We start from the raw sequence: 141,248 nt of genomic DNA on the forward strand, positions 1-141,248 counted from the left end.
TTATTTGTTTCTTTATGTATCCTGTGCTCTCTGATTCTCACTTATTTCTTATTTCATTATCTTTCCTGTTCTTTTTCTTTTTTGTGGCTACACTTGTGGCTGCATCTTTTCTTTTATTGGTTTGCTTTGCCTTGGACTTTCCCCTAAATCCTTGTTTTCTTTTCAGCCAGACCTGGATAAACACACTGAAGCATCATTTTTGTCTCCTTCCATTTCCACTTCCCTTCCTCTTCTACTTCCATATCTTTTTCCCTTTATTATAATTTTCTCCTTAGCATTTTTTGATGTTTTTCTTTCCCATGAATTTTCCTCTCCTTCTTTTGATATTTTATACTTCACCTCAGGGGAGGTTCAACAAAGATTTGGACATTTTTTCCTTAATAGTGCAAAACTGGATAGGAAACCACCTTCAAAATGTGTGGGACAAACTCTGTCCTAACTGTCCTGTGGCATGAGGATGTCTGGGAGCAAATAAATTCCTGTTTAGCAAATTTCACTTCTCCTAAAAATTCAGGCTCCATCCTTCCAGCTGGAAACTGGATCATAGAATGGGTTATTACAAGCTGTTAAAATGTGAGATCGAGGAGGGGGAATAGGCTGAAGTTATTCCATGGATTGTTCTGTTCTTTGTGGGAGGCTGTTAAAATAAAGCAACAGTATAAAAGATGAATTATATACAATTTAATGTAAAGCTGTTGGAAGCCATTAGGATATTTCTTCCTTGATTGTCTAACATTTGTGTACTTTTTTACAAAGTTTTACATTTTTTGGTTCTTTCCGAACATTATGAAAATTGTACTGAGAGGAGTAAATTCATCTGCATAAAATTGACTGCAAAGAGCAATTAGTCCTTCATTAATATGCAAATTTGGTCCAGTGCAGATTCATCTATATATGAGGCTTAAATATGCAAGTCAGTCTTGCTGTGCAAGAAGCCCAGATGCTTTTATTTACTTTGAAATTGAGGGATTTGGTTAATGATGTTGTTGACAGGAAAACTTGAATAAATTTGATGATCACCATCTTTCATATTAGACGAGGCCCATGGAAAAAAATTACCAAGTAAAATACCAATTTTATTTGGTAATTTCCTATTACCAATCTTGTAATAAAATGTAAGATAGAAAGTAATAGAGTTAGATTTCCTAATGTAGTTATCCTGAGACTTAAACTGCTCCCCAAAGATGGAGCCATTTTTCTTAAACTTTGTTTTTCCAGAGGGTAAAGACATCTCCATAAGCTGTATGAATAACACACTGCCTGGAGATTTAATATTGGAAGCTTGGTTCTGTGACTTGGTGCAGTTGGTGAGAGGATGTGAGCCTGGGAATGAAGGAGCAGGAGCTTTGGAAATGGTTCTTTGTCATCTTCCATGATTTATTTGTAGGATCTTCTCAAGAATTAGTGTTGAGGCCTTTGCCCTGAACCTGTGGAACACCCTGGAATCTGTCTGAACTCACAGCCAATTCTATTTGGATCACCCAAGCTCCTTAATAAACAGTTTCTTTAATATCTTTAAATCTCTACAGCCCTTGGTAATGATACTTTCTTCCTGCTGGCACCATAGGCTGGCTCAGAGAAGCAGGGTTTTCCTCCCCAGTAAATCCAAGCTGTGGTGTGTCTCACCTCTCTCCTCTTTGGCACAGCCAGGGTTCATTGCCCTGGATTTGTCCAGCATCCATCACTCAGCCAGGAATGGGAGCAGCTCCTTTGCACTGTTCAGTCTTGATTCACCTGCAAGATCCCACAGGTTTCTCCTCCTCATGTTTCTTCCTTTTTTCTTTCTCTGCAGTTCCCTCAGCCCTAAATTTAGCTTTGGCTTAAGCAAAACTGGTCTTTGACTTCAATCATGCCCATTTTTTCCTGGTCTTCTGTCTTGCCTGAGTGAGGCATTGGCACTTCCAAAAGAGCAGAGAAATGTGGTTTAAATGGACTGAGCTGTGGGGTGATTTATAAAGCTCTGGTTGTAACTACCTGAGGACAAGTTAATAGATGAGACCATTTGATTCCTCTGACTTCCTGGCACAGCTGGTTGGGATATAAATCCTCACAACAGTTGGTTCCCAAATCCTTCATGTGCTGCACCAGGCAAAAAGTTTCTATAACCATGTTCATTTCCCAAAATTGTTCATGCGGTCTTGCAGGTGAATGCAAGAGCAGGAAAATGAAGATGGAATTGAGAGTCTGGGGGGAACAGAGGTGAGGTCTGACAGCCTTGTAAAGGCTCTGGTTATCCTGCAGGGGAATCTGTGGTTTTTACCATCAGAATGAGGCACTGACAGTGTCAGAAGGGAGTTTATTTGCAGTACTGAATAGTTTAGGAGGTGATAAATTGATTAAAAGGTGAAACCTTAAAAACCACACCATCTGCTGAGACTTAAATAGCCTTTACCTGTGAGAACACAGAACTGTTGGGCAGTTTCTGGTATTTTTCAGCACCATCCACAGCAATATTGGCTTTCTAATCTTGCTCCCAAAAGAGGAAAATATTAATTTTGAAGTGTATAAACAACAGGCATCTCAGCACAACCTGAGGTTGTCTCCTATCAACTATGTAATCTTTATATTCTAGATTAATAAACACTTCAGCCTTGGAGTTTATTAGTCCAAAATATATTTATTACCTCATAAATTCAAACCCCCTCCAGTTACCATCTAATTAAACTGCAGCGCTGTGCATGCTATCTTTGGGGATGTATTAATAATGGAATTATCTTGTGAAACAGTAATTACATACTTTGTGCATTCTTTGCCACACTCTTTCTTCAGTGTCTGTGTGATGAGTGGGGCACACAGTGCTCCATTGTTTGGAGCTCCTCCAAAGTCTCTGTGTATCCAAAGATAAGCAGATTTTTTTTTTCCCTCTTAGTAGAAGAGGGAGAAAAGTTTGTGCATTTTTTGTACTCAGGAAAGAGCAATAGCACCAGCCTAGGAACAGTTATGAAACATGATTGTGCAAGTGATTTTAGCTCTTGCTTTCTCCTCACTCTTTGAGGAGATTACTCTCAGGAGTAAAACCTCCTTGCAGGATTTGTTTTGTTTTTACTGCAGCTGCCAAAAGGTGAAGACAACCACTTTATCTGCAGGAGAATATTCATTTATGGCACTTCACTGGTGATACAGGTTTGAAATGGGAAAATGGGCTTAAAGCCTTCTTCAGGAGAGATTTACTCTCAGCTTTCTCCAGTGGTAAGTGTACTTGCTGTATTCTGATTTATAAATGTATTATTGACTCTGTGCTTTTGCTTTATAAGGTTGTCCCCCACCTTCTGCTCTGGATAATTTGTATTGACAAGAATTCTTGTGCTCATTTTTCCTCCCTTACTGCAGAATTGAGTGTCTGAATCCTGCCTGATGTTCCCTCCCTGCACGGAGAGAGGCACGGGAGGCAACACCTTTTGCACATAACTTCCCTGCAGTTTTGAAGTGCCTTATCTCTTGTTCAAGTACATCTGTTGAGCAACAGTGGGAGTGTGTGATTCCTGTTGACACAGGCTCTGCTCTACCTGACAGGAGGGGGGTTGATTCTCCCCTGTGCTCCCTCGTGGCTTTAGGATCCATGTGCTGTGTTCTCCTGCCTTTCGTTTGTTCCCTGCAGTTGCTGTGCAGGGTCTGCAGGAGAGCAAGGGCACTTCCCACCAATTTCCTCCCTGAATCTTTCAGATCTTCCCAGCACAAGTTTTGCCTTCTCCCTGGTTTTCTGCTCCACAGGTCCTGATGTCTGATGCCAAATACAAAACTGAGTAGTGGTCCCTCACTTCACACAAAGGGGTTTGATTGAACTTCCAGCTGCAGCTCCATCTCCACTCCTGTCTTGTGAATGCAACTTCGTGTTTTACCTGCATTTTACACTCATTCAGGGGCCAAGTTTTCAAGCCTTCCAGACTTTGACTTGTTTGATTTCACTGCAGAATCCTGCAAGGATTCTGCCAACAGCCAGGCCAATGTGTCTGAAAACAGATGGCATTTCCAGTACCTAAAGCCTGGTCAGGTGTAAGTATCTCAGTAGTAAGAGTGACTCAAACTTGTAGCTTTGATTTTCAATAAGACACTATTTGCTTTATCCAATAATTTTCATCTGCCAGCACTCAGTTATTTAAATCAGACTGTTTTCATGGATGAATGTTATTCTTTGGGAATAAAGAATGCCTGACAAGCTTCTGTAGTTCAGTGAATAGATTTTTGTAAACCACATAATGAAATGTAATTATTGTATGATATATGTTTTACAGAATCTCAAATGCCTTTATCAGCCCAGTGTCTTGGAATTCACCTTCTGAGACTGAACATCTTGTGCTTGGTGTCTTCATAAAAATGGGGTCTGATCCCACTGTATTACCACAGTGCAGAATGGAACAGTTTCCATTGTAATGAAGAGCAAACATCTGCAAAGAATAATTATATTTATGCCATATTGCTCAAACACACATTATTATTATTACAGCTCAGGATTAATTACTGGTTTGTCAAAACCTGCTGATCTCAAAACTTTTGGTTGTCTTATATTTCCTGTGGCTGTTGATGAAAAGATGCTCTGTGTGTCCCCAGAATGGTCCCAGGTTATGTCTTGCCTGTTCTGTCACTCTGGGTTTTTGTGCCTGGTGTCTGATTTGGAAACTTTCAAACCAGACACCTTTCTGCTGTGTTTTTCCTGATGTGAATAAATTCACTGCAGAGCAAGAGATGTTTGTTGCCAAGCAATTACTTCAGATGAAACATACAGAAGGGTAATATTTTAGTCTGATTTTTTTTTTTTTTTTTTTTTTTTTTTTTTTTTTTTTTTTTTTTTTTTTTTTTTGCTACAGGCATGAATCTGAAGATGAATTCTGGGAATTTAAGGAAGGAAAAAGACAGGGCTTTTATTTCTTAAATTTTTTCCTTGTCTTCTGTATTTGCAGTGATTGCTTTGAGTCTGTAAGGTCATCATGGTTGAAGGCATGAAGATGAGGACATCAAAGCCTTTGCCCACTTATGACAATTACTCTGGAGACAAACACAGCTCAGAAGACAAATGTTATGAGCTACCTGTAAGTTCTGGTTCACAAAACAGATGAGAATCCAGAGATACTCCTGAACTTGGAAATGAAATTTATTCTCAAGGTAATGGTTGAGCTCATTATCTGCTGCTCTTTCTAAATGTGAAGTAAGGAGAGCAATGCCCATATATTCTGTCTATAACAGCTGACATGTTTTTTGCATTCCTGTGTTTGCCTAAGAAGTCATGGATAATCAATTTGATGTGCAAAATAAACTGCATGGATGAATTCTGATACATATCACTTGCCATGGCTGTGCTGTTAGGAGAGGCAAAAACTTCCAGGAAGGAAACAGCAAGGAAAAATCTGCCTGATAATTTTCTCATCAGTTTTTCTCCAAGGACATATCTGTAGGTGGATTCTATAGACAGTGTTTGGGTATTTTTCCCCCCTTGAGTGGCTGGTTCTGTGTGTGTCAGTTATTTTCTCCTGCTGTATTAGAAATCAAAGCTAAATATCACTTCAGGATAAATATATCTATATTTATATCTCTATATCTACCTCCTATAATGCTAACTAGGAAGGATAAATATATCTATATTTATATCTCTACATCTACCTCCTATAATGCTAACTAGGAAAAACTAACCTGAAACATTTCATTTTCAGCCTTTCTTATTATTTAAATATATATTCTAAATTATTTTTAAAATTCCCCACATGCATTACAAATAACTTCCCATCTGATTGGGAAGCAGAATAGGCAGGAACCAGCAGCAGACAGATGTGATTATAAAAGATGTTCTGTTTGTTATAATGAGACTTATGGTCTTAATAAACTCTTAGAATGTTTTTAACACAACCAAATTAAGTAAGTTTAAAATCTGATTTTCTAAATCTAACCCTATCAGATCACTTTTTGCCTTATTTTTGAGGATACTCCACCTCGAATTTTTCTTAGATTTAGAGAATTTCTCACAAAATAAAGTTCCAGCAGAGAAAAAAGGGAAATTTGTACAGATAAAAAGCATGAATGACAATCCTGATCAAGTGGAAAAAATCAATCTGTGAGCTCAGACATAGTTCCACATCAATCTCCTCCTTTCTTGGAAATTCAGATTTCCCCTAGAATATCCAGCAGCGTTACGTAGCCTGTCAGAATTTCCTCATAATATTTCATGTCCTTGTGCTGGGAAGAAACAGCTGGATATTTTGTGTCATGATGTGACCAATCCACCTCTGTTGTTGTCATTTTAATTGCTGGGGCTGTATTTTTAGGTCCTCCACAGAAGGTCTTTGTAGTGACAAGCAAACGGTTCACGCTTCATAAGCAAACATAAAGAATGCTGCTGCTAATTGGAGAGGGAGTAATGCAGTTATGATTCCATCAACATTTAAGTTACATTGGGAAAGGACACGTTTTTTTCTTGTGCCTGTGTTGCCACAGAAAATTTTACTCCAAGTGGATTTGGTGGGGAAGGTTTTGGAACAGAACAGATTAATCCTGGAATGACAGGGATGGGGGAGATGGGAGTTAAATTGTTCTAAGCTATATCTACAGAAGAAAATCAGCATTTTATTGCTCTTGCTTTGAAATTGTAGTTATTAATTGCTGGCTTGTGAAATAGATTGTCTGTGAAAATGGAAAGAATGGACAGCCTCAAAAAACTCCCTTTCCTCTGCCCTGAAGAACTGCAGCCACAGTGTTTCATGTGGAGGAGGACTCCTCAAAAATCACCAGTTCCCCAAAGAAAGGAGGTTCTTATTCAGTAATTCAGGTATTTTGGGTGTTTTCCCCTTTATATTCTGCCTGTTGTACCTATAGACTTCCCAATTTCTGAAAGCTTGCTGGACCTTGTGCTAAACCTTGGCTTTTTTCCTGAATTACACTTCCATGGAATACTTGGCCATGGATTTACAGTTTCACACTTATGTGCCCAAAGTTCTTTCCCCTTCATGCTGATTTAATTCTTTTTCTACTCCCATCTCTCTTCTCAGGTGAAGCCTCATCTTGAGCAGCCTTGGGAGGGCCAAAGGTGCTCCCTTTTCCAGTTCCCTGCCTGGGTTTTAGCAGATACCATTTTTTAGCATCTCAACAAGGAAATCACAGCAATTTCCATGGGAAGAATCCCAGAGATGACAGGGCTTCCCCCCAAAACACTGCCTGTGTAATTGCTGAAGACATTCCAAGCCCCTCTAACGAAGTGCTGTCTGCCAGTCATTCTGTTCTCCTTGCAGGACCATCTGTTGCACTTCAAATATGTAAAGGTCTCTATCATTTATTGCTCCAAACAAATCCAGGTCTTTGTCTGATGTGCTGGAGCTCCTGAATGGATTCTCAAGGTGGTTTCAGTCACAAAGGGCAGGGTGTTCCCTTTGGTTGTCCTCCTTCAGCTCAAATTTCAGAGCACAAAAATACTGATTAAACCAATATTTGGATATTTTCAATTACTTTAGAAATGAATTACAAACAATAACAACTAAAAATATCTGAAATACTTTTTTATTCAGCCAGGAGGACATTGGAAGGTTTTTGCCTCTGGTGAACAAATCTTTCCATGGTAGTGGTGTCCAGATTTGATATATGCTGAGATTGGAATGAAATTTACCTTATTTTAACTAAGTTAATTAGCTTATTTGTATCTGAAAATAGTGATTCAAAGGAATGGTAAAAAACAGAGTCAGCAGCTTAAAATGCTCAAGCCTTCCTTAGCACATGTCCTTTACAAGGATGTAATACTTGGTTGTACAGTCATTATTTATAGGTTCATTAGGATCCTTTCCATGAGTAAAATGAGCAAGATCAGGTATTAAAAGATGCTGGTTTTTGTTTTTCCTGCTGCAGATTTTAAAGAGGCTCTACAATCAGGTTGGAGAAGGTGAGCATTGTATTTTCACAGCAGAAAAGTTCTGTTCAGAGATTTCCAGCCAGAGAAATCCATAACAATTTCTGTCTGATTAGGGAGTGGTCCTGTCTTTATCCCTTTCTCTTCTTTCCCTTCTCCTTCCTGCACAGCAGCTAATGTTCTGGTCAGAAGTAATAATATGTTAGATCTTGAATGTCAGTAGCCCCAGAGATTCTGACAAGACTATTCATGTGCATTCATATGTCTTAACCAAAGCTGACACTAAAGAGAGCAAGAATTCTCATATTCCTCTTTTTATTGCTGTGCATTAAACTCAAATCTTCTCTTGGAGGCCTATGCTAGAAATGACAAATCCACCATTAGAAAGAGGCATTTTAGCAAGGTCTAAACAAAGCAGCTGGACATCAATCTGGCACAGGGCAGAGGCTCCTGGGAGAGCTCAGAGTGCAGAGCTGAGCTCTGATTTGCACCTTCCAAATGCTGGGAGATAAATACTAATGGGAAATCACCATTCCTCCTAATCCTTCTAAATTTCAATTAAGAACTGATTTTAATTTTTTTTTTTTTTTTAAACTATAGGACATGTCCTTATAGGGATATTTGGATTCTGGTAACTTGAGGTTGTTTTCTGAGAAACACACACTGAGTGAATATTCTGCTCTACCTTTTACTCTGGACATATTTTACACTCACTTGTAGCACGGTGCACTGCACATGTTTGGGTAATTTTGCAGGGATCTGATGAAGTTGTTAAAGCCAGGTAGGCAATTTTGCCAGCAGTGATATTTTTAATCTGCTTTTTTAAAATGGTTTGGTAGTAGTGACTAAGGCAGACTAGGTGGCTCTGGGCAGCTCGCCATTTGTAGGTAGTTTAATTTGTTAAAAATTATCTTTCTTCCCACCCAAATCCCCTTGAAACCATTTGGAGAAGAGAACTGTTGAAGAGTTGCCAGTAATAAGTCCTGCTGAGACCTCTGTATCCTCCTGACAGAAATGTTGGTGCCAACTGGAGACTGACTGGCACGAGTTTGAACTCTACACTACTTGATATATTTGCTTCACATGCACCAATTACAATAATTACCACCTCTACAGCTGAAGTTTAAGCACTCACTCTGCACTCCATACCTCAGGTTGTTGGCAGTATGTTCAATCCTATAATCTCAATTTTCTTGGAATAATTAAGTAGAAAAGAAATGCTTCAAAAAAATGAGGAGTCTGAATGGAAATCAGAGGCTGAATAATAGAGTTGTTTGTCATGTTGCTATTGTTAAGCTGCATTTATTTCTATTTCATCTTTATTTCTAAAAGGCAGCATCTTCTTTTGCCTGCAGAGATTCACCAGGAGATGCTGTAATCCATTGACTTTTACATTCAGCAGTGGAGAATCTCTTGATGTGAAGGACAAAGCAACATGAACTCCTGCTTTGTTTAGATGTTTTAAAAATATAAATATTCCTTTCAAAATAAATGCTTTGACTAGAAGAGGAAATCACCCAGCCCTTACTCCTTTTGGCTGGAAGTTTCCATGTGAAATTGTAGGGATTTAATACCTGACAATTTAAATCCTGGCAATTCCACTGGTTTAAATCTGATGCAATGGGGACCATCTCTCCCCACCCCTGGTGTCTTTCCAAGAGACTGGTTAATTTTTAAATTGGATCAGCAACATTTTAAAAAAATTGGTGAAGTTTCTATTACACAAAGATAAGCCTTAGACTGAGCACAAACTGACTTGCCTGTAGCTTTCCTAATATGATTGCACTGTGCAGAGTAGATACTAAAATTTATATTAGAATTTCTTTATGCAGGTTCCCTCTAGGGAGAGGAAGAGGGAAGGAAAAAGCTTCATGTGACAGATGCTAATTATGCAGCTTAATGCACTTCTGGAAGTTGCAGAGATGAGAACTCTATAAGAACCTATCTACAAAACAAAGCACATTTTCAACAGCATTTTTTCCTCAATGCTTTTTTAATCTGCCTCCTCTCTGTTTTATTTCCCAAAGAGTACAAAGGGCAGCAGTGTCTCAGGTGCAGAATTCACCAGCCATGGATGGGATTGCTCTCCATTGTGTCTTGCTGCTCTGTACATGGAATTGGGAAAGCTGCAAGGTTCTGAGCCAGGAGGAACTGGAGTTCAAAATTCCCCAATTGAAGTGTTAGCTTTCTTCCCTCTTTGGTGGATATTTTATCAGCTCCTTGTCCTGGGTTTAGGTTTACTGGATGCTTTGCACTTGTGCTGGGGTCCTACAGAAGGATTTGCTGTGATGGATGTGTCAGGACTGATGAACTGGATCCCAAAATGCTTTGTGTAGAGAAGTGGGCTGAGGTCCTCAAAGCTGGAGGTGCAGCCACACCAACCCCAGTGTTAGACACTAATCCTCTCTTCCAGACACTGAGCTGTGCTCTTTGAGGGAAAAGAAATGGGAAAATTATCCTGAAATCAGTCCAGTCTTGCAAGAGCCATTGTCCTGGGCATCCAAATCTACCAAATCCCTTTTACCAAGGGATTCTCTTCCCTCTTAGTGACAAACCCAAACCAGCTTTCATGTGCTTAATGCCGAATCCTGCTTTCCCCGATGTCTTTCACATTTCTCCGAGGGGAGGAGTGACTCGAGAGCCTCTCCCCAGGGCCATCGGGGTGCCCAGGGACTCCCGAGGGGCCGGGGCTGGCCCTGGGCACCCAGGAATGCTCCTGGCAGCCCTGGGCTGCAGCCAGCCCGGGGAAAACCATCTGTTCCCCTTGGAAAGGGGTTTGCTTCCCCCGGAGCCCTCCCCCCGCATCCCGGCTCCGGCCCCAGCTGCCGTGCTGCCATGAGCACTGAGGGAATGAATCTCCTGCGTTTAAAAATACTCCGCTTCTATTTAGATGAAAAGAAGAATCTTGCTTGCCTACACTGGCATACAAAAATAGGCTCAGTGTGAGTAAATCTTCAAAGTTTCTCTTGGTGAATATATCTAGCCTCACTTCTTTTTTTTAACTTATCATATAAGTTTATTTATAGAGTGTCCTTCTTTCCTCCTACTCTATCAAGACATTTGCAGAAGGTTGTCGCTCGTCTTGTTCAGGAGTCCTGAAATAATTTGCAGGGCCTTTGAAACATCATCGTGTTGCATAGTTGTGATCAACGTGCTGCTGTTGCGTGAACATATCATATTTTAATGTGAATGTCAGGTTAGCTGAGACATTCAGGGCTTTCTTTTACTTTAGGTGCTTTACACTGGTTTGTGTTTTCACTCGAACGCTGCAGTAAAAATTCTGCATATAGTAATTTAAAATTTTCTGTTTTACATGCAAGGCATTGCCTAGAAAATGAATGTGTAATATGAGAGGATTAGTAAGATGCATACACTTTCCAAACATCTCTTAAAAATAGCTTTCACTGTCACTGTAGCATCTTAATTCTGAATAATCTCACAGTCCTTCTGCAAATCTGTGCATGTAGTAACAGAGAAGCCACCTACTTCATCCTCTTGAACTGCACAATATGGATCCGGGCATGGATGGAAAAAAATGGGTTTGGAGTTGGGCTCTGCTTTGGCAGAGAGGCTGTCTGTGGGACTAGTGAGAGCATTAATGCTTGCATTAAATATTAAAGTCAGCTTTCACAATTCTTGCCTATCTTTTCAAAAAGGCTCCGAGATCCTCACTCTGGAATTTGCTCTGTGCAGATCTCGGGAATGCTCTGCCAAGGGGTGGAAGCTGTGGCAGGGGAGCCAAGGCGAGTGTTCCTGAGCTGGGGCACACTCTGTGCCCGGACTTTGGCCCGGGCTGACCAGAGGTGCCCCGGGCTGGGCACAGAATCCCAGGATTTCCACAGGGATCGCTGAGTCCAGCCCTTATGGCTCACACCGGGATCAGCCCTGGAATGGATGGGAGCCCCAGCAGGGATTAGGGAGGGGTGTAAATATCGAAATGGGGTTGCCAAAAGACGCGCCAGGCTCTGCTGCGTGCTGCCGGGACATGGCACAGTGGGCAGGAACCAGGGAGCTCCACCTGAACATGGGGAAGAACTTATCCAAGGGGCACTTTACCCAGAGATGTTGCGGAGCCTCTCTCGTGGCAATATCCCAGACATGATCCTGTGCTCCTGGTTGTCCCACCGCGCTCCTTCCACCCCGAGCCATCCCCACCATCCCGGGGGCCGCGGGCCCAGCGGGAGCGGGACTCGAACCCGCGGCCCCGCCGCCGCGCCGCCTCCAGGCCCAGCCGCTAGATGGCGCCGGCCCAACGAGCAAGGCGGGGGCTCCGCAGCGCCCCGGACGCCCCTGGCGGCCGCGCGCCGCCGCCGCACCCGCCTTCCCCCAGCGGCGCCGGCGGCCATGGCGGTGCGCGCCCACGTGACGGCGCGGCGGCCAATGGGAGCGCGGCAGGGGGGCCCCGACCGCCGTCCCTGTGGCCGCCATTAAAGAAAAAGGGTCTCGGAATTACCCGGGAGCCGGATCCGCTCCCGCTCCGGCCATGGGGGACCCGCGCTGAGGCTCCCGCCGCCACAGGATGCCGCGGCCGGGCAGCCGCCGACAGAGGCACCGCTGAGGGGAGGCGACGCGCCGGCGGGGGCTTCGCGGCACCGACTCCGCCAGCGGCAGCAGCGGCGGCGGCCGCCGCGTCCCTGTGTGTCGGCGGCGCCGGGAATTGCGGGGCTCCGACCCCTTCGGGCTGAGCAGAGCCCGGGGCTCGGCCGCCGCCTCCCCGCCCTGCCCAGGAGCCTCGGGGAGGGGGCCCTCCGCCCACCGCCCCCGCGGGGACCCGCACCTGAGGAGAGCGAGCGGTCTCGGGGCTCCCCCGCCCCCCCGGCACAGACCGCTCCGGCTGAAGACGATCGTTTTTTATATTCCCCCCCCTCGCGCTTTTTTTTTTTTTTTTTCTTCCCCTGTTTTGTTGTTTGTTTGGTTTTTTTTTTTCTTTTTTTTTTTTCTTTCTTTTTTTTTTTCCCCTTTATTTTTAAAGGACCGGCCTCGCAGCTGAGCTGGTCCCTCCCCGCCTCGCCGCCCCCCGGGCTCTGGCGGGGGTCGTGTCCCCCTGCCCGCCGTGAGGGCTCCGCTTCCCCCGAAGAGACTTTGCGGGGTCCCCCGGCCCCCGAGGACAGCTGGGGAGGACCAGGCTCCCCGAAGACACTCTGCGATTTACCGCGTCCTCCTCCTCCCCCGAAAAGGCTGGGGATCGGCCTCCCGGAGACTCCTCCATCCTTCCCCGAAGAGACTTCGAGGGTCACCCGCAATTTCCTCCTTCCACCCTTCTCCCCCTCCCTCCTTTCCCCACGGAAGGAATTTTTACCCAGCGGAGGATATTTTGGTTTCGCCCTCGCTGCGAAGAGTATTTCGTTTTGGGGAGGGGGGGTTTCCACACGGGAATTTAATCCCCCGCTGGGCTGCTAAGGAGACTTTTGCGGCCTTTCTCTCTCAAGGAATACCTTCCCCCCTCCCCTGCCCCCGCAGATGTTTTTTTGGGGTACACCCCAGGAAATTTTTCTTGCTCTGCCTTTACGAATTCTTCAGACTGGCCTTGCTTCTGGCCCCTGAAGTTTGTTTTTATGATTTTAAATTTTAATTTATTTGGAATATTTTTGGAGCAGGGGAGAAGAATCTGACCCCCCCACACCCTGTTGCCCTCGGACTCCGAAGAGACGAGCCTGGATTTTTCTCTCTCCCACGGCCAATCCTTCCCAGTCATTCCACAATTTGCCCCTTTCTCATCTGATGACTAAAGGAACAGGAGGAAGAGGAGGGGGGGTTCTGGATTAATTGCCCCCGCTGGATTATTTATTTTTTCCTGCTTCTCTTGCTTGGCATCTGAGAAGAGAGGAAGGAGGGATGTCAACTGATTTTTACCCCTAGCCCCCTGGATTAATTACCCCATTTTTATTCTCTTGTTGGATCAATTACCCCTTCACCTTACCTCCTCTCCCTCCCCTCCTTATGCGAACGAGAAGACAAGAGGAACAGGGAGGATTTTGATCTTAATCTCCCGTCGTTGGATTACTTACCACCTCCCTCTTTCTGTTCTCCCCTTCCACGGCGGCTTTACACCCCCGATTGAGCTCCAGAAGACGAGAAAACGTTCTGAGTTCCTCTTTAATTTTTTTATTTTATATTTTTTAAAATATATTCCCCCCCCCCTCTCTCTCCCACACCTCTCTGTCTCTCCTCGCGGGTTATTCCCCCTGCCACTATTTCGCGTGCGTGTGTCTGTAAATCCCTTATTTAATTGTATTATTATTTGTGCGTGTGCAGAGCCCCCCTCCCCCTTTCCCTCTCGCTGTCTGTCTCTCCCTCTCTCCCTCTCTCTCTCTCTCTCTCTCTGTCTGTCTCTTTCTTTCTTGTCGGAGGCTGTGGGATAATGGCGTGTGGGTTGTGGCTGTGAGGATGAGTTCCTGCTTCGTGCCGAACGGGGCCAGCCTGGAGGATTGCCATTCCAACCTCTTCTGCCTGGTGAGTGTCGGCCCCCGGCTCGCAGCCGCCCGGGGCCACCGAGGGAAGGGCTGGGAGCTCCGGGGGAGGGGGAAGGGGCAGTGGAAGCAAAGCAGCCATTTTTAGCGGAGCTTCTGCTGGATGAGCCCTCGGAGTAGGCCCTGCCTGGAGCAGCCAACTCTCCCATGCCCCTCTGGTTCCCCTCCATCGCTGTCTGTCTCGCCTCGCCCCTCCCTCCGCTTTCTTCCTGGATAGCAGCCTCCCTGGAACTCGCCTTTTCCTCCCCTTTCCGTGCCTTCCAACTTTTCCTCCTTTCTCCCCTGCCCCTGCCCCTGAGCCTGGTGTTTCTCGGAGCTGCTGCTGCTGCTCCCGGCCCCACATCTCGGGGAACTTTCTTTTCCCTCCTCACTCGTGGCATCCCAGGCGAATCCTCCCCTTCTTCCTCGCTTTTACACGGATCCCTTTCCCTGCTTGTTTTTATTCTGGTGATGCCCTGCCTGTCTTGTGTTTTGATGTGCACCATTTTGTAGTCTTTTTTTTAAAACCCAAATATCAAATGGTTCATGTTGTTGAATTTTGGTAGCTCCAAGAGTAAATTCGATATAACTGGACTGTGATGCAATTTTTTGGTGTCTGTGCTGAGCTGTTTCATCAGCTTTTAATGCAAATGAGCTAATCTTAGCTGTCTGCCTGATATTTATGATCCTAGAGATTGTTACAACAATCCTGTGCCAATCTGTGGCACTCATATTTTTGGATGGAGGGGAATCCGGGCGGCCTGACTGTGTCTGCAGCCTGCATCAGGCCTGCAGCTCCAGATTAATAGTACAATTTTAAATCTGAAAGTCTTTCTGAAGTAGCAACTGTTGCAGACAACCTTTCATCTAAATTGCTCTCCTGCTGAAGGTAGGGAGGCTGCCATGTTAGGTTTAAATGTTGCAGTAATCTTTTGTGTGTTGTCATATTGGGAAGACAAAAAATAGTAACTTCTTAGCAAATGCCAGCCTGCCTGGCTCTGCCTTCCCAAAGAGAACCCGGGGCAATGCCTCCCCTACCTGCCTTAAGGTGCCTGTGCTGGAGTGAAAAAACTGAGTGCTAAAACTTGGTGTTGTGGTGGAGATAATCCAGGAATTGTGTGCTTCCTGTTACACACGGTAGTAGCTCTTTCCCTGTGTAAAGCCAAATTAATTTTTGCCTAGGAAGGGGTTTAGTGGATCATTATCAGCGTGGTTGCAGGTCTAACATATAATTGAATGATAAAACGAGGATTTAAATCATTGAAATGTGGTGTGAGGAATGAAAAGTATGATAGCTCTTGGTAAAATCAGTGAAGACGAGAGATTTCCTGGGGGAGAGACAGAATTTTTTTGCCATGGAGAAACTTGTGAAATTTTCCCAAGTGGTAGATGGCTGGAAGAACGTGTGATTTACTGTATCACCTATTTCCATGGAGTAATCTTGGATGGAAAAGGCAGTGTATGCATAAGTAAGCAAAAAGAAAGATGTTCTTTGCTAAGGCAAGTGTTTAGGAGATTGGACTGTGTCAGTCTGTGAATAATAACATTACTCACTCGTCTTTCACTCTTTTACTTTAAATCAAACCCGCTTTTTCTCTGTGTACCCTTAAAGCTGCAGTGAAAACAAACAGCTCTTGCTTTCCTGCAGTTATTAAACTGGGAACACCCAGGGATCCTAAAGCACACACAGAACCAACCAACCAACACAGTTCCACGAAATCCCGGGGGATCCCTTTCTCGGATCCCTTTCTCGCACCCCTCTCCCCGCGTGCGGATGCGCTCGCTGCGGATGTGCCCGCACGCTGACAGCCCTTTTCTCCCTGCAGGCTGATCTGACTGGCATTAAATGGAAGCGTTACGTGTGGCAGGGCCCAACGTCTGCCCCCATCCTGTTCCCGGTGACGGAGGAGGATCCCATCCTGAGCAGCTTCAGCCGCTGCCTCAAGGCCGACGTGCTCAGCGTCTGGCGCCGCGACCAGCGGCCCGGCCGCCGGGAGCTCTGGATATTCTGGTGGGGGGATGACCCCAACTTTGCTGACCTGATCCATCATGATCTCTCAGGTAGGAGCTTGCTGGCACCTTCCTCTGGTCACTGGAAGGATCTGTGGGTTCTCTGGTCACTGGAAGGATCTGTACATTCTTAGCTCGCTGCCACTCAGGGCTCGTTTCCGACACCTGCACCAGGTGGAGTGTTATCTCCAGACAAGATGAATTTGTTGGTGTAACCCTCACCAAATTACTGCAACCATCTGTTCTCCCCCTTGGACTGCTGGGTTTTTCAGAAACAAGGGATTTTTGGATTTTTGGTCCCCACTTGTTCCCTTGAAAGAAACAAAACACAAACCTATGAGTTTTGGCAGCTTCTTCATGAGAAAGCTGTGCTGAAAGCTGTGCCTGTGATTCACAAGTGATGTCTTAAACATGTTTTGATAAGATCCCTTTTGTTTGGGCAATTAGAATTTTCAAATTCAAATAGTAAAGCTCATTTTATTATGTAATAAGAAGTGTAGAGGTCTGGGCAGCTCTTGAGCTTTTTGGAGTTGTTTTGGTTGGAATTCACACCATCAGTGAGAAGCCCTCAGAAGGAGGCACCAGGAGCTAACCAGCTGTTTCCATGCAAAATCTGTAAACCTTTTAGTTTTTATGATTCCTCTCCCCCACTTTTCCTGGTGCCCTGAACCTGCTTTCAAACCCAGCCTTTTGAAAGACTGACAATATTTGTATTTCTCAATAATGTTGTACTTCAAATTTGGCACCTTCCTTTGGAACTGTTTGCTTGTTGAGCTCAATTCCCCACGTAGATGGTTCCAGCTGCTTATCAGCAAGGTGACGAAGTTAGATATTTAAATTGGGTGAGTCTAAAGGTGAGACTCAACTAATTCGAGGGAAAAAAAAAACCCCAACAAACACATCACTCTAATTTCCTTTCAAATAATGTACAGCATTCAGATTACTGAAGTGTAAAATGAGCCCAAGGTTTGGTGACCTGGTAACCAGAAATTGTTAATGCTGCCTCTGTGTGTGTGTGTGTGTGGATAAGCTGGAGAACAAACAGGAGTTTAAAGTGCCACTGAGGAAGTTGACTTGAAACAATTTAATAATGTGTGGAATTTTCATACAAAAATACTGTGATCTGAAAAACAATTGACGCACTGAAATGATGTTTATTTCTTTGAATAGTTGACTTCAAAGATTGGGCTGTTGCTCCTATTCCTGTCTGTCCTGGAACTACAAACTTTGCATTTTAAATGGCACTTACACTGGAGTTTGCTTGATATTTTAGTGCATTGGAGGCTTCCTTATTATGACCTATAAATAACCTCAGTTGTGACCTGCAGGGAACATCCTTTGTGTGCCTGAGCTGTAACTTGGACCCAGTGCTGGGTGGTTTTGGCCTGGGCCTGCCCTGAGCCAAGACCAGCACTTGTGTGGAAGGACCTGTGTGAATTTTGTGTGCTGTGGGATTAAATTGACACAAACAAATTTAGAGTGGGAAATCCAGTGAAATTTAAGCCATTTGGAAAGTGCAATTTTGTGCTGCCTAACCACTAAAATTATTTGTTTGAGCAACTTTCTTTGCCACTTCTTGAATCTGTCTGCTGGTGATTTATCACAGAGGGACATTTGGCAACAGCAGTGGTTTGTAGCTGCAGTTCCAGCTCAGCCCCTTGTTTGTGCTTGTCCAGAATTCCCCTTTTGCACAGGTAGATAAGCAGGTATCATCCCAGGGAATTACCAACTCTTAACCTCTCTTAGGGTATAAGGCAGAGATAGTGCAGGATTAGAGTCTCCCAGCCATGTCTTTGGGTATTTTCTTGGTTCAGGTCACCTGTGGGTGCCTGTGCTTCCCCAGAGCTGTTCCACACGTGTTGTGTGCAATGCTGCTGCTCCTCAGGCTCTCACCTGCAGCTGTGTCTGACACTGCAGAGGTTTTGTCCTCCTGGAATGAAAAAGAGAATTTGTGTGTGAGGCTCTGGTGCCAGGAGCTGGGATAGATCCTCCTGTGCATCACAGCTGAGGGGTGCCCACAGCTGCACTTTTTCTCTTTGCTGTTACACAAAATCTTCACGTGGATCTCATAGAAGAGAGAATTATGGCTGAACCCAAACAATGTTATCTGACCTTTGTCGTAGCCTAATGGATTTTTTCATCGGTGGACAATTTCTCCTGGTAATTCACACTGCCTTGTTCTCCCAATGACTGCTTGTTACATTTTCAATGGGAATGATAAATGACTTCTTAGCACAGGCTTGTTACCTGCAAAATTGATTGGAAATTGTTTGCTGCTGGAGGCTGAGGTGCTGCCTCATTTGGAAGTTTGCTGCTGGATGGGTGAAGGATTGTCCTGCAGGATGGGGACAGGGAGGAATGTGGGAGCAGTTTGTCCCTCAGTGTCTTTGGACAGATTTCTCCTGGAGAAGTGGCCCTTGAGAGACCCCTGGTTAGAAATCTGCCAGAGCCACATTAATAACTCTGATTCTGCTGCCTTTGCTCTGAAACTCTGCCTGCTCAGGACAGGTTGGTATTTTGACAGTTTCTGAATTTTTGGTGATGTGCAGTTTCAGTGAACAATGGGTGTTCAGTGACTGGAACACATCTTGGTTATCAGCCCTGGGGGATTTGAAATATGTCAGCTTCCCTTTTGTCCCCTTCCCAAGATGCCTTCAGCAGGGGATGCAGGGTTGGGAATGTACATCTTTGCATATCAGATTGAAGAAATAAATGCTATCTCTGTGTTCAGCTGCACATTCTGCAAGTTCACTCTGTGCCCTGGAGTCACGTTTGAATCCTGCTCGTGGCTGTGTCAGGGTTCTCACTGCAAGCCTTGGATAAGTGTCTTGTTGATGGTCAGGGATTGTTGTTGCCTCGGGGCATGTCAAAAGGAGACTTGTTCAGAGATGCTGATTGATCAGGAATATTGACTTCACTCAATCATTTATTTTTTTCCCTTCCCTAGGAACCTACTTACTGTACATACAGCCAAAAACCAGAGCTCTGTTTCTATCCCAACGTAGCTAGAGGCAGACAGAAGTTAGTGAAATGTTATTTTAGCCTCTAACAACCTCAAAGGTTATGTTTTTGTTCTGACAGTGAGGCTTGATTATAGTAATTCTTGCAACTCAAACCCTAAAGTAGGACATCTCTTCCAATTTCAGCAGGCAATGGTCTCTCACAGCTCTGATCAGCAGTTATTTTATTAGAAAGGTTCTCTCTTATTTTCATGTGGCTACTTCTGCTCTTGGATTATTTTCTTTTAAATTGGCAGTAGATGATTTTAAACCTGAGAACAGTGGGGTATGAATTATGTACAAGACATAGTCCCAAGGAAATGGTTACAATTTGATTAATGCTGGGATAGGGGAATGCTGCTATATGGCTTTGACCTTCAAATTGCATCTCTTAAATGGTGAGCTGCAAGATGTATCTTTTTCATTCTGGTGTCTATTAAATTTGGCTAATTTACTTTAAAAATTAAAGACTTGTCTGTCATATATCAAGATAATCAGTTTTTGTTTGCTGAACAATCTTGCTCATGCTTCTGTGAGGGGGAAATGTATAAAAATAATGGTGGCTGGAGGAGAGCTGGGGAGAATCCTGGTGTTTGTCTGGTGAAAACAGTCATGGCAGCACAGTCTGATATGTGCTGTGTGGTTTTCAGTGCATGTGCATTCTAGATCAAATCCCTGTCCCCAAAAATGCAGTGAGGTTGTGCTGATGTCAGCACTGAGTGTCTCACTGCTCCAGGACAATGGAAAGCAGAGGATGAGCCAGTTCCCATTCCAAGGGGCTGCAAACCCTGCCAGCTGCAAGGAGTTGGCAAAGGCAGCTTGGAAAAGAGTTCAGCCAGTGATGCCTTTTTAAAATAACAATTGCTCCCTAAGATCATTTAACTCCTACAAAAAATACCAACAAAAACCCAACAAAAAGGGGAAAGGATGCTTTTACACCACTGTGCACCTGGTGTGAGCAGGGTGAGCTGCAGCCCCGAGGCTGGGCAGGGTCTGTGTGTTCTGAGGCAGACAGCAGAGGCTTTCCAAGTGTTCCTGCTGCATTGATGCTTCAGCATTTCCTCAGTCCTCCATGTTAGAGATGTAGCCACTTAAGCAAAAGTGCTGATAAGCATTATGCAAAAATTACTGAGGCAGTTTTATCAAACTTCTGTGTCTGGCTGTGAGCTCAAAGGTGACAAAGATTTAACTTTCCCTCCCCATCTTTCCCTGACCACCATGCACGTGAAACATCAGTGGAGTCAGGTGAAAATGCTTTGTCACAGGCAGGGAATGAGGGTTTGGCACGGGCTCGTGTTGGTTGTGTGTACAATGGCACGTGCAAAACCACCTGGCTACAGCAGAACACTGAAATATTTCACTTACTGAACACTTACAGAACACTGAAATATTTCACTGCCACATCTACCTGAGTGTGGAATTACCCAGTGTGGTGGAGGGTATGGGATCCTTTAGCTGGGAAGTTTTTCAGTTTTTCTTGTGGCTTGTAGCCAAATTTACACCTTCAAATGGAGAGGGAGAGCAGTTACCTTGTTATCCTTACAAACTGCCATGGCTACACTCTTACAGAGAGGTTCTGCTTTGAATTGTCAGGATTTAGGGAAGATTCTGCTGGGTAGAGAGCATAAAACCCCTGTGTGTGACACTGGAAAAGGCCAAGCAGCACAAAAAGCAACCTGGAGTGGAGCTGAGTGTTCTCACTGTGGCATTTTGGACAGTTTGGGTGCCCAGAGTCTGGGATTCAGATCCTGTTCAGTGAGTGTAGATAACAGACACCACTCTAAGAGCAGCAAACTTCAGCTGTCTTACTCAGATTCTTACACTGGTATTTTAAAATTGTATTGCTTTCCTTTTTTTTCTTTGCTTCTCATTTGTTTCAGGCCCTCAAAACAGAATTTCAGTAGCTTTGCTGGGTAATTCTTGCTTTGAGCAGTTTAAAGTATTTTAATTCAAAAATCTGGGGGTTTAAATGGAAAACTTCTACTCCAAGTGTTTGTCATATCATTACAATATTGTGCACATGACTCTGTTTATTTACTTCCCTTGGAATCTGGGGTTTATATAGGAAGTTTAATTGTATAAATCAGGTGTCAGTGTTTTTATAACTGGCACAGTCATATAAAGGAGCCTGTGAGGTGAGAAATGCTTCCAAAAGAAAAGTCTCACTCCTGATATGAAAGAATGGATTTTTCCCCTGTGTAATTGAAATAACTGGGGGGAACTGTACTCCAAAGTGGAGGCTTTGTTTCTTTGCACAGTTTATTTTAGAATTCATTGAGCATTAGGGAGATATTGTTAATGGTGTGATAAACACTCAGCCTGTGGAAGAACTGGTGTTTACTGGTGTGCTGTGTGCTAAAGGAAGGAGGGAAATTCATGTTTTAGGTCTTGACAAAAATATCATTTTCAAGGCTGTATATTTATCTGTGCAATATAGATTTATCTCCATATATGTATTACTTCTTAGAAATCCTTGATTAGTAAATTTTACTAAATATCTATGAAAAACAATATGCTTTAAAAACCTGACATAAATTATATTTTAATATTTAAAGATACTCCTTATTCAGAATTCACTAAATTTACAGGAGTTTTGTATTTGGAGGGTGCTCCAAATTTTTTCTTTACTCTTTACACCACACAAACAGAATGGCACAATCAGTAAAATGAACTTTGCTGGTTCAGGTGAGCTGTGGGAAGAATGGAAAGGAGAACATAAAACTTCTGAAGGCCTCCAATAAAATTGGTAACATTGAGAAGGTGCTGACTGATAAAGTTTGTTTATGTGTAGTATGCAAATTGCTTTTTCCTGGCCATTGTTTCCATGAATTCCTCATTCCCTGATCATTTTTAGCTTCATTTGAGGAAAACTCTGTCTAATATGTGATATAAAGAGAGAGGGAGCAGTGGGATATGAGCATAAATTGTTTAATGGATTGACATAAAAATAAGTGTGCTGGGGAAGAGCTGAGTGCTGTGGACAGCTGAGAGAACTCATCAGAAATGAAGCACTTGTAACCTTCAGCTTGCCAGAGCTCTTCTGTGGATAACACTTGTCCAAAGTGAAATTGTGGCTTAGCACCTTTGGAAAAATGAGTCAGCAACTTCTTTTGGTTTGTTAGCATTATCAGATGGAACATTTGGATTTGTTGTTTAAGAAAAACGAGAGGACCAAAGTGCCTCTTCCTCTCCCCCTCCTGTAATGAATGGTTTGCTGTGCACAATTTCTATTAGGTGGGAGGGGTTTTCTCATGTCGAGAAACAACAATTTGAATTAAGAAGAAAAATAGTTGGCAGATGTGAGCAGATGTCATGTTTGCTTCTCTCCACCACTAAAACAGGGGGAGGGGAAGGACTAAATAGACTTCAGAAAGTCAGAGAACACTTACTGCTGGCTTTTTTGCATGAATTTGAATAATGTTCTGAAGTGAGGGTTTCTTGAGCTGACAGCTTCTTCTACCTTCCCTTTCTGTGGCAAGGTGAGCCTCACTCAGAGCAGTGGTCTGGTGAGCAAAAATTGGAGTTTTAATTGTGATTTCCATCTCAAACCTTGCACTTTCTCCACATAACACACTCAGCTGAGAGCTCTCTGGTTCTGCAATAACCTGAGGGAGGAGAGCATTCAAGAATTACATCCTGGGGCAAGTCCTTGCTTGGAAACTTGATCATAGCTTGGTGGTCCTGAATGGAGCTTCATCCATCCTGAATGGAGCACCTGGCTGCAGAGAATGGAAACATCTCCTTTGTGTGAGCACCAGAACACAAGATTTGTGTTATTTCAGTATCCCTACAATCATCCATGGCATTGCCACACCAGGCAGCACTGGCAGAACCACAGGACACAGCCTCAGGCTGCACCAAGGGAAATTTAGGCTGGATATTGGGAAGAAGTTTCTTACAGAGAGGGTGATAAATTCTGGAATGGCTGCCTGAGCAGATGGTGGAGTCCCCATCCCTGGGTGGGTTTAAAACAAGCCTGGGTTTGGCTCTCAGTGAAGTGCTGGGTTGGACTCAATGATCTTAAAGGTCTCTTCCAACCCAGAGATTTCCCGAATCCTATGAAATCTGTAATATGCCAAAACAAAATTAGGCATAAAACCTGGAATTAGCTCCTTCCATTCAGTCTTCTGGAAGCTCCTGGATGTGTACAAACCAAGAGTGTAACCTTTGAGATGGTGAGGAGTTTATTGTGCAGCTAAAGTCCACGGTGAGCCTGCCCAGGAGTTAATGTTTGCTCTGCTGAGCTGAGCTGGGCCAGGGCAGTGCTGGGCACCCCAGGGCTGGGGAGCACCCCCCGAGCTTGGCACGGCCACCTCACACCCTTTGACTTTGGACTTTTGTTGCTTTTTGTTACCAGAGCCGTGTGTGATGTTGCTGCAGTGAGTTACTGTGTTATCTTGTAGCTTTACAGTTTTTAAAAAACAACTTTTTGCTCCACTCCAGCGCTGGAGTAGGGTGGCGGGGTGGAAAACTTTGTGGTGAGGTCTCTGCTTTGGGAAATGCTGCTCCTTGTTTTGCCTTGTCTTTCCCAGAAAATTATTTCGTGGAGTGATTCATCTGTAATGATGCACACCTCCTCTTTTGTAAATGATGGGGCAGGTTTGTTTACTCTTATTCTGTCCCTCAGAGTTCCTGGGAGTGACTTTCTTTTACTCACAATACTGGCCTTGTGTGGAAATGAACTTTTCCCTGTGTGGAATATACCAAAATACAAACATGCTCACCATGTTTTGGTTCCAGTAGTATTGAAATTCCCTTCTCTGGCATCTCTGTCATAAATATTGTTTATTGTAATGATCTGTAAGGTTTTCCCTAGCTAAAACTCTGAGGTGTGTGGCTTTCTAGACGCTCTCTAATTTAAGGATATCAAGACTTTAGTTAATAATATTGCAACCTTTTAAGCTTGTAAGTGGCTTCCAGAGAAAGGTGAAGGGGTTTATTTCCAAGGGGGATTTAAATGCAAGGATTTGCCTGTGTTGTGAGGTTTTCTGACCATGGAGCAAAGCAGGGGAAGCAAAATTGTGTGTGAGGGAGAGGGGGGCAGGCACAGAGCTGCTCAGAGCTGGCTCCAGCCCCTGGGGATGTGCAGGGACAGGGCTGGGACAGAGGAGAACCTGTTCCCACCTGGGCTCTGTGGGAGCTTGGAGCAACGACCTCCACAGGTCCCCCCTGACCTGAATTGTTCCATGACTATCCAGAGACTGGAGTAAAAATGTCTCCTTATCTATGTCAGCCAAGCTTCTCCTCTCTCTGCTGCCTGGAGTACAGAGCAATGGCATCTGCAGAGTAACTCTGCTGGGTTAGTCCAAGGAGAGCAGAGCACATCCTGAGGGGTGGATGTGAACCACAAAATACCAGGAATTAGAGCCAGAAAGGCAAGATATGAGTGCCAGGGATTTAAGGGCAGTATCTCAGGGTTTATTATATTATAATATTATTATTATCCTCCTGTTAGTGTTGCTGGGGATGAATGATATCAGATATGTCCTGGGAGACAGCCAGGGACTCCCAGATGTGCCTTGTTTTACCTGGATGAGGGAATGCAGTGCCAGTGCAGCTCTTTGGAGCTGTGCTTGTGCTTTGAGGGCCTCTAGACCCTGTTCAGACACTGAGCAAGAGCCACAGTGGTGCAAGAAGTTGCAGCTCCTTGTCACAAATCTCACTTTTCTATTTGGCAAATCACCTTGGCTTGTGTGCCTGTGTTTGATTGTGGGCACAGAAGGTGTCAGTGTTTGACTGCAGAATCCCATTGGCAGGAGCTGGGCATGGTCTTGCTGATTTTTCTCTCTGTACATCAGAAAGCAGGGCCAGGCTGCTTAAACATCTTCATTTTTAATGTTGAATTAAAAAGAAAAATGGCAGTTTTGAGTCTTGTGAGGAGAATTAGGTTGCTCTGACCAAAATTCTGAATCTGAGCATTTTTCATTGTCATTGAGGGTCAGTTGATTGCTGACTTTTATTCCTGGCTTTCTTCAGTCAATGCCACTCAAAGACACCAGGGTATATTAAGTCTGGTTTTGATAAACTTATTTTTAAGCCTAATTGTCACCAATCCTGCAGGATGAGAACCCAGACTCCCCAAAACACCTCACAGACAGATCCCACAGCGCTCCTGCAGCCTGCAATACACAACACGCTGCTGCCACTTGTTTCCTTTGTGTACAAACAACTGTTGAATCTTCTCTCCCTGTGGGGGATGAGATGTTTTTCCAGCTGATCACTTTTAGCAGCTCCATCCCAAAGCGAGCAGAGTTATCTGAGCACCACAGGCTGGCTTTGGTCGTGCCGCGAATATCTCTGAAAGCCTCGTGGGATAGAAGAGGCTGTTGTGACGTGTGTGCCGTGACAGGATGGGATAAAAGGTGATTTCTGTTTCCCCTGTGCCTTGCAGAGGAGGAGGATGGGGTGTGGGAGAACGGGCTGTCCTACGAGTGCCGCACGCTGCTCTTCAAGGCCGTGCACAACCTGCTGGAGCGCTGCCTCATGAACCGGAACTTCGTGCGCATCGGCCGCTGGTTCGTCAAGCCCTACGAGAAGGATGAGAAACCCATCAACAAGAGGTAGGAGCCTTCACTGTGCTCTCTTGGACAAGCTGGAGGGTTTGTTCTTTGTGCTAGAAGAAAGGTTTGATGAAGAGGCTCCTGTGGGTGATTTATTCTGGAGCCCGGGTCTCTGCTCTTTCTTATTTTGCGGCTTTTTTGGAGTTCTTCAGAAGTTTCTTAAGATGAAAGGAAGTAATGCTAAACATGGTAAATAATCTCCTCTGTGCTGTACCCATGACTTCAGAATCCCTTCTGGTACCCATGTCCAAACCATGGACAATGGGTGTTGGGAAAGAAGGTAGAGTCTCTCAGAGAGGAAGGAAAAGATACCTGAATGAAGGTAGGAAGAAAAATATACCTGAATGAAGGTATCTTACCTTTAAGGACCTGCATGAAGGTACCTTTTTTAAGGTCCTGAATGAAGGTATCTCATCTTTAAGGTCCTGAATGAAGGTATCTCATCTTTAAGGTCCTGAATGAAGGTGTCTCATATTTTTTAAGGTCCTGAATGAAGGTATCTCATATTTTTTAAGGTCCTGAATGAAGGTATCTCATATTTTTTAAGGTCCTGAATGAAGGTGTCTCATCTTTAAGGTCCTGAATGAAGGTGTCTTGTATTTTTTAAGGTCCTGAATGAAGGTATCTCATCTTTTTCAAGGTCCTGAAGGAAGGTATCTCATCTTTTTCAAGGTCCTGAAGGAAGGTATCTCATCTTTAAGGACCTGAATGAAGGTATCTTACCTTTAAGGTCCTGAATGAAGATACCTTGTCTTTAAGGTCCTAAATGAAGGTACCTTTTTTTAAGGTCCTGAATGAAGGACCTTATGAAGGTGCACCTGCCCTGGCCCTGCAGGTGACAGGAGCTGGTTGTGCTTGCTGACACCAAAGACTCATCATGGAGAGCTCCCAGCTGAGCTTTGGCTAAATGGCATCCCATGGGAGATGCTGAGAGTTTGGAATGTCAGCTCCTGGTCAGAACAAGGATGGTTCTGCTGTCTGGGAATGCTGCTGGTGAAAGGATCCATGTGGCCTCCATGCTGGGGGGGAGGAGAGAATTTTTGATCTAAATTGGAAGGACTTCTTCTCATGGTTCTAACGTGGTTTGACACGGTCTATGTTGCCTAGCAATAAATAATGAAATGAATAAAAACTAGGTTAGCTGGAACAAGTTTAATCGCTGTTCCCAAATCAGCTTTTAAAATCCAAAGTAATTTAAAGCTTAGATGATGGGATTTTTTGTGTGGCTTTTTTTTTTTTTTTTTTTTTATGTGTGTGTATGTGTCTATGGATGTGTTAAATCTTGCATGCAGGAAATTTTGAGATCAGTGGCTTTGCTTGTTGGGTGTGGAGTTGGCCATTGTTGGCATCTTCTGCAATAAATTTAAACTTGAAAGAAATTGAGAAGCTGTTTTGGAGCAAAAGAAGCAGAAGCACATGTTTGTGTGTGTTTCTATTAGTAGTTGTGAACTGCTGCTTTTAATTTATGTATAAACTTGTCCTTTAGTTCCAGGCATTTCTTTCTCCACCCTGGTCAGGGCAAATGTTTCCTCTCTGGGGTGTCCTTGTCCATCCATTTTTTCTGCTATAAATCAAGAGGAAAGGGTTTACTTTTAACTATTTTGGCCAATATTGGGTTGGCACAGTCTGGGCTTTCCTCCTTTGAGGAACTGGTTGACCAAATTGCCATTTAAAACTAGCATTGGTTATGTCCTGGATTCTCTTGGAGTAATTCTATAAAGCTCTCTAGAGCAGCTGGAAAAGCTGATGAAAGCTTTTAAAATAAAATAGCAGTGTTTGTTTAATTTGGAGGCTCTGATTCTTTTTTGAAGAAGGTCAGAATGTCAGCGTGCTTGATGAAAATAACTGAAGGAATTGTGTGCTTACTCACACAATTTCATCATATGTAACCCAGAACTACAGGAGAAATATGTAAATAGCTTTGACAGATCTGTGTAAAATATTTTATTGTTGAGAAATGTCAGTATTTCCTACCAGATAGCTCAGTGCCATGTGATGCTCTGAGCCCTGGCTTTTCTGGAATGAAGTGGGGAATGGTGAACAGATGTGTGCTCTCGTGGCAAATTTGGCTCATCCCTCCCAGGAATGTCCAGGATTGGGATCCTCTCTGCTCTCAGCAAAGTTGGGCTCTTAGAGGGCTCAGTTCAGGCTGTGGGAGAGAACCAAACCCTGCCATGGGTGCTGTGTGCTGCCTCTGTAGCCCCAAACACTCCTGAGCAAAATGAACATTTCTGTCATGGCCAGAGTTCAGCGTGACCCTGCAGCAAACCCCACACACAAGGAGCTGCAGCCAGCCTGGAAAAAGCTCTGAGTGTTGCACCTGGGGTGCTGATACATCTCCTACCAGCCAGCTGCTCTAAAACTAACAAAAACTAAACCTTAATACAACTTCTGCATGGTTTTCATTCCTTAGGATCCATTTAATCAGCCAAACCTTTACAAAGTTTATAATTTTTTGTAGATGTGGCTGACTTAATTAAAAACCCAACTAAATCCCAAACAGCCCCTTTTGTGTTAGTGAGTATTGATGCACAGATCTGCAGAATCAGTTTTGAAGCTGAAGTTTTGTCTTTCATCCCATGTCACTCTGCTGTCTTTGGGACTGTCCTTTGCATTAAGGTTCAGAAACCTGGGAAGGAATTCCTGTGCCTGTGTGCTCTGAGGTAATTTGGTGTCCTGGGAAGGAATTCCTGTGCCTGTGTGATCTGAGGTCATTTGCTGTCCTGGGGATGTGAAGTTTGCCACCAGTGTGCTTTGGATCATCATTTCTCTCACCCTGCACTTTGAGGCTTGGCCAGCCACTCCAGAGAGTTGTTCCCTGTGTTTTACAGCTGCACATTTCAGTCAGGTTGCTTTTTCTTGCTGGAAATCTTCAGTTCCAAGGAATTTGTGTGGCAGTGCCCTTGGAGTGGAGGTGACTCCTTGCCCTGGCTGTGCCTGGGTGAGCTGCAGGACCCCCCTGTGTCCCTGCCTGTCCCTGTGGAGGATGTGCACATGGAGCTGTTCCTTTCATGTGCAGCTGATCCCATCTGGATTTTTCCCAGTCCTGTTTGCAAGCCTGTGCTTCCAGAAGGGAGATTTTCTGTGCTTGCTCTCCCAACAACAGCAGTGGTGGCACAGCCAGGAGGGAGGCTGGGATTCCTGGTAGGTGTTGGGCTGTGAGGACAGCTCCTCCAGCAGCCCTGCCTTCCTGCCTCTTGCTCTGCTGCCCTTTTCCTCCTCGTGTAAGGTTATATTAAAATAAAAATTCCGTGGCATTGTACACTTGAATTTTAAAAGGAAAGTTCTGAACGTTCATAATGGGCACTGGTGTGGTGCTGAGCAGGGAAATCAGAATGAGACAGAGTGAACACTCAGAACTGTAATATGTGACTCCTAAACAAATAAACTCATTAAAATACCTCTATTCTATGGGATCTGTTAACACTTCAGCTCTATTCTATGGGATCTGTTAACACCTCAGCTGTGGGAGCAGGAACCCCTCAGCTGTGCCCTGTGCAGTCACCAGCTGAGCTGCCCTTCCCTCCCAGCTCCAGCAGCACTGAGCAAAGGGACACTCAGGGATGGCTGGAATCTCATCTCTGAGAACAAGTTCATAACTTGGAACTGTCTTATTTGGATAGAGTTTGGTTATAGTTTAAATTTGAATTTGTGAATTTTTTAAACACCTTTTTAAATGAGGTTTTAAAGAATAGTTATGAGTATAAACTTTAGGGTTAAAGATTAATTAAACTATTTAGTAATTGAATTTTAAAAAGTTTTTTCTAGGTTAGAGATTCTTTGAATATAGTAAACATTTTTTACAGAGATTTGAAAGTGGTTTCAGATAGGATTATGAGTTTGGATATGAAAGTGTGAAGGTGGAGGAAGTGTAGTTGGATCAGACACTGATTATTTAGTATGAAACCAAAAAGAAGAGAAGTTGGTGTTAGAGTTCAGCATCACCCTGCCTGGGGAAACTCTCTGAGGGTTTCAAGTCTGCTGGTTCCACTCCTGTTTCTCGCCAGGGCAGGGCTGGAGCAGCTCCCTGAGGCAGGGGGTGTGTGCTGGGCTCTTGTTGCCCATTTTTAAGTGGGTGATTTCACTTTTCCAGATGAATAAAAAAACCACAGAGAGGATTTTGCTGAAGGTTTTTTTCTGCAACCAAACAAAAAATTAAAAAAAATCTTTGTATTTATCACAACCTGTTTTGGACACTTGGACACTACAGAAGCTCAAATGACCACACATTAAATGAAAATCTGACAAATAGGAATGTAATTCTCTTTTCTCCTGTCCAAGCAGTTGTTTTGCTGCTGCTTTCAGGGATGTGGCTGTGTTGGTTTTATTCCAAAATCCCCTCAGAAATGGGAGATGGAGACTGATCTGTCCCACCCCACTGTGCTGGTTGAATTGCCTTTGGATGAGTCTGCTCCTCTTACTCATTACTGGGGTATACCTGCAATAAATATCATTAGGAAAGCTGTCAGATTAATTACTATTTTAGATAGAAATTAAAGAAATCAAATATGACACTCCTAGTGAAGCTCCAAGTGTTCATGTGAGGGGCATCTCTTGGAGTTTTTGGTAATAATTACAACTTGCTAAACTTTAACACAATTGAAAAAGCAGTAAGCAAACAATTGAGTAATCCTGAATTGGTGGGTGGATCTGATAGACAGCTAAAAGTCTAGAATGCTAAAAGCTGCTATATTACTTGTATGGTTGCTTTTTTTTCCCCTTGTAATTGGGAAATAATGCAGCCATTGCAGTGGGTGGCAAAGCAGAACTTGTGTCTGATGAGTTCAGTAAAAATGGTGAAAAAACACCAGAGAAACACCACACACCCAAAACAAAAAATACAAAAACCACCCCACAAGCCACTTGAAAATTCATAAGTGATAAGGTTATCATAACTTGCTGCACAGGTTTCAGGGTAATTCTGTTTACCACAAGTCTGGGTTCAGATTTTACAATGCCAGGCCACCATTCTCTTTTTTTTTAACTTCCCACAGAAATAGAAAATATAATAAGTGTATAACTTCATGGGAAGTGACTGCTGAAGAACATTCCAGATGCCAGTTTGGCTTTATTTGAAACCTTTGTACATCTTGGAGTTATCTTGTTTTGAAGGTTGCTTATCAGAGTTCTGGAGAGGGATTTTCTTTTCTCTGCCTCATCTTGCCATGAGGAAGAGGAGGCACTGAGGGTGTGATTGCTGAGGTTGGTGCAGCCCTGCAGAGGAAGAGGAGGCACTGAGGGTGTGATTGCTGAGGTTGGTGCAGCCCTGCAGAGGAAGAGGAGGCACTGAGGGTGTGATTGCTGAGGTTGGTGCAGCCCTGCAGGCTGGAATTGGGATGGCCATGGCTGCAGTGTGAGTCTGGGGGGGATTTTTTAAATGTGGGCCCTGGTGTGCCATCAGAAATGTATTGGCATGAACAGCTCCTGCCTGTCTGCTCCTCACTGCCCCCAAGACAAAGGGAATGCTGCTTTTAACCCCATTTCTGCCCTCTTTGCCTCCCTTCTCCCAGCTCCCATGGTCACCTTTCCTCAGGAACAGAGAATTTTACTTCTCAATCCCCTGGGATGCTGTTGGGAATTATTATTATTAAGGATCAGAATGAGATTTCTGGGTGCTAAAGCTCAAAAATTCCTTCATACTCGAGAGAGTTAACTACCAAAACAAGGTTCACCCCCAGGTTTTTGGGTTTATTTCTGTCTATTTAGTCTGCAACCAAGTGCTAGTGTTGGAATATTTTCTATTAAGGCTGCTCGAGCCTTTGCAGTGTAAATTTCCTCCCTGTGTTAATCTTTAAATCAAACAATGTCAACATTTTTTTGCAGCAGCTCTAATGAGGCTGCTGTGGCCCGGCAGGAGAGCAGGTGATGTTTTTCCTTGTGCTGTAGACAGCTGGAATTGAGAGCTGCTGTAAGTAGGACAGTGCAGGATAAACAGCAGGAGCTGAGAGCATTGATCACATGATTGTCTCTTTGGAATATTGGGTTGCTACAGAGACTACAAGCAGACAAATTTAGCACTTTACATCACAAAGCAGTTTTCTCTTATTTAGCTTAAATTACACTGCTAGTTGGTTCATCAGGAAAAAGGAAACAAAATGAAAGTGCTCTGGGTTTTAGCTTTCAAGTATAAATCTGCTCTTTTTGTTCACTGAACAATAAAATAATACAAAAACCATCCAGACACTTCAGATTTTGTTAAATGACAATTTTATAATGCATTTCCATTTTGAACTTTGAAAAAATCTGGCTTAACAAGATGTTTGTAAATGTTTCAGGATGGGAAAGAGCAATACAGGGAAAGCTGTTCCCTGCCTTTGGAACACAGGGGTGTTTAGAGCTGTTCTCCTTCTCCCAAAGAACTTCTGCATCTTTATTCTTTATAGTAAATGTATATTTCCCTGTGAAAGCTCAAGTTCAGATAATTGAGATTTACAGCCTCAAATTAAAGGATGCTAAAATCCAAGGTGACAGCTTTATTAGTCTCATTTAATTTCTGAAATACAGGAAAGTGAGCAAACTCTTTGTAGTATTGTTTATAATTGTATCTGGAAAAAGATACCTTTGTGTGGATATATAAACTTCTTGCTGCCTCCTGAAAAAATCAGTTTGCTTCCTTTTAAAATACCATGCTGGAGTTTTAGTGTGTATAAAAATAAAATGGGTTTTATTGGGATGAAGCTAAGGCCTTAAATAATGAAGTTAATTTAAAATGTGGCAGTCTAAGGCAACTGTGGCTTATTCTGGAATACAGATTGCCTGCTGCATTTATATTTGTTTTAGTGCACATAACTCAGTTATGGAATAAATAAATATTTTTAACTCTCAGGTCTAAGTCAAATCAAAACATCCTCAGCCACAAAGAATGCTTTGGAGGGCCTTTTGACAGGAGGCATTAATGATGTGCTTTGAACTGGAAGGGTTTTTTCTACTTTGCTATTAGCTATGTTTTTGTGCTTTGTGTTATCATCAAAATCAGCTTTCTGCTGTATTTCTCTGCCTGGCCATGGGGAGTTACCCAGGGATGCTGGAAGAGCATCTCTGCTCCCTGCCTTTGTCCAGGGTGAGAGCAGCAATTCCTGCTCTGGCTCCTTCATTTCTGACAGAGCCTGCAGCTCCCTGGGAAATGGAGCTGAGCTTTTGCTGAGATTCCTGCTCTGCTTTTAGAGTTGGACTCCGTTCCTATTTGCTGATCACAGCACAAGCACACTGAGTTCCCTGCTCCTCTGCAGTCAGAACAAGACTGGGGAGTTTGGCAGTTCAGGATTGGGGATGGGGAGTGGGAATTGGGGATGCCACGTTTGGAACAGGATGGGCTTTGGGAGAGCAAAGGTGGAGAGAGCTGGAGAAGAAACTTCTCCTCAGTACCTGGGGGTTCCTGCTGCTGCTGGAAGGGTCCCAGAGAACTGCTCTGGTGTATCCCAGCCTGGGAAAAGGAAAGGAAAAGGAAAGGGAAAGGAAAAGGAAAGAGGAAAGGAAAACAAAAGGAAAGGAACAGGAAAAGCAAAGGAAAAGGGAAAGGAAAAAGGAAAGGAAAGGACTTAGGGCTGTATGGGGGATGTGTGTCACCTTAAACCTTTTTCCATATAGTTTTTCGTTTTCAAAAGAAACTATTTAATTGTAAGACTGTGTTCTCTACCCCAGGAATTTATTATAGAAGGGAACTGTCAGATTTTCAAGAGGAGCTTCTTTGATGCTTTGAATTGATTTCAGTGGCACTCAGTGTGAAGGACAGCTCTTGGGAGGGTTTCCCTGAGGTTGGGAACTCTCCATTCCTGTCAGGGATTGATCCTTGGGGAAAATGCCCCACACTGACCAAGATGTGCCAACTGCTGCAATGAATAATAATGGTAATTAATTAATGAGGGCCTTAGCTGAGCTGCTGTGTTTGTGCTGCTGGGCCAGGTGTGCTCTCCCTGATGGGCTGTCTGGGGCAGGAGGGCGTTTCCCCATTCCCTATTCCCCCATTCCCCCATGTCCCCATCCCCCCATGTCCCCATTTCCCATGTCCCCATTTCCCCATTCCCCCATGTCCCCATTCCCCCATGTCCCCATTCCCCCATGTCCCCATTCCCCCATGTCCCCATTTCCCCATTCCCCATTCCCCCATGTCCCCATTCCCCCATGTCCCCATTCCCCATTTCCCCATTCCCCATTTCCCCATTCCCCATTTCCATTTCCCCATTCCCCATTCCCCATTCCCCATTCCCCATTCCCCATTCCCCATTTCCCCATTTCCCATTTCCCATTTCCCCATTCCCCATTCCCCATTCCCCATTTCCCATTTCCCCATTCCCCATTCCCCATTCCCCATTTTCCATTCCCCATTTTCCATTCCCCATTTTTCATTTCCCATTCCCATTCCCATCCCTGCCCTGTGAGCTCTGTGCTCTCCCTCAGCACTCTGTAAATATTTTGGTTGGGTGAGCGGTGCTTTGGCAGCACAAGGTGCTCCCACTTCAACTCAGAAGTAATTCACAAAGACAAGCTAGGAAAACAGGAGATAGTAATTACATAAAACAAACATTTTCTCTTTCAGCTGAAACATTTGGATCTTTTTTTATTTACTATTAAAATGTGCTTTTAGTTGGAGCTTCCTTGTGCTGGTGCTGCCATGGGGAGCTGATCTGAGTGTGGATTAGTGGGGTCCTAATGCAGCCAATGTTTGGGAAGCACTTTGAGGATCTAAAGCTCTACAGAAAGTCCTAATGTGGAGACAAAACCGGCCCTAATTACCTTTTTATCAAGGAGATAGTTTCAGATTTGCTAATGGGAACCTCCTGTAGATGTGGATTTTAGTGTGGTTTCCCCTCCTACCCTTCAGTTATTCTTAAAAAGGTAGAAGTAGAAATTGTATTGGATTTATCCACAGCAGCTTCTGCTTTTTTCCCCCCATAAAATCATAATCCTTTGTCTCTGAAAGGAAAACATTTTTGTTTTGTGTGATTGGAGTGAAGAGGGAGCATGGGGGAATCAATGGTTTTACACAAATGTATTTTAATGGAGTGTAGATGAGGACTGAAGGTTGCTTCAAACAGCATTATTCCCAAGGAGTCTCTTTCTTACTTTATTTTTATTTGTTTTTAAAGTTGCTTTCAGGATTGGACCTCAAGCTAATTGAATTCTGGTGTGTTCAGGACAAAAATCATAAAGAATCCTTGTTCTGATGGCACTTCATATCTCTACTCAGAAATCAGCTGGGAACTGGATTATTGATACCTAAATTCTGTGATTGGGGCTTTAATGAAATTAATTAGAAATATTCATGGAGCAACTTGATGTTCAGAATAAGACAAAAAGGGTTTTTTTAGGATTTTGTTTTCAGAACTTTCTGAATAAAAGTATATTCAACAATACCTGATGGTAGAAGTACTAAAAAGAGAGGTGATCAGTGCTGACTTTAGCACCAGATTTTTTTATTTTGTATCTGACCTTAAGGATGTCACTGATTCTCTCTTAGTGCAGAATAAAATTTCAAAGTGTTGAGGTGTCGGGGTTTTTTTTTTCCATATTTCAGTGGTGAGATGCTCTGCACAAATTACCAGTGATCTTCTGAGCTACCTAAAATAGTCTGCAAATAAAAATAGGATGAACTCTCCGTTAGCAGGCAGGAAACCACCAGCCTGGTTCTGTTCCTGTGTCCTTGCCTGAATTGTAAAGATAATTTGCCTATTTACCCCCAAGTGCTACGTGGCAGACTTTTTGCTTGATTGGGATTTTTGTGAGTTATTGAGAAGATTAGAGGAGGACTTGGATAAATGGTGGAGAAAATAAATAAATAAATAAGTAAATAAATAAATATATCCACCTTTCCTCTTTCCTCCCCCCTTCCCCCCCCTTTTCCCTTTTTTCCTTTTTTTTTTCCTTTTTTTTTTCCTTTTTCCTTTTTTTTTAGTTTTCCTTTTTTTCCTTTTTTCTTTTTTTTCCTTTTATCCCTTTTCCCCTTTTCCCCCCCTTTTCCCCCCCTTTTCCCCTTTTTTCCCCTTTTTTCCCCCCTTTTCCCCCTTTTTTCCCCGTTTTTCCCCTTTTTTCCCCTTTTTTCCCCCGTTTTTTCCCCCTTTTTTCCCTTTTCTTTCCCTTTTCCCCCTTTTCCCCCTTTTCCCCCTTTTCCCCCTTTTCCCCCTTTTCCCCCTTTTCCCCCTTTTCCCCCTTATTCCCTTTTTTCCTTTTTTCCCCTTTTTTCCCCTTTTCCCCCTTTTTTCCTTTTTTCCTTTTTTTTCCCTTTTCTTCCTTTTTTTTCCTTTGTTTCCTTTTCTCCCCATTTTTTCCCCTTTCCCCCTTTTTTTAAAGTTTGGAATATTCCTCCCAAGCTGAGGTTGTGCACTGGCAGCCAGGCTCTAGAAACTTAAAGAATTGGAGGATCTTCAAATGCATTAATTGAAACAAAACAATAACAAAAAGCCTGCACGTTTGTAGAGTTTCTGAGCCCATACAATAATTTGTGTGGGGGCATCCAGTGCTGCAGAGCTCTGGTTCTTCATGTTCCTTCCTCCTTTTCTCCACTCCCTCCAAAGAGCTTCCCTGTGGTTGTGATTTTTTTTTTTTTCTGTTTTAATTAGATTTCTTTATTTGTATTTCTTGTGATTATTTCCACATGCATTGCTGTTTCTTAAGTTCTGTAACCTGAATAATTTCAGTGTGGGGAAGCAGTTTCTGAGCTGCTGGCTCACAAGAACCAAAGTGCATTTGGGTCCATGAAGTGTCAATTTTGCCTTTCAGGTTTGCTTTGTTTAAAGCCCTTCCAGGGATACTTTGTGTCCCAGGTGGGATCTGTTTCCTTATCCTGACTTTCCAGCCTCCTTTTTTTACTGTGTATTTCTCCTGTGAAACAAATTATCCTCCTGGCCACAACTCTGCTGCACCTCTGAGAGAAACCCCCCCGGTGCTGGGCATTGTTCTGCTGTTTCACACTTGTATTTATAGCCAGGATTAGTGGAAATTGGGTGAAATTTGGGTTTTCCAGGCTGAACTGTGGCAGTGGATGCTCTCTGTGCCATGGAGGCAGAGCTGGGAACAATGGCACTGCAGCACTGGGTGCTCTCTCCCTGGATTATTTGGTTGGAAACCTCTCCCCTGCTGAGTTGGGGGGAAAAGAAATCTGATTTGGGCTCTTTTTCCTTGTTTGGATTTTTGGATTTGGCTTTTGCATGGTGACCTTGAGTTTTCCTTGCTGCTCCTTAGGACTGGTTTTGCAGTGATGAATTGAAATGCTTCTGTTATCATGCTGATGCCTCCCTTTGTCTTGGTTTATCTGAATTCCATCAGATTATGCCGTGATTGTTTGCCCTTTATCTGGCTAACAATGGGCTGTTTACAAGAGGTGAAGCTTAATTGCATTTAAAGTGTATGTAGGGAATATGTGCTTTTATTTTGAAGTTTTATCTCGCTGATACCGAGCTTCTGAATGGTGTCTGTCTCAGGGAACCAAGGCACTGCCACCTCCTTCACCCTAAAACATGCAGTATGGTTGGGGAAATAAAATTCAGTTGGAAAATCAGTCTCCCACCATTTGCATAAGGATTGCAGTTTAATCAGATTTCCATACTGGAATTCAGTGGTGTGTTTTGTAGTGCATTTTTAAATGGAACCTTCCTGGCATTCCTGAGCAGTGTGGGTTAAAGCAGTTCATAATTCATCCAGATCTTGTCATTTTTGCCCCTAGAACACAATTAAACCCTGAGAACTGTTCTCCCTCAGAGCAGCTCCTCAGTGGGGTCACTGCAGCTCCTCTTTAAGGTGCTGCAATAAAAATGTGCTGTTCTGCTCCTCCTGAGCACTCTGAGGCTTCTCTCATCCTTTTTGGATGCCTTTGGTCCTCAATTTAAATCTGCTTTGTTTTTGTCACTGTTCCACCTTTCTCCTCCCTGACTGAGGATGAAAACCCATTTCCATGGAGTGAATGCACTGTGCCACTTCCAGAAACTTTTCATTCCCCTTGCTGTTCCCCATGCCATCATTTCCCTCTGGGAAGGAAACACCTTGGGGATGGCCCTGGAGATGTTCCCAGCCCCTGCAGCTGTGCAGGTTGTGGTTTTGGTGTTGTTCTGGTGCCTCTGGAGTGTTTGTGCCTTTCCAGGATTGGTTTCAGCCCAAGGAACAGGGATGTCCCGGAGCCTCCATTGCTGGGCTCTGGCTGTGGGATCAGATCTGGTTTTGGGACACAGAGGTGTTATGTTCCTTTCCAGGCTGCAGTAATTCATGGAGTGTCCTCTCCATTGGGTTTTGCAGAAATCCTCCCCAGAATCTGCTTTTTGATTGACTGAAATCAGTGTTTGCTGTGCCTTGATCCCTTTTCCCTGAGGCTGAGCAGGGTTTTGCTGCTCTCTCCTTACAAAGGAAGATTTATTTTCTCACCAGCACTTTATGAAGTTCTTCTCAGGTTCTCCTTGACCTTGGTCCTTCTCTGGCCATGATGTTTGACCTCATTTAATGTCCAAGTGAGCAGCATCTCCTGCTTTTAAACATCTGCTCTTTTCCTGCTGGAGTGCATCAGTCTGGCAGACATTGGGATAACTTGTACCACTGTAACTGAGGAGTGTTGTGCCTGTTCAGCTTCTTTAAAAGGGGGAAAGTAAAAAGTTTTCCAGGTGGGCATGAGGATGTGCCACTTGTGGCAGGGATCTGCTTGGTTTTGCCTTCCTTTCTTGCTGTCCTTTAATTAAAATTGGTGAAATATATTTCATATAAATCCTGGAGTTGATGTGGATGCAAGATGAAATATTTTCCTGGTTGTCCTTGCAGGGGTCAGCTGTAGTTTTGTGACAACAACACAGAGCAGAGCCCCAAAAATGAGAAATTCTCTGCAGAGTGATTTTGTGGAGTTGCTCACTGATAACTGCACAGCACTGGGAAACAGCATTGAAATCAGAGGTGTAGGAAGAGAAATGTTCATTGTTGGAGTTTTGTGCTGTTCAAACCTGTTGGGTTTTTATCCCCTGAAACTCAGGACCATGAGAGAAGCTGTCAGTGAAGCATCTGCTATTAAACATTGACACTTGCCTTAATGACTTTAATTAAGAATGTCTTGAGCCTCGGTTTTTTAAATTGATTGTATCTTCCCTTTTGTGTGTAGGTATGGGATGTCATTTTTAGTTACTTGATTGGCTTTAAGAACACGAATATAAGATTCAATTTAAATAACAAAACAAAACCACTTCTCAAAGCTGTTGCCATTCTTCTTGCTCTTAAAGAAGTGACTTGTTGGCTGATATTAAATTCTGCTGAGTGAAGCTGTGACAGGACAACCTAGATATGACCTCATTAAAAATAAAATATGTTCAGAAGTATTTCTAGAGATTTTAAATAAATGCATAAGGTATAAAAATATTAAATTACAGGTTTTTGTCTTGTAAAAAATTATGGTTTAAATTTCCTCAAGACAGCAAAATATAAAGTGTCAGACTGAAGAAATGGAAAACTTAGTGCCTGTTGTTTTCTAGCTGATATTTCTTTGGGTTTGTAAAGGAACATATAAATAGAAGGGTGAATGTAAAAGGGTGTTTTGATTACTGCCATTAATGAATATATTGTGAGGAAATGCCTGAAAACTGCTGAAACAGAGACCAACTTACAGAAAATGTGTACTTCAGCCTTCTTTTCTGCTGTTGCCTTTGCAGTGAGCACTTGTCCTGCTCGTTCACCTTCTTCCTGCACGGGGACAGCAACGTGTGCACGAGCGTGGAGATCAGCCAGCACCAGCCCGTGTACCTGCTCAGCGAGGAGCACCTCACCCTGGCCCAGCAGTCCAACAGCCCCTTCCAAGGTGGGGCTGCTGCCTCTGCCACCTGCACCCCTCCCTGGGCCTCCCTGGGGGCCTGGCCAGGCTGGCACTGGGGGCAGAGCTGCCCAGCTGTGCCCAGCTGTGCCCAGCTGTGCCCAGCTGTGCCCTGTGCTCACTGCCAGGTGCTGTGTCCTGGCCCTGCTGCATTTGCAGGTGGAACATTTGCATATTCATCTCTTGGTGTGTAATTGAGTCGTTTGTCCTCATCACACCCTTGCCAAGTGCTGTCATTTTGGTGACTTCAGTATTTTGTTTCAACCTTGTAACCCCCAGATACCTTCACCAACCCCCTCTGAGACATCCATTTCTGGATTTAACCTGTTCCTCAGTGGATTTAACCCATTCCCACCCTTTCCCTTGGCTCTTCCTTGCCTGTAAGTGCCTGTGGTTCCCCCAGCAGATGCAGGCTGTGCTCTGGAAGACAGAGGAGTGCTGGGGCCTGAGTCTGGTCAGTGGGGCTGTGTGATCCCTCCCTGCATGGCCTCACTCCTTCAGCACTGCTCAGTGTCCAAAATTGCTTTTTTTCCTGAATGCAACTTAACAGCAGCTGTGCTTCCCCACTATGGACAAGACTAAACATGAGGCAGAGGATTCCCTCTGCATTCCCTGTTGTTGTAACCAGAATGGAAGGATGAGGAAACACCTCAGCTGTGCCAGGATCTGGAAGTGTTTCTTTATCCCACCTGGATCTGAGACTCCTTGCAAGCCCAGATGAAAACTTGCCTGTTGCTTGTTTGAATGGATTAATCTGTAGCTGTTATTGTGGTTCCTCAGTTCTTGCAGCACCTCTGAATTTAACAATGGGAACCTATTGCCAAAAGCTTGGGTAGTAAATCATCATTAGGCTGCATTTTGACTTACCAGTGGTAAATTGCAAATTGCCAGTGGTAAATTGTTTATTTGGTGTGGCTGAAATAAGAGTGCTGCTATTGCAGAGGGGAAGAGGGAATTTGGGGTGAATGCCATCTCCAATGGGGTTTTATCTCTGTTTCAGTTATCCTGAGCCCCTTTGGCTTGAATGGCACACTCACAGGGCAGTCCTTCAAGCTTTCTGATTCATCCACAAAGAAGCTGATTGGGGAGTGGAAGCAATTCTACCCTGTCACATCCAACTTGAAGGAGGGATCTGAGGAGAAACAAGAAGAAATGGACTGGGAGGATGATTCTTTAGCTGCTGTTGAAGTCCTTGTTGGTGAGCCTGATTACCTTTAATTGCTGAAATAAACTGGCTGGATAAACCTGCAAAATTCTGAATGCAGGAGTGACCCCATGTGATTCCTTTGCAGCAGTGGTTGTTGGGTTTGGTTTTCCTGTTTGATGCTCAGCACTGTCTATGATGGGTTGCTGCTCAGAGTGGATTCTGCAGAGCCATTAGTGGGAGGTCTTGTTCTTATGTGCCCTGAGAGGGAAGATTTAAAAACAAAATAAAATAAGAGAGTAGAAAAAGCCCTGGATGATCACTGTTGACATCTGAGCTGAATCCAAAGCAGCTTGTGCTGTTTCAGAGTCCCTGCAAATTCACACAGAGCAGGTTTGCCTTTCAGGGGTGTCTTCAAAACCACAATCCTGGAGAACCTGATGTACTCAGGCCCTGCCTTTCTCTGCTGTTTTCCCAAAACCTCAGCCCCTGGATGCAGGGGATTGTTCTGCTGTGGGCTGGGGACCTTTGATTTGCCAGCAAATGCAATCCCTGCTCTGTGAGGAGCTCTTAGTGCAGTGATGGCTGGAGACCCTCGTGCTGCTGGGATCTTGGCAGTGCTACATGATCCTAAAAAGGATTTTTGCAGCTTTTATAAAACAAAATGACAGAAGCAGGTAGCAGCACGTGGATGTCCCTGCCTGTACAAAACCCTTTTTATTCATACAGAAAATCTGGGCAAATCTTCTGTATGAATAAAAAGCATGGGCAAATCTTCTTTATGAATGAAACAAATCAAGTAATGATGGAGGTGCCAACAGGTGGTTTCTGCCCAAGGAGATGCTGCAGTGGGTGGGAAAGGCCTGGCAGCCCAGGGCTTGCTCTGAAATGCTGCTTTGGTGGCTCTGGGTGTAACCAGGCGTGCGCTGCCCTCTCTTGCAGCTGGAGTGAGGATGGTGTACCCGGCGTGCTTCGTGCTGGTCCCTCAGACTGACATCCCTGCTCCCAGCTCTGGGGGGGCTCCCCACTGCTCCACTGCCTGCCTGGGGGTCCACCAAGTGCCTGCTTCCACCAGAGACCCTGCCATGTCCTCCGTCACCCTGACGCCACCCACGTCCCCAGAGGAGGTTCAGACAGGTGGGAAGGAATTGGGTTCTGCACCAGGGAATTGTTCCCATGGTTTCTTCTAACAAACTTCTAACAGAGTTTGAGGGGATTCAGGGGCTCTGTGTGCAGCTGGCTTTGGAGGGAAAATCACATTTCTGTAGTCCTAAGTTTGTTATAGTAAAAAGCTGATGGCACCAACTGTGGGCAAAATGAACTCAAACTCTGCTGTGAGCTGCTGGAACCAGAGCTGCTGTTGTACTTGGGGTTGGTACCAGTGCTTTGGGGAGGTTTTGGGGGGTTTTTGCCCCTCTGTGAGCATCCCTGTGTTCTGACACAGCTCCATAACCCCACTGTGCCCTCAGTCATCAGTGAAAGGTGCTGTTTTCTCCAGCCCAGGAAGATTGGCTGTGGTTTGGTTTCCAGTCAGGCTCTGTGCCCTCTGCCCTGGGTGTGAGCAGGGGAGCTCATTTAGGTCACAGCAGGTGACACTCACTGATAGTTTCAGGTGACATTTACATAAGTTTTATTGTGCAGAAGAGGTGTTGTTTCTTTTTTCCTTCCATGATCTTCTGTTACCCAAGCTCGACCCTGTTTTTTAATCATAATCTTGACTTTGCTCAAGTTGATTTTTATTTCAGGTCACTTTCATCAAAGATAAAGAATATCCAACCTACTTACAACATAAACATATATGGTGCTTTTAAAAATCTCCTATAATAATTTGCTACTAATTTGCTACTATTCCTAAATTTTCTGTGTGTTTCTATTTCCTAACACTGAGTGAAGAAGTCAGTTTTCTTCCTCTGGTTAATTGAACTGGAGTGATAGACACTGCATTGTCTCACTGCCTGAATCTGTTTCCTCTGGTGCTGCTTTCCAGTTGATGCTCAGTCTGCCCAGAAATGGGTGAAGTTTTCCTCAGTTTCAGATGGATTTATCTCAGACAGTACCAGCCATCACGGTGGCAAAATCCCCAGAAAACTGGCCAACCAAGTGGTGGACAGAGTCTGGCAAGAGTGCAACATGAACAGAGCACAGAACAAGTATGTATTTACCCTCTGAAGCCAAAAATGCCAATATTCTGTGTGTCCCTTGTAGCAATTAGTTCTGTTAAGGGTGCTGTGACTGCTGGTGCACTGTACTTTACTCTTCTAACAAACCATTTCTAAAGAAGTTCATTTTTCCCTAACTATTCAGGAATGATTTACTTAGTTCTCAGTTGAATATGTCAGGAAAAGGCAATTTATCCTTTCTTTGCTGAATCCCCTGTCACCAAACTGCTCTTGAGCTTTGCCAGAAGATAAGAGAAGAACATATGTTGCTCCCAAATAACTCTCCTGGTATTGAATCCTAGGAGGAAATATTCTGCTACATCAAATGGCCTGTGTGAGGAGGAGACAGCTGACAAGGTGGCATCCTGGGATTTTGTTGAAGCCACGCAGAGGACAAATTGCAATTGTTCAAGGTACAGCACTTGGCAGAGGCACAGCCCAGAGATGTTCACTGGGCTCCAGTGCTCAGGAGAGGCTCCTGATCCCTCCTGCAGGAGTAATTAAGCAGGAGCTGCTTGGAGGGAAAGCTGGAACAAAATTTGTATCTCCTCTCCTAAATGTCATTGGAGGTCTTGAAATTCTGCCCAGGGAGTCACTGCAGAGGTTGGGGGGAGCTGGGGGAGCTGCTGCCAGGGCAGGGACAGTTCCTGAGCCCTGGAGTTCCATGTGGATGGGGGCAGTCTCCACCTCATGGAATGGCAAGAAAATGCTGTTTATTTAGGATTCAGGCACCTCTTCAGAGGGCTGTGGCATTAGCCTTGAAGGAGAAATCTGTTATAGGAATAAACCCCCAGACCTGCTCTCTGGGAAGGGTGGCTGTGTGGAAAACTGCTCCTCTGGGAGAGATACCAGAGTGTGTTTTATATATTACCTGGGAAAAAAGGGATCAAAACAAAGGGCAAAATGTCAAAGATTAAAAATATATAATATATGTATCTAATACAGCCCTTTTTGAGGCTGCAATGCCATACTGTTAATACAGGTATTTAAATGAAATGGAAACATTAATTTCATTGAATTCTCAATTTCTGTACTTATGGCAGAATATTAATCTTTAGGTGACTGAAGTGTTGCAATAGGTTTAAACACTTCCTGTGATTTAAATGTTACACTGATTACCTTGCAGGGAATATTGGTATCTTAGGAAAAAATTACTGTCTGGAGGATGGAGCATTTTGAGAGAAATGCATTTTTTTAACTCCCTTATTGAAATGGTTGGTTAAAGTTCTGTGGAAATAGTTGTGTCCTGAGAAGAGCTGGGGTGTGGAGGAGGATTAAATGTTCTTTTCAAGGAGAATTTAGCTATGATAGCACTAGTTAAGAGCAAACCAGTCAATTAACTATGTGAGGTGTGTATTAGAAATATGCAATTGCCTAAAGAGAAATTGCAAAGACCTAAACCCCCTTATTATTCCACGTGTTTTGAATTCTAAGTGGAGAAAAACATGTGGATGTGTGTAAGAGTTTAAAGTAAAAATAGATTTTGATACCTCTTACCTTTTATCCCTGCCTAATCCTGTTTTTTCAATACAAGTGCTTCTTAACTTTGCTAATGGAAGAGTGGCAAAGAACTGCCAGGCACTGAGCATGTACCTGCAGTTCAATGGCTTAATCATAAACATTTCATTCTACACTTCAGCATTTCATGTGCCTCATTCTGTCAGATGATCCTGCAAGTTGGCATCTTGAACTTGCAGATGAAATGTTTGAGCTCGGGTGCATTTACACTGAACAGACCCAGCTGTATTAATGCAGTTGAGACACTGTGTTTTTCTTTTTCCCACACTTGCTAAATTTGTAAGTAAGCAGCTACAAAAGCCTTGTAATAGCTTGGAAATAGCTTTAGTAGGAGTGAGCTTGGCTTCTTGGTTCTTGGTGTTAATTTTGCAGTCCTTAACCCAGTGAGGCTTGGGCAGCTCTCTTGGCTGGTGTCAGTGTTTGGATTCCAGAAGCCATTCACTAATTCTTACGTTGTTCTACTGATTCATCAGCGCTGGCACAAGTTACAAATGATGAGGTTTGCATGTGACAATCTATTTCTGCTAAAGTAGTTATAAAATACTGTCTTAATTCTGAGCATTATTTGTGTGTTTGGCTCATAGGACACATGTAACAATATTTAAAATGGTATTGTAAAATCATACAGTGCTGCTCAAGTCACTCAAATTGTGGTCAGAAAGAAGGGCAGCTTCACTTTGGAGCAGTTTTGGTTTCAGCTGTCTCTCACAGGCTGTTTAATGGCCTAGAAGCAGGTTCTTATCTAGTGAAAAAGAACACCACAGACATATTTGAAAGATTAATGTGGAGTCTTTTCCCCTGTATTAATTCTGCAGGCACAAAAATCTCAAACCAAGAAATTCAGGTCAACAGGGGCAGGCCCCACCTGTGGGCCCCCAGCAGCCGGCGGCTCCGAAGCACAAGACAAATGAGAAGCAAGACAAAGGGGATAAGCCACAGAAACGCCCTTTGACTCCTTTTCATCATCGTGTATCTATCAGTGATGATGTTGCCATGGAGGCAGAGTCAGCGAGTCAGAGGCTGGTGATGGCTGCCCCCGACAGCCAAGTGAGGTTTGCCGCCATCCGAAGCGCCGAGGGCGCGAAGGCGGCGCCGCTGCACGGGGCCGAGCTGGGCAGCTCCCCCCAGCCGCCCCCCCTCAGCCCCCACCCCTGCGACGGCCCCGACGAGGGCGTGCCCAAAGCCCCCTCCACGCCCCAGAGCCAACATTTCTACCAGATGCCAACTCCAGAGCCCTTGGTGCCCGCGAAAGCGATGGAGGACAGGCTGGATGGGCTGGCCCAGCCCTTCCCCGCCGCCTTCCCCGAGGTGATCGAGCCCACCGTGTACGTGGGCACTGCCGTCGGCCTGGAGGAGGATGAAGCTGACACCACTTGGAAGTATTATAAAGTTCCAAAGAAAAAGGATGTGGAGTTCTTACCGCCCCAGCTTCCAAATGATAAGTTGAGAGATGATCCAGTAATACCTGCTGGACAGGAAAATGTAACATCAGTTACAGAGTAAGTGCTGCTTGATCCTGGGGTAAGAGCACGAGCTGTGAGGGAACAGGGAGGCCAAAGGCAGGAGGTTCTCAGAGGAAGGAGCAGAAGTGCTGAGGGTGTGAGCACAGCTCTGGGTACAGGAAGTTAATCCTTGTGAAATGGGAGGACAAAGCCCAGTCAGATCTGTAGCAAGACTTTCCAGCTTTTTCTCATTTTAGTTCTGATTTAGCTGACAGCAATGATATTTATTTTTATACTATAAAATTAATCTCATAGGCAGCCAAATGATGCCTATTAGAGACTTAAGTCCCTTCCTTCCCCCCTCCTCTCCCAAAAAAAAGAAATAACTTTTTCACTTCAGTATTTGTTTTCTTCATTATTTGAAGAAAATATGGATGGTCTCAGCTGCAGAGATCCTGTTAAAGTTTCTTCTCTCATTTCTGCTCCTGTCTTCACTTAGAAGAGCTAATGTTGCAAGCCCCAGCTTGTAAAACATTCTGCTCTGCTGCTAGTTTCCATTGGGATAAAGGAATTGGTCACTTTGGATACTGTTTTTAAGTCTGAATAAATTCTGGAGCTTAGGGCCACTGGAGGAAATCAAACTCTGGTGGTTTTAGTGTTAAAACTTTGAGCTCTGTTTTACTGCAGAATGAGCCAAGATGAATTTGCTTTACCAGTTAAACAAAGTCCCCAGTGAAGATCCCCAGCACCAAATCCCCAGCCCACAAGAAGAAAGGCCCAGAAGCAGAACCTTGGCCCTTGGGCCGTGTCCCTGTGCTGCTGTGTGAGCAGGGAATTGTCCCTGTCACCCCTGTGCCACAGCAACTCCCTGTGGGGACACTGCTGGAAAGGGACAGCCCTGGGGGCAGCAGGTGCTGACAGGGCTGCTCACAGCTCAGCAGGGCTGGGGGTGCAGGAGAGGGGACAAACCTGGGCTGGGGGTGCAGGACAGGGGACAAACCTGGGCTGGGGGTGCAGGAGAGGGGACAAACCTGGGCTCAGGGCTGGCACCGAGGAATTGAAAGCTGCACCCAAAGCTGCCTCTATCCTCTATCCTCTATCCAGGCACTTCTGTCCATTCTTTTTGGTCTAAATTTTCTTGTTCAGGTGAAAGGAGATTCTTACTGTGATCAATATCAAATTATGGAGAGCTTTGGGTTTAATTTTAGGAGCTGGTGCTGAATTTGGGGTGGAAGAGCAGCTGCTCACAAGACAGAAGGCTGGAGTTGGTTTCTGTCCCGTTGCTGGCAGTGGGAAGCCACTGGTGGCAGCACTGGAATGGCTGGGTGGGAAAGCTGGAGAAGGAGTAAATGTGGTGTAGCTGCTTCTCTGTGCTCACACACAGCTCTGGACATCCTTTGTGGTCACTGTTTGAGAGACTCTTTCAAGATGTGCATGTATGGTGTTTTTTAGTGCTTTTTTTCTTTGCCTTGAAATCACTTCAGCCCAGTAGATAAGGAAAGATGTTTCCTTTTGTCTCTTCAGGACATTGTCTTTCCTAGTTTGATTTGACAACTTACCAAAAACATCTTTTCCCCTGGGATATCTGGCTGTTAAATTCTCTTCCTCTCTGCTGGTCAAAAATACAGCAGAGGTGTTTCATTCCCCATTCCTAGAAAGTAATTTCCATCTCTTCTTCTGCCTTTTTATTTTCCCTTCCTGATGGCAATTTTTGCAGGATTTAGGAACTGTTTTGTTGAGCATGGAAGAGCAGCATGGATGGATTTGGCATTGTTGTTGGCTGTGAGATGATTTTTGGGACAGTTTGTTTCTAGGAAGTGTCTTTGACAAAGCCAAACTGTTTCTATAGTTGAGAGGAATGTGCAGGAGCTTCTGATCTTGTTTGAGGGAGCACCTTCCTCACCTGGTGCCTTCTGTTTGTTGGGGTGCAGAAAATGAAGCTGGTTCAGGGGCACATCTACAGCTCATAATCAGAACAGTTCTTTCCTTGCCAATGTCTTTTTTCCCTGGTGCAATGCCACATTTGTGAAACCAATACTTCAGAGAGAAAACCTGAATTTCTGTGTACTGACCAGCTCCAGTTTTGGCTCAGAATGTTAACAAAAGAAAAATGCTGATAAAGGCAAATGTGGTTAGAATTTTCTCATTAGTAAATTAGTTACTGGTGTGCTGCAAGCTTCATTTGTATTGATCTGAGGGATATAAATGGCTCCTGAGCACAGTGGCATTTGTGTGCTTTACTTGTGATTATTGCTTGGGCTTTTTTGGGGAATGCACTGAGTAATTCTTTAGCCTGGTGAGTTTCTTTTAGTGGATGTGGAGAGTTGAATCCATTTGTGCCTTATAACAAATGACAGCCATGACCTGGGATAAATTACTAATCTTTATGTGAATTGACAGTGCTTGAGGAGAGAGGGGAGGATGAATCACACAGCTGGATCTGATGTGTGGAAGGAGGTGATATTAAATGAGTAATGATTTAATCTTCATCCCCAAAAGTTTTCTGAAGCTGGCTGGGAAGGAAGGAAGTGGAAAGATGAGGTTGTTCTTGTTAAGGCTGTGTGATAGCAGAAATAATTCTGTGTAATAAATGCTAAATGAATGATTTTGTGATTTTATTTTTCTTCTGTTCAGATTAATGGTGCAATGTAGGAAACCTTTGAAGGTTTCAGATGAACTGGTGCAACAGTATCAGAGTAAAAACCAATATTTAACAGCTGTAGCAACGGAAGCTGACCAGGAACCTGAAATTGATCCTTATGCCTTTGTGGATGGAGACGTGGAATTCCTGTTTCCTGACAGTAAAAAGGACAGGCAGAACATGGAGAGGGAAGTGGGGAAGAAACACAAGGTGAGTCAAGGAGTGAGGCTTCAAATCAGTGATGAGATTAAACAAATTGCCTTAGGCATGGGATAGAATGTAAACTCTTCTTTGTGTATTTAGAAGCAAATTAAAAACCAAATTATATTCCAGCAGAAATGATCAATGAAATTAAGCAGCATGTCTCCAATGACACCTAAATTTTTTTTTTTGGCACACTGGTGGTGCCATTGCATCAGGGCTCAAGAGGAAAAAGCTGCTGGATCAGTCTGGTTCAGTGGCCTCCTGTGGAAATAGGTGCTGGCAGGTGCCTGGGGAGAGAGGGGGAACAAGGCCAGTGCTTTTTTCATGAGTGGAAAGGTCTGGGGGTAGGTGAGGTGAGCCCTGACTCGCTCCCTGGCCAGTGAATTGCAGTTTTTATTCTTTTTTGTGCTTTAGTGCAGCTATGTGAGACTTGTACTTAAAGCAAAAGGGCACCTACAGAAAAGGAGAAAATATAACTGCACTGGGGGCTTGTCTATGAAATACATTTGCTTATTGGAATTAATTATGTGTGGATGCATTCATTCAGGAACTGGTACAGTTCATGTGTAGCATCTGATAGTGAGGGTTTTTCCTTAAGGTGTTGTAGCAAGAATCCACAGCTTGCTTTGTAAATTTATCCCCAAGACAAGCCCAGGCTCTGCTCCCCTGAGCCAGCAGCAGCCCCAGCCTGCCCTGCTGAGCTCACAGGGTAATGAGAACCTGATCCTCTCCAGGGACAGAATCCTCACAGGGACATCAAATACCTCCCACCCCACTCATTAATTTAAGCAAACTTTTCTCTCTTTTTTAATAGGCTGAGGATGGGACATCCAGTGTTACAGTTCTATCCCATGAAGGAGAGGATGCAATGTCTCTGTTCAGTCCTTCTGTCAAGCAAGGTAAAAGAGGCTTTTTTCCCTCTCTGTCTTGTGTTATATTAATGATGTCTTGAATAATCAATAGATTCCAATAGGGTGCTCAGTTTTGTGGTTTATGGTTTGTATTCCCCTTCAGTCTGCTTGGAACATTTCTTTGTTGCACCTTGCAGACAAATGTTGGCTATAAAGTCTAAACTGGAAGGGCCCTCACCTCTGTAAGATGGATGAGATGAAGCCAGTCCCTCTCAACCCTGGGTTTCCTTTCCCCAGCTGTGGGCAGAGCTCTCTAGTGCAGTTTCCATGCAGAGGCAGAGGCAGAGCTGGGCTCTCCAGTGCAGTTTCCATGCAGAGGCAGAGCTGGGCTCTCCAGTGATGTTTCCATGCAGAGGCAGAGGCAGAGCTGGGCTCTCAGTGCAGGTTCCATGCAGAGGCAGAGCTGGGCTCTCCAGTGATGTTTCCATGCAGAGGCAGTGGCAGAGGCAGAGCTGGGCTCTCCAGTGATGGTTCCATGCAGAGGCAGAGCTGGGCTCTCAGTGCAGTTTCCATGCAGAGGCAGTGGCAGAGGCAGAGCTGGGCTCTCCAGTGATGGTTCCAGGCAGAGGCAGAGCTGGGCTCTCCAGTGCAGTTTCCATGCAGAGGCAGAGCTGGGCTCTCAGTGCAGGTTCCAGGCAGAGGCAGAGCTGGCTCTCCAGTGCAGTTTCCAGGCAGAGGCAGAGCTGTGCTCTCCAGTGCAGTTTCCATGCAGAGGCAGAGGCAGAGCTGGGCTCTCAGTGCAGTTTCCAGGCAGAGGCAGAGCTGTGCTCTCCAGTGCAGTTTCCATGCAGAGGCAGAGGCAGAGCTGGGCTCTCAGTGCAGTTTCCAGGCAGAGGCAGAGGCAGAGCTGTGCTCTCCAGTGCAGGTACCAGGCAGAGGCAGAGCTGGGCTCTCCAGTGATGTTTCCATGCAGAGGCAGTGGCAGAGGCAGAGCTGGGCTCTCCAGTGCAGTTTCCAGGCAGAGGCAGAGCTGTGCTCTCCAGTGCAGGTACCAGGCAGAAGCAGAGCTGTGCTTTCTCTCCCCACAGATGCCCAGCGCTTGGCTGCCCACGCGCGCACGGCCTCCACCAGCCTGTTCCACGAGACAGACCTGGTGGTGTCCTACACTGACCTGGACAATCTCTTCAATTCTGATGAAGATGAACTCACAGTAAGTGATGTGCAAAAACTCCTGGCAGGTGCCAGCTAAAAAACCAGCGAGGAACAGCTCTTGTCCTTCTGTGGTTTGGGGTTTGATTTCTTTGTGGTGTTTGTAGGAGAGGCTGCAGAACATTCACACAAACAGGAGCTGTGGCCCCTCAGTGCCAAACAGGCTGCTCTGCTCGACTCATGCAGGCAGATTTTAGATGCAAACAACCTTTTGATCTCACTTCCTTACAATGCCCACAGTGTGTGCTGCCTGAACATACCTTTAGTTTGAGTTGTACAGATTCAGCAGGTGCTAGTGTGTTCTCTTCCTGTGGTCTGGGCTCTGTTAACTGCTTCATCAAGGTAATATTGAAACCAAACAGCAACTTCTGAAAGAGAAAAGGCATTTAAACACTGGACACTCTGCCAAATAAGCTGCTTGTCTGCAGCAGCTATTATCTTGGAACAGTTTCTCTTACAGTCTGAATCCATTATCTTTCTAGTTTCTATTTCAATACTATTTGTAATCAGTTGTCTTTTCTGAACTGTGCTTTGCTCCACGTTTAATCCTAAATCCCCTTACCCAGACAAAATGCCCATCACCTTTAATGGGAGCTGGAGCTGAGGAAGGGCTGAAGGATCTTAACAGCCATCAAAGGTCATCAGTATGTAAAGGCAGTGTGTTTGCTCTTAAACATGAACACTTACCATCTTTAAACAGTTCAGATGTCTACAGATTGTAAAATATCTTTTCTTCTTTGACTTTTGACAGATATTTTCCCTGTATTTCTTGCTGCAGGATTTGTGTTTGTCTTTTCTGTTGCTGTGGTAGCACCAGTGATGTTAATATGGCTCTAGGAGTGTTGTGGTTTGTTCTGGTAAACTGTGGGCAGCCCTAATTTAGCTTCTTTTGCTGTCTGCTAACAGGATGAGGGATATTTTGTAACTGGTTTTTCCCTTCAATAACATTGTGACCTGTTGGGAGAGGTTCTCTGGGTTCCAAGAATTAAGAACAAGTGTAAGCCCAACCTTAGGCTTCTGAGCTATTTTAATTTTTCAAAGTATTATACAATGTCTCAGCTTTGTATGTGCAGGTGAGATTTCCTGTTAGCAGGAAACATGAACATGTGTTTATGTCTGAAATGCTTCTTTCTTAGCCTGGATCTAAACGAACAGTGAACGGCACTGATGACAAATCCAACTGCAAAGAGGCAAAAACAGGAAATCTAGACCCACTCTCATGCATAAGTAAGATTTATTTGTGTTTTCTTTTTGCCTAAAGAGAATGTAGCTGTAAACATTGACTCTAATATGTTGTGGCAATTTGGAAATGTACCCTTCATTTGCTTTGCAAAATTTGGAGACTTGGGAAACACTTCAGAAAGTTTTCATGCTCTAAAGTCTGCTTCTGATCTGAAATTAGGTACTGCAGATCTCCACAAAATGTATCCAACTCCCCCTTCACTGGAACAACATATTATGGGGTTTTCTCCAATGAACATGAACAATAAGGAGTATGGCAGCATGGACACTACACTTGGAGGAACAGTGCTGGAAGGGAATAGCTCTACTGTGGGGGCTCAGTTCAGAATCGAGGTGGATGAGGGTTTCTGCAGCCCCAAACCTGCTGAAATCAAGGTAGGTGGTGCTGACAGCCCTGATCAATGCTTGTGGTTATTGACCAGTTCATGACTTAAATCTGAGTAGGAATGGGGGGAGATTAAGTACAATTTGTAACTTGTCCTGTGTTATTTTGAGGGAGGTAATATTCTTTGTAGTATGTATGTTTTACCCCTTAAGAGAGAGTAAAACCTGAGTAGGCATTAGTGAGCTGCAGAAATGCCTTTCAGTCACTGCAGTTCACTGAGGTTTGTTTTGGTGTATTGTGAATATTGTGTGCACACATCTCAGCTTTCCCTTGCAGCTGTGTCAGGATTTTGGGTTAAGGAACTGCTGCTTGAACTTGCTCCTGTTTTCTGGAGAATCATTTAATTGCTGCAGTGATCTAATTTACACACTAATGCTTTCCCATGTCTGACTTGCAGGATTATTCCTATGTCTATAAACCTGAGAACTGTCAGGCTTTAGTGGGATGTTCCATGTTTGCACCACTGAAGACTCTTCCCAGCCAGTGTCTTCCTCCCATCAAGCTGCCAGAGGAATGCATTTACCGCCAGAGCTGGACTGTGGGAAAGCTGGATCTGCTTCCTCCAGGCCCTGCCATGCCTTTCATCAAAGATGGGTACGACCCTGGGGGCTCGGCTTTGTGATGTGCTCACTCTGCCACCCCTAAATATTTATTTTGTCAATCAGTAATGGGAATATTTGTGTATACTCTGTGTTTATACAACCGACAAGAGCCTTTAAAAAGTCCTTCTGGCTAAACCTACTGCAGGAGACTCTTCTCAAAAGAGCTTCTTAACTGTACATACATTTTATTTGTTGTCTCCTTTAAAGGTTTCTTGGGGAAGCTTAATGGTGCAGGTCCAGGTTTAATAAGTAATGAAGATGGTAACAATCAAGATAAATGTAAACTTGGGACTTTGTTTTTGCAGTGGTGTAGTCAGTGCTGGAAGGGCTTAGTAGGTGGTGCTGCTGTTTCTTAAATTATTTTCTTAAGTAGCAGTAAACTCAGCTGTGCTGGGAGTAGGGAAACATTTCCTGTGCTGTGTGACTGGGCCTGGTCACAGCAGAACTGCAGGGGATGTTTCTGTACCCTGCATTTGGTAGGGATGGTCTTGCTGCCAGCTCTTCTCGAGGAAAAGATTTCTTTCTTTTTCTCTTCTGCATTAGTGGCTGATAAAAAGGGATTAGGCAGCAAGGAGGTGTTATGGATTTCTTGATAAGATTATATGAATACTAAATCTTGGATCAAATACTGATGTTGCTTCTGTTACTCATTAGCAATAGGTTTCCAGGACTCATTAGCCTTACATATTTTTGGAGATACTCAGGTGCTTAGGAAAGAAAACGTTAAACCTTTCTAGGTGATACTTTCCTCATGGATTCAGCTGAATCTGCTGTCAACAGACCTGGTCTATTTTCTTAGTGTGTGTCAACACAACATGTAAATAAAACATGAATGAAAAAGGTGTCCTTTAGACTCCATACAACCACAGAATTTATAATTTATTCTGACCACACTTGTTTCCTGGGAGCTTTGTGCAGAGGAAAAGACGAAAGGAGGCAGGGAGAGATTCTTTAATGGTGCTGTCAGTGGGAGTCCCGCAAAGTCATTTAGAACAAACGCTCTTGAAGTTCCTTGGGGAATGAAAATCTTACTGCGGATTATGAAAGACTAGCTTAAAAAAAGCAAATATTAATTAGGAAGGTCCTTCTTTAGAAATCTGAGTCTTAAACTTCAAACCCAGTACGATGCTCTGTACTTAAAGCCTTTCCTTCTCTTGCGGCCGCCGCCAGCGATGGGAGCACCATGGACCAGGAGTACGGCCCTGCGTACACGCCGCAGACCCACACTCCGTTTGGGATGCCCCCCAGCAGCGCCCCTCCCAGCAATGGCGGGGCTGGGATCCTCCCCTCTCCCTCCACCCCTCGCTTCCCCACGCCCAGGACACCAAGGACTCCCCGCACGCCCCGCGGAGCCGGCGGGCCCGCGAGCGCCCAGGGCTCGGTGAAATACGAGAACTCGGATTTGTACTCACCCGCCTCCACCCCCTCCACGTGCCGGCCCCTGAACTCGGTGGAGCCCGCGACGGTGCCTTCCATCCCCGAGGCACACAGCCTGTACGTGAACCTCATCCTCTCCGAGTCCGTCATGAACCTCTTCAAGGACTGCAACTTCGACAGCTGCTGCATTTGCGTTTGCAATATGAACATCAAAGGTGCTGACGTTGGAGTTTACATTCCTGATCCAACACAAGAGGCCCAGTATCGGTGTACCTGTGGTTTCAGTGCTGTTATGAATAGAAAATTTGGCAACAGTTCTGGGCTGTTTCTTGAAGATGAGCTGGATATTCTGGGGCGAAACACGGAGTGCGGCAAAGAAGCGGAAAAACGCTTTGAGGCTCTCAGAGCTACTTCCATTGAACACGGCAGTGGGGGGCTGAAAGAGCCCGAGAAACTGCCCGATGACTTGATACTGTTGCTGCAGGATCAATGCACCAACCTGTTCTCACCCTTTGGAGCAGCAGACCAAGACTCCGTGGCCAAAGTTGGTGCTGTCAGCAATGTGGTACGTGTAGAAGAAAGGGATTGTTGCAATGACTGCTACTTAGCCTTGGAACATGGACGCCAGTTCATGGACAATATGTCAGGAGGGAAAGTTGATGAAGCACTTGTGAAAACTACTTGCTTGCACCACTGGTCAAAAAGAAATGGTAAATATTGAAACCAGTTTATTTTCTACTTGTCCACCTGTTTGGGGGTTTGTTTTTGAAGGGTCTTTTTTTGTGGTTTTCCTTTGTGGAGTTTGAATGCTGTTTTTGCCACCTGAGTGCTCGTACAGACTTCTGGTTGGATACCCAACCCTTCCATGTCCTGTGCTGATCACCAAGCAGAGGAAGGCCTTGGCTGCTCTCAGTTGTAAATTCCCCATATATATCTGAAGTGTAGCATGAGACCACTGTCAGTGTCCACAACACTTCACCAGGTTTATCCTTTAAAGAGCTTTTGGTGAGTGGCTCTCCAGAGGCTCTGGAATGATTGATGCCTGTAGGAAGGGTTTGAGTGGTGACCCTATTGTCAAGGCCACTGTGGCAGAATTAAACAACAGCTCTGATTCAGTTGCCTTTCCCCCTTCTTTAAGGAGGAGAGGGGGGCAGTAGGTTAATGGCACATGTGGCAAAAAGAAGCATTATTGTAGCCTTCACTGTGTGTTGAGTCTACCAGAAATCCTTGGATTTTTCCTTCGAGGGCCTGACTAATGATGCAGTGTCTCCTGGAATACCTTCATTGTGTGTATTTGCTTACTGTTCTCTAATAGAATTTCAAGTGGCAACTCTTAACAGGATGAAAGATAAAGTTATGAATTACAGGTAGCTGCAGTTCATAGTTGTAAGTGAAGATGAGGAGGAATCCTGGGAGAACACAGCCAGGTTCCTGTGCCTTGCTGGGGGATTAACTTGGAAAGCCCAGACTGTAAATAAATTGATGTTTTCAGGCACACAGGAAAAGACTCTGTGTACTGTGACTGATGTTTGGGATAAAAAGATGTAGAGATACTTTAAAAGAGAGGACTTGGAAATAGTAGCCATGCCAAATTTTGTGTCAGCTTTTCATTCTAAAGCCTTGTACCTGAAATGGCCCAGTGGTGGCTCTGGATGAAATGGGCTGAGTCTGCTTGAGGCTTCCCTTGACTTCTGTGAAATGAGCACTGGGTGGCAGCCTGCAAATCTGCCTTATTTGGGAGGGGCAATCCAGGAGTTCCAGGCTACTACAACATGTTTGGGGTTTTGGCTTGTTTTTGTTTGTTTTGTTTTTATTTTAGGGTGTTTTCCCTTAGCTTAACTCATAAGATGGGAGCCTTTCAATGGGAAAAACTCTAGAGAAAAAAACAAAATTAAGAAAGAAATCCATTTGTGTATTTTGTCAGGGGAAGAGGGAGAACTGTAAATCTGCTTGTGCTCCACTTTATGTATCCCAGCCTGTGGGTGCCTGCAGGTGTTTTATACAAGAGCTGTTGGCAGTGGAGGTGGTTTGTGCTGCTGGCTGTTGTTTGTGCAGCTGCCCTGACGCGTTTGTGTCCCTGCAGTGGTGGATGTGAGCATGCAGTGCTCCCAGGACATCCTGCGCATGCTGCTCTCGCTGCAGCCCGTGCTGCAGGACGCCATCCAGAAGAAGCGCACGGTGCGGTCCTGGGGCGTGCAGGGACCCCTCACCTGGCAGCAGTTCCACAAAATGGCTGGGAGAGGCTCCTACGGTAAGGGCTGCATGGAATCCTCCTTCCTTCCCTCCTTCCTTCCCTCCTTCCTTCCCTCCTTCCTTTCCTCCTTCCTTTCCTTCCTCCTTCCCTTCCTCCTTCCCTTCCTCCTTCCTTCCCTCCTTCCTTCCCTCCTTCCTTCCCTCCTTCCTTCCCTCCTTCCTTCCCTCCTTCCTTTCCTCCTTCCTTTCCTCCTTCCTTTCCTCCTTCCTTTCCTCCTTCCTTCCCTCCTTCCTTTCCTCCTTCCTTTCCTCCTTCCTTTCCTCCTTCCTTCCCTCCTTCCTTCCCTCTTCCTTCCCTCCTTCCTTTCCTCCTTCCTTTCCTCCTTCCTTTCCTCCTTCCTTTCCTCCTTCCTTTCCTCCTTCCTTTCCTCCTTCCTTCCCCTGCTCTATCCACACAAACCGCTGCTGCTCAGCCTGTTGGAATTCTGAACAGCACTTGACCTTTCTTTAAAGTAACGAGAGCTTATTAGACAGAGGAGAATTCTTTTCTTCAGAAAAGAGAAAATATTTATATTCCTTAAAACAGGCAATGAATTAAAGATGTGCATTTAAAATTTACAGCTTGGGTTGCACTGTTTGTGTACACCTGACACTTCACCCAGTGAGGGATTGACATTGCAAAGATGGGTTTGGTGTTAAAAACAGAGTAACTGCTCAGGTTTTATACTCAAAATCTTTCAATTCACCCCATTTTAATACCTCTAAACATAGGGAGTTAAAAATACTGATTTTGAAATGCTTGAGATAGTGTGCTTTATTGCTCACTGAGCACTGTCAGAACTGTGCTCAAGATCCAGGGTTATTCAGTATCTTGTCTCTTATAAATGTTTGGAGTGGCCAACATGTGATGCATTTACAGATAGAAGGTGAATTTTGTGCACTCACGATTTAATGACTTCATTAGCATATGAGATTGATTTACCACTGTGTTACGAGAGTGACCTTTCACCAGCAGATCTTTTGTAGCTATATTTAGAACATGGCAATTATACATTTACATGTTCTTAAGTTTGTTTCCTTGTCTGGCCCTTTACCCATCTGCCTAGAATATTTACATTTTTTTCCTTGTCTTTGGTCTCTGATTGCTTTGGCTCTGTGGGCAAAGGCTTCCTGGACAGGGCAGAACTGTTCCTGATTGCCTGTGTACTGATGGAAATATAAAACACTGTGGAACTTCTTCCTGAGGCCCTGAGATATTTCAAATAAAAACACATCAGTCAGCTGATGGGTTTTTTGCAGAGGGTTGGATCCTGTACTTTGGATCTGTAAAATGAGAACTATTCCATTGATAGCCAGTGCTCCTTCCTGTGAGATGCTGGGAACACCAGAGGCCGTTTTATTCATGTTTCCTTGAAGTTAATTTTAAGCTTTCTGCTTAAAAACATGCCTTGCTTTTCCAGGAACTGACGAGTCCCCAGAACCACTGCCAATCCCAACATTTTTGTTGGGATACGATTACGATTTCCTGGTGCTGTCTCCGTTTGCATTGCCCTACTGGGAGAGGCTGATGCTGGAGCCGTACGGCTCGCAGCGAGACGTGGCCTACGTCGTGGTGTGCCCAGAGAACGAGGCTCTGCTCAACGGGGCCAAAAGCTTCTTTAGGGATCTCACTGCAATATACGAGGTACAGGATTTGTGGCAGTTTGCACTGAAATGGATTTGAGAAAGGCTGTTTCTAATACGTGCTCGTAAGGACTTATCAGGCTTGTCGGGGCTGATAGCGACGCCTGCTCAGAATGCTATCTGGGAAAGCTGCTCCGAGGGATTTTAGGAATGGGCACTTGGAAGATAAGGGCTGCTCGTGCTGCTCCTTGTTCCCATGCGATAAACGCCACCCGGTGGCAAAGCTCTGCATTGCCATAGTGTTACCTCCATTTAATTAATTAATTACATGCTTGGGTTGAATGAAGATTAGAGTCGATTATTATCAACCTGGTTTTCTTGCATTTAGGAAAACGCTGACAGTAACCCATAAAATCACCATTCAACATTTGCTACTGGTGGGATTCTAGAGTTAAAATGTTACCTTGGAATATTGTAAATAAACTGGGAGTTCTCTGCCTTTCTATGATAGATAATTTTTGTGATATTTAGCAGCTTTTAAGGGTTTTTTTACCTTTGCAGTCCTGCAGGCTTGGTCAGCACAGACCTATCTGTAAGTTACTGCCTGATGGGATCATGAGGGTTGGCCCTACAGCCTCCAAGAAGCTGTCAGAGAAGTTGGTCACAGAGTGGTTCTCCCAGACAGCCAATGCCAACAACGATGCGTTCTCCAAACTCAAACTCTACGCTCAAGTGTGCAGATACGAGCTGGGTATGACCTTTTAAATGTTCCTTATTTCATACAATTGCCACTTACTCCTTTGCCATAGAGAAGAAGGAATCGTTACTGTCTTACTGATTAGGGGAGTTTTCTGGTTTTAAACTATATTTGAATATGTGCAAAAATGGCCTCTTACCATTCAGCAGTGCCTTTAGGGAATGGCAGTGGCTGCCTGATGGAGATTTCAGTTGTCTTCTTGTACTGGTGACTTGGATTCTGTAGCAGTGATTTCCAGCAATTCAACACACCTGGAAAAAAGTTATATTAAAAAGAGATTTCTTGATCTTTCTGGAAGGCTCTTATGAAAATATTAGAATTTGAAAATTTAATAGAGGTTTTTTAATTTGAGAGGTAAAATGTATGCTTAAAGTTTGCTCTATTTTGTTACAACTGTAGACTTCCATAGGTGACATAATCATCAAAACAGTTGCATTATAAAATTTATGCCTTTTTTCCCCCCTGGTTTTAGGTCCTTATCTTGCTTCTCAGCCTTTGGACAATTCTCTACTTTCCCAAACCAACCTGGTCCCTGCCTCCAGCCAGGCAGGCTCTGCTCTGCCCCCAGTGACAGCCCCTGCTGCCAATCCCAACACTCCATCATCAGCTCCCACAGCTCCCAGCAGCAGCACCATCCCAGTGACCTCCAGCAGTGCCATGTCCTCTGCAGCCACCACAGCCAACTCCACCCTGACCACCACTGCCCCCTCCTCCTCCTCTGCCAGCCTGGCCAGTGGCATTCCAACGAGCAAGCCTTCCTCATTCCCACCCTTCAGCAATATGAACAGCACCACTCCTGCCTCCCTGCCCGCCCAGGCTGCGCCGGTCCCCAACGGGCAAACTGGGGGGCAGCAGCAACAGCCAACACTGCAACCAGCAGGGATGTCTGGAGACACAGCTGCAGCACCTGCACAGCCCCATCCAGAGGTTTCTGAAAGGTAGGGAACTGCAACCACACCTTCAGCTAAAAATCAGCTCAGCTAACGTGAACTTTTACCCCTTCAATAAAACCCTGTATTTATTTTCACCAAGCTGCTTTTAAGGGAGATTGGAGAGTTCACTTGTGGTGGAGCTGAACCTTTTGGTTCCAGTTGTAGCTACAGTTCTAATTACATCTCAGTGTCTGCTCTGGTGCAAAAATAAACTTCCTTTTTTTCTTCTCTCTCTAAAGACAGGAAATTCACCAAACTACTCACTTCAATATTTTAAAGGCCTGGGGAAGGAGGGGGAGATAGATAATTGGCACCATCTTAGAGTTCTATTTTCTGTAATCAAAGTTAGAGAGTGGTGAAGACAGCTCTTACTGTAGATATTCTTGTTCCCCAGTTAAGCAATAGTTGAGCTGTTGAGCTGCTGTAATAAAGGAGGCTAAAGGAAAGAAAAGGGATTCAGAGTTACTGATAAGCTCCTATACAAAAATGACATAAAAAGACTGTTTCTTACACCACAGTTGACTCATTCAGATTAAAAATTGACAATTTGATTTAGTTTTGAAGTAAAACCTAATCTTTACAAAACTCAGCTGTTTGTAACTGGTTTCAAAATTTCATTCCCAGCACTATGGATCGTGATAAAGTCGGAGTCCCCACAGATGGAGATTCACATGCTATCACCTATCCACCTGCAATTGTAGTTTACATAATTGATCCTTTCACATATGAAAAAAAGGATGAGAACAGCAGCTCATCCAGTTTGTGGACACTTGGACTTCTGCGCTGCTTCCTGGAGATGGTTCAGGTTCTTCCTCCCCACATCAAGAACATCATTTCTGTGCAGGTGAGCCAACAGAAACAAACAGGGTATCCCTGGCTTTGGCTGGGTTTGGGGGCAGTAACACCCTCCAGGTGAAAGTTTCATTTCCTTCACAAACATTACTTACAGTTCTCCAGCTGTTAAACCATCAGGTTATAGCTTTTAGAGCAGTTTGGGTGCTGTTAACCAAAGCTGAATCCTGGTGTACATTCCAAACTCATCAGTTTTAGCTCAGAGGAAATGTAGTGAGTAATGAGTGAGGCATGGGAAAGCTGCTGCTCCTGCACTGGAATCTGCAGCCTGACCCTGCTGGGCTGCAGGCAGAGCTCCTCCAGCTGCAGGACCCGTTAACATAGGGCAGCTTTTTGGAGGAATCATTAAGATTCTCTTCTAAACAAATTATTTCTTCCTCTGAAGAAAATTCCATTGGGAATAATTTCTTGAAGTCCCACAGGGCTTTGGAAGAATTAGAAGAAATTTGACTGCAAAGTAAAATTCAAAAAGCAATGCACCAAATACTGTGTCAGAAGCCATTTAATCTGTTGATAAGACAATGATTTATTTTTTTCTCGTCTCCTGTGTTGCAGATTGTCCCATGTCAGTACCTGCTGCAGCCTGTGAAGCACGAGGACCGGCAGATTTACACTCAGCATTTGAAATCTTTGGCATTTTCAGCTTTCACTCAGTGCCGGAGACCTCTCCCAACTTCCACCAACGTGAAAACCTTAACTGGCTTTGGGCCAGGGTTAGCCATGGAAACTGCTCTGAGGAGCCCTGATGTGAGTATTGTTCATGAGATGGTGGGATTATCCAGATCAGAGGAAGGTCCCTGCTTATCAACCAGCCATCTTTTATGTTGGGAATAATTTCTTACCCAAACTTCATTCATTGTCTGCTCTGTCATCTTTCTAGAGACCTGAGTGTATTCGACTCTACACCCCTCCTTTTATACTGGCTCCAGTGAAGGACAAGCAAACAGAGCTGGGAGAAACCTTTGGAGAAGCTGGCCAGAAGTATAATGTGCTTTTTGTGGGCTACTGTTTGTCTCACGATCAGAGGTGGCTGCTTGCATCCTGTACAGACCTCTATGGAGAGCAGTTAGAAACTTGCATAATTAATATTGATGTACCAAACAGGTAAGAACCAAACTTTAATTCATTTTTAGCAAGTGTATTTTCTCTCATTCCCCTGAAGAATTACATTGGGTTTGGTACTGTAAGAATAACTGACTTTTGTAGACTTGCTGTGCTGCAAAAGTGGCTACAGCAGATGAATATATTCCCTATTATGTGCATATAATTTTGAGTTAAATTTCTAGAAGAGCACAGTTTAGTTTCGTGTGATTATTGAGTGTTACTGTGTGTGTTCCTACTTCTCCATCTCACTTACTGGCTGTTAATGTCAGTTTTAGAATGTGATTAATTTAAAAATCCCAAACCCCCTGAAGCTGCAGCTGATGGACTGCAATACCAACACTCTGGTGAATGTTCAGGTTAATACAAAAATGTTCTAAACATGGCATTAAAAACCTTGCTGCAGTTTTAACTTTGTTTTCCCTTCTTTCTTTCTTCTAGAGCTCGTAGGAAAAAGGGTTCTGCCCGCAGACTTGGTCTCCAGAAACTCTGGGAATGGTGCCTGGGACTGGTGCAGATGAGCTCTCTGCCATGGAGAGTTGTCATAGGCCGCTTGGGAAGAATAGGACATGGGGAATTAAAAGGTAACAGCAGGATTTTTTTTAGAGTCTAAAGCTTGATTTAAAGCTTTAATATTTCAGTAGTATCAAATGTGTCCATCCCTGTTTCTGGAAGAGAACCTCACAAGTGAGATTTCCTCCCGCAGACTGGAGCTGTTTGCTGAGCCGCCGGAACCTGCAGTCCCTGAGCAAGCGGCTGAAGGACATGTGCAGGATGTGTGGGATCTCTGCTGCAGACTCCCCCAGCATTCTCAGTGCTTGCTTGGTGGCCATGGAACCCCAGGGATCCTTCATTATTATGCCAGGTATTTGGGAAGCTCTCTTTTTTTAGCACAAGAACCCACAGCTCAGGCTTTGTTGAACTGAGGGAATGTTTGGTTTCTCCCGCGCAGATTCCGTGTCCACGGGCTCGGTGTTCGGGCGCAGCACCACTCTGAACATGCAAACATCCCAGCTGAACACGCCCCAGGACACGTCCTGCACCCACATCCTGGTGTTCCCCACCTCTGCCTCCGTGCAGGTGGCATCATCCACCTACACCACTGAGAACCTGGATCTGGCCTTTAACACAAACAATGGTTTGTACTTGCATTTGTTCTCACCTTCTAAAAACCCCTCATCACTGTCCCTGTCATGAGAATAAACTGTTCATTCTAAGGAACTGTAGCCATGATATTTTCTGAAAAATCCTTTCCTTAGGATTTTTCCTCCTGAGAAGCTGAGAGGCCTCAGGAACAAAATGTAAACAATGGTTATCTGCTGCTGTGGAATGCAACAGGTGCATCTGTGATTGGCCTCATGTGGTTTTTTCTAATCAATGGCCAATCACAGTCAGCTGGCTCAGACTCTGTCTGAGACACACAAGCCTTTGTTATTCATTCCCTTTTTTTCTATTCTTAGCCAGCCTTCTGATGAAATCCTTTCTTCTATTATTTTAGTATAGTTTTAATGTAATATATATCATAAAATAATAAATCAGCCTTCTGAAACATAAAGTCAGATCCTCATCTCTTCCCTCATCCTTGGACCCCTGTGAACAGTCACAAGGAACCATTTCCATTTCTGTGGAAAATCCCTTTATTTCTGAATGTATTGTCATATCCTGCACATGGTGAAATTGTAGGAATTCACTGGTCTTGTTTTTTTTTTTTTTCCAAGATGGAGCAGATGGAATGGGAATCTTTGACTTGTTAGACACTGGAGATGATCTTGATCCTGATATTATAAATATTCTTCCTGCATCTCCTGGTGGATCCCCTGTGCATTCTCCAGGGTCCCACTACCCCCATGGAGGTGATATGGGCAAGGTAACTATTGGAGTAAATACAGTTTTGTGTGTGTGTTCTGTCTGGTTTTTCTCCATCTGGTAATTTCCTTTTGTGGAATGAAAGCTTTTAGATCACCTGGATATTGGATTGTCATGTCATGCTTGGATATTTCTAAATGCTTTGTGTTTCAGAAGCTACAGAAAATTTCTATTAAATTTGTGCTCTCCTACTCTGAACCTTTGCCTGTTGTGTTGCAGGGTCAAGGCACAGATCGATTGCTTTCCACAGAATCTCACGATGAAGTAACAAATATCCTGCAGCAGCCACTGGCCCTCGGTTATTTTGTGTCAACTGCCAAAGCAGGTCCATTGCCTGACTGGTTTTGGTCAGCGTGTCCTCAAGCACAAAATCAGTGTCCCTTGTTTCTTAAGGTACTGTCCTGGCAGAGATTGGAGCAGCCTGAGGGTCTGGGGGTGAAAACTGTTCTGGTTAAACCGAAGTCAGTGCATGTCTCTGGGGATGGCTCTGCTCTTGCTTCAGGAGAGGCCAGGTGGATTCAGTTTTTGAGATCTGGCTGTTGGGAAGGTTCTGCCTTGCTCATGGTTTCTTCCTGGTAGTCTGGACTCTTTTTTTCCCCTGGCTTTATGCTCCAGGGTTTTGTAAGAACAGGTTGAGTTCCTGGACAGAGCTGGGCTGAGGCTGGGCTCCTGTGGGGGCTGGTGGTAGAGAGGGAGGTACATAAACACAGTATAGTAACTCAGTTGCCCTGGGTAAAATAAGGAATAAATGAATCTTTCTGGATTGCACAAAGCATAAAAACTGTTTTTCCATGTTGGCTTTGCACTGTATATCTGTCTGGGTGTTGTCTGAGCCCCTTATCTCCTTATGGCACAATCAAGACACACTTGGCACATTTAAGGCCGTACATTGGTATAGAGAGAAACTTTCTGTATGAACAAATCAGCATCTCTGATACTGTGCTTTGTCTCCTAATGATCCAGATAGATCTTCTGCAGCCTTGTTTGTGTCTGGATTAGCAGCTCCTCTTGGCCTAAGCTCAACTGTAGCTTTGCTATAGGATATTATTTTGAAGAGAGGATTTATTATTTACTCTAAGCAGCTCTAGATATGAAATATAAATAGACCAGGCCTATAGAAAGCAGCTGAACTTCCAAGTCTGTGTGTTATTAAACATCTTGGGCCACTTGAGTTGAGTTTTTAATAATCACTTAATGTAGAAAAGGGATTTAAAAACACCCCATATATATATTTCACTTCTAGCACTGTAGTGCTAGTAGCTTTTAGCAGAGATCTGTGTGAGAGAATAGAAATATTCTGAGAATTCCTGAACTTGTGGATGGCTTGAGGATAAAATTTGTTTTGGCTTGTGTGTCAGACAGAGAAGGTGCCTGCAAGCTACAACAACATGGGGGAAGGAAATGTGGTGTAGCTGATCAGGCAGTAACTTCTGGCTTCCTTCTTCCTTCCTCAGGCCTCTTTGCACCTCCACGTGCCTTCAGTGCAATCAGACGAGCTACTCCACAGTAAACACTCCCATCCACTTGATTCTAATCAAACTTCTGATGTGCTCAGGTATTTATCATTGATCACCTGCAGAAATATTGTGCAATTCATTTTTAATGCTGCTGCAGTGAAGCTGCATGTTTGTTTTTCCTGCTGTTTTTTATTTTTTCTTTGTGAAGCTGATATCCTTAGTGCAGATAAATTGCTGTGCTTTAAGTGATTGTCACAGAACAGTGGAATAAAAACCAAACATCTCTGAGCCTTTCTTTAAATAACCAGTCTTTGAAAATGTTTGAAAAACAACAAATTCCTCAAACTAGAGGAGAGTTTGAGTCTAGCAGACAAGACAGAAATAGTTAAGCCAGAATATTGCACAGCAATCTTGTGGAAAATCTGAAGTGCTGAAGGACAGGAGCCCAGACCCATGCAAACATGGGATGCTAATTGAGAAAACATCAGATTATTTTTCCTTTTCTGGTTTTTTTTTTTTTTTTTTTTTTTTTTTTTTTTTTTTTTTTTTTAATGTGAACCTCTTGGTATGAACTGAGAATAGACAATTACAATGACAATTTTCCACCAAAAGCAAGTTTAGCTCTGAACTGCTGTAATAATTTGGAAGACATATAATTTCTGAGTGTTGGCAAACCTATTTTATGTTTTTGATGCCAAAGAAGCTGGATTCTAGTAAATTAGGGCTGTAAAATCCTGGTGAGAAAATGTGCTGGCCTGACAGAAGGCTGTTTGTTTTTCAGGTTTGTTCTGGAACAGTACAATGCACTCTCCTGGCTAACCTGTGATCCTGCAACCCAGGACAGACGGTCATGTCTCCCAATTCATTTTGTGGTGCTGAATCAGTTGTATAACTTTATCATGAATATGCTGTGATCTTCATCTGAATTTTGCAAGACAAAAATGAGGAAAAGGGATATTTCACTGCAGGACTAAGTTATAATTCTTCTCAGTGCAAGATGTTTGTGATGGGGTATGAATCTTGTTACTTCCAGCAAATATTGTTCTGACTTGTGAGAGGGGCACCCATCTTGCTGTCCTTGAGTCACTGACTATGGGGGACGCTTCAGAATGATGATCAGAAAGTGTATTATAACGTTTTTAGTAGCAAAATTAACCATTTTCCCCAGCCACAGTATTTGTGAAGAGTAATGAGCCATAGTACCCAGTCATGGTTAATGAATTTTAAAAGCATGGAGATGAGAAGAAACACGAGGAACAATTAAGTTTCAACCTATGGCTTCAGAACATCAAGATGTTCTTGTATTGGATTATAGTACTTAGTATTCAAAAATGCCTGCATCTCTTATTTATTGTAAGTTTTTAAATGTATAAATTGTCTTATATTTCTTAACCTCTTTTATAAAAATTTTCCTAGAAGGTTTATACTGCCTTCTTGCTTTAAAGCAATTGGTCTAAAATATATGTAATCGTCTTAATTAAAAGTTGCAGTAGGTTGCTTTTAGAGTATTATTTTTTTGTAAGGGGTGGGTGGGGACAGTAAATTTGTATTGTCTTGATGTACAGTTTAATGGGGATAGAGGGGTTAATGTCCATACCATTGTGTGTGGGGGATTTACAGCTAAGCTGTAGTTGCAGAGTACATGTACAGTAATGAAGTTCACTGTGTTTATATAAATTGAAAAGGTACCGGGTCTTACAGCATTTTATATCACACCTTTCCAGAGTAACAATGGCAATATATAAGTGATATTGTAGGTGGTTTAACTTGTAGTGAGAATAACATGAATAAACTCTTCAGTTGAAGTTTGTGTTATGGTTCAGGGCTGTGGCTAGATTCTCAGATCCACTTCCAGGACACGAGTTTTAATATCACAAGAACATCTCTTGTGCATTGTTGCTCCCTGGATATTCTTGGCACTGTGCTCACTGCATTGTTCGCTTCCACTTTTGTGATAAAATGCCAATCTGAGGCAGAACACACAGAAAACTCTGACCTTTATCCAAAGTCTCCTGCCAGGCTGAGATTTAGCCCAGCTCTAGCCATTTTACAAATGCAAAAATAGTCAATCTTGACTTTAAGATTGGTGTGTGTTTAACTAAAATGTGGTGTATATAGATTCTCAGTGAATTCTGGTATTCAGATTTTATTCCACTAGTAAAAAAACAGCACGAAACCCTGAACATTTTCCTTTTCCATGTATTTTTGGCACTGTGGTGAAGGTCCCAAGTATCAGTGCATGGCCTTCCCCATATCCCATTTTCAGGCTCTGGCTGGGGCATGTGCCAAGGAGGCTTTGCCCTCCCCAAGGAAGGGACTGACAAACCACAAGGCTTTCCTAAACGTCCCCCTCTATCTACAGTCACCATTTTTTCTCAGTAGTTTCCTTCCTTTTTTCCTAGCACATGCCAAATGTCTGTGGCTGCTCTAAAATAGCCCCTACGGGTGCTGAAGAGCAGCTGCAGATGCTTTTTGTGGGTTCCTTATCTGACTGCCAGATGAAAAACTGAACTCCTGCAGCGCTCCCAGGAGCCTGTCACGATAACCCAAGTCCTGGGTCTTAATATTGTCTGTCTCGCTGGTTTAAACCTGTAAAGGAGCAACTTTTAAGATCCATTTGTGCACCTGCTGTTAACCCCTCTACAAGGAAGAATTTGCTTGCATTTACCAAACTTACTGTGCTCATGAAAATCTCGTTTTGTAAATGCAAAAGACCTGCCTGAGGTGATTTTTTTTTTTCGTATGAACAGTCTCACTGAATCGTGTACATACAATATTAGCAACTTTTTTGGTTTTGTATAAAGAAGTTGTACAATTGGTGATGAGAATTTTCAGTCATTTCTTCAGAACAACATGAGTGCAATCAGAAGTTAGCATATTTTGATAAATAGAGTAAAAAACTGGGTCTGTCCATGACTTTATCTCGGTAATGCACCGCAGATTAAATGGCACATTGTCTTACAGAAGGGTTTTCTCATTTGGTTGGCATTTTTGACATGGAAAAGTGCTCCTAAAACTGGAATTTTCAAAGTGTATGTCCTTTTTCTTTTGAGCTTTGTCGCTAAGTGGTCATTTCTAACCCTGGCTCAGTTAACCAAGCTCCAAGGGCTGGGTTTTGGTGTGGCTTTGTTTTGTGTTCAATCTGAACTTGTATTCCTAAAGGTAAGTGAATCAGCTGCCTGAACGTTGGTGTAACTGTATTCTGTTACCTGGACCAGCCTTCCCTGTGAAACTCCTACTGTGAAAGCTGCCAGTCTCCCACTCCTCCCCCCCGTCAAATGCAATTAAAGTAAATGATAATATTATAACCACTATAAAAGACTAGAAGGGCCATTTCTGGAGTGATAGTCACAGCCGGCAATGTACATATCAAACCTGCCAGCACCACGGAGCCAACTATTATATTGGGCATACTTTTTTTGTTAGCTACTTTCATTTAACTATTTTAAGTGCACATAATAGCTGGATTATAAATAAAATTGTCAGAATCCAATAAGTCGAGGTTGTTTAGCAAGTACAAGCTTAAGTAGTTGAAAATTTCAGCTACAGATTTTCAAAACGGCCTTGCAAGAAACTGTTGTTCCTGTCAGTGCTTTAAGTAGCTGTGGAGGTTTATCTCTTTCAAGGAAAGAAGAAGCTGAGATCCTTCCATTCCAATTAAAAATACATATTTTAACCCAGATATTACTGCATTTAAGCCTTTTAGTCACATTTGATTCACTACTATTTGGATTTGGTTTCTGAAAACCCTGTTGCTAAGACCAGCAAGGCCACCAGCTGTACTTGTAACAACCCTCACATTTTAAAAGGAGCTGTAACATTTAGATCTTTCTAACATTCTCTGAAATAATTAAAGATAAATGGATTTATATTTAAATCCTCAGCTATGTTCTTACTTAGCTGTCAGTTATGGCGCAGATTATTGTATTTCTATATTTACCTCTGATGGTAATTTTAACTTTGTGTGTTGCTATGAAGACTTGCCGATGTCTTTAATCAAGCACTATTTGTTAATACTGTAATATCAAAATATTATGTTGCATTATTTTAAAGCTTTCAAGAATAAGAGTAAAACATTTTAAAAAAATGCTATTGCACCATATAATTTGCTGCACAACAGTACGGCACCGCATATCAGTCTGTTGGGATAGTAATGCTGCATCAACCTTGTTTTCATCTGGGTTTCATTGGAGAATTCATTCATGGGTGACATTGTACACGTTACTGTCTCGCAACCTCCAGCTGGGAAGGTGATTTTGTTTGTTTTATTTAATTTTTTTTTTAAGTAAAGGGCCCAGGACTATGCTTCATACTTAAAGGGTTTTTTTACTATTATTTGTGGGTGTACTTTTTATTTTCAGTGGAGTAAAGCTTAATTTACAGTAAAACTGGATTTGGGACCTACCACAATCCTCAGGGTCACTTTTTCAGGATGCTACTCATCGAGCTTTAGGTTTTTCCGAGTCAACTGGACGTGAGGACCTTGCCGAGCGCTGCCTTGGGCTTGTGATGGACTTGGCGCCCCTCAGCACGGCCGGACACAGCGGGAGCCGCTCCCGCGCCCTCAGGGCACGGCTGGACACACCGGGGAGCCGCTCCGCCACCCCGCTGCCATGGCTGGACACACGGGCAATCCCAACACCGCAGCTGGACACACCGGGGAGCTGCTCCGACACCGCGCTGGACAGGTCCGGGAGCTGCTTCAACGCCGCTCTGGCGTGGCTGGATAGGTCAGGGAGCCGCTCCCGCCGCCCTCAGGCACGGCTGGATGTGCCCGGGAGCCTCGCACAGCCGCCGCCACGTGCCCTCGGCCGAGCCGCCGCCGCATTCATCGTGACAAAACACAGCAACAAAAAGCGATTTAAGGAACAAACACTATTTCTGCCGAATGCCATAAACACTGAGTTGTACAAATTGTGATCGAGGAAATGAAGAAAAAAAAAAAAGGTTTATACTTTTTAAAAAAACAAAAAAATTCAAATGGAATAAATTATTCATGAAGCCTTGATTGTGCTGTGGGTTTATTGAGGGGGCGGGCAGGGCGGTGCCCCTCAGCCTTTCCCGCCTCTCCCTTTCCGCCCCTCAGCCCTCCCCGCCCCTCGGCCCTCCCGCCGTGACGTCACTTCCCGCTTCCCCCGGTAGTGGCGGCGGCGGCGGGTGGGCGCGGGGGCCGTGAGGGAGCCGCTGCCGCCGCCATGTCCGAGTGCTCGGCGCTGCAGTTCGTCAGCCCCTACGCCTTCGAGGCGATGCAGAAGGTGGACGTGGTGCGCCTGGCCGCGCTGAGCGACCCCGAGCTGCGGCTGCTGCTGCCCTGCCTCGTGCGCATGGCGCTGTGCGCGCCCGCCGACCAGAGCCAGAGCTGGGCGCAGGACAAGAAGCTGATCCTGCGGCTGCTCTCGGGGGTTGAGGCGGTCAATTCCATCGTGGCGCTGCTCTCCGTGGACTTCCACGCCCTGGAGCAGGACGCCAGCAAGGAGCAGCAGCTCCGGTAAGGCGGAGAGCGGGGATCTGTGGCGGAAGCGCTGTGTGGCTGTTCCAGCTGTTCCAGCTGTTGCAGCGCCGGACAGACCCGGCCATTCGTGTCCCTCGATGCTCTCTAGGAAAGCCCCGGGGTTTGTTGTGTGTGCTGGGATCTGCGGAGCTGTGGGAGGCACTGGGGGAGCTGCCCCGGCAGGGGAGGGCTGGGATGGCTCTGTGGGATGAAGGGACAGCTCAGATGGATGCGCTCTCCTGACTCTCTGTGCTGCTGGGGAATAGAAGCACTTGAAACTTCGATAATGTACTGAATTAGCTTTCTTGTACTGCAATTCCAACAGTCTTTAAAGGATAGAAGAGATCCCTGCCTTCCTTTAACCAGAAGCATTTCTGTCTTTGCGGAAACGTTTAACACTTGTTGTTTTGAATTGTGTGCCAGGCACAAGCTGGGAGGTGGCAGTGGTGAAAGCATCTTGGTGTCACAGCTGCAGCACGGGCTGACGCTGGAATTTGAGCACAGTGATTCTCCTCGGCGGCTCCGGCTGGTGCTCAGCGAGTTGCTGGCCATTATGAACAAGGTGAACTTCCCCATAGGTGGATATTTGTGAGATTTAGGTTCCTCTCTGGAATGGCTGACACACTGGTGTGCTTCTGGTGCTGCTGCTTCTTCTCCAGTCCTTACATGCTGTATCAAGAGTCTGATTGAACAGTGGCTTGTGCTTAAACTCTTTGTGACTTCCTAAGGAAGTCTTTGCTGATGTTAGAGAGACTCTATAATATAGAGATCTGTACTCCCGCATAATGTGATTTGGTGATCTGTCAGTGCAGAAATAATTTGGAAATGAAGTGCTGACTTTTCTCCATCCCATTCTTTGCCCCTACTGCAGTGTGGTATTAACCATCATATTTCTCTTCCCCCACTTCCTCCTCACCAAACATTTTGTTTTCCTTGGGTAAACTTAGAATGTCAGTGGGTTGTTTTTCTTTCTTCTGAAAAGAAGCAATGGTACCATCTGTGTTGAAGTATTTCCAGTAGTAAATATTTCTTATTCTACAAACTTTTCCTGCTTGTTCTGTGTTGATAGCTTTATGGCTTTGGCAGTTTTTAATCTACTAAAGATGCTGGATTTAAAACAGATTTAGACAAATTGCTCCATAAAACCTGTTCACTGATGATAAATGTTCTCTTGCAGGTGTCAGAATCAAATGGTGAATTTTTCCTCAAATCTTCTGAGCTCTTTGAGAGTCCTGTGTACCTGGAGGAGGCAGCAGATGTTCTCTGCATTTTGCAAGCAGGTGTGTTTCTGTACTTATGGTGTTTTCTGACCTCTCACAAATGTAACAAAGCAATTTTGGAGCTGCTGTGGCAGATGTAAGGTTAATGTAAGCTCTTGGAAACAGGGTTTTCGTTTCCCAGTGAAACATTGTGACTTTCAGCACCCTCTTTCCATGCAGAGCTGCCATCACTGTTGCCAATAGTGGATGTGGCTGAGGCTCTGCTGCACGTTAAGAACGGAGCCTGGTTCCTTTGCCTGCTGGTGGCCAATGTCCCTGACAGCTTCAATGAGGGTGAGTTACAGCTTCTCCTCCAGCTTTTGAAGTGATTTCTACCAGTGTGGATAATTCTGGGCTAAACCATGAGTTGTACAGATTTGAATGCTGGGTGCTGCCACCAGGGCATGTTCAGTCCCATTTTTTGCAGGCCAAAAATGCTGTCTGTCACAGACATCTTTTATGAAAAATTCTTTTCCTTAGGATTTTTTTCTCCTGAGAAGCTGAGAAGCCTCAAAAACAAAATCTAAACAATGGTTATCTGCTGCTGTGGAATGCAACAGGTGCATCTGTGATTGGTCTCATGTGGTTGTTTCTAATTAATGGCCAGTCACAGTCAGCTGGCTTGGACTCTGTCTGAGACACAAGCTTTTGTTACTCATTCTTTCTTATTCTATTCTTAGCTAGCCTTCTGATGAAACCCTTTCTTCTATTCTTTTAGTATAGTTTTAATGTAATATATATCATAAAATAATAAATCAGCCTTCTGAAACACGGAGTCAGATTCTCATCTCTTCCCTCATCCTCAGACCCCTGGGAACACTGCCACATGTCACAGCTTTTCATCTGTAGGTCCCTGTTACAAAGGCTGATTGGGCAGGGGCTGAGAACCTCCTCTGTCCCTGCTAACAGGGATTTAGATGCCACTGAGACAGGTGACAATTTGAGTTGGGAAGGGCAGATTTCCTCAGAGGTGCTGTTGGCTTTTTAGTGTGCAGGGGTTTGATAAAGAACGGCGAGCGGCAGGACGAGGAGAGCGTCGGCGGCCGGCGCAGGACGGAGGCTCTGCGGCACCTGTGCAAGATGAACCCTTCCCAAGCCCTCAGGGTGCGGGGCATGGTGGTGAGTCTCTCATCAGAATCCCAAAAACCTTCCTGAAGCTTCCAACCCAGCAAAGATGACTGAGCCTGGGTGTTTTATCAGGTGGAGGAGTGTCACCTGCCAGGTCTTGGTGTGGCTCTGACCTTGGATCACACCAAGAACGAATCCTCAGATGATGGAGTGAGTGACCTGGTGTGTTTTGTGAGTGGTTTGCTGCTCGGAACAAACGCAAAGGTTCGGACGTGGTTTGGAACTTTCATCCGAAATGGACAACAGGTAAGAAAATCTTTGAGTATTCTGCTTTTAAAGAAATATTCTTGTAGCTTGATGTAACTCATCTGGACATGTGCTGCAGATTTGTCTGAATGCACAGAAATGCTGTTGTATGTCTTGGAGAAACCTTTACAGGGCAATCTCTGCTTATGAGGCTCTCCATAAATAATGTCCCTGAAGGCAGCAGCTATTTGGGTGTTCCCCTGAGAGGTTTTTAGGCCTGGAAACCAGGGAATTGTAAGGTTGTAATATTTGCCTGATAAAAATGTTCATTCTCAGTGTTCACAGTGGGAAGATGCTCAGGTGACATAGCTAAAGCTCAGAACTGAAAACTATATTTAAATAAAATAACCCTCTTCCTTTGACTATGAAAACTCTTACATAACACATTGTTTGTTGGGCTGAATTTGACATTGTCCTCATCTCTAAACCTCTCACACAGAGAAAAAGAGATAACATCAGCTCTGTGCTGTGGCAGATGAGGAGGCAGCTGCTGCTGGAGCTGATGGGGATCCTGCCCACGGTGCGCAGCACGCACATCGTGGAGGAGGCGGAGGCCGACACGGAGCCCAACGTGTCCGTGTACTCGGGGCTCAAGGAGGAGCACGTGGTGAAGGCCAGCGCCCTGCTGCGCCTCTACTGTGCCCTCATGGGCATTGCTGGCCTCAAGTAAGGAGCCTTGGCATGCTCTGGGGTTTTGTTCATGTCATGGCTGTGAGGGCTTTGGGCTTTCTGTCATAATGCCGCTGTGTCCTCAAAACTTGTGACAGCACTCACCAATTTCTCTGTTGCTGCAAAATCACTTCTGCAGACTTGTTAAGAGAACTCGAAACCCACGTGGCTGGGGCAGTGTAGAGTTATCAGCTGTTTTCTCTTCTAGCAATATACATTGCATAGCTTTTGAATTTATTCCTTTGCTTTCGCTTTTTAGAGAGTTTTGATGTAGCATCTTTATGCATTGTTAGTTTTAATTTAAGTAGTTTGTACCAGTAGACAAGATTATATCCTGGGGAAGTTTCCTCACTGTTGTCTCATAACAGATTTTTATCTCTGTTAAGTTCAGAGCAAATTACCACCTTGACAGATTGAATAGCAGGGAAAGTTGAATTTTAACCATTGTGTGAGACTGGGAATCTCTTCCCTGTTCAGTGCCCAGCTTTGTTTTGTTCTGTGTCCTGCCCAGGCCCACGGATGAGGAGGCTGAGCAGCTCCTGCAGCTGATGACGAGCCGCCCTCCCGCCACCCCGGCCGGCGTGCGCTTCGTGTCCCTGTCCTTCTGCATGCTCCTGGCCTTCTCCACGCTGGTCAGGTACTGTCAGTGCAGCAGGAGCTTTGCAAGATCTCACTGGTTTAGCACCAGAGCTGCACATTCCCCCTAATGCTTTATAAAATCTCTGTATGTTGATTTTTCTCACCTTGTGGTTGGTGAATGGATATTTCACTCTTGTTTTATACCAAGTCTTTTCAGAGGTGAGCATTAGCATGAGCTTAGTGTGAGTGGTTTTTTGAAGGCTGAAGTAGGCCTGACTTGTTCACTTTTCCTTGGAACAGGTTCATGGCTAAGTTCCTTAGAGAGAAGCAGTGCAGATAATTCAGGGTGTAGCTTTCTCTTGGGTGCATTCCAGAAAGGAAGTTGCCTGACAGTTGGACTGACCTTTGTGCCAAATATCACTTCTTATCAGCACTTGGATGCTGAAGTGAAAGTGACAGAAAGTCTCCTGGTGTAAGGTTCCTCAAACTGTACAAACAGTACAGTTCCTGTACTTGCAGGTACTACCACTACCTGCAAGTGATAGTAAAACTGGCACTGGTTTTCTGGGAAAAGGATCTATTATGGATTTTCTTTCTGCAGCACCCCAGAGCAGGAGCAGCTCATGGTGATGTGGCTCAGCTGGATGATAAAGGAAGAAGCCTACTTTGAAAGGTGAGAGCAGGCTGGATTTCTTTTAGTGATTCCAGTAATCTCACATTTATTTATGTCCTGTTCACTTACGTCCTATATTTCTTCCTCTTTGTTCTCATCAGCATTTCTGGTGTGTCTGCTTCCTTTGGAGAGATGCTGCTCTTGGTAGCCATGTACTTCCACAGCAACCAGCTCAGTGCCATCATTGATTTGGTCTGCTCCACCTTGGGAATGAAGGTAAATCCTGAACTATTTCTAACCTGTACATTTGTCTCTTAAAATCAGATTTTTACTTTTGATATAAAGAGCTTTTGTTTTGCTAATATACCTAAAGTAAATATAACCTGAAAAATGAGTTAATTAATCTGGAAGAACACTCAGATGTGCATAGCTCTTGATACAGAGGAACATGGTGATAAAAGAATCTTCAAAAAGTGATGTCCTGTTGAAATCATTATTTCCGAGAAATGAACTTTTTAGAAGACTGACTGAAGTGTTTTCCAAATTGAGCTGCAAAGTTTTTATTTTAAATAGTTAAAAGAAAAATCTATACTTGTAAAAATTAATTTCAGTAAATTACTAAAGGGGATTTGCCAACAATTCACTATTGTGAAACAATGTCTCACCAGATGTAAAAGCTGGGGAGGGAGATTTTAGGGCAAGGAAGACATTGGGTGGTTAACTTGTGACATTGGAAAATATTTCTGTTTGACATTTGATACAGATGTGATTTGACTGGGATACCAGGAAAACCAAGTTTTAAAAGGCTAAAAGTTAACAGTAGTTATAAGAAAGATAGAACTTGCAATTCTAAGTACTTCATGTGAATTTCAGATTGTTATTAAGCCCAGCTCACTGAGCAGAATGAAGACAATCTTCACACAGGAGATTTTCACTGAACAGGTATTTTCAACCTAGGGATTTTTTTTCCTCCTTTGCCCTTTCCTTTGCCTTTGGGATATTCCCCAAAAATGAGATGCCAGTCAGGGCTGTGTGACTCGGTCACCTTGTGCTGAGTGGTTTTTGTGCTCTCTGTCTCTCCCTGCAGGTGGTCACAGCCCATGCTGTCCGTGTGCCTGTGACAGGCAGCCTCAGTGCCAACATCACTGGCTTTTTGCCCATCCACTGCATTTACCAGCTCCTAAAGAGCCGTTCCTTCACCAAGCACAAAGTGTCCATTAAGGTACCACCTTTGTCTTGTACCACCTTCTGTTCATAATTCTGAGTGCTGATGAGGTTTTGCAGGCTGGTTGACTTAGAGGAGCAGAATTCTTGATGAATCTTGTACCTTCCTATCATGTAATTTAAGAATGAACTGTGTTTGAAGTTGGGTGCCCATTTTTAGCTCTGCAATCCAGAGACCACTGCTTAAAGAAGTTAAAAACAATAAATCTCTCTCCCCCATCTGTGTTTAATCATAGTCAGAATGATTTCCCGCCAGGACAAGTTCTATTTGTGAATCAGGGTCCAGGACACAGAGTTTATGACCAGTTCAGAACTGGTTTTACACTTTCCAAAGTCAAAGGCTCTGCTCAGTCATGGGCTGTTCTCTTGCAGGACTGGATCTACCGGCAGCTCTGTGAAACCACCACCCCCCTGCACCCTCAGCTGCTGCCCCTCATTGATGTCTACATCAACTCCATCCTCACTCCTGCATCTAAATCCAACCCAGAGGCCACCAACCAGCCTGTGACAGAGCAGGAGATCCTCAATGTTTTCCAAGGACTCTCTGGGGTAATCATCTTGTTTGGATTTTTCTTGTACTTTATGGGGATGTGGTTTGTGTTAAATTGCTTCACTTTTTGCTTTCACTGCCTGTGAACTCCCTCCTGCTACTGTGACAATCATATATTTTGAAGTGACTCTTGTTACTCAGATATTCACCATATTTGTGGGTGAATCCATATTTTTCTTGCCAAGAATCAGGAATGCCACCTGACCTTTGTGTGTGGTTTATGTGCAGGGAGAAAACGCTCGTTCCACGCAGCGCTTCAGCATCACCACACAGCTGCTCGTGCTCTACTACGTCCTGTCCTATGAGGAGGCACTGCTGGCCAACACAAAGATCCTGGGTAAATGTGGGAGCATCAGGGAGAGACAGATTAACTGAAAATTAGGTGCAAAGAGGGGAATAATTCATGCTGCTGTCAGATTCAAGCACAACATAGAAAGTTCAGGTGTTTGTAGTAAATAAAACATTGCTGTAGAGATTCAGGACGTAAAGTTCCTGCTAGAACTCTCTAGTGGAGTCATTTGTTTTACAGATTAAGAGAGGTCCAAGCTGAGTTACTAGAAATATTTATGAGCATCTAAGGAATGCAGTAACAATTAACAAAGACTTCATAATTATTTGAGATCTTCATTTATTCACGTGTCATCAAACGTGCAGTTTCTTTGGGTGGACAATTTTATAGTTGGTAATACTTAATGATCCCATTTTTACCTTTGAAGTGAAGACTTTAAACCAGTTCTAAAAGACCTTTGTGTATTTTATTGATGAAATTAAACTTTAGTGAAAATTCAGTGTTTGTACCTGGTGTGTGTTTTTACCAGCCCTTTTTAAGGTGCAAAACTTCCAGTATTCTCCAGTCTTTTTTCTTCATGTCTGAAGTACCATGAAATCAATTGCAGTTATTTGATATTTTCTCAAATTTACCTGGATAATATAGAGACAAGTTTTCATTATTAATCCAGTTGGGGATAGAATTGTTTTTAGCTGTAACTGCTCCATGTGGTTTCTTGTCCTGTTCCCTTGTAGCTGCAATGCAGAGAAAACCCAAGTCCTACTCCTCAGCACTGATGGACCAGATTCCAATCAAGTACCTCATCCGGCAGGCACAGGGGCTGCAGCAGGAGCTGGGAGGTAAAAACGTGTCTGAAGGTCTAAGGTGCATGGAAAGGAAGGCTGAGTGCTCTCAGCTCAGTGGCTGTTGCTTTTTTCATAGCTTGCTTTCCTTTCTCTTGCTTTTAAAATCTGTCACGAGTAGCTACTGAGATTGCAGAGGTGATTTGAAGAGTCACAGTGACAGTGTGAGGAAAGCAGTTCTTTTAGAGTAGATCTTACCTCCCTAGGACAGGTTTTAAGGTGGGAATTACCTGACAATGTTGAATATTCCAGGCTGAATTCAGGAGATATTTTCCAAAGGGTGACTTTTCCTCTCTGTTGGAGTATCAGGCTGTGAGCGTGCACCTCACTGAGCTGCAGCCCAGCCGTTCAGTTCAGGGCTTGAAATAAAGGGCACAGATGTGTTCAGGTACAGATGCAGCTGCTCAAATCTGAGCTGTGAATGTCCCTGATGTCCCCAAGGGTTGCACTCTGCCCTGCTGAGGCTCCTGGCCACCAACTACCCCCACCTGTGCATTGTGGATGACTGGATCTGTGAGGAGCAGATCACTGGCACCGACGCCCTGCTCAGGAGGATGCTCCTCACCAACATGGCCAAGAACCACTCTCCCAAACAGCTCCAGGAAGGTAAGGAGCTTCATTCCAAGTAAATTCCTCCCAAATGGATTGGAGTATAGTTGATTTGGGAATGTGTGATTAAACTGCATTTGTATAACCAAAATGCTTCTAATGGCAGAAGTCGTGTTTTACCCAGATCCTGTTATTTCTGTTTTCCAGCCTTTTCCATGCTGCCTGGGAATCACACCCAGCTGATGCAGATCCTGGAACATCTGACCCTTCTCTCAGCTGGAGAATTGATCCCCTATGCAGAGGTGTTGACCTCAAACATGAATCTTCTGCTGGAAGCTGGAGTCCCTCGGGGGATTCTGCAGGCTGTCAATAAACTCTGGATGGTTCTCAACACTGTCATGCCCAGGAGGTATCAAGGCTCAAAATACTGTTTGGTTTCTTGGTGCACAGAGGTGGGAGGCCACTTTTTCTTTTAAAAATAACACAGTGCCTTTAGCTGGGAGGTTGGAGCTGTGATTGAATAGAATGTGTTGGAGCTGCATTTTTTTAGTTTGTTGATATTTTGAACCTTTGCATTTAGAAGGAAGGATTTGTTCTCAGGGGAAAGGAAGTCTTCAGTTTAAAATACAGGAGTATGGTTTTTTAGTGTCTGTGCTGAATTCCTGATGGAACAGGAACTCACTTTGGTTAGAAAATGCCTTTTTTAATGAGGTGGATACTCTGCTGCAGTGAAAAGTGCTGCAAGTCCAGGGAGAGTAAGTGAACTGTACCTTGGTTAAATTCAAGGGCTGTAAACGGAGTTTGTGCTACTTGAAGGCCTAGAAAAGTATGGCTGAGTGACCAAGTGCTTAGGGAATCTCTTTTCTCATACACATTTTCTATTTAAAAGGAAAAAATCATAAAAATATTCTCATTTTAGGTTGTGGGTGATGACTGTTAATGCCCTGCAGCCTTCAGCAAAACTGGTGAGGCAGCAGAAATACACCCAGAATGATCTGATGATTGACCCCCTGATTGTGCTCAGGTGTGACCAGAGAGTGCACAGGTGAGTCTGTGCTGCTGCACAGGGAATGCTTAACACAAAGGTGTCCAACAGGAAACTTCTGAGAGCTTTCAGCACTTCAGAACATCTTTTCAGACTAATCACAAACTAATCACCTGTGTTGTGTTAAACTTGGCCTGAGGACTGTGAGGCTGGGCCTGCTGTTCCAGCATTTCATCCTGTCCAGCTGTGTTTTCAAAACTTTGGGATTTGCACATGGCTCATCCATTTTGGATTTAGGTGTGGGAATTTGTGGTGAAGAGGCTTTGCAGAGTGTTGGAAATGCTGCTGGTACATGGTGGTGGGTGAGGTGTAGCTGTAACACCCTCCCAGCTCCTGTGCCTGTGGTTATTCCATATTTTGGGCAGCAGTTTCTGCCTGTGGGTGCTGCTGTGGATGTGACAGAGGCAGATTTGCTTCATTTCCCAAGGGAATCTTTGCAGTACTTGGAAATTGTTCCCCCAGCTGTCAGTGGTGCCAGAGGAGGAGCTGAGGTGCCACAGCCTTTGGGATACTTTTAATTTGTTCATGGTACTGAAAAATCTTTGTTTTGCTGTGTTCCCATGTCAGGAGCCCTCCTCTGATGGATATCATTTTGCACATGTTGAATGGATATCTTCTTGCTTCCAAAGCTTACCTTAATGCTCACCTGAAGGAAACAGCAGAGCAGGACATGAGGCCATCCCAAAACAATCCAATGGGTCCAGAGGCCCCAGAAGTTACAAGGGAAGAGTTAAAAAATGCTTTGCTTGCTGCTCAGGTAAGAGGGAAGAAATGGATAATTCCATGATGTGAGGAAAAAGTGATGAGAGAGGAATGCAGAAACAGGAAATTAAACAATGAGGCCTTTTAAATTATTTTATTTTACCAACCTCTGTTACCATGGAAAAGAAGATAGCCTTTGTATTCAGATGGTTTAATATTTTCTTTTTTCTGGTCTGAAGCAATGTGCTGATTTACTGCTTTGATAGTGGTTGTTTGTCAGGACAGATGAGTTCTGCCCACCAGCCCTTTTGCCTCGATGCTTGTGTGATCCAGAGGCTGTTTGTGGTTGGATTTGGAGCAGTGAGACAGCAATAAATGGAAATTCTTGAGTAATCCTGTTCCACAGACATCCCTTCATCCCTGGAAGAATGCCACATAGGGAGTTCCCCTTATAATACTATTTTTGAGTTAGCAGGAAGTTTTATATTTAAATTATCAGGGTGATGAATATTGTGAATTCCATGGCTCTGTGCATATTTTGGCTGCTCTGGATGCTTTAAGGGACCCCTGGGTATTTATTTTGAAGCAACATGAGATTCCACTGAATTTACTCTTTTCATCTGTGATTATGATATTTTGTTAGACTTAGCCTTTATTTTTCTTTCCATCTTGATTGAGATAAACTGTTGAAGTTTTTAAAATATTCTACAGGATTTGTGGTTCTTGAGCTGAGTCATTTTCATTCTGTACTTAAAAAAATCCATAGGTAGAAATCTCAAGTACATGACAATCTTCCATTTCTTAAATTATCTTTGTTTTGTGTTTGATTTGTTTTTATTTCACTTTTTTAAGCATCATCTCTGGCTTTTCTCCCCAGGACAGTGCTGCTGTGCAGATCCTCCTGGAGATCTGCTTGCCTACAGAAGAGGAGAAGGGGCAGAGCAGCAGAGCCCAGGGTTTGCTGAGGGATGTGCAGAGCCCCCCGAGCCCTCAGGGGGCTGAGGCAGAGGAGGAGGAAGAGGAAGAGGAGGAGCAGAGCTTGCTGTGCAACCTGCGGGAGGTGCAGTGCCTGATCTGCTGCCTGCTGCACCAGATGTACATTGCTGACCCCAACATTGTCAAACTGGTGCATTTCCAGGTGTGCCTGCCCTGCCCAGGGTGGCAGAGCCAAGGGGGGAGCTCAGGGGCTGCTGGAGGTTCCTCAGGAATGATAATAATCCACTTTTGTCCTTCTGTCTGCTCCCATCTGCACTTCCTCCCTGTTGCAGTGCCTGGTTTAGTGAGATCTCTCTTGTCTCTTGGTTTAGTGAGAAGGCAGCACCCAAACTCTGCCTGCTCCCCCCCTTTGTGCCTCTGCCCCTTTCAGTTTGTCCATCTACCCCAAGGAAAACTGCCCTTGTAATCACCATGTAATGACTCATTCCACATCTTTTGTGGGTTACTTTTTTCTGGCCTTGTTTTTAAATTAATATTCCCATTATTCAAAACTAATTTGGCTTCAAATGTAAACATCTCCTTATCTTTCCTTTTTGTTTGGGCACAGTTTATCTCTTTACAATGTTGGCCCTGCAAAAGCATCTGAGCCCCTTCAAAAAGAGAATGGAAGAGGGGGAAGATCAGTAATTTCTAAAATACAAATGTGTTTTTAATGCATATTAAGTTGCTCCTTGCCAGATGGCAGACTCTTTACAAGGAGTTAATTTGCCTTGACCTGGAACTGATTAAATGATAAAAAAGTCATTATGGGGCAATTGTGAAATGAGCAGGTTGGGGCTGATGGTGAAATTTGGAGCACAGGAAAGACACAGAAGGAAAAGGTCACTGCAGTCTGCTTTCCTCTGGGGAGTGGGGGGAGAGCTTCTATAAAAATAAATCATTGAATATTGATGATAAAGAATTGATCCAGAGCCTGGGTTTGTACCCAGTCTGCCTCTTGTTCCTTGGCATTCCAGGCCTGCTGCAAACTCTAGACAAAAGGGAATTATGAATATATTAACTTTGAAACAAAGCATTAACTCAGGTGTAATTTAAATCTGACTTGAAGCAGAATTTTCAAACACACCTGTGGCACACTGCCACACCTCTTCTCTTCATCCCACAGGGTTATCCATGTGAGCTCCTGGCACTGACAGTGGCTGGGATCCCATCCATGCACATCTGCCTGGATTTCATTCCTGAGCTCATTGCCCAGCCTGAGCTGGAAAAGCAGGTACTGGGAATCACTGTGGGATGCTGGCATGGGGGAGAATAAAACAGTCACTAAAAACATCCTGTTCTGACTTGCCTGGGATGTTCAGGGAATATTTGTAGCACTTTTACATTAAATTAAAGGCCTGGCATTGAAGGTAACTGGAATTTGTTGGGTTGAAGATTCCCTGTTTCTGTACCAAACCAACTTTGTAGTTTATCTTATTTAATCCTTTCTAGTATTAACTTACTGCTGAGGTTAAAACTAGAGTGTGTCAGACCTAAATATCTTCTGCAAGGGTTGTGTTGCCCATTGTGTGTTGCTTTATTGCTCATTATTGTTGGAGCAATAGTTCTGAGGGAGATTTTGAAGCACTGATTAATGTTAAATATGTGTGGGTTATTTTTCTTCATACCAGCAGAAAAATAACAACTATTGTTTCCTTCATGGTGAAAGAGGGAATATTTACTTACTGTTAAGTGTGGTGAAGAGCTTTGGTTAGAAGTTGTATAACCTCATTGTTTTTCTCTGTTTTGGCAGATCTTTGCCATCCAGCTGCTCTCCTACCTGTGCATCCAGTATGCCCTGCCCAAATCCCTCAGCGTGGCTCGCTTGGCCATCAACGTGATGGGCACTCTGCTCACAGGTACCACCCCAAAATCCACCTCTGGAGGGCCAGCAGGATTTCTCTGGGCTGAATGCAGTTTTCTCTGTCTAACTGCTATTATAAAAGTGACAATTCTTGATTGGATTTTATAATAATTTATTTTTACTCCTGCATTTCCTCCTCCTCCCTGGCAGTCCTGACCCAGTCCAAGCGTTACACGTTCTTCATGCCCACCCTGCCCTGCCTGGTGTCCTTCTGCCAGGCCTTTCCTCCCCTCTATGAGGACATCATGTCCCTGCTGATCCAGATTGGACAAGTTTGTGCCTCTGATGTTGCCACACAGACCCGAGACTTCGACCCCATCATCACCCGTAAGTCACAGACTCAGCACCCCAAAGGGGCCAGGCACAGGGAGATGAGACAGAAATGTGGTGCTGCTGTGATAATTTACTTAATTACTGACTTAATTTACTTCATTATTTACTTAAATGTTGTGGTGTTGTGATAATTTACTTGTGGGGAGTTCTGGAAGGAATTTGAGATGGGATTTGTGAATTGGTTTTGATGGTGTGGTTTATTTTTTTGTCTTTGTTATAGGAAGGGTGAGTTCAGTTTATATCATTATTGTATGGTTTAAAAGGTCACAAGACCTTTAGTTACAAGGCTTTTTAAGGAGTTATTGATGAATAAAATATTGTTAATAAGGATATTTATGTTTTCGACTCAGTCTTTAAATATTTAGTCTTATGGACTCAGTGTAAGGTTTTTAGCTAATTATGATATATAAACTTAAGAGTTTATGCATTACAATAGATATATATCACATGCATTTTAAACTTGTTTATTTTTGTAACTACTTTTATTTTTTCTATATTTTAAACTTTAAAACTAAACTTTTTTTTACTTAGTTTAACATGATTTTGCTGTAAGCTATAAATTCTTATTCTTGCTTCTAGTACTTAATTTTGGAAGCTTTTTCTAAAGTTTCAGATCAAATCTTGTGTTTAATTCTAAACTTCAGCTTACAAACCTAAAGTTCTGAGGGTTCTCTGTGTTTCACATTTCATGGTGTCTCTGGAAATAACCAGAGCATGGGATGGTGCTGGCTCAGCTTTGCAATCTCCTATTTGTGTTATAGCTGGAAAGAGCAATTCTCAATATTTATCTTATTTTTCCAGGTCTCCAGCAGCTGAAGGAGAAGCCACACGATTTCTCAGGGTTCTGTAAAGATTCCTCCAGCAAAAGCTGCTCCAGGGACTCTGCAAGCCTGGACCCTGATGTGCAGCTGTGCCAGTGTGTGGAGAACACCATCATCGAAATCATCAACATGAGTGTCAGTGGCATTTAGGGAAAAAAACCCCAGGCAAGTTGTCCTGTAGTTTTTCCCACTCTTTATGGTGCCTAAATTTGGAAAAAGCTGTGAAAGTGGGCTGAGGAGCTGGAGCAAAGTCCACAATTTTCATTCCTTGATTGAGTCACGGCTGAGGAGAAAATCCCTTCAACCGGATTTGGTGAGAACTTCTGAGGCTGAAGGGATCAGGGAATAATTTCCAGGGAAAAAGTGATTTTCAGGCTTGCTCAGCTCCTGAAGTGGCACAGCAACACACCTGGAAGGGTTTTAGAACACTGAAATATTTCTTTTGTTGGGCAAACAGCAAAAGGATGGCTGAGAAAAATTGGAGATTGAAATTTGCCTGAGGTAAATGAGCTGCTGCTGCTGCAGGGCCTTGCAGAGCAAGGTGGAATAAAGTGCTCCAGGAAATACTTGAAAAAGTGGTGTCAAAAACCTGCACCTTCACACTGAGCTCTCAGAAAATGAGGAAATTTATTTCTGTGTCAAGCCATTGCTCAGAGCTTCAGTTCATGAAATCAGGAGCTTCATTCAAAGATCAACCAGGCTTCACTGAGGGTTTGAAACTGGTCTAAAAGTTTCTTAAAAAAAAAAAGTGCTGATAGTAAAGATGAGCCATAGAAATGGGATTTTAAAGAATACAGCTCAGATGGTTTTGTGGTTTTTAACTTAAAAAAAAAAAAAAAAAAGATGAAAAAGACTTGAGGGAATGAGTGCAGAGCTGTCATCAGGAGAAGATTGAAAAGAGAAATGGATGCTGAGGGTGGCTGTGCAGAGGGACAGCAGGGACAGGTTTCAGCTGTGCCAAAGCAGTTCCAAGGCCAAATCCTTTCTGCTCCATGGGGTTGGTTGTTCTTTTGTGTGCAAGGCTGGAATTCCCTCATGGGAATGTGGGAAAGCCCCGTGGGTTTGTGTTCCAGGGTTCCTGCTGTGACACCCCCGTCACCATCTGCCTACCGAGTGTATTTTTGTCATCTTTATGTAAATTATGTAAATAATTGAAATGTATGTATTTTTTTTCTCCTCGGTTCCAAGTGTAATTTTATATCCTGTAGTGGTATTTAAATAAAAAAATCCCAAAAAACAACAACAGCAGTATGACTGAAGTTCAAAGGGGTTTTCTGTTTTGCTTTTAAGTTTCCAGGTTCATCCCAAATTTCACCTGAGGGAAACAACTGACAAGAACAGGAGCTGTGTGTGGCAGTAATGAAAAAACACTGATTTTCCAAAATCTATTAATTTTTCCATGGTGCTTTCTGTGCACTCTGCTTAAAAGTATAAATATAATATAATATAATATAATATAATATAATATAATATAATATAATATAATATAATATAATATAATATAATATAATATAATATAATATAATATAATATAAACAATAATGACAAGAAATAATATATTAACAAATACAATAATAGTAATAATTAATAATGTAGTATGATAAATAATGATGATACCCAATAATAAAATGCAATGCTTATAAAATATAAAACATGATAAATCTAGAACCGAAATAATAATGTAATAATAAATATATTATTATTAATAATAATGATAAAGGCCAATAACAAGTATTTATGTATTTCACAAATAGCGCGGTTGCCTAGCAACGCCTACAACCCGGAAGCCAAGGAGGCGCCCTGTGATTGGCTGCCGGCGCGCAGAGGTGAAGGCGGGAGCGCACCAGTGTGCGCTGTCCTGATTGGCGGCGCGCGGCCCTTTCCTGTCAGCTGATTGGCTGGGGCGGAGGCGGGAAGGACGGAGGCGCTGAGGGGCCGCAGGTGCGGGGCCGTGAGGGGCCGTGAGGGGCGCGGGGGAAGCGGCGGCGGCGCCTCCGCCTCGCCGAGCGCACAAAGGAAGCGAAGGCCCAGGTGCTGCTCTGTGGGCTGGGCTGGGGCGGCCCCACCGCTTCCTGAGCGCTCGGGCGGCAGAGCGGCTCTGCCCGGGTGGAGATGTCCCTGGGGGAGCCCCTGGTGGCTCTGGTCACGCCACGGAGGGGCCCTGCGGTGTCCCGGGCCCTCCCTCCCCCTCAGGGCCCACTGAGTTCGGAGCTGTGCTTGTTTAAGCGAGTTCCCCTCCCAGAATGGGTTGGGAAAAGCCTTGGAGCGAGGTTGCCTTTCCCTCTGGAACGAGGCGTTGGGTGTAAACTCATGTCAGGCGTCTTCTTTTGCTAGAATTGCTTTGTCCTGTTGAGGAGCTCGGTGTTGAAACTGAATCGTGCCACGAATTGGTGCTTTTTTGATGTATATGTTTAATTATTAAAAGCCAGATGAGTTAATTTATCCCAGAGAATCTGCCAGTTTAAAGTTGCTGTCTTCATCAGTGTTGAAAAAATATGAGAAAAAAAAACCCCTGTATTGTTCAAAAATATTGTATCTTAAAACTATTTATGCCTCTTCAATATTTTTAGTTCAATAATTTCACCTTTTTAATACAAATTGTCTGTCTTTATTATTCCGAGATATTCAAGGTAACAAACACAAATTGGTAAATTGAGGGATACTCCTTTTCCCCTGACTAATTCCTGCATTATTTGTGGAAGGAGGATGTTTTTAAGCATCTCATTTTTAAAGTCATTGTCCAGTTTTATTTTTGTTGTTATAAAATGTACAAGCTGCTTTATGTTTGTAGTTTATGACATCTTGCAGTTCAAGCTGATGGACGTCTAGAGTTAAAAACTGGCTGGTTTTAGTCACTTAATATTCTAAAATATTTTTCCTGCATGGATTTGGGTTCTCTCTCCAGTCTGACAGAATCTGACCTGCTGTGTGCAGCTCGTGGTGTTTTTATTTATTTATTGTTTGCTAGCATTGAGTCACCAACGCTGTGTTTGAATTGCAGTGTTGAAGCTGAAGCAGACAGGAGCAAAGCTGGCCATGCCTTCTGAGGGGGCCCAGTACACCATAGGGGGGGTGAAGATCCTGTTCCCCTGCAAGGCTTACCCCTCCCAGCTGGCCATGATGAACGCTGTGAGTACCCTTTGTCCTGGCATGTGCCACACTCAGAGCTTGTGTTTGCCAATATTTGGAGTTCCAGAATCTCTGCCAGCATTCAGAAAGGTGACACGTGGAATTCAGAGCTTGTGGTATCTTGAATTCAGTGGTAACCACTCAGTGTTCTCTGTGCTGGGCAGTGTCTGGGCCATGGGGAGGGAATTTTGAAGTACATTTTGGATTTGGGAGCATTTATGCCCAGAAACAAGTTCCTTGTGCTGTAAGAATGTTTATGATCATCCAGCTGTGCTGTAATTACAGTTGTATACAAATGTTCAGGTTTATAGGGTGGGGAATGATTTAGTAAGCCCCATTATCTAAACAGAAGAATTATGTGTAGTAATGTTTAAAGAAATTTTCATTTTTTTGGGGAACTTTTCTAAATGAATTATTGCATTTATATTTAAACATTTTTTAAGAGTTTTCACCAGTGACAGGACAAGAGGGCACAGCCTTAGGATGTGCCAGGGAAAATTTAGGCTGGACATTAGGCCATTATTGCTAAGATTAGCTAAACACATCTCCTTTGTTTTCTGTTAATTCTGTTTCTTTTATTCCCCTTGAAGATTGTGAAAGGCTTGAATAACAGGCAGCACTGTTTGCTGGAGAGCCCCACAGGAAGTGGCAAAAGCTTGGCCTTACTTTGTTCTGCACTATCATGGCAGCAGGCTTTGTATGGTGAGTGTCAGAGTGTCTGCACAGCTTTTATGACAAAATATAAAATAATTAATTGGTTTCCATCAGCCCTTAAACATTTGGTTTCAGTCTGGGCCCACCACTGGCACCTTGCCTTAATGGCAGTGTGGAGCAGGAATGCTGGGCTGGGCTTAGATCCCAGAAGGGAATGGAGGAAAGTCCTCATGGGGTGTGTGATTGATGGGAGGAGGGATCTCTTTCCTTCCTGTGCTCTGCAGCTCTGCAGAGGTGGCCACAGCTGGTTCAGCTTGACTGGCACTGAGCTGCCACCCTCATGGTGCTGTTAGTGACAGGTAAATGCCTTTGTCCCCCAGAGAAGTCAGTGCCAAGCTCGTCGTGTGATAAGGAGGACAGGAAGGCAGCGCCATCCCCGCCCTGTCACTGCAGGTGTCACTGCCAGGCCAGGAGCAGCGAGGCTGCAGCGAGTGGGACTCCCAGTGCTCCTTGTTCTGCCAATTGTCCTGAGCCAGGAACTTCCAGGAGACCTGGGAGCCCTCTGCCAAGCACAGGTAACCTCATCTGTAGGCAGCTCCAATTCTGCTGCTTTAGGCCAGGGATGGTTTCTGACCATCATAGTGGCAGCCCTGGTTGTGCCCTGCATGAAATCTCTACAGTGCTTAATCTGTCTAGAAATTAACACTCTTTCCCACACCATATCATTTATAGCAATTCTAGCAGTTACTGTTCTGTAGTAGTTACATTTTAAAATGTTGCCCTTATTTAATGCATCCCTAGTAATGGACATCCATTTGATTTTGTTAATTACAGAATGTAAGGAAAATGAAACACTGGCTTCAAAGCTGTCTGCCAAAAAGAAGTTATCCCTTCATGCCAGTGAGAATGATGATTTCCAGGTGGACAGGAAGAGGATTCGTCCTTTAGAGACAGAGCAGCAGGTGAGCAGTGAAATCATCTGGGTGTAGCTCAGGCAAACTCTCAAATCCAGTTAATGTTACAGGGGAGGGTGTGGGAAATGAGTGAATCACATCACAGTCACAGTTTAGTGACAGGGTTTTGTTCATTTTTATTGGTATTTGTTACAAAGGAGTCCACTGTTGCACTAAATTGTTCATTGTACCCTGTCCTAAACCCTTTCACATTTAAGCAAGTAATATCCCCAAATACATTTATTCCCAGTTGATGGTGTTATGATTTCTGTAAGTTCTGTAACAGTGGGAAAGCAAAGCAGAAAAGCTCAGCAATAATTTTATAATTAAAACTTTATAGCTTTCCTCAATGACTTGTGTGTGGCTGACTTGGTTAAACTGTTGATGCCCAGTTACTAGAGCAGACTCAGCTGAAACAAGAGCAGGGCTGCCAGTGTGAGCACATCCCTGTGCCCTGGGCATTTTCCCACTGGTGCTTTCCCCAGCAGGTGAGGAAACGTCACTGCCTTGCTAAAGGAGTGCAGCTGGTTGATGCTCTGGAAGTTTATCATCAGAGGAAAAATGGAGAGCTGATTGTTCACTCTGAAAAAAGCATGAAAACCACTACTTGTTCTCCCCAAACAGTGAGTAATTCAGAAATATCTTTTACACCACAGTGTTAGTTCAAGAACAATTTAAAACAATATTTTATGTGAAGGGGTTATGCATGAGATGCAGCTTAATGAAGTTTGAGCAAACACTGAAGCTAATGCAAATGTTCCTCAGTGTTTTGGGTTTTATTTCCATTTTCTGTAGCAGAAGTATCACATCAGAAGTTAAATTACAGGTTGCACCTGTTTCTGCAGCTTTGTTGGGCATTTTCTGCATTTCTTACTGTTTGAAAATAGATTTTACATAAATGTTTGCTGGGGCAAAGCAGTAGAAGAGGGAGTGTGAGGCAGTAGAGGGCTGAGTGTGAGAGGCCAAGCTGTGATGTAGTAACCCCAAGGGAAACCAAAAGCTACAGGATTACTGTAAGATACTGGGAGCTAAATATTTTCCTTAAAAAGTGACTCTGTGTTGTAGGCCATTTGATGGGAGGTACTTTTTATTAGTTTTGGAGAGCTCTGTAGATGTTTGAGTAAGATTTGAAATGCTCTGTGCCACTGAGCTTCAGTTGGCAGTTGGAAACCCAAAGGCCACCAGAGTGTGCTGTTCATTTTCAAATAAAAGGAACTCTCGTCCTTCCTGATTGTAAAATTTCCTCTGGTGCTTTGCTGTGGGTACATGAAGAATTTGATTTAAAACTTGTAGAAATTGTAGAAATTTCTTGTCTAGAAGAAAATTGAGAACTAAACAATCTGTTGTTTACTGCATCTTTAGAAAGAAGTAACCTAAGAAGAAAGGGGGTCATTTCTCTTGAAGTTGCTTTTTAAGGATGATAGAATAAGGTGTTATTTTGCTGTGATGAGCAGACTCAGAACTTGTCTGGTATCAAGGAAATTGCAGAAAGTAAAGCCTGATTTGTCATTAGTAGTTCTGAGCCTTAACTGCATTTAGTTTACAACAGGAAGAGCATCAGAGCACAGGTATTTGGTATAAAAATGGTTTTTGGTGTGGCTTAGGGAATGAAATCAGCAGAGCTCCTGCTGAACACTCACCTGATGGACTGTGTGTGTGGTGATACAATGATTGATAACAGCATTGCTTGTTCACTGAGGCAAGCTGCCTTTGAGTGTCCTGTGTTTTACAGTGCTCACTCCTCTCAGAGCAGATTCAGTTTCTTACCAAGTCCTGTTTCTACTGCAGGAGGGAGAACGGGTTGGTTGTTGTAAGAGCCTGAGAGGTGCTCTGTGCTCCCAGCCCTGCTGCATGCAGCACCTGCACATGTGGCTGAGCACCCAAAGCTGCTCCCAGCCCTGCTGCATCCAGCACCTGCACATGTGGCTGAGCACCCAAAGCTGCTCCCAGCCCTGCTGCATCCAGCACCTGCACATGTGGCTGAGCACCCAAAGCTGCTCCCAGCTGCTTCACTCCCAGCCTGGGAATCCAGCTCTGGATTAACTCCTGCAAGGGAGGGCAGCTCCAGTGTGAGTTTAAAGGGGAAATGATAACCTCAGGTACTCTCTTGATTGCTTCTGTCAGAGCATATGGCCTGAGAAACTGGGGCAGCTGGGTTAAGGAATCCCCATTTCCAGCAGGGAAAGAAAGTAAACAGTAAATGGAGAGTAGTGTAACAAACACTTGGGGTATCAAAAAACAACTGTGAAAAGAATCTGTCTTAATGTGCTAGCCCATTGCAGTTTAACATATTGCTTACAACCTGCACAATGGGCTTTGGGTGACTTCTGTTACACATTCCAGGGGACTGGCAGCCTGTTACAATCAGGGTCTGGACTCCAGAATGGGCTAATTTACCACGATGGGATGAAGAAAGTTGTGGATTTGTATTACATGCTCTCACCTGACACCGTACCCGATCCTTTTCCTGCTGATTGACGTTTTCAATGAGCTCTTTGAAGCAAGTTCCAGCTTAATTAAAACGTTTGCTTGGTTAGCAGTGATCTGTGAAAGCCTGTGATAAATATTGAACTGGGTTCACCTGCTGGTGACTGGGGAGGATAAACAGCTGCTTTGTGTGCTTTAAACAAGAGGCTGCAGCAGCAGCAGAATACTGGGCTTTCTGAGAGCTTCCAAAGGAGCAGCTGAAAAGCTCTGCTAATGTCACTGCTGATATCTGCCTAGATTGTGCTTGTGTGATATTTCACACAAGAGACATTCACTGCTGCAGCATTCAGGTGCCTTTGTAAGTGGGAAATGTAGCTGGAGATATGAAGAACTCCTCTTACCTCTTTGTGTTTCAAAGATCACAGCCCCAGTGTTTGTTTAGCTCTATTTTACACACAGTACAGGCTGCTGGACTCGATTATTCCTTTTTTAATCGGACTTCCACGTTTTTGCCATATAAATATTGATGTGATAGGCTGGTTTATCTAGCCCTGACAGAAGTCCAAACAAGCTGCATTAGCCTAAGGTCCATATAGGCTGATATCTGATCTCTAATGGCATCTGTTCCTGGGTGTTTCTGATTAAATACTGCACAAAGTGCAGCAGGATCTTTTTTTGCCCTCTTCCAAATGAAAATCCCTCTTTCAGATTCCAACAGCTGAAAACAGGTTTAGTTCTGAAGCCAGAGGGTATTATGAAATACAATTCTGTTGTCTCAGTATGAATTATTTCTAATCAGCCCTCCCCTAATTCCTTCATAGATAAATTGAAACATTTTCTAATTATCTTTGTGGTATGAGTGTAAAAATCTGTGCTTGGAGAGAACACTGCCCAGGAAACCCCTTGTTCATGGAGAGTTTTCTTTCTTTGTGCTGCAGGAATGGGAGAGGAACACCATGTTAGGTGTTGCTATAAGATATCCACAGTTGGTTCTTGGAGAAATACAGAGTTTAAATAGTTTGCCTTTTATAAAATTTAAAGATGTATTTTAAGGATTCTAATGCAAATTGACTCACTGGAGTAATGTGGAAAGAATATGGAGAACTCAGCTTTTAAACTGTGTTTTAACCAATTTTCTAAAGTTTTTCTTCATTATGAAGGACCTCCTAAAAGGTTTTATTTATTAAAGTATTTGGGCTAATGGTGGCTGTGGCTTTCAGAAATGCTCTGACTACTGCAGGCACTTTTATTTCTTAACTACTCACTATAAAATCAGCCTGAGTTTACAACTTGCTCAGTATTGTGGGTTTGAGTGTTTTTTGAACATAAAACTTTTCTCAAAGTTAAAGGTAACATTTTAGTGCTGGAATAATGGCTAAAGTGCTTCTTAATGCCAGTATTATACCAATCCCAAACCTCTTAAACCAAACTTTTAATCCCACCTGTAAAATCCTGTAATTTATAAGCCTCACACATAAGAACACTTTATTTCTTTTTTATGCAAAGAATAATATCTGGTATTCTAAGCCCATCATAGGAGAACCTTCTGGTCATGATTTTATATATTAATTTGAGCTGCATTTTCCTGTTGTTCTAAGAACTCTGGCAAAACAGCTGCCTGATGGGTCCTAATATTTTTCAATTATTTTTATTTGGCTTAGCACAGCAGTGAAATATTGGTGGTAAAGTCTCCTCTTGGTGTCTTGTGTGTTGTTTTTCCCTCTGAAAACACAATCTGACTTGGATTAAAATTAAAAGATAGAAATATTCTTCAAGGCCCTACACAGTCACTGCTTCAATTACATTAATTTTTAGCTTGCTAGTGTGGTTTTCATTATTTCCAGGAGCAGAGCAGAATGTAAGTGATAGAAATATCAAGGTAGCATTGGGGCTTTAGTGTGAGCCCTGCACATATGTAACCTATACCATGTGTCAGCTGTTTGCTGCCTGCCTGCTGACAAGAGCCCCATTCATAACTCCTCTTTTTATCCTGGCAGTGAATAAGTAATGATTCAATATAGAAGGCAGGATATTTGGAACTGCCTATTTCATGTGGCAGCACAGGGTAATGAAATCTGCTGGTCCTGGCAACCTGAGAGGGGAATGTAACAATTCCAGCATGGCTGTAACTTTATCTGCTCTGAGGCCTGTTTGTTTGGCACATCAGGGAAGCTTTTATCCCGGTGAGTGGCAGCTCTGAGGGTTACATTTACATGCTTTCTCTCATGTATTGTCATATTTAATGGCACACAGGGCTGGCTGGGGCTGAGGGGAGCACGAATTGCTGTTCCTTGCAGTGAGAGCTGGAGACAGCTTGATCCCCAGGATTGTGGTGTAACACACAGCATGACTTAGCATTTGTTTGTCATGGATAATCTTACTGGTACAGTGAAAGGCAGGGAGGAGTGCTGCAGTGAGCATGTTGTTACCTGCACTGCCACCTGAGCCCAGTACAACCTGTCTGGCTCTGGGAGAACTCTCTATTTTCCATGAGAGGTGTGTTTGGACATGGTTACACTGGAGTTCCTGGTTTCCTGTGTGGCTCTTCAAATTCATTGTGACAATTTCATGTCATTTATTTCAGTATTTAATGTTCTGATGGCAGAACAAAAATGGCTTTTAACAAATATTTTACAGGATTAGGTTCTGTTTAGAATTATTCCCTGTGTTTCCTTTATTCCCTGGCTACTCAATGGCCTTTGGCAGAATGGCACAGCAAACATGTTTCTAATGGAGAGTGTGTGGTGCAGTGTTTTATCTGCACACAGAGTCCCTGAACTGTCTTTAAGGAAAAAAATATTTTAATTTGAGTGTCTGTTCCAAGTTTTCTTCATTGAAGGTTTTGGACTCTTGCTCTGTAACAGGAGTGTCCTGAGCTGGAGCTTCAATGAGAGAAGCTTCATTTGCATTATTCATGTGTGTAAATATTCCACTGGATTAATAATTCTTTCTGATTGGGTTATGATAAAATTGTGATCACTGGAGGGTTTTATTTAGATATTTCCAGGCACAGGGATGTGATGCTTTAACATTTAGAACTTGTTGCAGCTTGATGGGCAGCCCTGGTGACTGAAGCCTTACCCCAGGGGGCACTTTGCAGACCATCAGCAGATTTAGCACATTCATTTCCCAGTGGGATTTTGTGCATCATCTTTTTGTCTTGCTTTGCAGCCTCCTGGCCCTTGCACTGAGTGTTCCTGTGCTTCTGGGAAGGAGCCAGGTAAAGATCCCAGTCACTCCAAGAAGAAAGAGAATGGAGATCAGTTGTGTGTTCCCAAAATTTTTTTTGGGACACGAACGCACAAGCAAATCAGCCAGATCAGCAGGGAGCTGAAGAGGACAGCGTATTCCTGTGTGCCCATGACAATCCTGTCCAGCAGGGATTACACCTGCATTCATCCTGTGGTGTCCAACAGTAGTAACAGGAGTGAAATGTGTGTAGAGTTGCTGGAAGGAAAACATGTGAGTAATTTGATTTGAGAAAATGAGCATTCACTGAACAAAGTCAGATTTAACAGCTAGAATGAGTAATATTTTTTACTTCTTTATATTATATTGGTTAAATACCACCTGGTGGCATTAAAACTAAATATTAATTGTTAGAAAATGTTGATACACTGTAAAAACTTATGGTGGCAGGAATAAGATTTATGACTGCCAGGTTAATGGTGTAATAAGATTTAAATTATATCTGGGTTTATAAATGAAGAAGAAAGAAGTGTCCTTTATGGATGTACATTTTAGAAACATGGATTTACATGACATGAGCTGTTAATGTCTGGCATAAAGAGCAGCTGTTAGAAATGTTTCTGAGAAACAGCCAAATGCATGGAACTTTGGGAGATTTTAGCCTGTTTGGTTTTTGTTATTTCTTGTACCCACTAAGTCTGTGCACTTGTTTGCTTTCAGGGCAAGTCCTGCTCTTATTACCACGGTGCTCACAAGCTGAGTGAGCAGCATGCCCTGCAGCCTGCCCATGGGCTGTACCAGGCCTGGGACATTGAGGACCTGGTGAGGCTGGGCAGGAAGCTTCGTGCCTGCCCCTACTTTGCAGCCAGGGAGCTCATGGTGGGGGCAGACATCGTGTTCTGTCCCTACAACTACCTGCTGGACCCACAGATCCGGGACAGTGTGAGTACACTGGGGACAAGTGGCAAGAAGGTAAAAAGAAGAATTTAAAAGGAATTATCCACTGAATGTTTTGTTTCTGTGGTCAGCTGACATCCCATTCATGTCCAAAATAATATCTATAAAATAACTTCTGGGTTTTTTTTCCCTTGGATATTTTCTAGGTTATGAAAATTGGTCCAAAACCTGAAAAGCTTCATTTGCACTGTGCTGCAGAATATCCATTTTTTAGCAGGCTCCTGTTAGTTGCTGTCTCTCATGTCTTAGACTCGGTTTCACCAGACAATAATTATCTTTTTTAGATGGACATTAACCTAAAGGACCAGGTAGTCATTTTGGATGAAGCCCACAACATTGAGGACTGTGCTCGGGAGTCCGTGAGCTACGGGGTCACCGAGAGCCAGCTGCGCGCTGCCCGCGAGGAGCTCGACTTCATGGTCAGCAACAGCATCAGGCAGAAGCACCACGAGCCCCTCCGAGCTGTCTGCTGCTCCCTGATCAAGTAAGGCAACCTTTTATTGCTTTCTATCAATTAATATTTATCAGATTACCTTTAGGTGTATGGGATGGTGTTACTCTGTCACGTTAGAGAAATTCAACAAAGGTTCACGTACAGCTATGCAGTTGTTTGATTTATGTTCATTTGAGGAATCCACAGGGTTTGATCTATTAGAAGAACTGCTGGTCTCAAATGGAAACATTGAAATTCTCTTTTGAAAAATCTTGTGCTCTTTATGGGGCTTTTTTGGACTCCTGTTTATAAATCTCAGTATGAAAATTTTCATAAGGTGAATTTTTATGTTTCACACATTTGCATATTTGACAAATAATAATAGCATTATTTTGTCAAAGAATTAACGAGTTAATGTTTATAGAATGCTTTCAGAGCCTTGGACAGAAAGTATTTGGAATCTGTTCTTGGAATCAGAGTGGGATCAACTGAAGTCTTCCTAGTTGAAAGTGAATTTGTCAGTCATGCCCTTTGTTTTCCCTGGGAAACAACTTCCTGGAAGGGGAACAGCTGAGCCTAAGTTGAAAATCCTGAGAGGGGATGTAACAAAAGGAAATGGACAGAAGCCCAGGAAGAAACAAGAGGTCCAGGGCAAAGTATTTTGGGGGAAGTAGAAGTATCAAAGTCTGCAGAAAAAATTGAATAATGCTACAAGTGCTGCAGTTAACTGAGTTCTGCCCCAGTGTATGCAGAATCTTCATTTTGCTGCAGCAGCACAGGAGGAGTTCACTCTCCCATCCTCACTCCCTGCTCACAGTTCATGTTTGTGTCACACAGAGACAAGGGACTTTTCTGCTTGGCAGAAGCAAATTCTCCTACTGTGGATATTTCAAATGTTAAACTTCAGTAAAAGATAAGGACAGCATGGCTGAAGATTTGATTGCCTCAAGCTTTTTAACCTTATCAGGAAAACTGAGGTTGATTGTCTTGGCAAATCTGCCAGCAGCATGAAAAGCAGCTGCTGGAAAGCAGAAGACTGGGTGTAAATAGCCAGTAACAGGTAAAATGCACCTGCACAGTGCCATGGCTTTGCCAAATGAATGGGGAGCTAGAAAAAAAATCTTATTTCACTCTAAAGATCCTGGGCCCTCATTGCAAAAAGCACTTAAGGACGGGCTTGGTGCCACAGTGCTGCAGTGAGCTCTGTGAGGAGTTTGCAGCTGGGCCAGGGCAGGCTCTGGCAGGCTCTGCTGCACATTGAGCAGGGCTGGTCACTGTGGCCAATGGAACATGCTGTGTCACCAGGGGCATCTTCTGCTCCTGAGGGAAGCAGCAAATACTCTTCCTGGAATTGAAGGCATGTGTGCAACATCCCTTCATTCCTTTCCTGGAAATACTGCATGCAGCAATTTTCACTTCAAAAGCAGAGATAACCTTTCTGGGAATCAAGCTAATTTTATTTATGTTTTCTGCTTAGCTCTAAAAATAATTTAACAGGCTTTGCAAGTAAATGCTTTAATGTTAGATGGAACTTATTGGAGAATTTAAGGTATTTTTGGTGCTATTTGGCCATTGTGTTAAGTTTGTATTTGCATTTATTATTTTAAAAGTATGTGATGGTTTGAAGTTCATAACAGGGAAACATTTTACATTTCCTGAAGTGTTTTATCCATTATAAATCTGTTTAATTCCTGTCACAGGGGCCTTGTCCTAATTTCAATTCCAGGTCTTTTTGATGTTACATTTGAGGAATTGGGGCCTTAGTCTTAGTGCTCACCATTCCTTAATGAGATCAAGCAAATTTTAACCAAAGAAGTGATTGTTGTGGCAGCATTGGTGGGCTTTGTTTGCATTTAACCTGGCAGAAGGGAAGTTATATTTTAATTGTTCCATGGATCAGATTATTTATGGTGACAGGGCAGGAAATGTAGAACTGAAGCAGTCCCAGAGCCTTGCTCTTGAGTTGCTAATGATGAACTGGTTTTGCAGGTAAATATTTTGAGCTCTTGCAGCACTGACAGCTGTCCTTTCAATGCCTCCTGCCTCTTGATGGAGCAGACAGCTCCAGCCTTTCCTGGCAGGGGGAGGAGGAGCTGCTTTTCTAACCAGGGACAGGGCCTGTGGTGCTGCAGGGGTGAAGGAGGACAGGCTCACTCAGAAAATTCCAGCTCTGCCACAAATTGCTCTCCATGTTTAGCTCAATCAATCCCATTTTGCATTGTATTCCAATTATATTTATGCTTCATTTGCAGCAGTGCCAGTACCTGGGGTAGGTGTAAATGGGCACTCTCTATTGCCCCACTTTCCCCGTGTAAATATGAAAACTGTTCATTTCATGCCTCAGGATTGGTTATTAATTGGAAAGTCAGCAGTTGACAGGGATAAACCAACCTGCAGCAATTGGAGCAGTGATGAGTGGATTCAGATATGCAGCAGAAGTCTTGCTTGAATGAGCCTGACATGTCAGAAGAGGAAATTACATTTTAATTCCTTTTCTTTATTATCTATTATATGAAGTATAAACATGTGGGGAGAAATTTCCTTCTCATTTCAATGAGCTGCATCCACAGCAGTTCCATGGGAGTTGAACAGTGAAAAACAGGCAGAAAGGAAAAGCAGAATCTCTCTCCTTACATGTAGTAAAACATTTGTCATCATCTTAGGAGTCTGGTGCAGTTTTTGAGGTTTGCTTTGTACGTGCAAAGTGTCTCTAAATCTCTCAAATCAATGCTGAAATGATTTGTGCTTTTTCTGTCTTTCAGCTGGCTGCAGGAGAGCTCTGAGCAGCTGGTGGAGAGAGCCTTTGAAAGTGCCTGCAAGGTGTGGAGTGGCAAAGAAATGCTCAACTTTCTGTACCAAATGGGAATAACTGGCATTACTTTCCCCATTTTACAGGTAATGCTGTGTGCTGTATAAATGAGCAGCACCATGCATAATATTGTGGTGTTAAACATCTCCAAATGCACAGAAGTTAAATGGAAACAGGTTTTTCATTTACTGCAATACTGAAAATTGTCTGAAAAGGATTCCTGATGAAAACCAGGAGTAACCCACTCAAGCTACTGGAATTTGTGGAGAAGCAATGTTTTGAAGGATACAATTGCTCACATACAATTATTTAAATTGAACCATTGAGCCAGTGATATTTTTGCCTGTTCTATCCAGCTGCATTTTTATTGAATGTTGAAATGTTTTTACCTTATTTTCAAGTTTATCCCTCCTTTCTGTGTAAGCTAGTTATGTTAAAACCATTGTTCAAAATTGAAAGTGTTGTTCCCTTTCCCTCTGACTTTATTTTAAATGAAGTGAGCTGACAGTCTTGTATCTCTATTAACTCTGGTTTTCAGAAGACACTTAGAATGTTGTTAATATGGAATTTGCCTCTTGCAGAAACATCTTGCTGCTGTTCTGGAAAAAGAAGAAAAAGTTTCTATGCATGGGAGAGAGGAAATTATTGAGGTGCCAGTTGTGAGCCCTGCAGCACAGATCATGCTCAAAGGCCTGTTCATGGTCCTTTCCTGTCTCTTCAAAGAGAACAGCAGGTCAGGCCTAACATTTATCAGCTGAATGCTCACAATTTGGTTACTTAATTGTAGTTTTTACTGATATTTCTGTCTCTGTGTAGGTTTGCAGATGATTACAGGGTTGCTCTACAACAAACTTACACCTGGGTGACTGAAGACCAACGTGATGATGCAGATAAAAGTTCCTTCTTCCCAAGGCCCAAGCACAAAAAGAGTTCAAGGCAGAAAACCCTTGTCCACATGCTGAACTTCTGGTGCTTGAACCCTGCTGTGGTGAGCTGAGTGTGAAGAAAAGATAAAATAATCTGAGTGATAACAAATACCTGTCAAATCTGGAAGAGATTGCATTGATCTTCTAAATTCCTGCTTTTCTTTCTCCTACCTAGGCTTTTTCTGACTTAAATGAAGTCAGAACAATTGTTCTGACATCAGGCACTCTCTCTCCCATGGATTCCTTTTCCTCAGAGCTTGGTGTGAAGTTTTCCATTCAGCTGGAGGCCAATCACGTTATCCGGAACTCCCAGGTAAGCTGGGCTTGGCTGTTCCCATCTAATGCTGCCCATGGTGCAAAAACCAAATAAAAGTGATGGCAGACTCATTCTGTCAGTTAAAAGAGAGGTCCAGGCTGTTGCTTGGCTTAATGCAATGGAAAATGACATTTTTAAATGAATTAAGAGGCAATTTTAGACAAATTTCCCTGGAAAAGTTGCTTGTGCTGTATGAGATGGCTGTTAGCAATATCAATTACTGCACTTCAAGTACCAAAATGAATTTAACAAATATCTCAACGTTTCTTTCTTACTTAAATGCCATTCTTGAGCCTGCTGTGGTTTCTCCAGGCTGGTTTAGGATTAACCCTGTCCCTGTGCCCCCAGGTGTGGGTTGGCACGGTGGGCACGGGCCCCAGCGGGCGGGAGCTCTGTGCCACCTTCCAGCACATTTCTCTCTCACTTAGCAGGATCAATAATGAAATTTTGAGCTTTCCCCAGGCTGGTTTAGGATTAACCCTGTCCCTGTGCCCCCAGGTTTGGGCTGGCACGGTGGGCACAGGTCCCAGCGGGCGGGAGCTCTGTGCCACCTTCCAGCACATTTTTTCCACACTTAGCACTTGTTCCCTGTGCCCCCAGGTTTGGGTTGGCACGGTGGGCACGGGCCCCAGCGGGCGGGAGCTCTGTGCCACCGTCCAGCACATTAACTCTGTCCCTGTGCCCCCAGGTGTGGGTTGGCACGGTGGGCAGGAGCTCTTTGTCACCTTCCAGCACATTAACCTTGTTCCCTGTACCCCAGGTGTGGGTTGGCACGGTGGGCACGGGCCCCAGCGGGCGGGAGCTCTGTGCCACCTTCCAGCACACCGAGACCTTCGAGTTCCAGGATGAGGTGGGAGCCCTGCTGCTGTCGGTCTGTCAGACACTTGGCCAAGGAATTTTGTGCTTTTTGCCATCCTATAAGGTAGGGAAATGTCAATTGCTGTTCTTCCCCTCAAACCACACACACTTTGAAAATGCACTGTGTGATTTTCTGCACTGTGGTTTATACATCAATATACAGGAATATTTATCAAATAAATGTATTAACACAGGGGGATTGTATTGTTATTTCTTGGCATTCAGGTTTGTTTTCATGAGCAAACATATTTGGTTTTTCTCAACAGATGCACCTATTAACACAGACAATCATTTCAATTAACATTACCATAAAACCAGCCAGATCCATAAATTTTCCTTGTGTTGTTTCCCTGAAGATTTAGAAATTGTTTATTAAGAAAAAAATTAAAAATCACATCATGAAATGATACTTTCTATATAAATCAGCAGCCGGAATGTCTTTGCATGTTCTTTCTGTGCTACTAGAATGCAGAATTCATCCAGGTAATTTCTCCTTCCCTTGTTTCTTGTTCCATTTCACTGCATTGGAGATTGGAGTGTATTTTTCTTTAATCAGGGGAATTGCTCACTGACATTGGCTGAAAGGAATCAAATTTCTCCATTTCAAACTATGTAATATCTAATTTCACTGACAACAGTTATCTAATTATGGTTAATCTGGATCTCCCAGTAGTTCTGCTTTCTTCTCTATTTGTTGTTCCTGTTGTTTATGGAACAGGAACAGGAATATAAACTTGCAAGATAATTATGTAACTCATATTCATTTTTCCTGTACTGCTTGAAAGGGTGTAACTTTTTAATTTTTAAATGATTATTTATGATTTTTAAAGAATCATCTTAACAAAGACCTCTAAAAAATCCTACCAAATGATTAAAAACCCCAACATGATGGAAATAGATTTTCAGACATTTCTGCTCATCCCTAAGGTTTCTAAGCAGAGAATATTTTCCAAAATGAAATAAAAGCTATTTATTCTTTTTTTACAATCCCTTCATCTTTTATCATTTAACTGGCAGGCTGCAGAGGGAGGGTTGTGTCTTGCCTGGATGTCTTTAAGTGCAATTCCTGCCAGTAACCATTAGGTGACCACATCAGACCAGGTAATGGAACCCCCTGAAAAAAGCAGATTACTGACCATAAATTTATTTAACCTCACAAAACCCTGCACTTCCATGCAAAGGAAATGATCTTACAAGAAATCTCCAATTTATTTAAGAATTTAACTGGAGCATCTTTCAGTTTCCAGCATTGTCTTTCCAAGTGTGTCATGTTGGAGAGTTGATCTTCCATATCTAGTCCTGACAAATATTTATGAAAGTTTTTATGAGAATAGTAATGTGAATTGCAAGTACACAGAGACTTTGTAATGACATTTAATAAAGGAGGAAAACAATTGCTGGCCAGCTCTGGAGCCTTCCCCCCCTGCCCTTCTGGCTCCCTGAAAGGTCACCCTGCACACACTGAGTGTTCTGTTCTTTGGAGCAACACTCCCTGAGCCCAGCAAGGTATTGATAAATAGAAATTGCAGACAATTGAAGGATGATATTTTAAAATCACATTGCCAATATTTTTCTATGGATGCCCTTTTTCTTCCTACTGCTTTTATTTGGGATTGGGTTGCCTTTAAGGCTGAGATTAATATGTTGGAAATACAGAATAATGTAAGCACATTAATACAGGGAAAACAAAGTATTCTTTCTTTCATCATCATAAAGAATATTTGCATTTCAAAAGTGATTTTCACAGGAAATTGCTGCCTCTCTTTAGAAAGCTGCAGCCTTCAAAGGAATTTTTCAAGGCTGTCAAGATCTGATTAATCCACATGGCCATGGACCTCATTATTATGATTTAAGCAGATTTTTTGATGGCTCAATCTGTTTTATGAATTGAAGCTTCAACTTTGGAATAAGTGACAAATAAAGGGTTTTTTTTTTCCTGTCTGGAAGGCTGAGGACAATGTTTTGAATTTTAAGTACTTTCTGTCCAGGTAATTTGATGGAGCTGGAATTTAGTTGGGTGTGTACATTGGATTTCAGTTTGGAATTACTACCTGCAATGTGAATGCAGAAAAAAAACAATACTATAGAAATCTCCCTTTATCTTAGTCAGGTATTTGAATAAATATATTTTTAATTGAAGAGTGGCTGTTTAAAATATATGTATAGCAAATATATGGAATTAATGCAGTGGAGGAAAATCTATGGATGGGCAAAGAGCCCATCAGCTGTTCATGCCCACATTTGATAGGTGTCTGCTATGAACAGCTGTGATGGTTCATGTGGGGAAATTCACAAACAACAGGGAAATTTTTAATGTCATTGTTGGACTTGTGGCACATTGACTTTTTAAAAAAATCAGCTTTATCTTAGCATTCACTAAATTCCAAAGCTCCATCATTTTTAAGGCTCCTAAAACTGGTGATACTATGCAGCAAAAATGCATTTATGTGAAAATCAGTAGCAACTCCAGCAAAAAACCACTCTATAAAAGAGAATATCAGAAGGTGAAAAGATTGCCCAGAAATCTAAGATGCTTTTAAACAAGATTAAGATAAGGCCCATTAGGGCTCATGTTGCCAACCTGTCTGCATTAAGATATATCTTGCCTGGTGCCTGCATCTTGGATGATTCATTCAATATGTGTCATATCAGAGTCAGCCTTGCCAGCAAGGAGAAAAATGCTAATGCTTATAAATTTTAGTGCTAATCCATCATGATGAATTAACTGACCTTTCTTAGTGGGGTTTTTTTAAACAAAAGAAGCTTTGGATGATGATGTTAATGTTGCCCTGGTTTGTTGTGTTCTCTGAGGCACTGTTGGTTAATTTGGATCTGCTAATTGAGGAGGCATCACTTGGAAGCAGGATTTGTACAAATGGAGTTGGAAAGGGTTGGAATGAGTGTTTTCAACAGGAAAACTTAGGAACTGATAACAATTCTCTGCTTGAAAACCTGAGCTCCTTGCAGGGAGGTTGGACTGGATCCCATTCAAAGGTTCCTTGCAACCCAAACTATGATCATGGAATAATGGCACAATTAGCATAAATTAGCATATAAATGATTCATGCTGCCCTGCACTGGCTGCTTACCTTGAGAATTTTGGGGTAAGGTTGTAGTGATGACACACAGCAACTTTTGCCACTTGCAAAAATAAACACTGCATTTCCCAGTTTATAAAATGTAAATAAAAATGCTCAGTTTTTGTTTGTCTCATGACTTCAGGAGCTGCAGGTTGAGAGCTGAAGCTCTGTCAGTCTCACCCCATTTCCCTGCTCTCTGGGAAGATGTTTTGTGATGTTTTCTGGAGGGGGAGCAGCAGGATTGGGTGACAGCAAATCCCTTTGGGCTGGAGCTCCTGTCCCTGTGTCAGGGATCCTCCAAACCTGCCCAGCCCTCTCTGCAGGTGTTGTTTGCCCTTGTGCTGACAAAGCTTTCTTGGCACCCTCCCACAGCTCCAGACAGGCAGGAATTAACAATATTAATTAACTCTGAGCAGCATGGGGCTGCTTTCATTTCAACAGGCTGAGAATGTTCAGGTTCAGGGCAAGGATTTGGAATCAGCTCAGTTTAACCTCTGGCTGTGTCCACGTGGATTTAACCTGGCCTGAGGTGGATGTGGCACCCTCAGGTAGGGCAGGCTGAGGGAGGGATTTCATTTCATGATTAATTCTCAATGTCTGGCTCTTCTTCATTTCACACAGAGCCTTTTCTTATTGAGATACCTGAGATTGGTAGAAATTCTTGTTTCAGTAATGAATAGAACTCTGAACAGACAATATTTTCGTTTCTAAAACTTTCCTGAAACGTGGGTTTGTAAATAAATTATAAGAAACCCATTTTTCCTGCCATCAATAAAACAAAGCAATGCTGCTTTCAGACAACTTTTACTTATTTAATAAATTACTTCAATAAATTTCCAAAGGATGGTAGTCTGTTTAGCCCAGCCTATTAAAAGCATTAAGATTTGAACACTGGCTGTTAAAATGAGTAAATGGCAATATCACAAAGTTAAACAAATGCCAAAAAACATTTTCCAGAGTACTGGGATTGTAACAATACCATTAATGAGGGCAAAGAGGTTTTAATGCAATTTGCACATTCTAAAGTTTCAAAAAGAGGTTTTGAGTTAGTGCATTATTAATGTTCTGAACATCTGGAACTATGTAAGAGCCACAGACATTGAGCAAGTGCAGGGTTTCCCCACTAGGTCTGATGCTGGCTGGTTTCCTCCCCAGCCAAAAGCTTGTTTTTAGAAGTTTGAGACAGTAAAATGACAATATCCAGATAAGAGAGAAACATTCCACAGCCTCTTTTTGCTTGTATTATGTACAGAGGAATAATTGGAAACCATTAGGTTTGTGCAGTTAAAAGGTGAACTTGAAATTAAATAGGAAAATAGTTCTTTGCACCACAGATGGGGCTCTGAGGAATTATCTAAATTCCATAAAAATGCTGAACTTTTTCTGTTGGGTATTTCTGTTATATGCAGGGATAAATGCTTCATCAGGAGTAATAATCTCCTTGATGCTCCTGTTGACAGCTGTAGGAGGGCTTTGAAGAAGAGATTTACTCCTGTGTGTAAATATTTGCTGGGTGTAAGGATCTGTTTGTGTCATTTATGACAGAAATTTATTCTTTCAAGTTACATCAGCATTAACTTTCTGCATAATTTTAGTGTTAGAGAATGTAACTGACACAGTTACAGCCTTAAAATGCTGCAGGAAACAAGAATGTTTCAAGGTGTCACCCAATTTTAGATGTTTTAGATGTTGCCCAGCATCCCTGGCATGGAAGGAAGCTGCCTGTGAACAGGTTTGGCATTTCAGGAGTGAGTTACAAAATAATTGTAAATTAATAATGATGCTCACTTTCTGGCCAGCATTTGCTTTCTGCTCCCAAGGGAGAGGTTCTCTCTTGCTCCAGGAGCCTCTTTGTGTGAGCCAGGGAGCTGTGGCACAGAGAGACCCCAAGGCTGGAGAGGCTTTAGGGATGGGCCCCTGGCACCCTCCTGCCTCAAACCTGAGCCTAAAGCAGAGCAGGGTGAGGGAGGAGTCACTGAACAACCCCTGGGGACCCCTGGGTTTGTCCTGGCACTCTGGGCTGAGCAGGGCCCTGCAAATTCCAGCAGTTCTTTTGGGGCTCTGACACCACAGGGACCCTTTGGGCTTTCATTCCTCTTTAGAAGGAAAAACTCTTGCAGTGTCCTTTGTCCTTCCTGTGCTGGAAATCTCAGGGAAGTGATTTCTGTCTGTGGGCCATGGTTTGGGGAAAATGAGCTCTAAAAAAAGCTGAATTCTAATGGCTCCCAAATTATTCATTTCAACATTTGCACCTAATAAATGTAGATAGAATTTCATTTTACTTGTCCATATTATTTCTTCATTGCTTGTTTTTTACTCTTCCCCTGCAGTGGAAGTTTTCCTTTTGAACTTTATCTCAGCTTCTTTATATTTTATGGGGGGTTTTGTTCCCATTAATCATATGCAGTATCTGCTTTCAGTTTAATTCTCTATTTTCCATCATTTCAATATCAGTCATATAAACTGTCTGGGTATTGAGGCTCTCACAGTCATCCAGAAATACAATTATCTGAGAGCTCCAAGAGCTCTGTAAATCTCCATGTGATTCCTGAAGTCTACACTTTGCTTTTCCCATTGACTTGTGCATAGAAATGTCTGTAAAAATCCCTGTGTGAGGGGGAAGATTTTAACCATTCCCTCCCAACTGCTCTGCTTTGGGCACTGGTGAGAAATTGCTTCAAATAGAGAAAAACAGGAGCAGAAGGAATGATAAACTCCACACAAAAATAACTGCAATGAGAGTTTTTGTCTAACAAGGTGTTAAATATTTATCTTTAGTGTCATCAGTTCAATCCAGCTGTGCCAAATGAAATTTGCAGCTGGAGCTGGCAGTTCCCACCCTGGCAGGATCATCTCTTGTGGAACTGCAGCAAACTCAGAGCCAGAATAATGCTGGGCTCTGCAGAGGAGTAACGGAGGTGTTGGCTCATTAAAGTTATCATTAACTCTAATGATTTATTAGAAGGTTTTCATTTAGAATTTTTTGACCTTGAGTTGTCTGAGTTTTGTTGTTTTTGTGGTTATTTTTTCCCCACTTGGTTACCAACAGCAGGCCAAGATAAAATTTTCTCTTTGGAGATGGTAACTGATAATCTGGATAATTGCAAAATGTGATTTCCTTCTTCAATAGTGTGACAGGATCATGGATGTACAGCCCAGTTATGGGGGGATTTCCTGATTTCTGGGGAATTAGAGGCAATCCAAATGTTAGAGATGCTTTGGGACCTGAGAGGAGCTGACCTGGGAGCCTGTGGGGGTTCTTCCCCCTTCCCTGGGACTGTTCCTGTGCTGCTCTGTGAGCTCCTGAGCAAAGGAAAATTTTTTATCCTTTTTATTCTTTTTTTCCTAGTTAGTTTCCAGGTGGCTTTGTGAACTGTGGTGTCTCCTCAGGAGGTCAGACAAGTGTCAGAGACAGCTCAAGGGAAGGGATGATGTTGCACATTCCAAGATTATCCCTTTTTATTTTCAGTCTCTGGGATGAAACATTTTCTTGTTTCTGGGTTTTTTTAAAATACATTTTCCAGTGGTTGACTGTAATTGGAGAATCTCTAAAGATCCTCCTCTGGAAATGCTGATTGTTTTCACTGTGGCTGATGTCCTGAAGCTGTGGTGTGAGTTTGCAGCATCCTTAGCTGGCTGTGTGTGTGTGAGTTAACCAAGGAGCTGGAGAGGTGGATATTCACTCAGGTGGATATTCTGGGTGACTGCACCTGTGGGTGAGGTGACATGAAAGCAATGCCCTGTGGTGGCTCCTGGTGCTGTGCAGAGCCCCAGCAGCTGCACTGGGGCTGCAGCTCTGTGCTGTCCCTGCCCTGAGCCCTTTCCCTGTGTCCCTCCTTGTTCTGGAACCTTCTCTCAGCCCAGGGGAGATCCCCACCTGTGCCTTGGCTCTCTTTGAATTGCAGCTGCAGCAAATGCACAAACACCCTGCTCATGGCTGCCTTCAGTCCTTGCCTTGCAGTGCTGACCAGCAAGGGCTGTGCAATAATTCAGGTGCCCTGTGGCATTTGCTTTTTACACAGAGCAGCTCCTCGTGCTGCTCGGCGCATGAGTCCAATCCGCAGCGACAGTCGTGGCAGATTATTGGATATTATGTCTAAAAAAATTATCTGCCATGCTGGCAGATGAGTGTTTGGCCTGTGAATTTCACACCCTGAGACTTGGGCACTTTAATATTTTATTGCACTGTTAATTTAAATACCCTGAGCAGCCAGCATCAGGAAAATAAACGAAAAATCTCTTATTGTTTCTCACTTCTGAGTCTGACTGTCAAAGTGCTGCAAGCTGAATTGTTGTAGCTCGTTAACACGTGCTCCAATTTCCCTTGTAATTAACACTTGCTGCTTGCATATTTTTCCTCCTATTTATGTAGGAACTGCATTGAAAATGAGTTTTCACAGTCAGGAAGTTTGTACTCTGTGAATGATGGATTCCTAACAGTAAATAACAGAGTGAAGATGTCCTTTTCCTCAGGAGGTTTTAATGAAAGGGAGGGAGAGCAGCTGTGAACAGGGAATAATATCCACAAACAACATCATTCTTGGGAAGGTGTGTCCTGCCCAGCTTATTCTGACATTGATGTTCTGAACCTTTGCAGCCTGCAGAGTTCATGGTCCCTTTGCCATGTCTGGGAAAGATTCAGTGCCTGATGTGACTCCTTCATGTGTGAAAGCCACCAGATATGAGAGGAAATAACTGGAGAGGATTTATTCAGGAGCATGTTCTGCATCAGCAGTGAAACAGCTCATACAAGAAGCTGAATATGAAATGTATTGACAGGAGTTCTTGGGCTGTTTTAAATTCAGAGAAATTTGACATCATTGGGAGGTCTGGGAGCCAACAACTCCTATCTTAGAAAAGAGAAAAATCATGCCTCAGTTTTACCTTCTGATAGGGCAGGCAAGCTCCTGTGTGAGAACATTTAATTAGTGAGTGATGAATTCCAAAGAGTATTCATTGCACTTTGACTCATTTTACAGCTCAGTAATGGACTAACTTTTAGCAAAAATATTTCCAAACAAATAGCTTGCAATGTACTGCAGTAAAAACTTCAATTTCAGCTTTTACTTCCAATTTTGGATCATGAGGTGAGAAATTATTTTCCTAAGAATCAGAAAAGTCTGTTATTTCTTTCTTTGTATATTTTTTTTTAGGGGGATAGAAGGGAAGGAGGGAGAAGGGATTGAGATGGGAACCTGGAATAAATACTTAGGTTATTTATGTATTAATTGATTGATTTATTTAGAATTGTCTCATTCATGTGGTGGAGGACATGAAGTGTTTCCTGTTGGGACCCTGGGCTTGGGGAAGGGAGCAGAGGCAGCTCAGAGCTGGCACCCTGGGCAGGCTCCCAGTGAGTGATAATCCCAGGGGCTGCCTTGGATTGTTTTTCCCCTTTATTCTGAAAAAACCAAGAGGTCAGAGATGACTGAGCTTGGCTTTTCTGGCTGGGGAAGAGCAGCAGTGGAGATTCTGACTTCATCCATGGCCAGTTCATCATTTTGCTTTTTATTCCAGACCAGGATTTAAACCATTCCTTTTTAAAATCATTTTGTTTTCTCATTGCATGAAGGGTTTTCCCTCCCTGGGATGGGAAGGTGTAATGATAGCCTAGGGTGGATGTACAAGCAGTTCCTGGAACACAGAACTCCTTGTCTTGGTTAATTTTAAAACCACAAAAGAAAGCCTGGTTTGAAGCAGGTTGTTCCTCACCAGCTGCCACAGAGCTCAAAGCCTGAACAAAAACTCTCCAGCTTCTTTGGGGGGCAATCATGTTGGGTTTTGGGGAGAAAATTTCTATAAAAAAGCTTCTTTAGCTGCAGAAGCAAGATATTAACAGTGTTTTTGTGAAGTCTTTGGCGTGCAAAACATTTCATTTTTCATTACTGTTGTCGCCGTTCACGTTTTCCATTATTTAAGGGGCTTATTGAAAAATTGATGGTATGTTGGGACCAGAGAGACATCCTGTGGCTGCAGGGTTGATTTATGGCACATGGAACACACTTCAGTGCTCCAGGTTGCTGCTGCTGAGCACACTTTGTCATTGTCCCCACAGAGAAATTGTGGCAGTGCAGTCCCCGTGCTGTCCCCGAGCTGAGTGATGCACACTGTGCCTTGGAAAATGCTGATGAATTATTCACCTTTTATTGTGCTGGGGTGTGCACATGGTGATCAGAGATTTTCACCCTGCTCAGGGTTTGCTTGAGATAAAGCTTTATCCCTTTAATTTTTCCTTTTTTAAATTTCCCCTGCAGTGTCTGTGTGGATGAGCACAGATTTTACCCCACATTTCCCACCATCTGTGGGCATCTCAACACCATTCTGGGTCCTAAATATTTGACTTTATTTAAAATTCTCCTGGAGAAAATAAGTGCAATTTTTATCAGTTTAGAAAGACACCATTTCCAGGGAAATTCTTGAAAATCCCACCTCCATGGTTTAAAGTTTTAACCTTCAAACTCATTTTCTGCTGTGAAGAAACAGAGAGATGAGGAGACAAATCTGAAATAGCACAGTGCTGGAGAGTTCCAGTCCAGGGCAGCTTTTCCCAGCAGTGCTGAGGACTCCCTGAGCACCTGTTAGCACAACTCAGTCTCTGTGATCTTCCTTCAGAACTCTGGGAGAAATGGAAAATATCAGAATAAATGTGTGACATGGCTCCAGGCCCCTGCACAGCCCCTTGAATTAATAATTTAATTTTTTTTTAGTATTTTCTATTTTGCTCTTATGGAGCATTTCATTCCAGAGGCTCTGTGGCTCTTTGGGAAGGGAAATCAGGCAGGAATTCACCTGGAATCAGCACTGAGGGAACCAGGCAGCTTCAGAACCTTGCTGGTGATGCCCCTGGTGCAGTAAATGGGAAATGAGCAGGAGAAAGCAGCTGGAGCCTGTCCTTGATAAGAATAACATCCTTGTGTGGCCTGTTTCCATTAAAATGCTGCATTAAATCAATTTATTTTGGGTTATTTTATTACCCTGTGCATGTGTATTCATATGGATGTTTAATATTTCTCTCCAGTTTCCTATTAACAGTGGGAGTTTAAAGCTCTATTTTAAAATTAAATTTTATTTCAAAAATGAAATATTTTGGCACGGATATTTTCCCATCCTCTTGAAATTAAATCTGTTAGAATTAGAAGCTGAGAGAATGAAATTTGAAGTTTAAAATACCTTTTTTTTTAAGTGAAAAAAGTTTATATTTTGCATTGGCTCAGTCATTCAAATGACTTTTCCTGTGTTAAAACCCTCCCATAAACATGGGGAGGGGCTGTGAATCAGTTTCTTGCTTAACCTTTCATGAAAATCTAATTGAGTGCAAACAACTGCTTTAAATAATTCAATGGCCTCAGTTATTCTTGGCTGCTGGAGCCCCAGCCCAGAGCAGTGCAAATGTCTGGGTGTTGAGCAAAACTGAGGCTTTCCTCTTTTTTCTGTGAAAAATATGATTAAAATGACCTTTGGAAAAGTGAGTGGGGTGATTAAGAAGAAGAAAAGGTGAAATGTAAATTATTTCTGCCAGTTGGGTAAATGGCTTGTGGCCCAGAGATGAATGAATATTCTTCTAGTCCTTCCCAAAGTGTGGAATCATTTTGGTGATTTTGATAAATGGGGTTGGGTTTCTTTGCTTGCTTTTCATCCCTTTTGCTCTTGTGGAGGGACATTGTGCTTTTCATGGTGCTATTTGGAACAGCACCCCAGAACTATTAAAAAGTGATTTCAGAGAGTGGGATAATGGACATTAGGGTTTGTTGGATAGTTAGCCCAAATATTTTCCCTCTTATTTTTGGAAGGAAACTCAATTTTCCTTTCACACCAGGCAGTTTGTTCTTGTCCCTTCCATCTTTTGTTCCCATTTCATTCCTGTTTCCTTTCTGTTCACTTTTCACCTCAAGGGCCCTTTTTTTGTTGTTGTTGCTGTTGTTGGTTTTGTTTTGGGGTTGGTTTGTTTGTTTTTAACTGAAGGTGAAAATGGAATAAATTAGTGTTCCTGTGCCCCCACATTGATAAACTCTTTGTAAATCCTTCTTTTTTTCCCCAAAGTGAAGGGTTCCAGTATTCCTGGAGTTCAGTTGCCTGTAGGATTCTGGGTTATTGGTACCAAGTTTTGGCAAAGTTTTTAGTTCAAGAACTCTCAAATAACTTCTGCTAATTCTCTACTTTTCCAAACCATCTTAATCATTGAAGGAATTATTTAATAGGAACCTGTAATACCAAAAAAAGTGGGTGAAGCCTGGCCAGATCCACTCCCCACTCTTTGAAATAACAGGAATTTAAGGCCACTTTGGTCAAGCAATGCCCTGATTTAATGTCTGAATATGTTTTAGGATTATCACTAATATAGGGACAGTTCCATCCTTTCATAATGGAAGTAGAACATTGATCCAGCTGATTCTCCTGGGATTGGAACTAAAACTTCCAGCTGGGGGCAAGCAGCTGACTCAGCAGAGCTGCTCCTGCAAGGTTTGGAGGGAATTCAATTCCCCTGGAATCAGAGAAAGGTTTGAGAGGGAATTCAATGGCTCTGGAATCAGAGAAAGGTTTGAGGGGGAATTCAATGGCTCTGGAATCAGAGAAAGGTTTGAGAGGGAATTCAATGGCTCTGGAATCAGAGAAAGGTTTGAGAGGGAATTCAGTTCCTCTGGAATCAGAGAAAGGTTTGAGAGGGAATTCAATGGCTCTGGAATCAGGGAAAGGTTTGAGAGGGAATTCAATGGCTCTGGAATCAGAGAAAGGTTTGAGAGGGAATTCAATGCCCCTGGAATCAGCCATGAGAAAAACACCTGGGCCTGGGAGCAGCTCCCGTGGAAAATACAATGGGCCTCCACCTACAGAAGGACCTGTCAGAATGGATGGATTTTTAAAAGATTTTTATATTTATTTTCACTGAAAGGCAGAGAGGATGCAGCTGATGCAGGTGGAGGCTGAGTTGTTCCATGATACAAGACAACCTGGGGTTGGATTTTTTGCAGGCAGCCCAAATGGTGGGAAACATTTTGTAGCAAAGCAAGGGAAGTGCATTTCTTCTTGACAATGTTTCTGAATTTAAGAGTTTTAAAACAAACAAACAAAAATCCTCTTTGGTTGTGCTACCTGTTATTGTTTTGGCCAGATACAAACACTGCAGAGCAATGGTTAGAGCAGCACTGGGGCACTCTCCATGTTGGTGGGGGGTTGAGAGCCCTGTTTGGTGCCAGGGGCTCCCTTTGGGGTGCCAGGGGCTCCATCTCAGTGCCAGTCCCCCCTTTGTGTCCCAGTCCCCCCTTTCATTCCCATCAGCCCAGAGCCCCCTTGTTCTCCCAGAAGTTCTCTTGGTGCCCAGCTCAATCCTGGTGCCCTGTAGGGGCCTGAGTAAATATATGTATTGTAAATATATGTATGGCAGTGAAAGATCTCTGTATTGTATTAGTGACCCTGCCCAGATTCTAGTTATTGTAAATGGGCTGCAGCTGTGATGTCCTTGATTGGGCAGCAGCTGTAGCCCATGGAGGGAACTGAGATAAAAGGGGGCAGTGTGGTCAGGGAGAGCCTGGGAGAGGAGCCCTGAGTGAGAAGCAACAACACCACTGCTGTGAAGATCTGCTGTGACAAAACCAGCCAGAAGGTGTGAGGCTCTGGAAATATGATATACAACAATATGAATATAACAGTGCCCAGCCCCAAGCCAGCTCCTGGTGCCCAGTTCCTGTTGGCATCTCTGGAGTTTTGTGCTGCCTGCCTGCCTGTAGAACTTGTGTCTGACCCTTCAAACACATTTCCAGCCCACTGGAGACACACTTGGATTTGAAGCAGTGCTTATTCACAGAGAAAACCCTGGGAGCAAGCACAGGGAAAAGGCTTTTAGATCAATGCTGCTCCCTCGGGGAGCTCAGACTTTTTGCACTGACACTGCTGCCAATACTGGGATTTTTATTAACAAAAACCTAATGGCTCTTCCCTTTCCCCTCCAACTACCTGAATATCTGAATAACAATGAAAAGTGCAACTTTATATCACTACGTAGAGCCAAGCTCAAAAAAAGCAAAGTTTGAAGGAGTGGGGTAATTTTAGGGTACAATGGCAGATTTTTGAAGGAGTGGGGTTATTTTAGGGTACAATGGCAGATTTTTGAAGGAGTGGGGTTATTTTGGGGTAAAATGGCAGATTTTTAAGAAGGGTTACAAGATGTTTGTGGAAGTTCTGCTCACCTTGAAATAACTTTTCTCCAGTTATTGTATAAATGTGGGGAAATGAGCTTGTAGTTTTACAGGTGCACAAGGACACAATGCAATTGCAATGATAATTATTTTGAAATAGTTGGAGTTGTTAAACTACCCAGTAAAGCCAGAGCTGGTTTATTCTGCTGTCAGGTCCTTCTTAGGTCATTTTCCTTTTTGGCCTGCACTGCTCTGGAGCATCCTTGGATATTTTTGGGTGTTTTGTTGCACTTTTGATTATTTCTGTGATACCTTTTTTCCTCTGCTGACAAGGTGTGATCCATTCATGACATGAATCAATGCTAAAATATTTAAAGAATATTTTATGTAAAGAAAATAGCAAGAAAAGAGTTAAATAAGCCAGAATTTTTCTGTTAGACTCCTCTTTTCTCAGCTATTTTCTACTCCTGGTGATGGATCCTGCAGGAAAGCACAGCCCCAGCAACCTGGAGTTAACTCCAAGTTTGATCCAAGGGTGGAAATTCCAACCCACTTGCCTTAGGGTGAAATCCATTAAACAAAGCTCTGGGTTTGCTTCATGACCTGGGAGCCTCCTAATGTGATTTTTGGCGCTGTATAAAACAAAGCAGCAAATGGAAAAGGGCAAAGCTGCTCCTTTGTGGGCACACACGGGAGGGTTTGGCCTTGGAGGGAAGGAGAAACAGCTCCCCCCATCCCCAAACTTCCAGAACATTCCAGAAACTGCTCAGCAGGGAATGCTGGTGGGAGAGCTGCACCCTGAGCCCCAGGTTTTTCTGGATCACAGCTGACAGGTGTCTTTAAATTGCAGACAGGAATAAAAGGGAAAAGCTAGCCCAGTAAACATCCCTCAGTGCATGGGGAGATGACAGATTCTTTCTAACAAGATTTTCTGCTCTCTTGGAGGAAGACCATTTGTTAATAAAGCATTTGAGAATCCATTTTTAAGGGATTTAATAAAATATACCCAGGCTGCCTTCCAGTGCAGGAACTATTATTCCCCTGGGAGGGAGGAGTGACTGGCTGGGGGCATTAATGGTTCCTTCCTGTGATTCCTGGCATCAGAGCTTGCTCCCATTTGCACTTTTCCAACCCAAAGTGAAATAATTTTTTATGAGAAACCCGCACTTGGTTCCTGGCTCTTCTGAGGCATGTGTGTGTTCTATATTTTATTTATTTGTATTCAGTCAGCTCCATAATTCTTGTTGTTTTAGTGTGTGTCCAGGCCATGGGTCCTGTGTTTTTGTGGATACAAGGAAAGTTTCCATATCTAGCAAACTCCATTAATGGAAGAGGTAATAGCTGTTGTGTGAATTAAATGAATTGTTCCATTCTTGCCCAAGATTTCATAAATAATTCCCATCTTTCCATCAAAATCACAGATTTTTGTTGTGGTGGTGGAACAAGAAAGCTGAACCTTGGTCCAAGGGAGACTTGCCTGGAGGGACTGGGGAGCCCACAAAGAGAAAAGATATTTTCTTAAGATTTGGATAAAGGTTTTCTCCTGCCATCTTTACAGTTCTGAATATAAATTTTGCTTCCTTCAAATATGAGGGAAATGCAGTGGCATTGAGGGATTAAGGAATTTTTTTGAGGAAGAACCTTTCCTAGGGGTGTGTTGGGGGAAATCCCATGGAGAGGAGAAAATCAGGGCTGAGTGACCTTGGGAGTCAAAGGCTGGGTGGTTTCATGAGTGTAAAAGTGAAATTGAGCCCTGCCCAAGTGTTCTCTCCCTGGGCTGCCCTTGGCATGGCTGGCAGTGCCAGGAGCCCCAGCAGCAGGAGCAGCAGTGAAATCTGGAAGTTGATGGTGTTCCCCTCCCTGGCAGATCCCAGATGGATGCACTGAGAGCTGTAATGTGTTTGATTCTCTGCCTTCCCAGAATTATCTCCACAGCACATCCAAGAACTGAGGCTGAGCTGGCAAGATGGACACTCATTGCTCAGTCACAGGGTACAGCCTTTATAGAAAAAGAGATTACAGACAGGTCCTGCCAGGAAATGGCAGCTGGGAGGGAAGGGACAGACAGCAGGACAGACACATTTAGCAGAGATGATTTATTCTGCAGCTACAGCTGCTCAGCTGCTCCTACTACTCATCACTTACTCTCTCTGTGCTTGCTTGCTAATGGTGTCACATCAGTAGTAAAGCAAGAGTAATTCCCTGAGCAGAGGCTGGGACAAACCAAGGAAAATGTGAAATAACAGCATTTGTTCCCTCTTGTGAGGAACCCATCCAAATTCTTCGTGCCAGAGAATGAGTTCAGATCTTTAATGCTGAGGACATGAAAAATGCAAAGGGCCTTGTCACCAGTTTCCTATAAATTCTCCAATGTGACAACAATTAGTTGTCATTAGTTCTGCTTCACTGTAGCACTGAAACTGTGGATTTGGACAGGGGACAGATTAATTTTGTAACAATCACCCATTCAGGATCCTGGGATCCTGGCTGGGGTGCACTGGAAACAAGTGGGCTGCAGTGAGGGGATGGAGCAGGGCAAGTTTGTGCAGCCTGGAGCAAAATGTGGAAAAGTCTTCAGGAGGGAAGTGCAGACACAGAGCACAGCCCTTCCTGCAGAACCTGAGAGTTTAAATCTCACCTATGAACTGCACAGAGTCTGTAACACACTGAAAACACTGAGCAGCAGGAGGGTGCAATAAAGGATTGAGTTCTAACTAAAGGATTGAGTTCTAAGTAAAGGATTGAGTTCTAACTAAAGGATTGCATTCTGCCCACTGACCCAGAGCTCCTTGGTGCACTCTGGGTGTGTTCCTTGCCCTGCCCCTCTCTCAAGGGCAGCTCTGTGCAGCTCAAGGAAGGACTTTTTGGCTCCCTGACTTGATAAAATTCAATGTAGAAGTTGATGAATGTGCTAAATCACCCCCACCCAACCGACTTCAGGTTCTGTGCTAATTTTAAACTCTGATTTCTGTAATGCAGCATTTTCAGAATTTGCATTAAAAGCAGGACAAGTTTATTTGAACATGTTCTGACTTGGAGTGAAATGTGCACAGTTCAGAGTTTGGGAGGTGTAGTAAAGCTGAGGGGCTGTCCAAGAACCTGAGGAGGCTGATAAATCCTACATCAATATTCTCCCCCCCAACTTCTCTATGTAAATTTTCAAATATTGAAAAGTTCTGGAAGTTTAAGATATAAAGGCTTGTTTCACATTAATTTGAAATTTATTTCTAATCTTACTTAGTAATCGAAAAATCAGATAACTTCCATTTTTTTGGGTGACATTACTTTGAGGAATAGCACAAAATGCTCTTTAATGGCCACTCTCATAGATTTAGAGTTTTGCTTTGGCAACTCAAGAATCTGCATTATTTCTAGTTAGCAAAATAAGTGCCCCTCCATTTCCCAATTGCTGCACAGCTGAGGTTCTGTGCATGGTAGGAAAACTTGCATTTACAAATACAAAACTGAATCATGAAACTTCACTGAAAGAAATGTCTTTGTGTGCTTTATTTGAGCAGCTCATGGATTTTTGTGTTGGTTTTCAGATGCTGGACAAGTTAAAGGACCGTTGGATGCACACAGGCTTGTGGAGGAACCTGGAGGATGTTAAAACTGTCATTGCAGAGCCCCAGGGAGGGGCCAAAAGTGACTTTGATGAGCTGCTGAAAATCTACTATGATGCAATCAAGTGTAAAGGAGAAAAAGGTACATTTTTCACCATTCAAAAGAGTTGGTGCAGACTCTTAAAGTAAAATTCAAGGTTTAACATTCAACATTCTGCTGTAGATACATAATTAATTACTCCTGTATTATATAGTGTAAAATATTTTGCTGTTTGGTGGTCAAAATCAGAATGTTATTGATCAAAGTGGAGTTAATTTCATCCCTCTAATGAGTCCCTGTTTTTACAGCCACTCACCCTTTCCAGCCAGTATTATATTATATTAACTTTAGTCCTTTAAAAGGTTTTGGTGCAAGTTTCTGTGATGCCAGCTGCTCCCTGGCATGCTGAGTGTTGCTGTGCTCTTGCAGATGGGGCTCTGCTGATTGCTGTGTGCAGAGGGAAGGTCAGTGAGGGGCTGGATTTCTGTGATGAGAACGCCAGGGCCGTGGTGACCATCGGGATCCCCTTCCCAAACGTCAGGGACCTGCAGGTAGGACCAGCTTCAGGCCTGGCCTGGCTTTATGGCATCTTCCAAACCCTAAACATGCACAAAACAGATTTTTGTGTCATCTTCCAAACGCTAAACATCACAACACAGATTTTTGTGTCATCTTCCAAACACTAAACATGCACAAAACAGATTTTTGTGTCATCTTCCAAACACTAAACCCGCACAAAACAGATTTTTGTGTCATTTTCCAAACACTAAACATCACAACACAGATTTTTGTGTCATCTTCCAAGCACTAAACATGCACAAAACAGATTTTTGTGTCATCTTCCAAACACTAAACATGCACAAAATAGATTTCTATGTCATCTTCCAAACACTAAATATGCACAAAATAGATTTTTGTCATCTTCGAAACACTAAATACTTACTTTACTAAAATAAAAAACCCACTAAAATAGTTTTTTATGTCGTGTTCAAAACACTAAGTATGCACAAAAAAATAGACTTTTATGTCATCTTCAAAACACTAAATAGGCACAAAATATCTTTTCTCTCTGTTTACCTTTGAACTTCTCTCCGTCCCATTTGACTTCTTTGAGTGACCTTGCACAGGTAAGAGGTGGAGCACTGCTTTAAATAATGCAGGTTATTGCAGAAAATAAAAACTTTTAGTACAAACTTTTTAATACTGCTTTAAATAAGGCAGGTTATTGCAGAAAACAGGTGGAAAGATAAGGATTGTTTAATTATGTTATTATTTTACAGTATAGCTGTGTATGCCTCGCTGCTTGCACTGTCTCACCTTTCTCATCCCATTGCCTTCTTCAATGTAATTATTTCTCCCACTTCAGCACAGAGTGGAACTGGAAACTTTTTCCAAGCCTGTGCTACGTTATTAGCTTTCAGTTTTGAACATGAATTTATGACACAACATAAACTCTTCCTGGATACTGAGGACAGCACTATTTGGAATATTCAAGCTTCGTGTAACTTTAGGCAAAAATTTGTAAGCCCCTTGTAAAAATAGTATTTGGAAGTAGCTGCAGTTAAATAAATCTGAAAGTATTTGTGTTTTTCAGGAGGTGGTGAAAGCAGCATCCTGTTGCAGTGCTGTGTAATTGCCCACCTCAACACTTCCTTCCTTCTGACTTGTCTGACAGGGATGATGTTCCATTAGAGCAGGCACTGCAGAGCTGAAAAGAAAAAGGAAAGGAAAAGGAAAATAAAGCCAATAAATATAGAAAAGTATTTTTCTAGGCTTTCTGCTTGCTGAAAAAAGATTTATTATTGGGTAACCCAATTCTTTCTGGGGGTCTGTGCCACTGAGTGCTGCCAGTCACTGTCACTGCCCTGTCCTGTGTGCTCCTCTTTGGGACTGCTCTGTGAGGCCAAGAAACAAAGTGAAGGATCACAGAATAAATAAACACCAGGAGCAGCTGGATTCTGGTTCTCCCTAATGCCAAATCAAACAAGAAAATCATAGGTTTGCACTTGAAAGGCCAAACAGACTCAGCTTTGGTTTGAGAGATGTGTTCTGAGCTTAAGTGAACAAGCAAAGGCTTCTTTGTTGTCTGAGCATGAGCCTCATTCCAGCCTTGCTGGGAAAAACCACATCCTACAAGGGCCAGGGAGGCTGAGTGCAGTTCCTCCAGTGTGTGCAGAATTCCTTGGAGCTCTCACTCAGCCACAACATTCTTTGTCCTGCTGCAGTATAATGCACTCCACTGTAGTGGAAGAATTCCCATTAAAGAGTGCTCAGTCTCTTTCTGCAGTTGGAAATTCTGGGTTTAGGGGCATGTGCTGACAAGGTATTTAGGAAATCCTTTGTTGTATGGCTGGAACTTTGTAATTAATGCCAAATGATTTCCTGAAAATCAATGGGTTTGGGTTCTAAATGATACAAAATTAGGTTGAATGAAATGTGTTATGGGTGAATTATCCACACAGTGGGTTATGGTTTGATTTTACCTTGAGGTCAACCAAAAATTTCAAATAACAGGATCACAGCACTGCAGCCCGTTTCTGATAACTATATTTTAAAAATCAGTGTTCTGTTGAACTATTTTTTAAAATTAGACTGAAGAAAACCTGTAAATTTTTCAGTAGGGCTGGAAACAGTGGCTGCCAAATTGCAAGCAGCTCAAGGTCTGAGTGTGTGTTTAGAGATGGGAATGCCCAAAGCTCTGCAGTGATCAATTCTGGATGAGAGCAGGGCAGGCACCAGTCTCAGCATGAGATCTGCATGGCAGAGCTGCTTCAGGATGCTGGAAGGAATAGTTTTTATTTTAAATGGCTTTATATTGAACAAGGTTTGTTTTGCTGAAGGTTTAGGGTTATCAGATCCCCAGCAATTCTGGATTAATGCTCATTTTTTTATCAGCTGAATTGCAAGAAGACTAAAGTGAAGGAAGTCACTTTGAAGAGGTGGCAACTTACTAGTGTTTTTGTGAAATATAAAAGAAACTTGGAAGATTAAACATCTTTTTCAGCTCAGGAAAGAAGTTGGAATCCCCAAATGAAACAGTTAAATTTAGAGAATAGTTACACACATTTGGTTGGTGTTTCTTTGGATTTTGTGGGTGAAGCAGAAAACTGGGCAAAGCCTGGAACTTCTGGGGAGGACCTTGAGTTTCCAGCAGCCATAAAATTCAAACCAGAGTGGCACAGGCCAGGTTGGGTTGGACAGAAAATGGAGAATCTGTGGCTCTCCCACAGCAATGGGTGCCCAGCAGAGGTATCAGAGGAGGAAACTGATAAGATGATTGATAATGACATTCCTTTAAAAATAGGAAATGCAAGTGATTACCAATTCCCTTGGAACAGCCATGAATTCCATGCTCCTGGGATTGGTTTAAATCACTAAAAATGCTGGGCTTCTACATGAAAAAACACTTGAATGTCTGCATTTTGGGTTAATAAAAGTCCTCTTAAGCCTCAATTCCATAACCCCTTACTCCTTACAGAGCTTTTTCTTGGTGAGTGATCCCTTTAATGCTCCCAGCCCTGAGCACAGGCAGCAGGGTTTGTGGGGCTGCACCCTTGGAGAGCAATAATTCATCTTGGCACTTTGATGTTGGCTCATCTCCACTAATATGACTTGTCTGTGATCAACCTGCTTTCTAAATATGTTTTATGATTTGTAACTTGATTGAGCTGTAATATTAAGGAGCATAAATAATGTGACAGCAAGAGATGGATAATCCCAAAGATGTGTTATCTGATGCTAACATACTGTTAATTAACTTCTCTTAGATATTTTGAAGTGTAGCATTTTGGGTCCAGACATCAATCTTGGGCAAGAGACTTATTGTCAAGTGTGATGAATAATATCCAATTTTAGTTTTTCCATATGTTTGTGCTGAGTATATACCACAAATCCTGGTATTAAATGGCAAACACTGGAATTCCCTAAGTAACTGTGTGCTTTTATAAGGTACAGTAATTTCTGTGGAGGCTTTAAAGATAATAATTTAGTTTCACTTCAACATTTTTAGGCATATTGTATCTTAGGTTCACTGCTTTTGACAAAGAGAAGAGTCTAAAACACTTTGTCAGGGTTAGGGAGAAAGAAATGATTCAGGCTCAGACCTGATTATAAACAAACCTGATTGAAGCAAGAGGCCAACCCCTAATTCTGTGTTATTGCAAAGGGTTTCATATTGCTGAAGAATCAGGTTGCTAAAACAAAATAATATAAAAGAAAATGTTCAAGGATTGCTCAAAGCTCTGGTGCTCTCAATGGTAGAGTTTGGCTCCAGTAAAGCAGGAAAATTTATTTCAGAGCCAAAAATGACTTCTTGGCTGTGACCAGGATTTCCTCTGCCTACCTCTGGGACCTGAAAGTAGAGGTAGGAAAATCTGATTTTGGAGCCAAGTGTGACTTGTTTAGTTCAAGTCATAATTTACTGTTCTTCCCTTGGGGAGCTGAAAAGAAAGAGAAATGTTGAGAATGGGCAGCTCTGAAGTGCAGAGTGCCCTGCCCAGGGAGCTTTGCTGCACTTCCACCTCTCCAGATGCTTTTGATCCTGCTGCAGGAGAGGGAATTCATCATGGAACAGGCAGCAGAACTTGACCAAAACACAGCAGAAAATGCAGAAAATCAAATTCTTTCACATCAGCAGAGGCCAATAAACTCACTGGGGCTGGGAGCTGGGAGCAGTGGCACTGCTGGAGTTTGGCTTTAATGGGAATTATTTCCCCTGGCTGCCATGGGGGGGATTTCTCCTTTATTCTTACACCAAGGAAATCATCACTTCAATTACAATTTTCTGGCCTTTATGTAACTTAATGATACAAACATTTTGCAGTTCTTTGGCTGAAGTTTCCACTTCTCCTATCTCAAATTGAGGTATTTCTCAACAAATTGAGGTATTTTTATCATTTCAGAATAATGATGTGTTTCAATATTGAATTTCTAGTTGTTGTGGCAGTTTTTAAGCCTGTATGTTTTGTGTCCCTTGAAAGGAGAAAGAATCTTGTGCTATGTAAGTGATTGCTGGAAAAATTAAATTCTTATTTACTGTATTCTAGGAAAAGCAAGATTTCTAAGAAAATGATTGTTATTTTAACATTTAGTTTAAATTATTATTATGCTTAACCAGAGTTGGGAAGCATCCCTTGCACTGTATTATTGTGCCATTTTTTCTATCTCAGTAACTCTCTAGTTATGATTATATCCCCATTCACACTGCACTGTTCAATCCCAATATATTTCCATGTTCCCTGTGAGACAGAGCAAGTCTGGAATGATTCCTTTTTTATTCAGTGTTATCCAAGGAAGGCAGTTTTGATAAGTGCACACAGAAATGTTCAGGCAGAAAAGGTCACCTGAGCAATTTCTGTGTGGCAGCATCCTGATGATAATTGAGCAGTACAAATATTGATCGTGTCTCATTGGCAGTTTGGGGGCTTTTATGAGGAAATGCAGTATTTCTATGTGAAAATAAAAGTGTTATATTCATGTCTAGTGACCTTATTTAGTTCAAAGAACTCGTTAGAATGACCTTAATAAATTATTGTAATTGGCAGGATCTAGTTTGGTAAAATTCAGCTAATAAAAAATTGCTTATTTCATATTATTTATATATTAACACTGCACTTGGAATGTTTGGAGCATTCAAAGATAAAATCCTGCCATAATATCTTTCTCCTGTGGGTTCAGAAATGGGAATTTTGTGTTTAGACATGGCTGGGAGGAGTGGGGAGTTTGAAGCTTGTTCTGTGACTCAGCCAGGCCTTTCCTTGTGCATTATTTGTGTTAAACCCCCAGCCCTCGTTGCTGCTGTTGAAGTGAGTGAAGTGCTGCCCTGTTCAGTGCTGCTTCTATTGAAGAATTTTCAGATGTAAAAGAAAAGAAATGGCTTTTCATGTTTTAACTTTCCTGCACTCACAAACTTTTATGGTTCCTTGGCATTGGTCAGGAGGAAAGTAGATGGCAAGTGTTCCTGCAAAATTCTAATTATTGCTGTTTCAGGTGGAAGAGAGACTCTCAGTGGACACAGGAGATTTTTTAGGACGGGAGATTTGCTTAAAAAACATTTTTATGTCTTTTTTGGGATGGAAGCAGGGAGTGACCACCTGGTATTTTCTCTGCTTGTTTGTTTTGTAAGACGTGGGGAATTAGAGATGTTAAACATGAATGTAACTTTAAAAAGTTTTTTGGATGATGTGAGCAATGTCTTTGCTTTCATTACTATTTTTCCTCTCATCAAACCAGAGAAACAAGTTAGTGGAATGGCAGAAAATGTTTCTATCCATTTGCTGGTTTTTCTTTCCATGGAGGGGAGGGAAGGGCAGGAGCTGATCCAGGTGTGGCTGTGCCACCTCCACCTGCCCATGCAGGGACACAGCCCCAGCTCTGTTGGCCTTTTCCTGCTCTTTTCTCTTCCTTCACCTCCCAGAGCAAGCACTTGAGGATGTTTGTGATGTCCTATCAAAGAACAGGCCTGACTAAACAAAACAAATTCTTAAGTGTTACTTATATTTGTTCTTAAAAAGCAAAGTTTGCATTTGGTTCAGTGAAGTAATGCATTAAAAATAACCCTCAAAACTTTGCCAGGTGAAGCAAAACCAAGCACAGATCATGTTGCTGAGTTAAATTACACAAAATAAACAAGTAGGCTTAGCCCATTCAGCCTTCATGTCGTGGTACTGGCACTGATAAATCAGTTTACAGTATCCTGATTGATTTTTCTTTAGAAATAATTAGTCCATCGTAGATTGGTATTTGTGCACCTGGCTTTAAGTACTGTTGTGTATTCTGAATAAACCTGGTTCAGCCTGGTGTGTTGCTCCAAGGCTGCAGGTTCTGTGTGAATTTGCAGGTTATTTTGGGGGTCAAAACCAAGCTGTAGTTTTTGAGTTCCTCTTCTCAGCTTTGTGTTGTGAACTAACTCATATAATCCATGGTCAGCACAGTATAAATCCATTTATATCCTGAATAAGTCTGAATTTCTTCATGTGAAGGAATATCACCACACGTAACTTATTTTAAAATCTAATGTAGCAAATGTCATTTAATGTTGTTGTAAACTGATAAATCAGTTTACAGTATCCTGACTGATTTTTCTATAGAAATAATTAGTCCATAATTAGTCCATCATAGATTGGTATTTGTATACCTTGCTTTAAATACTGTTTGTGTATTCTGAATAAACCTGGTTCAGCCTGGTGTGTTGCTCCAAGGCTGGAGGTTCTGTGTGTGGATTTTTGGGGTCAAAACCAAGCTGTAGTTTTGGGGATCCAAGGTTATTTTGAGGGTCAAAACCAAGCTGTAGTTTTGGGGGTCCAAGGTTATTTTGGGGCTCAAAACCAAGCTGTATTTTTGGGGGTCCAAGGTTATTTTGGGGGTCAAAACCAAGCTGTATTTTTGGGGGTCCAAGGTTATTTTTGGGGTCAAAACCAAGCTGTAGTTTTGGGGGTCCAAGGTTATTTTGGGGGTCAAAAGCAAGCTGTAGTTTTTGAGTTGCTCTTCTCAGCTTTGTGCTGTGAACTAACTCATATAATCCATGGTCACCACAGTATCAATCCATTTATATCCTGAATAAGTCTGAATTTCTTCATGTGAAGAAATATCACCACAGGTAACTTAAAATCTAATGTAACAAATGTCATTTAATATTGTTGTCAGTGCAGAAAAACCTCCATCGCTAATTCTGTTTGAAAAATCCACTTGAGCTGTAGCACAAACTGCCTCCAAGTATCTTTCCAATCCTTAAAAAAGCCAGAATTGTTCATGGCATTTATCATTTTTGGCTGCTGTTTCCCAGCTGCCGTGGCAGAGTGAAGGATGTCAGGGTAATGAAGCCTTGGAGCAGGAGGGGTGTGCAGGTGGACGGGGAGCTGGCAGTGAGCGTGGCTGTGCCCGTGACCTCCCACACAGATCAAAGCTAATCTGGGTGACAGCTACAGCATGGCACAGCTTGCCAGGGGCCTTGTGCAGCTCTTTGTCTGCAAATCCTGCCCCAGAGCTGGGAGGATGTTTTTAAGGATGAACAGGTAAAAGTAAAAGGCTGTCTTTTGACATTTTAACTAATCCCTTCTAGCCTGTGCTTTCCTGCACGTTGTGCAGATTTGCTAGCAGGAGGCACTGCCTTTTTCACATATGTAACATGTCAGCTTGAATCTGGCCTGGAATTGATGGGGGGGAATGCAGCAGGTCCACAATGAAATGGATTCTGATTGCATGGAAATGACAGGCCCTGGCCTTTTACCTGCACAGCCTCCCCCTCACAGGGGTCTGAGGATGAGGGAAGAGATGAGGATCTGACTCTGTGTTTCAGAAGGCTGATTTGTTATTTCATGATATATATTACATTAAAACTATACTAAAAGAATAGAAGAAAGGATTTCATCAGAAGGCTGGTTAAGAATAGAAAAAGAAAGAATCATAACAAAAACTTGTGTCTCAGACAGAGTCCAAGCCAGCTGACTGTGATTGGCCATTAATTAGAAACATCCACATGAGAACAATCACAGATGCACCTGTTGCATTCCACAGCAGCAGATAACCATTGTTTACATTTTGTTCCTGAGGCCTCACAGCTTCTCAGGAGGAAAAATCCCAAGGGAAGAATTTTTCATAAAATGTGTCTGTGACATCCCCCTGCACACTGAGCTCCCATCTCTGCTGAGGCAGGAGCTCTGCAGGCACAAAACACAATGCTTCTTTTCTGGTGACTCTTTTAAAATTAATAGAAGGAAGTTTTGGAGATATGTTACACCATTAGAGGAAGGGATTGGGGTTAAACCCCCCAAAACTAATGGGGTTTTATATTAAAAATTGGGGTTTATATCATTTGAGCAATGAGATGTCTTTGGTGTGCATACTAGCAGTAAAGCTGATAACACTGACATGTATTAGAAGAATATAGAAATGTTGTATTTTATTTAGATGATCTGACTGGTTTGCATTTTACTGGTACTTCAGTGGCTTTATGCAGGTATTTAAAAATAATGTCATTTTTCACATAAGACACAGGAACACTTATCCCAACACTGCTTGCACAGGCTGCTGGCGAAGTGAGAGGCTGGTAAACCTCCACTGGTTCCAAATGGCCAAAATCTTACTGAAAACACAATTCTCCCAAAAATTAAATTGTTATAAAACTGACCAGGACTAGAAGACAGATGTAAAACACACACAGGAGAATATTGTCAATGGTTATGTTTTAAAGGCTTCAGTGAACTTTTCCATCATCATTCCTCATTTCCAGAGGTGAGCAGTACCCTTTTCCTTCTCCAGCTAGTATTTCAGTTTGTAGAAATGCACAGATAAAGCCAAGTTCCTTTTTAAGGAATGGTTTAATGTTCATAGACCATTCAGAAGAAATCATCTTCTCTTTGGAAAATTAAAAAAGGAAACCTCACATGCCAGTCAGTAAATTCTGAGTGACTGGAACAAATATTAAATCTGTGAAATCAAACTGAATTTATTTTCTGGCTGTAAAGATTGAATTTGTAAATTTGACAGGCAATTTAAAGGGCATAAGTACATAAAATAAAATTTCTTATCCAAATGCAACTTGAAAGTTACCTGTCAGAAGAGGTTAGAAGTCTGCTGGTTTCTCTCCTGAAGCGTGTCCTTTCACTTGTCAGTTCAGAAAGGTTAATACTGCACAAAAGAGCAGCAGAAAGACCCTTTTTGGGGTAGTTTTATGCTTGTTTAAAAAAATAATAATTCATTTCCCCTGGCTGAATAATAATAATAAAACCTTTGATATAAATAATGTTCTAATGCAAATTGTTCCAGTTCAGACCAGGCTTTGTGTGTGGTTATCCTGATTGGGAAGGGATTTCTTGGGCAGTTCATTCCAGGTTCTGAAGCATCAGGAATGAGTTTTAAAAAGGGGAACATGTTTTTCCCTGCCTGATCTCCCATGCTCTGCAGTGAAACATTTCCAGACCTCAGGAGCTGATGCCAAACTGGAATTTTGCTTGGTGTCACTGAGTGCTGCTCCTTGGCAGAGCCCCTCTGTCCCCAGAGCTTTTTGCAGCTCTGTTGAGGAGGAAAAGTTGAATTTGCTGAACCCTCATGGGGAAAGCAGGGTCTGGTCCCAGCTGGGGATGAGGAGTGGCTTTAGTGACAAGGGAGAGCTCCAGTGGGGAATTCTTTGTGGAAGAGCCAATAAATCTGGGTTTGGAGTCTGTACCTGTCCCTGGTTTGGGGTTTTTCACCTGTCTGAACAGTTTATCCTCCTCTCACTGGCACAGGGCTTTGGATGAGTGTGTGGTGCTCATGTCAATACATTGAAATTATTGGAACAGATCACAGCTGAGGGCAATTTCAGAAGCCAGAATTGGTTAGTGTACAAAATTTAGAGTTGAAACACTGAAGCACAGTTTATATATTCTCTGATTTAGTCACTGTTTGCTTGTTTTCCCCTTTTAGAATATCTCCTTTTCAACAGCATTAATAAACCAAATATTTTATGGTTTCCTCCTTAGGTTGAATTAAAGAGGAAGTACAATGACCAGCACAAAAGTACAAGAGGCCTTTTATCAGGGAGTCAGTGGTATGAAATCCAAGCTTACAGAGCTCTCAACCAAGCCCTGGGAAGGTGAGATAAACATAACTAAAACTATAGAAATTTGTAGAACTTTTTTTTAGGGAGATCTTTAAGGATTTATTCCCCACCTTTAGCACAAAGGGGTAAGTAAGGCCAAAGCTCTCATATTGCAAATTTTGTCTCTTGAGCTGCTCTGTGCTGACAGTTCTCTGCTTTTCAGCCTGTTGTGCATTGTTATAATTCAGATTTTATTTTATGTTCAGAACCCACTTCAATTTCGTTGAAGTTTGATTGCTCATAGTCAAGATATACAGGAAAAAAAAAAGCACAAGCAGAGACAAATATTTTCTGAGCTTTAAAGCAAATGAGGATCCTCAGGACTTTTCCAATGCACTAATTGTTCACACTCTCAGTGGGCTCAGGAAATTGTTTGATATTTTGCCTACAAGTATTTTTGAAAGGGAGAAATAGCAGTGGGGTTTTTCAGACCTTTGCAAAAGGTCAATTCAATTATTGTGCTCACTGATCTCCTCCCAGATTTAGAAGAAGTGGTACAGCTTCCATTTCCTAGATGGAAAAATTCCCCCAAATGTCATTAACAAGGTAGAATTAATTCATCCTCCTTCAACAAAATTTATCACATAAATAAAGATTAGAGCTGTCATCCATATCTGTTGTAGGTGCATCTGTCATGGCTACAGAGACACAGAAACATCAGCTGGAAAACTCCTCTGATTTGAATTAGTCCTAATGCAAATGTGATGACATAAATGAAGGCTTAGAGAGAAAATTGAGAGAAATTGTAACATTAGGAAATCTCCTTGTGGATTCTTGTTGTTACAGGCCTGATTTCTTAAATTCCTCTTTGGAATCAAAGAGCATTAATTAAATAGGTAAAGAAAGCTCTCAGTTGTGGAATAAATCAGCTTGAACTTAAATCAAGTTTTAGTGACAGTTACTTATTGTTTAATTTATTATTTGGGTGGTCTAAAATGGAGAAAATAGGCTTCCATTCTGACACAAAGGTACAAATTCCTTATCAAACCATGAGCCAAAGCCCTTGCTAACCTGAGGTGTGGGGAAGGATTTTGATAAAACCAGAACATTCCATACAGGAAGCTCTGTAATATTTACACTGCCCAGTTGAGAGTGGAAAATAAATTATGTGGTTTGATTGGCTGTTGAATATTTCTGTGGTTTATTTTTAATTTAGCTGTTTCCATGTACATTCAGCAGCTGGAGGAATATGAAGCTTCCATGACATCCATAACAATTTTTGGTGCATCCACTAGCAGATCATTCCTGTATAACTTTGCATATTCCAGCTGACTCAGAGCAATTCCTTTTTCCCAATTCCCACAAATTTTTGCTGTGTGCTCTCTAATTACATAAATCCTCTTTTCCCCCCTCACTTTTAGGTGTATAAGGCACAGGAATGACTGGGGGGCTCTTATTTTGGTTGACGACCGCTTCAGGAGGAACCCCAATAAATACATAACTGGTAAGAGGTAAAAATCTTCTGGGGAAACTCCTAATATAGAAAAATACTGAAAACTCTGAATTACAGAAATGTGGCTGTACAAATACAGGTGATAGGAAGGGTCAGAATGTGCCCCAGCCATGGAACAGACATTGAACTGCTGAATATTCAATATACAACAAGGGATTGCTGTTTGTAGTTTTATACTGGGTAGAAATAAATGCAGGTGAAGTAAAACAGATGCTGCACACAACCTTTAAAAAAATAAAAAGTAGAAAATAAAGTGCTTAGGAATGTGTTTTCAGCTTTGGTCCTGCCCTTTTTGCTGGGCAGAGCTGAGCTCAGCAGCCCATGCTGGGCTCAGTCAGCAGGTGGAGCTCAGCTGCTGCAGTTGAGTCCTGCTCCTTCTCGATGCACTAAAAATACATTGAAATTACTGAAGGAAGCACTAGAAATTCATATAGGAGCACAAATAATCCAGATGTTCAACGCTTGGTAAGATTTCTTTCTCTAAAAAGTAAAACTTCACAAAAGAGTGAAATTCTCTGTTGTTGTGGGTTTGGGTTTTTTTGTTTTGTTTTGTTTTTTAATTGATACACAAAGAATATTTAAATGGGTTCAAAAACACTTTCTAAAATCGAGGCAGTCAGTTTTTACTGACTCCTGTGTGCTCCAATATAATCTAAAAAGCTGTTATGCTCAAGACATCTGATATTTAATATTTTGATTGTTTTGATAGGAGCAGGTTATAATAAAACCTGTGGTTGTAGAGCAGTTGTGATTCTTTGAGTTACTGTTACTTAATCTAGCACAAAGTTGTAAAAAGCTTGATTATATTCAAATTTTTATCAGACCCTGTTAATATGACAATAAATAGCTGCACTCTGTGTAAGCCACTTTTAAATAATTCATGGTAACAAGCAGAATGAACAGCCTAAAAAGAAGCCTAAAAAGAAGACTAGTGAAGAAGAAATAGGCTTTTAGTAGAAAAAGAAGGATATTTTTAGTTTGCTTATCAGAATACTGCCATTGAATAAATCAAATTCCCAGCCCTGGAAAGGAGCAATTGTTGTAGCTTCATGAGCAAATTCTTGAAATCTCTGAGGCTCTACCTACACAAATCCACTTGCACTCTTAGGGTATCATTGTAACAGGTCCCTGACCAGGTAATAATTAGCAGAGACTCCATGTATTACAGAAGGTTGAGCAATAATTAGCATAGACTCTGTGTATGAAGGTTGATCAATAAATGGCATAGATTCCAATGAATTATGTGGTTTGATTGCCTGTTGAATATTAGTGTGCTTTATTTTATATATTACAGAAGGTTGATCAATAATTCTTTATTAAGGAACCCATTGTTTGTTTCTAGACTGTTAGATACACGTGGACCTCATTGGTCCTTTACTTCAAACACAACACCACTGGCTAATTAATGAAGCACCCTTTGATGAACAAATCTTCACAGCACATTGCACATGTTCACAGCACCAGGTGTTAACAGCAGGTTCAGATAAGAATTGTTCCTCATGCTTTCCTCTGAGCCTCTCCCAGAAGCACTGTGAGAAACACTGCCTGGGAAATGGTGTTTGTGGCCACAGAGCTGCTCCACTTTGGGGTGCTGGGAAATGCCTGGACAGGTGCTGGTATTTTGGAGTAAGGAGTTGATGTTTTGGGGTGCTGTTATTTTGGAGCAAGGTGCTGATAGTTTGGAGTAAGGCGCTGATATTTTGGATATGTTGTTATTTTGGAGTAAGGTGCTGATATTTATTTCGGAGTAAGGTGCTGTTGTTGTGGAGTAAGATGCTGTTATTTTGGAGTACAGTGCTGACATTTTGTAGTAAGGAGTTGATATTTGGGAGTCAGGTGCTGATATTTTAGAATTGTTGATATTTTGGAGTAAGTTGTTGATATTGTGGAGTAAGGTGCTGATATTGTGGAGTAAGGTGCTGATATTTTGGATATGTTGTTATTTTGGCGTAAGGTGCTGTTATTTTGGAGCAAGGTGCTGTTATTTTTAAGTTTTTGATATTTTGGAGTAAGTTGTTGATATTTTGGAGTAAGGTGCTGATATTTTGGATATGTTGTTATTTTGGAGTGAGGTGTTGATGTTTTGAAGTTGTTGATATTTTGGGGAGTAACGAGTTGATATTTTGGTGTAAGGTGTTGATATTTTGGAGCAAGGTGCTGATATTTTGGGGAGTAAGGAGTTGATATTTTGGCGAGTAAGGAGTTGATATTTTGGCGAGTAAGGAGTTGATATTTTGGCGAGTAAGGAGTTGATATTTTGGCGAGTAAGGAGTTGATATTTTGGAGTAAGGAGTTGATATTTTGGTGAGTAAGGAGTTGATATTTTGGTGAGTAAGGAGTTGATATTTTGGAGTAAGGAGTTGATATTTTGGTGAGTAAGGAGTTGATATTTTGGGGAGTAACGAGTTGATATTTTGGAGCAAGGTGCTGATATTTTGGAGAGTAAGGAGTTGATATTTTGGTGTAAGGGGCTGTTATTTTGGTGGAAGATGCTGATACTTTGCACTCAGGTGTTTGTGCCCCCAGGGCTGTCCAAGTGGATCCGGCAGCAGGTGCAGCACCACGGCTCCTTCAGCAGCGCCCTGCGCTCCCTGCGCGCCTTCGCCCTCCGCAACCAGAGCCACGGGGAGCCCTGGCCAGAGCCCAGCTCTGAGCTCCCTGCACAGCCCTGCCACCTCTCCCAGGGCTCCCCACAGGAGAACAGCACTCCTCTGTCCCCTGATGTTCCTGCCACGAGTCAGGAGCAGAATTTGGACCCAGAAGTTCATTTTACTGCAACCGTCGGCTCAGTTCATCCCACAGCAGGGGATCAGCCAAGTGACAGCATGGCAGCAGTCAGACAAAGTATGTTCATTTCTACTGGCAGTTTCAAATGGGGACTTGAATCTTTTCTGGAGGAAACAAATGGTTTTTTAAAATTACAGAAGTGCTATAGTGGAAAATGATAATTATTCACAAATGTGGAGGAGCTGTGCTCAACAGACTGAAATTAATTCTTGTTCCATCTGGTTGTCTTAAAAGAGTAATCTTTGATAAGTTTATAGTACAATCAAAAATGGTTTCATTTTAATTTCTTTTTCCATTGAGCACTGTGAAGATAATTTAAAATATATTTGAAACACATCAAGATTGGCATTAGTGCAAGTTGAGCCCTGGTTCAAGCTACATCTGTTGTTTGGGCATTGCTGTGAGACACCTTGCATGTGATCTCCTCTGGTTCCAGCTCCACAAGTAAAATCCATCCCTAAATTTTAGGAAAGGTTCTGACTTCATTTCAATCAAGAACGAGCACAATAATAAAGATTACAAATTTCAATCCAGTCATACTCTACCTTTATGAGCCTGTTAATCTATTTATTTAATTAAGACAATTCATGGACAAGGATAGTTATAACATCTGGGCTTTTTTTTGTATTTTTTTTAATGAATGTTGTAAAATCACTGTAAACCTTCTGAAACAGTGGTAATTCTGATGTGCTAAACATGCTGTAAATCAGATGCAATTAATTTATGTTTTGTGATTTGTCACAGGTGAGCAGAAAGTTGATGTAGAGAGCCATTCCCACCACGTAAAACAGAGAAGGACACACATGGACTGCCCCCCCAAAATGGCAGCAATCAAAGCAGAGAGAGAAGAAATGAATGGTTGGAGCAGTGCTGATGGTGTGGAGGAGAAATGCTGCCCTGAGCCTCTGACTTCAACTCCTGCAGCCCAGAACTGCAGGGCCACAGGGAGCAGCAGCCAGCAGTGTGTGAACAGGCCCAGGGACCTTATTGATCATCCCAATCAATGCCAATCAGCATTAATTGCAGAGCACAGACCCAGTGCAGCAGAATCATGTTTGGAAACAAGCCATGTTTCAGTTCAGAGTGCTCTGGCCCCAGGTGCTGAAGGCCATCCTGGAGCTGAGCCCTGCAGGGAGCTCCCTCCAGCAGCAGGGAGAGCTGAGCCTTCAGCATTAGATGGGGATGAGGATGAGGATGAGAGCATTTACTTCACCCCAGAACTGTATGATGATGCAGACCCAGAGGAGCAGAGAACTGAGCCCCCAGTGCCAGCCTGTCCCAGCACTGGGATTTGGGGGGAATGTGGGAACCCCACAGTCCCTGCTGGTCCTGTTGCCACCAGCACCTCAGGAGCCCAGAATGGGGCTGGAACAGCTGGGGCTGGCAGGAGCCCCCATGGCAGCATGGAGGGTGTGAGGAGCAGGGACAGCACAGCTGGGGCTGCAGCAGCACAGCAGGGAGCAGCTCAGGACATGAACACCCCAAAAAGGAAAATCAGCCTCTCCAGATCCAGAAATAAAGGTGTGTCCTCCTCTCTGCTGGGCAGTGGTGGCACCTGGTGACAGCTCCTGTGGGGATTGGGGTGAGCAGCCCTCAAAACACCACGGGGCAGCTGCACCTTCCTTGTCCTCATGGAACAGAAGCTTCCCTCAGGCTCCATTCCTCATTTTATCTTGGGGTTTTCTCTGGGGGAGGTTTGCCATCTGCAGTTTTCTAGAGATAGATGAAGTTTCCTCATCCTGACTTCATGGCTGGAGAACATCATGTCTGGAAATTCTGAATAGAAGCCCAAGTAGGATCTGACCTGGAATTATTGGTTTATCCATTACAGATTTAATTATTCCATCATTAAATACAGTCAAATAATTGGGGTTTTCTTCAGAAAGCCAAACACCCATGTAACCAAATTAGGTTTTCTGCATTTGTTAGATTGGAGTTTTTTAGTAAAACATGAAGAACAGCATCTTTGCAGATCAGGTCATAGACAGATGAAGCCTAAATACCAAAACAGGTTTATTTTCCAGTTCTTTGATTCCTTCCAATTTCTTTCATCAAAATGTCCAGCAGGAGCTGTGCACATTTTGATATTTGATGAAGATGAGAAGCTTCTTCAGAGAAAAATTTGAGATTTCTTTAAGTTTTCCTTTTGTGAGAGGATCTCATTTCTGTTGCTTGGATTCTGTGTTTATTCATGTCAAAACCTGTTCTAATTTGTATGTCCTACAAGCACTTTTTACATGTAACATATAAAATGTAAATTGTACACAAAGGTCTTGAATCTTGCCCACTCTATTTTTTTTTTTTTTTTTTTTGTATTTTAATGTTTCTTTCATTTTCTGCAATGAAAAGAGCCAGGATTTTTCTGTAATAAAACATAATGACTTTTTAAGAAAATATTCTTCATTGCCATCCTACATTGATATGAAGATGCAGGATTTTTGCCATCTAAAGATTGGTTCATATGTGTTGATACTTTTTGTTTGAGAGTAGAAATGAAATTATTAACTGGTCCTTTTCCATAGAAGTTCATCTAAATAACATTTTGAGTCCATCCCTACAGAGCTGTGAACATGCTCAGATCAACAGGATTTAAATTGTGTCTTTATAAAATAAATTCATCTTTATGAAATTGGACAGTTTGCAAGAATGGGAAGAACACTAGAATTTCTACAACTGGCAGTGTTTGGCATAAGGCTTCTAGTTCAATTATTGCAATATTGATGACCAAGTTTCCTTGAATTTCAGTCCTGGATTTCACTGACAGGTTTGTTTTAGTTAATAGGGCAGAAATTCCAGTATTGAAAACCTCTGACACATCTAAAGAGAAATATTCCTCATTTCTCTTGAAATAATGCTGAAGTTCCTGTTGATATCAGTATTGGAAACCTCTGACACATCTACAGGGAAATATTCTTCATTTCTATTGAAATAATGCTGAAATTCCTGTTGGTATCAGTATTGGATTGGAAACCTCTGACACATCTACAGAGAAATATTTTTCATTTCTGTTGAAGTAATGCTGAAGTTCCTGTTGGTTCCTGGTCTCTAGAGCTGTCCCTGGGTTTGATTCTCAGTTTTCCTAAAGCAAATCTTCTGCCCCAAACCCTTTGTGCATTTTGTGTGTCTGAACAGATAACAGAAATCACTTAAGCTTTGTGACTTGTCTGCTCATCCAGGGGCCCACAGCCTCTTATTTGTCTTTCAGGAGATTTGTCTGTCTTTAAATCCATAACATTCAAAAAAAAGAAGAAAATCCATCTCCTTTTCCTTGTCTGGAGCAGATTTTTCCTTTCTTGAGCTGTGGTGCCTCTTCCTTTGATCAGAAATCCTTTAAGGCAGGGCCTGCTCTGTGTCAAATCACACCCATTTCAACTTTATATCAAATTAACCATTACTTCTCAAATATGTATTGAAACATCAGCACTTGTTACTGTGATTTCTGGAAAAAATTTATCCTCTAAAAGCTCAAATCAACAGGTGGATAAATCCCCTTTGTGTTTGGAAGGTAAGGGGTGGAGTGTTTCTTGTGGTGTAAATTCATCCTGAATTTGTCTTTCTATTTAATAACTGTGCTGTTTGATATATTAGAGATAATATATTTATGGTAGTTCTCAGAATTAAATGCTGCCCAGCCTGCAGATAGAAGGGAAGTGAAATCAATATACTGAATTTCCTAGAATTATTTATTTGGATTTATCACATCTATCAAGGCTAAAATATTGAAAATGCTTTTCCTACTTTGATATAACACCTCAGTATGATCTCTGTTGCCTAAAATACTAACAAAATGTTGAATTTATTGAAGGATTGAAAGTTCAGAGGAGATGCAGCAGAAGGAAAGCTGCCCTTAGGCAAAGTGGCTCCTCCAGAGAGAGAAAGGTACCATGGATGAAATTCCTGTGCTGAGGGGCTGCTGAGGGCCAGGGTGCAAGGGAATGGAGAATAATTTATTATATCATTTTGCAAGTGAAATAACACAATGAAATTGTTTCTTCCTGGTCTGCAGAGCTCTGGTTGACACACTCAACCTTTGTTTTTCATGGGAAACACAAAGGCACCAACCAGGCCAGGCTCCTTTCAAAATTCCCAACAATTTGATAACCTGCAGTGTTATAGGCTGTAAAATCCCTCTTATTTTATATGACATTTTTCTATTTAAATAAGGTTAAACACTTTTAGCATGGTGTATATTGAATTATTAACTGATATAAATGATAACCTTTGAGTATTTCAAGTACTGTATTTCTCTGAAGCAGTTTGGATATATTGAATTTATTTATAATATAACTTATTTATATTTAAATGCTTCAATCTGCATAGTTACTGTATGCAAACCAGTATTCACACAAATTTGTGCATTGCCTTGCTAGAAGGAAGCACACAAGCAGCCTTGCAGGAAAGGACTTCACTGTGTTGTGTGTGGAGCTGAAATCCTGCCCAAAGCTCAGGGTAAGATCAGTTTTTTCATTGGGAAGGATGGGATTTCTCATCCACCCTTTTGCTTTCCCAGTTTGGGATGCTGGAGGGGTATTTTAGAATAATTGGTTCATTTCTCCATCTGGATAAATGAGACCTGCAGAAAGCCTTGGAGGGCAGAGAAGGGAGTTGTGACAAGAACAATTATTTAAAATAAATCATTTTTTCTGGCAGTTTTCTTGATTCAGGTCCTGCCACACTGACCTGTGTTGAGCTTCAATCTGATATTAGAGAGTTAACTGAAGGCAGCTCCTGCTGCCATTGTGGGAGGCTGAAGGAATTATTTGGAGCATAGTGGCCCTTTCATTGGGTTTGTTCCTTCCCAGGATTAGGTGTTAATTTGCTCCCAGTTTATGGGAGAAGTTTGGTAATACCCTGGCACAGTAACTCAGTGAATCCAGTGCATGGAACTATCAAAAGTCTGCCTGAAATAATGGCACTGCTATTCTTCAGTGTGTGACCCACCTTAATTTGCTTTTATTCTGTTGTACATAGTGGGGATGAGCTCCTTGTGGGAATTCTTTGTGTTTCTGCGAGGCACTTTAATTTGGGAATGTCTAAAGGCTGGTAAAATAACAGCAATTCTGTTTATTTAAAAATAAACTTCATCTTCAGGCCACTGGGCCATTGTGATAATGACCTAATTACAAGATATTCTCATCAGTTCCATGCAAATTAGAGATGCTTCATGCTTAAACAGTCTGGAGCTGATGAAACCAAGAAAGGACAAAAATCTCTTCAGCCAACCAAACCTGTGCCTGGGGGACAATGGGAGATTTTCCATTTTCTGCACCTATTCAACCCAGACCAGATAGGAAACTCCACAGTGGGCAGGTCCAGGTCACTCCTTCCCTCCCTGTTTTCATAAAGAACCTTTAAGATTTGGGTGATCTCATCAGGAACTTTCATTCCCTCCCTGAATTTATCAACATCATCAAATCTGTGGTGGAACCCCAGGGCTCAGGAGAAGCATTCTGGGCTGCAGAATGTCTGAATGTTAGGGTGGCTGTTGTCTGCAAGGAGTTTTATGTTGTTTAAACTGAATCTCAGATGCCAGTTGATTGAGGAAAGTTAAAAAATCTGAAAATTAAAAAATAAATGGCTTTATTCAAAGTGGATTCAAGCTCGCCGGTCGATTCGGGAGTAATAACAAGGGGAAAATTATCTGTTGAAAAGTAAATTTTGGACACATTAAAAAATTTAAAGAAGGCCTTCTTCCAAGGGCCATTTACAGCAATAGAAGTCTTTTCAGTGCCTGCAGTGGGTATTGGATCAGGGCCTAAATTCCCATCTTGTAAATGTGGAAAGTTTGCAGCATGGTTGAACAGTACTGTATTCAAAACCATGTGTGTATATAAGTCTTACACCCCACTTTTTAAATTATAGGAATTTTGAGAAAAGCTTGCTACAGTAATAGTGAGCTGCAAATAATCTGGAAACTCTTCAGAAATGCCAATATAAGAAGCAAAGAATCCATTAATAATTGTAAGTGTAAGCTAGAGGCCATTTCAGAAGATGATAATGTGATGTTGGTCATCTCAGATGCTGCAAGTCTTGGTCACCTTAAAGAGACTTTGAAGGTTTATCAGATGCCAGTGAAAGGTAAGTTCTCACTGATGAATTCCAGCTAACATTTGTCAAGCCCTTTTGCTTTAAATTCAATTAAATACCAACAATTTGCCACCCCTCCCTTGGAGCTTTTGGGTGAGATTTTCCCTCCTCAGAGCTCTGTGGGCTCTGCACATTTAACAAACACTGAAAGGAGCTCCAGTGTCCCCTGCACTCCCAGACTTGTTGGGTTCTTTCATAAATCCTGATGAAGAATAAAAGAAAAGGATAATGAGCACAGAATCCTTTCCATTTCTTCCCAGTTAAATCCAGGAATTGGCCACAATTCCCAGTTTAACCTTGGTTAAACAGACCTGCTGATTTGACAGGAAATCACTCCAGCTGTCAGCCCAAGCCTTGTGCAACCCTTTGCTTCTTCAGGTGACAGAGAGCAAAAATAAATTAATTTATTTCACATGTGGGCAATTCTGCTGCCCATCCAGGCTGTGAGGCTGGCACAGTCAATGAGAGGTGATTTTGCCACAAGGACTGAGCCTTCTTTACCAATTTTTCTGACACTTTGAAATGTGTGAAATGCAACTGATAAAATGACTTTTAAAAATCTCCCTTGATTCCTTTATAAACCACTTTTTCTTTCTTTTTGAAAGACCTGAATGGCAGTTTATCTTTAAATGCTCTTTGGAATGAGAAGGAATCTTCTCTGACAAGTTACTTGCAGTGCAGGAGCTGTGTCCTTCAGTCCATTTCTCCAAGCCCTTTGATAGGAGCTGAGGTTACTCACTTCAGTAATAAAGTGCAGTCATGGGTAAGTCAGATCACTTTATTTTGTATAATAAAATTAGAATGGAATGATTTGTACAGGAAATACTAAAATACTATTTTTGTAAAAGGTAGAATGAATATTTACTTAGATAAATCATATAAAATTATCTGATTTCTACCACAGAGATTTGAAATTATAGTTGTAACTGAGTTCAGGTCACTGAATATATTTGTCTGTGCCTAATTTGCTGCAATGTCTGTAGAATTACATCTGAAAAGGGATGGGAAAATAGCAGCCATCCATGTCTTTCATGAAAGGAAAACCAGAACAAAACATATTTACACAAGTGCTGTAGACTTGACTTCTCAGACATGTAATTTTATGTTAGTTTTGGCACTAAAAAAGAAGAAGTTAATCAGCCCCTGAAGGATGAACATGGACACGGTTTAATGGAGTCAACAGGAAGAAATTTATTCTAGGTATTGTATTTCACTGTGAGCAAACTGAATTCTCAATAGGACCCTTTGAAATTTAGATGAGAAAATTCTGGATTTTTCTCTTAAAAGTGGAGGGTGGGCTCCATCCTGAGGGGTCTGTGCAGGTAAGCCCAGGACACTTCTGCATTTTCCTTCATTTATTCCATGGACATAAAGACAGTTGAGCTTAATGAGAGATTTTTGAGCCTGAATCTTTGCCAAAAGCTGAATATGATCCTCATGTTTTGCCTGTGTGTGTCAGGATCAGCTGTCCAGGCTGTTTGAAATGCAGAGTATGGCAGTGTGGTGATGGACAGGGATTGTGAAGCATTATTTGCCATGAATTTTGGGATTTCAAACAGCACCACGAAAATTTCATGGCATTTCCAGCATTCATTTTGTATCAAACATAATGAAATGTTACACTGAGGGAACTGGTACTGGCAGAATATGAAAATAAAGGGATCCTCTGAGGTAGAATGAGTTGATTTTTTGTTTTAGCTTCTGAACTCTCCTTTTGTGGCTCTTCCATCAGGTGTAAACATGGGATCAGCTGGGTTTAATTTAAAAATGTAAAACAAACCAGTGTTTCCTTCTCAGCCCACCTGTATATTGAACTTCTGGGTGATTTAGCTAAAAATACTCTGCTATAAATAATATATAATAATAATATAAATACTCCAGCAGATTTTCTGAATGAGTCTCTTCCCTTCCCATTCTTCTCTGTTATTTTTTCTGTATTCACTAAAAAGGAACCTCAGAACCTTGTGGGCCTGGAGGAGGCTGAACCCCCCCAGCTCTGGCACTGGGAGAGCTCATGGCTTTGGGAGAGACACATCTAATCTCTTAATGCATGGCTTTGTGTCAGGAAAAACATATCCCATCATCTTCCACATAAAACATATCCCATCATCTTCCTCAGAGCTGGGGAACCATCTCTGCTTTGGGGCTGACCCTCCTTAGGGTAGATTCATGTGACCTGAAGGTGGGATTGGGGGAGGTGGGAAGGAAACCACTTTTATTTTATTTTATTTTATTTTATTTTATTTTATTTTATTTTATTTTATTTTATTTTATTTTATTTTATTTTATTTTATTTTATGTGTGCAAATAATGATATTTATTTACAAAGGTAGGATGGGCTGGGGATGAATGATGCTAGAGGTAAATACAGCTTTAATTTTATCACCTCCTATCTTTAAAACCACTGGCTGTTGTTCTTGTAATTGGGAATATATTGATGTGAACAAAGGCACACAGAATGAGTGCAAGGAGCTGAAAATGATGATTTATGATGTGCTATCATTTACCAGAGCAGACACAGATGCATTCA

At 42.8% G+C, this 141,248-nt stretch overlaps 3 protein-coding genes and 1 long non-coding RNA gene across 4 annotated transcripts in view; all 4 read left to right on the forward strand.

Annotated features, from left to right (window-relative positions):
• LOC131091640 (uncharacterized) overlaps positions 1-5,094 on the forward strand; it is an 8,501-nt gene extending 3,407 nt beyond the window's left edge. The window contains exons 3-4 of the long non-coding RNA XR_009115412.1: positions 3,052-3,189; positions 4,899-5,094. This is a non-coding gene — a long non-coding RNA (uncharacterized LOC131091640). The remainder of the gene's footprint in view (positions 1-3,051; positions 3,190-4,898) is intronic.
• Positions 5,095-12,792: 7,698 nt separating this feature from the next.
• MED13 (mediator complex subunit 13) lies at positions 12,793-66,976 on the forward strand. Its single transcript, XM_058037485.1, has 30 exons — positions 12,793-14,275; positions 16,098-16,332; positions 25,672-25,840; positions 39,454-39,599; positions 40,612-40,809; positions 41,698-41,892; positions 42,743-42,905; positions 43,217-43,327; positions 45,248-45,931; positions 48,509-48,725; positions 49,534-49,618; positions 50,659-50,780; positions 51,916-52,006; positions 52,182-52,396; positions 52,804-53,000; positions 54,179-55,095; positions 56,469-56,636; positions 58,039-58,262; positions 58,763-58,952; positions 59,431-59,896; positions 60,515-60,734; positions 61,298-61,489; positions 61,623-61,846; positions 62,285-62,427; positions 62,550-62,708; positions 62,796-62,981; positions 63,562-63,710; positions 63,929-64,102; positions 65,164-65,264; positions 65,948-66,976. Exons 1-30 carry the CDS (start codon positions 14,210-14,212, stop codon positions 66,078-66,080), a joined length of 6,540 nt encoding a protein of 2,179 aa, XP_057893468.1. The 5' UTR covers positions 12,793-14,209; the 3' UTR covers positions 66,081-66,976.
• A 3,351-nt stretch (positions 66,977-70,327) lies between these two features.
• On the forward strand, positions 70,328-85,582 carry INTS2 (integrator complex subunit 2). Its single transcript, XM_058037744.1, has 24 exons — positions 70,328-70,654; positions 71,081-71,219; positions 71,835-71,937; positions 72,097-72,210; positions 72,905-73,035; positions 73,117-73,290; positions 73,730-73,956; positions 74,471-74,596; positions 75,140-75,211; positions 75,313-75,427; positions 76,025-76,093; positions 76,239-76,373; positions 76,748-76,924; positions 77,154-77,262; positions 77,949-78,053; positions 78,498-78,662; positions 78,813-79,014; positions 79,525-79,650; positions 80,218-80,407; positions 81,230-81,490; positions 82,454-82,561; positions 83,081-83,186; positions 83,342-83,518; positions 84,326-85,582. The coding sequence occupies exons 1-24, from the start codon at positions 70,362-70,364 to the stop codon at positions 84,493-84,495; spliced, it is 3,594 nt and encodes a 1,197-aa protein (XP_057893727.1). The 5' UTR covers positions 70,328-70,361; the 3' UTR covers positions 84,496-85,582.
• A 672-nt stretch (positions 85,583-86,254) lies between these two features.
• Positions 86,255-141,248, forward strand: part of BRIP1 (BRCA1 interacting helicase 1) — a 95,450-nt gene continuing 40,456 nt past the window's right edge. The window contains exons 1-24 of the mRNA XM_058037799.1: positions 86,255-86,286; positions 87,347-87,474; positions 88,065-88,176; positions 88,509-88,703; positions 88,963-89,090; positions 89,570-89,704; positions 94,680-94,970; positions 95,418-95,639; positions 95,939-96,138; positions 98,850-98,982; positions 99,478-99,629; positions 99,713-99,884; positions 99,998-100,135; positions 100,899-101,060; positions 117,755-117,914; positions 118,242-118,363; positions 128,273-128,385; positions 129,753-129,835; positions 132,371-132,661; positions 133,376-134,152; positions 136,437-136,510; positions 137,002-137,080; positions 138,494-138,709; positions 139,324-139,481. Of these exons, the coding sequence (XP_057893782.1) occupies positions 87,382-87,474; positions 88,065-88,176; positions 88,509-88,703; positions 88,963-89,090; positions 89,570-89,704; positions 94,680-94,970; positions 95,418-95,639; positions 95,939-96,138; positions 98,850-98,982; positions 99,478-99,629; positions 99,713-99,884; positions 99,998-100,135; positions 100,899-101,060; positions 117,755-117,914; positions 118,242-118,363; positions 128,273-128,385; positions 129,753-129,835; positions 132,371-132,661; positions 133,376-134,152; positions 136,437-136,510; positions 137,002-137,080; positions 138,494-138,709; positions 139,324-139,481 (4,206 nt within the window). The 5' untranslated portion in view covers positions 86,255-86,286; positions 87,347-87,381. The remainder of the gene's footprint in view (positions 86,287-87,346; positions 87,475-88,064; positions 88,177-88,508; positions 88,704-88,962; positions 89,091-89,569; positions 89,705-94,679; positions 94,971-95,417; positions 95,640-95,938; positions 96,139-98,849; positions 98,983-99,477; positions 99,630-99,712; positions 99,885-99,997; positions 100,136-100,898; positions 101,061-117,754; positions 117,915-118,241; positions 118,364-128,272; positions 128,386-129,752; positions 129,836-132,370; positions 132,662-133,375; positions 134,153-136,436; positions 136,511-137,001; positions 137,081-138,493; positions 138,710-139,323; positions 139,482-141,248) is intronic.

The sequence above is a fragment of the Melospiza georgiana genome, chromosome 19 (assembly GCF_028018845.1).
Source record: "Melospiza georgiana isolate bMelGeo1 chromosome 19, bMelGeo1.pri, whole genome shotgun sequence".
Classification (NCBI taxonomy): domain Eukaryota; kingdom Metazoa; phylum Chordata; class Aves; order Passeriformes; family Passerellidae; genus Melospiza; species Melospiza georgiana.

What these genes read in the sequence shown, in the direction of transcription:
- MED13 (XM_058037485.1), top strand. Translation starts at nt 14,210, where the DNA reads ATGAGTTCCTGCTTCGTGCCGAACGGGGCCAGCCTGGAGGATTGCCAT. An exon ending in GATCCATCATGATCTCTCAG is followed by an intron (nt 16,333 to 25,671) that starts GTAGGAGCTTGC and finishes TGTGCCTTGCAG; the next exon opens with AGGAGGAGGATGGGGTGTGG. An exon ending in AGGACATGGGGAATTAAAAG is followed by an intron (nt 62,428 to 62,549) that starts GTAACAGCAGGA and finishes TTCCTCCCGCAG; the next exon opens with ACTGGAGCTGTTTGCTGAGC.
- INTS2 (XM_058037744.1), top strand. Translation starts at nt 70,362, where the DNA reads ATGTCCGAGTGCTCGGCGCTGCAGTTCGTCAGCCCCTACGCCTTCGAG. An exon ending in GCTCCACCTTGGGAATGAAG is followed by an intron (nt 75,428 to 76,024) that starts GTAAATCCTGAA and finishes TGTGAATTTCAG; the next exon opens with ATTGTTATTAAGCCCAGCTC. An exon ending in GCTGCAGCAGGAGCTGGGAG is followed by an intron (nt 78,054 to 78,497) that starts GTAAAAACGTGT and finishes GATGTCCCCAAG; the next exon opens with GGTTGCACTCTGCCCTGCTG.